We start from the raw sequence: 110807 nt of genomic DNA on the forward strand, positions 1-110807 counted from the left end.
ACATTTTTTGCAGATTATAAGAATTTGGATTGCTTAGTTTTGAATGTTCTGAAGGTGTGGGAAGTTGTGTTAAGATATTTGGGATTATTGATTTGAGGCATCAGCTTGACAGGAAATATTTTGGAGTGACAAACTGACACCTTACATTTATGTTGATCTATATTTTTGGAGTGTACATGCAAGTTACGAGAGTGGATGGGGCTTTGACGTTCTAGGGCGGTTTCTAAGTAGTTGTTTAAAGATCTTTGCGTTCATTTTATTTCAGGCTCAGACTGACAGGAACTTGGAGTTACTACTTAAATTTATATTATTTTATATATATTTTCAAGATATATTTATGTTGTGGGAGCTTCAGAGGTTTCTAGGAGCTGTTTTTCAAAAGATGAAATCATACTTGGAGCATATCTTTGAGACGTCGTTTGTTTTAGACTACTTCTGAGGGGAATTTGGGAAGTTAAGTTCATTAAGTTCTAATGGTTTCTATTGAACATAATTTTTGGGTCAAAATTATGAGGTGTAGACTTAAAGAGAGAATGTTATAGAACATGGATAAGTAGATGAGATCTTTTGAATGGAATGAAGTGAATGGATAAGTAGATGAGATCTTTGAATGGAATGAACTAAACACGTGAATCTAAAACATCACAGGAATCGGGATTGCAAGTGTTCTATGTTCCAAAGATGGTGGATAGTAATTTTTCTAAGATTTTGCATTTATTTGATTTGAGGTATTAGTTTGACAGGATATATATATTGGATTGACTACTCACAATTATGTTGATTTATGTTTTTGTACATTTATATTGTGGTGCTAGAAGGGACTTTGAGGTACTAGGGGCTATTTATTTTGTGGCCTACGGATTTTTTTTTTCCCCAAAATTAAAATCATACTTGGAGTATATCTTGTGAAGAGCTTTATTTTAGTTAATTTTTGAGTGGAATAGAGGAAGTTATATATGTTTTGAAGGTTCGAATTTGTGTTATTTTGGGTCAAAATGACTAGTGCGTTGACTGTGTACATGGTGTTGGGTCCGGGAACACAATGAAATTGAGGATTTTGTGTTACCATCTTTGAGATCTTTTGATTGGAATTAGTGACCATATTAATTGAAAATATAGGTGCACAAACTGAAGTTTTAAAGTAAATTGAGGAATTTTTCCTGGAGGATTTATGGGCCTTAAGTGTTTTAAGTAATGTGTATATCTTGATTATTATGTCAAGTAATGTCCTCTCTTAAAAGGTTTTAGTGGAAAAAGCTCTCGTATGTTAACTGACTTTTAATGAGAATATGGGTTGCTGAGTTTTGTCTGTTGTAAAGGTAAAAATGGGGAAAGCTTTCTGAAGCTTAATGGAAAAAGCTGCTATGTTTTGCACGTTATGGAGGTGGTGGGAGCATCAGTTGTGTTTAGATCATTAGGTTGTATTAGTTCGAGGTTTTTGTTTTGACAGGAATATGATGGTTTGTTTGAGATATCAAAAAATTGTTTCTTTTGCTAAATGTTGTCTTAGACTAACCGTGGGACTAAAAAATTACTTATTGGGATGTTCAACTTATACCACACTCTTCCATAAACAAACTCTGACGGGATGACAGTTCCGGTTACAAGCCAAGGATTACTTTGGAGTGCCCACTTACATTTTTATTGATTTGTACTTTTTGAGGATGCTTTTATGTTTTGGCAGTAGATGGGGATTTTGAGGTTCTAGGGACTAGGGGTTGTATTAATTTTATGGTTAAAGAAATGTTTCTGTTTTTCAAAACTGAAACCATACTTGGAGTAAAACATGTGAGGCATCTTTTGTAATATTCAACTTTTGAAGAGAACATGGGAAGCCAGAATTCATTTGTCTTGGTAATTGGCAGTTCTTGTCGTGTGTGATTTTTGTGCCTAAATGACGGGAGGTGTTGACTTTAGGTGGGAATATTTTGTTGTGAACACAATCAAGGATTTTATGACCTTAGGGCAAAAAGGGCATGATGGAGGGAGGTTAAAACCTCTGCTTAAAGAGTTTGCCTAGACGGGAGGAGGCCAGTCCAGGCTTGCCATAAGAATAATCTAACGTTAGGAGGAGTCTGACACTTCCAGATTAAATTAAACTCTTTTGCTCGATTTTCATCAAACTTGGGATAACTCTTGTGAGCGATGTTTATCTTGGCCAATTTCGGGAGGAATACTAGTGAAATCATTATGTATTGATTGTTTTCGTAGTATATTTTTTGGTCAAAATGTTGATAGTTGTTTTCTTAAGGAGGGAATGTTATATTGCAAATGGGAAACATGATTGAAGAGTAGGTGAGATCTTTGAATGGAACGAAAGACTATATAAATGGATCATATGGTGAACAAGTTAGGAACAAGTAAGGTCTTAGTGGAATAAAATGGTTCTGAACAAAGTAAGTTGCTAAGTTTGGTATGTTCTAAAGGTATGACTGTATGAGTGGAAAAGATTTTTTCTGATATGGGAATCTAGGGTGGCTTTGTTTAATTCCAACCGTGGTGGGTATAGTTGTGTTATGGTCTTTGGGTTAATTTGATTTCAGTTTCACATGAACATGATTATTCGATTGAGAGATAAAGGAACAAAAGTTGTGCTAAATGTTTCCGTAGCCTAATGTGCGGGGTTCATAATTTACGTAGCCTAATGTGCGGGGTTCATAATTTACGTAGCCTAATGTGCGGGCCCCATAATTTACTTATTGGGATACCCCCAACTTTATACTTCCCTTCCCTATAAGATAACTCAGTTTTTGTGAAGTTTTCAATTTCAAGTTGAGAGTTCTTTTGCCACTTACATTTCTATTAAATTGTAGCTTTGGAGGTTGCATTAATGTTGCAAGAGTAGATGGAATTTTGAGGACTTAGGAGAGGTGTTATTATTATGGTTAATGGAAAAATCTGGTTTGAAAACTGAAATCATACTTGGAGTAATCTCATGAAGACATCTTCTATGGCAGGAAACTTTTAAGAGAAATATGGGAAGGGAACTACATTACATTTGTTCTGTTGAGGGTTGTGTGTGTGTGATTATTGGGTCTAAATGATGAGAGGTGTTAACTTGAGCAGGGATTGTTACATTGAGAATACAACGTAATGAAGAATTTGGTGATACCTTAATCTTTGAGATATTTTGAATGGAATGAACGTAATTGTTGACTATATTAATTGATAATATAGGTGAACAAGCTGGAAATTGTTTAGTAAATTGAGAAATATTCTGGAAGTATTTAGAGGTCATAACTGTTGTTTTGATAATTGTTCCGAGTAATATGCTTCTTTAAAAGTTTGTGTGGGAAAAATCTTGTTGTAGATTAACCAACTTCTAAAAGAAAGCCAGCTGCTTTTGTGTGTGTGTGTGTGTGTCTTCTAGAGGTAGGAGTGGAAAACCTTTTTGCTGAGTAAAAAAATCTGAATTAAAATTTTGTATGTTCTGAAGGTGGTGGGAGTAGTTGCATTATGATCTTTTTTGAGCTTATTTCATTAGAGGTATCAGATTTACGAGTATTTTTTTTTAGGATATATTAAATGTGGCAATGTTGTGGTTTATGGAAAGTTACTACTATAACTGAAATCATATTTGGAGAAAATCCTGTGAGTCGTCGTTATGTTTTGAGATGTTTTGAATAGAAATGTAGAATGAATATGGGAAGTTAAGGTCATTGTACTTCGATAAGTTTCTATTGTTTGCGTTTTTTTTATTCGAAATGATAAGAGGTGTTGACATAAGGATGGAGGCTATAAAATGCACATGAAGGGAGAAGTTTGTGATATGCTAAGCTATGGGATCTCAGGTTGTGACTGTATCAATGTATAAGGTGCCTAAGTTGGAAGTTGAATAGTCAATTGAGGATTTTATTCTGGCAGGGTTTATAGTGTATGACTTGATACGTTTTTGAAGAAGTGTCATTTTTTAACAGTTAGTGTGGAATAAGTTTCTTGTAGATTAACCAACTCCGAAAGGAAATTTAGGCTAGTGAGGTTTTGTGTGTTTCGAAGTATGAGTGGAAAACCTTTTTGTACTTCAAAGGAATTCACATTGGTATGCTTTTTGTGTTCTGAAAGTGGGGGCAAGTGTTATGATCTTTGGGTTTATTTGATTTTGAGGTTTCAGATTGGCAGCAGTTAATTGGAGTGGATCCACCTACATTTGATTGAATTATTTATGTGAGGGTATTTATATGGTGTGAGAGTGATGGGGATTTTTGGGCTATGTTCATTTTGTGATTTTGGAAAATTTTATGTTGATGATTGAAATCATACTCCGAGTATATATTGTGGGACTTCGTCTATTTTTGGCCACTGTGAGAGGAATTGGCAAGTTCAGTGTATTATGAAATTGATGGTTTTTGTTGGTGTGTGTTGTGGATCAAAATGACGAGAGTTATGAACTTAAAGAAGTGAATGTTAATTGCGAACATAATGTAATTAATTGAGCAGGTGAGATCTTTTGAATGGAAGGAATGAAATGAGCAACTATTTTAATAGATTGAATGTGCACAAATTGGAAGTTCTTAGGTAAGTTGAGGATTTTATTCTGGAAGTATTTATATGTATCAAGTGCTTTAGTTATAGTGTACAATATAGATATTATGACATGTAGGTGCTATTAAGAAGGTCTTAGTGTGTATTATCTTTTGTTAGGAAGTAAGAGTGGAAAAGCTTTTTGTAGATTAAGGGAATCTGTGTTGTTAAGTTTTGTGTGATCTGAAGGTATGAGTTGAAAAACTTTTTGCAAATGACGTGAATCTGGATTTCTAAGTTAAGGTAGGTGAGCGTGTTGGTGTATTTGGTTTAAATTTTCAGTTTGACAGGAATATGAGGTTTTGTTTTGAGGTCAAGTTAAAGTTTTGGCTATAAATGTTATCATAGCTTGATGTGCAGGGTTCATTAATTTACTAATTGGGATATCCAACTTTGTGCCAACATTCCCCATAAGAAAAATCAAATTGGATAAAAATTACAGTTCCGAGCGGAGAAGGGTTTCGGTGTAATTGGTGTGAGCAGTTGTATTATTGATTTATAGCTTTTGAGGATGCTTTTATCTTGTGGAGTAGATGGGGATTTGTGTTTCCTAGGGGTTCCTAATTTGTGGTTAATGGAAAGTTTTGTAGTGAGAATTGTAATCATCTTGTGAAGACATCTTTTATGTCGCACAATTTCTGAGAGGAATGTTGAGTACATTTTTTGATGGTGGTTGTGTACTTTTTTTAGGGGGGTCAAAATGATTAGATGTGTTTATTTAAGGAGGGAATGTTTCGTTTAGAACACTTCGAAATGCAAGATTTTGTGTACCTCAATCTTTGAGATCTTTTGGGAGGAGTGATGGAACGTATTAATTGATAATATAGGTGCACAAGTTGGAAGTTGTAGTGTTCGACTTTCTTCAATTTATAGATTTTGAGGTTCGTGAGGCTTAATCTTGTGAAGACATCTTTTGTATTAGGCAACTTTTGAGAGGGATATGGAAAGCCAAGTGCATTATGGTTTTTCTGTTGTTGTTGTGGCAGTTATCATGTTATTTATATGTTTTGAGTGTACATTTATTAGATGGGTCTTTTGAGGTTCTTTTGTGGTTTATGTAAAATTCATTATGAGATCTTTGACTCAAAATGACGTGGGGTGTTGACTATAGGAGGGAATGTTATGTTATGAACACGGAGTAATTGGGATCTTTTGAATGGAATGAATGAAATGAGTGTATAATAGATGATAATAGGTTAACAAGTTAGAAGTTGTATGCTTAGTCGGATTTTGTTCTGAAAGGACAATAATACTGAGTAGTAAGGTGCTGCTATAAAGTTCTGTGGATTATATTAACTGTCTTTTGAGGGGAACCTATTCTGCTTAGTTTTTTTTATGTTCCGGAGGTTTAATCGGAAAGCTTTTTGAAGTAAGGGGAATCCAGGTTGCTACGTTTTGTGCGTTTAAGGTGGTGGTAGTAGATGTGTTATGATCTTGTGTTTTATTTGATTGAAAGTTCATGTTTTACAGGTATATGATGATTCTTTTGAGAGATGAAAGAACAATTTTGTGCTAAATTTTGTCGTACTCTATGTGCGGGATTCACAAATTTACTTATTGGGATATCTGACTTTCCATAAACAAATTGGATAAAAATTCGGTTCCAAGCTGGGAATTCTTTTGAAATGACCACTTGCATTTTTATTGATTCGTAGTATTCAGGGATGCATTAACGTTGAGAATAGATGGGATTTTGAAGGTCTAGGTGCTGCATGAATATTTCGTGGTTGATGGAAAGTTCTATTTTGGAAGAAAGTCATACTTGGAGTGATCTTGTGAAGACAACTCTTTTGGCATAGGAAACTTTTGTTAGAAGTATGGGAAGGCAAGTACATCTGTTTTGGCGGTTTTTGTGTGATTCTGGGTCCAAATGATTAGAGGTGTTGGCTTAAGAAAGGATAGTATGTGGAGAACACTCCGTATTCGAGGATTTTAGATACCTTAATATTTGAGATCTTTTTTAATGGACTAAATAAAATCTTTTACGTAGTACTATTGTTGCTCGGTAAATTGAGAAATAAAATCTTTTACGTAGTACTATTGTTGCTTGGATGGTTTATGGGTCTTAAGTGTTAATAGTTATATTGTACAACACCATATCCAGATAATTTTGGCATGGGTTATTTATTTTACGAGGTTTGATGGAAAGATCTTGTTGTAAATTCACGGACTTCTAAAGGAAATCCAGGTAGCTGTATTTTGAGTGTTCTAGTGGTGTGAGACTGTGAGTGGAAAATCTTTTTGCAGATTTACTTCTAAAGGGAATCTAGGTTACAGAGTTTTGTATGTTCTAAACGCACGAGCGGGAAGACTTATTTTTGCAGATAATAAGAATTTTGAGTTGCTTAGTTTTGAATGTTTTGAAGGACTGGGAAGTAAACGTGTTAAGATTTCTCTTTGGAATTACTGATTTAAGGCATCAATTTGACATGAATATTTTGGAGTGGAAAATCACAACTTGCTGGTATGAGTGGGTAACTTTTTTGCGGAATATAAAACTTGGGTTGGTTAGTTTTGTGTGTTATGAAGGTGTGGGAAGTTGTGTAGTCTTTGGGATTGTTGATTCGAGGCATCAGCTTGACAAGAAATATTCTGGTGTGGCAATCTGAGAGCTTACATTTTATGTTGATTTATATTTTTGGAGTATACTTGTACGTTACGAGAGTAGATGGGGCTTTGAGGTTCTAGGGCGGTTGCTAAATTTTATGTGTGAAGGTGGTGTTTAGTAGTTTCTTTTATGTTCTTTGGGTTTATTTTATTACAGGCTACGGACTGACAGGAACTTGGAGTGACTACTTTGAATTTATATACGAAGTATTTTTTTTTTTGGCAATTACTTAAATTTATATTATTTTCAAAATATTGTTGTGGAAGTAAATGGCGCTTTGGAGGTTTTTAGGAGCGGTGTTTTCGAATGATAAAATCATACTTGGTGTATGTCTTTGGGACGTCATTTGTTTTAGACTACTTCCGAGGAGAACTTGGGAAGTTAGTTCATTAAGTTTTAACCTGAGATTATCGCGGTTTTCTGATTTCTGAAAATGGAAGGCAGAAATCAGAAGAGTGAAATATTTCAGAAGATTGTCAGAACATAACACAATGACTTTTGTTTTGCATGATGAAATTTTTGCTATTCTTTTCTGTTGTGAAGTGGAAATTTTTGAATAAATGTATCTGTTACAGACTTACAGGTGATCTATTTGACTCGATTTCATATACGACTATCATAAGATTGTGATTCTTTTACTAGATAGCAATAGTTTTGTTTAATTCAGATGATTCTTTTCTGTGATGATCTTCTGAAGAAAGTAATTCTGAAGTCTCAAATGGATTGCTGAACTGCTGGTTTTCTGGTGCAGTAATTCCTAGAGCAATGAATTGCTCTTTTTCCTGCCTAGACTTGCATTACTTTGTTGCTACAATTGCCTGATTTTGATGATATGTACGTGGAATGGTAAAGACTAAACAAGTAATATACGTACGATCTATGTTGCATGGATTTTTCATTTTACCTCAAATATCTGTGTCGGATCCTCAACACTCTGACATGGATATGGACACTTTGACACTTCATTTTAGACCAAAATTATGCAACTTTTTCACAAAATTGTCGTGTCGAACACTTGGACACATATTCTCCCGAAAGTGGAACATGGAGGGGATATGCAAGGAAATTCAAAGTTTACAACATGTTTTTTGACCTTAAATTATTACCTTACATGATTTGAGAAACCGTTTAAAGGATTTAAAGCCGTAAACTTTAACTAGTTAGTTACTCCAATTTGCAAGCGAGTAGACTAACCAAACGCCACAAACTTAAATTGATTAGCTTATTATTACTTCGTATTTTTTTATCCAAATGAGCCACAATAAAGGTTTTACCGTTTACAAAAAGGACAAAGATAGTTAAATTACCTTTACCACCATTTTTATTGTACAACAGGTCCAGTGTATCTTTTCACTGCTCTGCAATTTACCAATGTTGCTAACAACAAAATAATCTTTTTCTAATTTTTATACCAAAATAAAAAAAAAATCTCCAAAGTTAATTTCTTTTAAAAAGTCCAAATTTGCTAAATGCCTAAAACACAGTTTCAATTTGATAGCAATTCAAATTTTCAGACAACTCCCACTTCAAAATTTGAGCGATTGCAAAATTGGGATTTTCCCAACAAGTTTTGACACTTGCTACATCTTCAGATTGCAATTAAGGTGCTGCCTGCTTATTCTCTCTCTTCAAATCCCAGGATGAACCAAGAACAAAGCTCCCTTGTTCTACAATCTTCCTCCAACTTCTCACCACCCGAAGGTACAATCTTTCTGTGATCTCCTCTCTTCAATTTCAATTTCAGTGGATTTCATTTTTGAATCAATCAAACAATTCAAACAATTAAAAAATAAATGCAGGGGTGAAGTTATCGTATGGAACAGCAGGGTTCAGAGCAGATGCAACCCTGCTAAAATCAACGGTGTACAGGGTTGGAATCTTGGCTGCTTTAAGATCAATCCAAACCAAATCTGTGATTGGATTGATGATCACAGCTTCCCATAATCAAGTGTCTGATAATGGCATCAAAATTGCTGACCCAAATGGTGGAATGTTGTCTCAGCTTTGGGAACCCTTTGCTGATTCCCTTGCCAATGTTGCTGATCCCTTTGAACTTGTTCAGGTTTCTCTCCCTTCATTTTTCAACAGTTATTGGAGTTTTGGGTTTTGTTTATTTTGTCAATTCTCACAATGTTGGAATTCTGTTCAATTGTTTTTAATTTTGAATTTGGGTTTGATTTGAACTATATACAACCGGGTGCACCTTCTAATTTGTGGGTTTGATGAATATCATGTTACCTGAAGTTTTATTTGAGATTGGAGTGTCTTTGAGAATACCCTTCATCTATCTCTATGTTACTCGAACTCAGTACTTGTGTCAGACACGGGTATGTGTCCAAGTAATAGACTCGGCTAGTTATGAAAGACACTTTCTATCTGTGTTTTTGGTCCAAGATGAAGTGTTAAGTGTTGATACCTATTTTGTGCTTCTGGACCTGATACGGGTGCTTGAGATGAAATGAATGAGTTACTAATTTACTATTAGTACTTACTAACATAGTGTTACCTAATTCTCTAATTACCCCCACAAACAGCAAACTGAAAAGACGAATTACAACATGAAAATGGTACAATTTTGGTCTAACTTAGCAACGTAGGTAACGAATTGCGATCCCGTACCCAGTCTCATATTAGCGAATCAGGTAACAGTGGATCAGCCTCATGGTTGTGGAAGTTGTAATGCTTGATTTTGTTGGACCTATCTTTCTCTTTTCTGGTTGTTTAAGGCAAAGAATAAGATAGAATCATTGCTGCTATTTTGTTGGTCGCTTGCATTGCTTGTATTCTATTGTTGAAAATAGGATTGCATCGAGTATAAATTTGTTACTACCATCTTGTTTAAGTGAGAAATTTGATTTTGAAGCAAGAATTTGCTGGTTGTGGGTTGTGCTGAGTTTAATTCACTTTCCGAAACAGCTTATTAGTGATTTTGTGAGTAAGGAGATCATCCCGCTTGATAATGTCCGTTCAGCAGAGATCTTGCTGGGAAGAGATACTCGTCCCAGTGGAGAATATCTCCTTGAAGCTGCAAAGCAAGTAATACTTTTCACTTTATGGGCTTTTGGTTGTTACACTGATGCTAATTCTGTAGTTATTTGAATGGTCGCCAAAGTTCTAAATGATAGCCGTATTCCATTCAAGGGTATCAGCTCAATAAAAGGTGCGATCTACCATGATATGGGAATTTTAACCACCCCACAATTACATTGGATGGTCCGTGCTAGGAATATGGGTATGAATTCAACTGAGCATGATTACTTTCAGCAACTCTCACAGTCCTACAGGTTAGTTTATACACCATGCAAGTCTATCGAATGATTTTCTACAGTCTTGTAGCCAAAAAATTACCTTCTTGTATCTTCCACTTAATACCATTATTTTAACTGGTTTAGGTGCTTAGTTGAATTGATCCCAGATGGGAAAAAGGCGAGCAAATCAAATGATAAAGTCGTAGTTGATGGGGCTAATGGTGTAGGAGGTGATAAGCTTGAAGTTTTGAGGGAGTTGTGTGGTGATCTATCAATAGAAGTAAGAAATTCCAGCAAAGGAGAAGGTGTTCTGAACAAAGGAGTTGGAGCTGATTTTGTGCAGAAAGAGAAGGTTGTGCCGTCTGGGTTTGGCCCTATTGATGTTGGACTGAGGTTAGTCATCTCTTTCTCATATTGTTCTGAACTTCTGATCATTAGTATTATATATTTGTATTATTATCTCTTGATTATTTTCTTGTCTGGTGGTTGTTCTAGAACATGAAGCCTCCTTTTAACTACATGAGAAATACGTGTGCGGTTTATTGGTCAAGTACTAAATTTTGATGCAGAAGACAGACATCTGATCACAACCTTAAATTCCAGGCATGAAATTTTGGCTTTTTACTCTCGTGGAGGGAGTTTGGAGGAATAGATATGTTTATTCATTGGTTCACCTGACTTGAGATACAACTTTTGATTCTAAATTCTTGTAATGTCAAATTTTCAATTCTCACCCAGGTGTAGATAGAGATTCAAGTAACAAGAGCACTTTTTTTTTTGCTGAAATAGGTTAAACTTATGGATTTTAAAATGGATTTTTCATGTAGAAATGGAATTTGCCAAGCTTTTTGTGAAAAAAAAGCTAGTTACTTCATGTTTCTGCTTGATGGCAACCAAGAAATATGGGTTTTCAGGTGCCCTTTCTGTGCTGCCTTTCTCTTACTTTGCTATAGATTAAACAAAGCCAAATCTCAAGTTACAATTCTATAACTGAACGACACAGGAAATATTGAACAAGCGGTCCTTTACACTTGAAAGTAATCTGTCCTCTGAGTAGTTTCATATTCCTATATTTCATGACTAACATGAACCCCAACTTTAATTCTCTTGTTGTGTCTTCAGACTAGATTTTCAATTTGAAATTTCAACTAATTACTTAATTAGTGTTTGTGATAGCATTGATTTCTGGTTACATCTTTGAAGTTTTCGATTATGTTAAGGAAATTGATCCCATGTGGAAGCTAAGCTAACTGTTGAGATGGTTCTAGCATTTCAGGTGTGCGAGTTTTGATGGGGATGCGGATAGGCTTGTATATTTTCTTGTGCAACCAGACAGTAAATTAATTGACCTTGTTGATGGGGACAAGATACTATCGTTGTTTGCTCATTTTATTAAAGAGCAATTAGATGTTCTCAAAGACAATGAACTTGAAAAACCATGTGATCCTTATCATCCACGTCTAGGCATAGTGCAAACAGCCTATGCTAATGGGGCATCAACCGCATACCTAAAAAACTTGGGATTGGATGTTGTCTTAACTCCGACTGGAGTGAAATATTTACATGAAAAAGCTTCTGAATATGACATTGGTATATACTTTGAAGCAAATGGCCATGGCACCATATTGTTTTCTGATACTGTACTATCTTGGTTGGAGGATAGAAATAGCGAGCTCTCTTCTGCTTGTACAGGTCAGTTAAAATATACTTCCTCTGTTCTTATTTACATGACACAATTATTTAATCACGTTTGCTAATGCATGATTTCAAACATTTAATATCTTCAATTACGGATAAGAAAAAATTATAACCAGTTGATATTTAAAAAATATTTAATGAGACGAATCTAACAAGACCCCACAACACGAAAATGTTTTTTCTTAAACTTGTGTGAATAGTGTCCAAAACACAATTGTGTCATGTAAATAAGAATGGAGGAAGTATTTCTTTTGTTTATTACTTCTTTTATTTACCAATAATTAGACTTCCTAATCAATTTTCTTTCCTTTTTTAGGCTCGGAAAAGCACAAGGCCGCGTTGAGATTATTAGCTGTCAGTAAATTGATCAATCAGGCTGTTGGTGATGCTTTGAGTGGATTGCTATTGGTGGAAGCCATCTTACTGCATACAGGATGGTCAATTCAGAAATGGAATGAACTCTACAAAGATCTACCTAGCAGACAGCTTACGGTTTGGCAGTTCGCTTTATTTTTCATAGTTATAAAAGTAATAACTCCATTCTCGTTGACAGAACCCTCATCCCTGTTTGCCTAGTACGTAGTATCTTTCTGTCCTTTGCTAGTCTTAGACTTCCTAGCATTTTTTTGACATAAGGGCTTTTCTTTAGTAGAAATTTCTAGTGCCAAAAAATCCCATTTTTTGCTGGTTTTGTTTCAACATTTGAAAGTTTCTTTTGAAGAGCAGAGTCCTATTGGTATATATAGTTTGCTGTTGCGACTTCTCTGGTTGAGAAGTTCTGAACTGAGCTTTCACTACATAGTACTCACTCCGTTTCGAAATAATGGGGACAATTTACATTTTCAAGTTTGCAATGCAAATTTTTCGAAATTAATATTTCTAATTTTTTATTCATAAAAATTATAAAAAAAATTGATATCCCGAAAGTACACATTGAGACGAATCAAACAAGACCCCACACGACTATATTTTTCCTTACTCATAAATCACAAGTGATAGTCAAATTGAAATTGTGAATAGTGTCAAAAGTCAAAATGTCCCTATCATTTCGAAACGGAGGGAATACATACTAAGGGACATGCAGGTGTGTTGTGTGAAAAAAACTTGCAAAGTGGTTTGTATACTTTCTTAGAGAGGTACGTTTCTTACAGTTGATTACTGCTGAAATTATAAAGCAAATCAAGATAGATCAGTAGTCTTTGCCAATCCTGCTTTTGCAGTTACCGTGGCATATTTAGTTCTAAGACAACCTCTAAAGTGACTTTGGGTTTTGATTTTAACCCATCAGAAGCTTCATGTTACTCTTTTTTTAATTTCTTTCTTCTTTGAGAGAGAGATATTGGAGAGATGTTTACTGTGAATTGTGTAGTGTACTCTTTCTTTCAAGTGCAGGTTATCTGTTCTAACCATGTGCTTCCATAATCATCATCTTTATTGTCGGAGTTTCAGGTTAAGGTAGTCGACAGAACAGCAGTTGTTACTGCAAAGGCTGAGACTGTAGTTGTGCAGCCTGCTGGCATCCAAGAAGCAATTGACACTGCAACTGGTAAAATCTACAACCTCACTACTTATTTGGAACCAAAATCTTATATTTGTTGGTGAAAAAGAAGTGAATTTGTATATTTTTGGGTAGATTTAATTTGGGGTGTGCAAAAATCGGCTGGAACCAGAAAAATGGACCGGACGAGTTGAGAAATATTATTTTCTGTTCATCGGTCCCTGGTTTTGGACCAGACCGATTTTTTCTTTGAAAAGTTAATTTCCTCCTTTAATATGTTGGAAATATTACTACATTATGAGATTTTTTATTTTTTATTATATTTTGTAGAAAAATAATAAAAATATATAGATATAGGCGTGCAACCGGTCCAAATCAGTTTGGTCCGGTTTTGGACCCATTTTTCCGGTCTGGTCCAAACATAACCGGTCCGAGTCCGGTCCGGGTTTGGACCGGTGAACACCCCTAGCTTTAATCATTCCCGTTTTCGTTTGACGGTTCTATAAGAAAACCACCCATCTATAACTCTCTAAGTGATCACATTATCATTAACGTGTTTCTTTTTCCGTTGAGTGCAGCAAAGTATCGTCATGGACGATGTTTTATCCGGCCATCGGGTACAGAGGACGTCATTCGGGTCTATGCAGAAGCTGCCACTCAAGAAGAGACAGATAGTCTAGCTAATTCAGTAGCAAAGCTTGTAGATCAGTTCCTTGGATTTGGCAGCTCACAATGAATGAGTCACTACTTTGAAGTTTGACCCACTGGTTTTTGTTTTTCCCATCATTTTTCTCTTGTTTAGAAGTATAACTGAATTTGGTTATTTATTCCAAAGTTTAACAGAAACAAGTTATTCCTTTCAATAACAGTGGTGACATCAACAAAAAAAAAAGTGTTCATGGATGCATTTGCTTGTATAAAAGAACATTATCTTGTCAAAAAATGTAATGTATGGTCACAACTCACAACTCATGTGAGCTTAAAGGAAATTGATTTTGGCACACTATCTTGTGAGTGAAGCACGGAAAACCGTGTCTCACACTGGTGTGCATAAATCAGTTTTTGGTTTGCCAAAATCATTCCCCCGGCTTACAGGTTTGAGTTCTCATACAATTTCTTACATACACATGCACCCTGAGTTAACTAAGAATTAGTCTTATTTGCAATACCCATAAGGCCAGCCAAGAGTTGGGCTTGATCCAAATGAAGATGTTTCCAAATCTAAATTTACAACTATACCATTCTCCCCTCCACCGGTCCACCCCCACCACCTAAAATTGGGGCATAGTAAATTAGTAATGCCTAGTTGAGTAGTTGTACATAGCAACATATCATGAGTTATAATGTCTTAAAGCATAGCTGAATGATATGCAAAGATATGACAAACACACACTTCCACAATACTACTTTCTTGTCTCTTTTTGTTCTTGCTACTTTGACCTTTTTTTACTCAAACTCTGACAGAAATCAAATTCTTTGCTTAAACTCTATCAGAAGTCAAACACAACTACTAATGCATGCTTCACTATCCTTCAAGACAATTTACCATACCATCTGAATGTATCATGATCTAGCTTCTAAAAACAATACAAAATTTGATTATAAAAGTAAATAAATAAAACAATTCTTCCATCATAAACTAGAATCCATCAAAATCTTCTCTAAGTTCTAGCTACTTGAAACCTCGACATGACATGCTTCATCAGGCTCTGATTTATCAGTCCATGATTCTGGGACTTGCACCTCATCCCATTTAACCGTGGTTTGAGCCCCAGTAGTCGGTTGGAAATAAGTAGTCTCTCCCAAAGTCGGCTCTTTGAGTGCCTCCGAACTTAAATCCTCCATCGCCTTACACACTACCCTGTATGTCAATGCCAAAGGTATCCCACCGGTCTTGACATTTAGGGTAAGGACTTTGAACGAAGAACTATCTGTTAAAGAAACTGAAAAACTAGGAAAACAATTAAAATAGAATGGACCCTAAGATAGATTCGATTCTATAAGTGCTATTACCTCCGTTTCAAAAAGATCTTTACAGTTACTATTTGCACGAACTCCAATATAATATTTAAATACTAATATATGCAATTTCGTATGTGAAAATTTTATAAAAAATTGATGTTCTGAAAATACATCCCGAGACCAATCTAACAAGATCTTACATGTAACGTTTTGATGTATATAATGGTGAGAATTTACGGTCAAAGTTTTTATACTTTGGACACATTTTCAAAGCGTAAAGAATTTTCTGAAACGGAGGTAATAACAAAGAGCTCTCTAAGTTGGAGTGCCTTGCGTCTCTAAGACACACAACTATTGGACCTCCTAAGCCGTCTCTCATTAGAGGCTTGATAGCTATTTGAACCACAGCCAAGTGCAAAAACCTATGATGCCTCTTGATGAAGCAGTTTAGGACATCCCTAGAAAGTAATTGAAGAGATACATTTTGGTCAATGGCTTTCAAGGTTATGGTTTCTTCAAAATCTTTTACAATAAAGCTTGGGAAAACCCTAAATACTTTTCGCTTGTACAATTGGTCAACATAAATTTTAGGGAATTTCCAACCGTCTAAGTTCTTTCTTACTTGTGTGTTTCCTTCTTCATTAGCAAGCTTAGTAGCCATTGATCTTCCCTGAAAATTTAGTAACACAAAATATTATACTACAAACATACATAGACACAGAAACATTAACAAATTGAAGTTTGACACTTTTGGAACATACTAGACCTGATCAAAAGGCGGGTCGGGGCAGGTTCGGGCCGGGCCGAGGACAAAAAATTCTGTCCATTATGTCGGGCCGGGCCGAGCCAAGCTCCGGGCCAGTTTTTTGTGCCCAAAACCCGCTATTTCGGGCTAAAAATAGCGGGCTTTTCGGGTCAGGCCAAATTTATAACTAAATTTGTCGTTTTACGTTGCCCAAAGCCCGCAATTTTTTTAAGTTGGGGTCGGGCCAGGCCCAAAAATCAGCCCGAAATATTCGATCCAAAACCCGATATTTTCGGGCCGGGTTGGGCCCATGTTAATCAGCTCTAGAACATACCAATTTCCACCAACTGCGCGCTTAGCAAGAACTTCGATCAGAATGGCCAAAGGGACTAACACATGAAGTCATGAATCTTGTGTAGTTGTGTTCAATCCTTTCGTTGTTTGTATCAAAGGGGTGATAAGAACATTTATAAGGGGAGAAACAAGAGGAGTTCAATTTTCCCAAAAGCACTCTGAATTATTATTGTCCTTGACATCATCATCATTTTAAAGGAATGTTTTGGATCTTTATTTATTTCCATCACAATATTGATTGCCCTCCTGAATTATACAATTCATTATCACATTTATCTCATCCATGAATGTACAATAATTGATAACACCAAACTCACACCCTTGCAATTTGTTGGGCGATATCAAATCTTCTACTCTGTATTTATTTAAGGAATGCACTTGCCTTTTCCGGCCGTATTTATTTAAGAGATACACTTGCCATTTTTAGTAACTTATCAACCCTACTATCTAATTAAATAATATATCTACACCCCACCCCCACTCCCTAAAATGACATGGTCCCCACTTATTTTTCTTATTAAAATATCTACTTAACCCCACTTGTTTTATTACTTTATTTCATATCATAATCAAGTGATAAAACTTTCTAAAACAAAAAGATTTACCTTGTACTTGAGAAATGTTTATGATTGAGGTTGGAGTTCTTTTCCTCCATTGTCACCCCCTCCTGGATTCCCTACAATGGGAGTTTGATTTATATGTAGGTTATCCCATTCTTATCTTGTTTCAACGGATTAATTTCATTCAATTCAGGCATCAATTCTCCTTGTTCTGACAGGATATTCGTCAATCCCCTTAGTTGTATCAAAAGGTCTTGCGTGCACAAGGTGTACAATAAATTTATTGTACACCAAGATCACTTTTACTCATTTTTTAGTAACTTTAACCTAGTTTTGATTAACTTTTATATTAGTAAAAAAAAGTTGATAGATAAATATTTTAAAGGGTTAAATGAATAATTTTATATATTGTTAGTGTTTTTGAAGAAATAAGTTTTATTAAAATAAAAAAAATCACTAAAAAATAGATAACTTTTAAGTATTTTGAGTTAACTTTTACTCCGGTGTACAATATTTATTGTACAACCTTTGTAAATAAGAATTTGTGTAGTCGTATTGAAAAGATCACGTGAATAAATGTTTTCAATACTACAATTTGTTTTTAATGCAAATTGATTACCACAATTGTATATAGAATGAAATATTTGAAAAGTAATTTTATGTCTAAAATGTGATCGTTACTCGTATCTCTACAATAATTGGATGTAGTAACTTATGATATTTTTGTATTATTATCAATCAATTCAAATAATTTGATAACTTTATGAAAACATGTTATTGGTGCAATGGACAAAAATAATTTTATTTTTAAGGTAAAATGAAAAGATACTAACTTTTTGTGCTTATAGTTGGCCGAATCAAACCCCTCAAATTATCATCATGCTCCACTTTTTGTAGTTTGAAAAGTGGATAAAATAAAGTCACAAAGGTAATTATTAATAAAAAAATTAATCAGAAAAGATAATCATGCATACTAAAAAGGTAAGAAAAAGCAACTAAGAGCACAAACACCTAATAATTTTCACATAATGATAGTTCCTTCGAGAGTTAGCGACACCATAACTCTTTCCAATTATCCCAAACCTAAAATAAAATCATTTGAAAATTATTTTTATTTTAGAAAAATCCCACCCTGTATTTTTATTGAAACCGACCTAATTAAATCAAGCACAACTGTAACTCGGTAATAAACAGACGTGTACAGTAAAAATAATGAAAGATAGACGCGTATATGAGCTGTAAAAAAACGACCGAAAAAACCGTTACAAACCTCCAACCCACCGCCATATTCCGCGAAACCACCGCCTTAAAATCTACATAAAACACTCTCACCGGTAAAGTTTTGCGTACAGAACCCTAATCCGTCAATTTTCTCTCTCGTTTCAATTTCCCTAACTCTAACCCTAGAATCTCCGATCAGATTCTAACAATTCCGATCAAAACCCAACCCTAACCCTAGATGATGATTCTTCAATTTGGGGATGATTCTTCAATTTGGGGATGATTCATCCATTCACTAGTTTGAGCCACCGGAACAGTGGAGTAATCTTCCGAAGGACGACAACGTGTTTCATTGGAGCATATCTGGTGATATTTCTCTTAGAAACTACTTTTTCCCGAAGTGAAGATGTTGATCTAAGTCTTCACTTCGGGAAAAATTAGGTTTTTATCGAAGTTTCTTTTATGGTGTTGATGAAGAAGAAGAATAATTAGTAGCAGAAGGAAGTTCGCGGATAAGAAGACGCCGACGAAGAAGAAATACTAGGAGTTCGGTAAGCGAAATTTGTACATCTTTTGCAATTTTGGATTAGGATTATGAATAGTGTACCTTTTGCTGTACTGTCTGAATTACATATGAGTGTTGTTAATTTATTATAGTCTGTCATGACTCGTATCATGTTTACAATTTGTCTTGATATTTAGTGAAAAAAGTGGTCTTTTGGGAGTAGTGAAGTAGGAAGCTTTTGATTTAGTCGGTAGATAGATGTTGTAGTGGATTCCATGATTGAGACTTTGTTATGGAGCATAATATATGGCAGATTGCTTGGGCAGATTGCTTGGGCAGAATGGCAGGTTGTACTCTGTAGTTATTTTCGGGAATTAGGAATTCTGAGCTTTACGTATGTTGATGGTTTTTGTGTATTGGATCCTTGTATGTTATCTTCTTATCGGAGAGAGAGGTTGATTTTAGGATAGTAATTTGTGTTGTGAAGAAAGGTTTGAGTGAAATAGCTTGTTTTTTATCAGCCAACTTCTAAATGTTGTCTACATTCGTAAGGGGTGGTGTGAAGTACATCTTTGGGTTAATTTGGTTTGATATATTAGTGTGGCGGGAAATATGCTGGAGTGACTACTTACAGTTTTGTTGATTTACATTCTTGGAGGAGTACACATTTATGTGACAAGAGTAGTTAGGGATTTTGAGGTTCTGGGGGATGTGCTTATTTTCTGGTTTATGGAAAGTTCTATTTTGAAAGTTAAAATAATACTTGAAGTAATTCTTGTGAAACGTTGCTTATGTTAACTTTGGAGGGGGGTAAGGAAAGTTAAGTTTATTATATTTTGATGGTTTTTGTTCTCTCTGATTTTTTGGGGTCAAAATGATCAGAGGTGTTGAATTTTATGGTGAGAACCCTGTGTAGTGGGGGACTTTGTGATGCCTTAAGCCTACGGGACCTTTTATATGGAAATCAAGATTATATTAGTGGATAAGATGCACAAAGTTGGATGGTATATAGTAAGTTTGAGGGATTTTTGAAACATAGTGTATGAACTAGATTACTCTGCCAGGAAATGTGCAACGGTCTATTGGAAAAGGCTTATGTTGATTGTCTTTTAAAGGAACTAAGTTGTATTTTGCGTATCCTAAAACTATGAATGGAGAACCTTTTTTTGCATATTAAGAGAATCCGAATAGCTAAGTTATGGACTCGATAATTCTGCCAGGAAATGTGCAAAGGTCTATTGGAAAAGGCTTATGTAGATCAACTGTCTTATAAAGGAACTAAGTTGTTGTGGTTTGCGTATTCTAAAGGTATGAGTGGAAGATCTTTTTGCGTATTAAGAGAATCCGAATCGTAAGTTATGTTTGTTGTTAAGGTAGTGTTCACTAGTGTTACGATCTTTGGCTTAATTTGATTATAGGTTTCTGTCTGTCCGGAATAATATTGGAGTGACCACTGACATTTATATTATATTTTTAAGGGATATATTTATGTTGTGATAGTAGATGGTGTTTTTGAGGTTCTAAGAGCTTTGTTTGTTATGTGGTTTACAGAAAGTCTATTTTGAAAGTTGAAATCATACTTGGAGAAAAGATGGGGCTTTTCAGGTTCAAGGAGTTGTGTTCATTTTGTGGCCGGTAGAAAGTCTATTTTAAAAGTTGAAAGCATACTTCTAGAAAGTCATTGGGAGGTCGTTTATTTTAGACCACTTTTGATAGCAATATCGGAAGATAAGTACCTTAAGTCGGATGATGTTCTTGTACATGATTTTTGGGTCCAAATTATGAGAATTGTTGACTTATGGAGGAAATGTTATATTGTGAAAACAGTTAATTGGAGGAGTAGATGAGATCATTTTTATGGGAAGAGTGCAGTGAGTGAATTGATGAATAGTCCGCAAGTTGGAAGCTGTACAATAAGTTAAGGATTTTACCCTGGAAAGAGTTTTAGGAGTCGAATTACCTATAGTATATTTGTTAGTTGTGCCAAGGTGCTGTTATAAAGGTGGTAATGGAAAAAGCTTGCTAAGAATCTGTCTTTTAAGGGGTATATATGGATTGCTGTGTTATGTCTGTTCTAAAGGTACAAGTGGAGAAGTTAATTTTTTCAGGTAAACGATATCGAGGTTGCTAAGTTTTGTAGTCGGGGGTGGTGGGTTGTTGTTGTTTTAAGATCTTTGGGTTATTTGATTTGAGTCATTTGACACTTTTACAAGTGATTGGAGTAACTTCTTATGGTTACGTTGATTTTTTTTTTCCGGAGCATACATTTATTTGACGAGCGTAGGTAGGGCTCTTGAGGTTTTAGGGTCGTGTTCATTTTCTGGTTTATGGAAAGTTCTACATACTTGGAGTAGTCCTTGTGAGTCGCCTGTTATGTTTACTTTTGAGAGGAACATGGGAGATCAAGTCCAGTATGTTTTGATGGTTTTTTTCTGTGCTTTTATTGGGTCAAAATTATGGTAAGTGTTGACTAGAGGAATGAGTGTCATGTTCAGAACATTGTGTATTGGAGGAGTTTGTGATCACCTTAAGCTATGCCATCTTTTAATGGAATTAGTGAATGTAAAAGCATAATATTATAAGAATATGGGTGCACAAAGTTGGAAATTGTGTACCAAGTAGAGGGGCATTATGATGGACGTGTTATAGTGTATTACCTGAAAATTATGCCAAGAAATGTGCTTTTAACAGTTAAATTGGAAAAGGCTTGTGTAGATTAACCAACTTCTGAAAGGAAAAACTAGATTTTTGTGTTTTGTCCTGTTAAAAAAAAAAAAAAAAGACAGTTGTATTTTGCCTTCACCAAGGCTTTTATGGAACATGAAGAGAATCTAGATCGCTAAGTTTTGTTTATTGTTGAGGAGGTGGTTGGTAGTTGTGCTATGGTCTTCGGTTTTATTTGATTACAGGTTTTCTGATATTTAACCACTTACGTTTATATTAATTAGTCTATATTTTCATGATCTATTTATATTTGTGAGAGTTGAGTTCTAGGAGTTGTGTTATATTTGGTGGTTTAGGAATATTCTATTTCCAACGTGGAAATCAAACTTCGAGTAAGTCTTTGAGACATCGTTTATTTTTTACTATTTTGATAGGTTTATTGGAAGTTTAGTTCCATTAATGATAGTTTTGTGTTGCATAGGATATTTTGGTTAATAATATTGAAGTGCTGGTTTAAGGAGAGAATGTTATATCGTGAATAACATTGAATGGAGAAGTTGATATGAACTTTTGAATACAATAGATGAAACATGTGACTATAATGATGGATAATATAGGTGGACAAGTTGGAAGTTGTATTGTATGAAGATTATACTATGTGTGGGTTGCCTCTTTATAGATTAAAGGAAATTTGAATTGCTAAGTTTTGCTTTTCCTGAAGGTGGTGGGAAGCAATAGTGTTGACTATAGGAGGGAACAAGATCTTTTGAATGGAATGAAATGAGTGACTATATTAGATGATATAGGTGAACAAGATAGAAGGTGTATGCTTAGTAAGGGATTTTGTTCTGAAAGGATAATAATAGTAAGGTGTTGCTATTAAGTTCTGTGGAAAAAGTTTGGTTTGTATTAACGGTCTTTTGAGGGGAACCTGCACTGTTTAGTTTTTGTTGTCCTGAAGGTATAAGTGGAGAAGCTTTTTGAAGTAAGGGGAATCCTGGTTGTTAAGTTTTGTGTGTTTAAGGTGGTAGTAGTAGTTGTGTTATGATCTTTGGGTTTATTTGATTGAAATTTCCAGTTTTTGAGGAATATGGTGATTTTTTTGAGAGATGAAAGAACGAATTTGTGCTAAATTTTGTCGTACCCGAGGGTTCACAAATTTACTTATTGGGATAGTTAAATCAGTTAGCCGACCCCAAATCATTTTGGGACTAAGGCTTTGTTGTTGTTATTGTTGGATAGTTAAATTTTCAACAAACAAATTGGATAAAATTTCGATCTCAAGCTGGGAGTTCTTTTGAAGTGATTGCATATAATTTTATTGATTCGTAGTATTTGAGGATGCATTTATGTCGAGAGTAGATGGGATTTTGAGGGTCTAGGGGATGTAGTAATGGAACGTTCTGTTCTGGAAGCTGAAGTCATACTTGGAGTGATCTTGTGAAGACAATATTTATGACAAGAAACTTTTGTTAGGAATATGTTAAGGCAAGTACATCTATTATGGTGGTTGAAGTGTGTAGTAATATTTGAAAGCGGAAGTCATACTTGGAGTGATCTTGTGAATACAACTTTTATGACAAGAAACTTCCGTTAGGAATATGGGAAGGCAAGTACCTCTATTATGGTGATGAGAGGTGTTGTCTTAAGAAGGGATAGTTATGTAAAGAACGAATTGTAATTGAGGATGTTTGATACCTTAATCTTTGAGATCTTTATAATGGACTGTATGATAGATGTTAATTAGTACTACTATTATTGACGATATAGGCGCACAAGCTGGAAATTGTTTAGTAAATTGAGAAACATTTTGAAGGATTTATGGGTCTTAAGTGTTTCAGTTATATTGCATAACATATAGCCAAATAATTTGGTATGTGCTATTGTAAGGTTTTAGGGGGAAAGATCTTGTTTTAAATTCACTGACTTCCAAAGGAAATCCAGGTAGGTTTTTTCTTTTTTTGTGTGTGTTCTAATGGTGTGAGACACTCAAGTGGAAAACATTTTTGCAGATTAAGTGACGTCTAAAGGAATCTTGGTTACAGAGTTTTGTGTGTTCTGTAGGCATGAGAGGAAAACATTTTTTGCAGATTATAAGAATTTGGATTGCTTAGTTTTGAATGTTCTGAAGGTGTGGGAAGTTGTGTTAATATATTTGGGATTATTGATTTGAGGCATCAGCTTGACAGGAAATATTTTGGGAGTGACAAACTGACACCTTACATTTATGTTGATCTATATTTTTGGAGTGTACATGCAAGTTACGAGAGTGGATGGGGCTTTGACGTTCTAGGGCGGTTTCTAAGTAGTTGTTTAAAGATCTTTGCGTTTATTTTATTTCAGGCTCAGACTGACAGGAACTTGGAGTTACTACTTAAATTTATATTATTTTATATATATTTTCAAGATATATTTATGTTGTGGGAGCTTCAGAGGTTTCTAGGAGCTGTTTTTCAAAAGATGAAATCATACTTGGAGCATATCTTTGAGACGTCGTTTGTTTTAGACTACTTCTGAGGGGAATTTGGGAAGTTAAGTTCATTAAGTTCTAATGGTTTCTATTAAACATAATTTTTGGGTCAAAATTATGAGGTGTAGACTTAAAGAGAGAATGTTATAGAACATGGATAAGTAGATGAGATCTTTTGAATGGAATGAAGTGAATCGATAAGTAGATGAGATCTTTGAATGGAATGAACTAAACACGTGAATCTAAAACATCACAGGAATCGGGATTGCAAGTGTTCTATGTTCCAAAGATGGTGGATAGTAATTTTTTTAAGATTTTGCATTTATTTGATTTGAGGTATTAGTTTGACAGGATATATATATTGGATTGACTACTCACAATTATGTTGATTTATGTTTTTGTACATTTATATTGTGGTGCTAGAAGGGACTTTGAGGTACTAGGGGCTATTTATTTTGTGGCCTACGGATTTTTTTTTTCCCCCAAAATTAAAATCATACTTGGAGTATATCTTGTGAAGAGCTTTATTTTAGTTAATTTTTGAGTGGAATAGAGGAAGTTATATATGTTTTGAAGGTTCGAATTTGTGTTATTTTGGGTCAAAATGACTAGTGCGTTGACTGTGTACACGGTGTTGGGTCCGGGAACACAATGAAATTGAGGATTTTGTGTTACCATCTTTGAGATCTTTTGATTGGAATTAGTGACCATATTAATTGAAAATATAGGTGCACAAACTGAAGTTTTAAAGTAAATTGAGGAATTTTTCCTGGAGGATTTATGGGCCTTAAGTGTTTTAAGTAATGTGTATATCTTGATTATTATGTCAAGTAATGTCCTCTCTTAAAAGGTTTTAGTGGAAAAAGCTCTCGTATGTTAACTGACTTTTAATGAGAATATGGGTTGCTGAGTTTTGTCTGTTGTAAAGGTAAAAATGGGGAAAGCTTTCTGAAGCTTAATGGAAAAAGCTGCTATGTTTTGCACGTTATGGAGGTGGTGGGAGCATCAGTTGTGTTTAGATCATTAGGTTGTATTAGTTCGAGGTTTTTGTTTTGACAGGAATATGATGGTTTGTTTGAGATATCAAAAAATTGTTTCTTTTGCTAAATGTTGTCTTAGACTAACCGTGGGACTAAAAAATTACTTATTGGGATGTTCAACTTATACCATACTCTTCCATAAACAAACTCTGACGGGATGACAGTTCCGGTTACAAGCCAAGGATTACTTTGGAGTGGCCACTTACATTTTTATTGATTTGTACTTTTTGAGGATGCTTTTATGTTTTGGCAGTAGATGGGGATTTTGAGGTTCTAGGGACTAGGGGTTGTATTAATTTTATGGTTAAAGAAATGTTCTGTTTTTCAAAACTGAAACCATACTTGGAGTAAAACATGTGAGTCATCTTTTGTAATATTCAACTTTTGAAGAGAACATGGGAAGCCAGAATTCATTTGTCTTGGTAATTGGCAGTTCTTGTCGTGTGTGATTTTTGTGCCTAAATGACGGGAGGTGTTGACTTTAGGTGGGAATATTTTGTTGTGAACACAATCAAGGATTTTATGACCTTAGGGCAAAAAGGGCATGATGGAGGGAGGTTAAAACCTCTGCTTAAAGAGTTTGCCTAGACGGGAGGAGGCCAGTCCAGGCTTGCCATAAGAATAATCTAACGTTAGGAGGAGTCTGACACTTCCAGATTAAATTAAACTCTTTTGCTCGATTTTCATCAAACAAAACAGATCATTCTAGGCTCTTTTAAAACAAAATTTATCTTTTCTTACATACCTAGTGACTGGCTTGTCAGGGAGATAGGTATAAGGGATGGGAATGCATTCTATAGACTTAACAGTAGAAAGCGGAGGGGTACGCACAAATTTTCAAAATACCATTTACCCACAACCCAATTGCAAGACTTAGTAAAGGAGTCCCAAGGGTCTCTAAGACCCCTCTAGATGAAAGAGTCCTTCTTAAAGCTAAAGGGGCAAGCCCGACTGTAGAGGTATTTGGCAGAGATAATCCGGGCAGCCATGTTTGAGGGGAAAGAGGCTAACCTCTTGTGAGCACTATTTAATGGAGGAGTTTGTGATATCTGAAGCTATGGAACTTTTGAATAGGAAATTGAGTATTTTCTTGTGGAAGGGTGTAGCGTGTTTGAGTATTATATTGGAGTGACGGCCACTTATAACAGTGCTTTTAACCTTTTGTGGATGTATTGATGTCTCTTTTGAGGTTCTAAGGACTTTGTTTATTTGGTGGTTTATGGAAAGATCTATTTTGAGGAGTGAAATCATACTTGGGATAACTCTTGTGAGCGATGTTTATCTTGGCCAATTTCGGGAGGAATACTAGTGAAATCATTATGTATTGATTGTTTTCGTAGTATATTTTTTGGTCAAAATGTTGATAGTTGTTTTCTTAAGGAGGGAATGTTATATTGCAAATGGGAAACATGATTGAGGAGTAGGTGAGATCTTTGAATGGAACGAAAGACTATATAAATGGATCATATGGTGAACAAGTTAGGAACAAGTAAGGTCTTAGTGGAATAAAATGGTTCTGAACAAAGTAAGTTGCTAAGTTTGGTATGTTCTAAAGGTATGACTGTATGAGTGGAAAAGATTTTTTCTGATATGGGAATCTAGGGTAGCTTTGTTTAATTCCAACCGTGGTGGGTATAGTTGTGTTATGGTCTTTGGGTTAATTTGATTTCAGTTTCACATGAACATGATTATTCGATTGAGAGATAAAGGAACAAAAGTTGTGCTAAATGTTTTCGTAGCCTAATGTGCGGGGTTCATAATTTACGTAGCCTAATGTGCGGGCCCCATAATTTACTTATTGGGATACCCCCAACTTTATACTTCCCTTTCCTATAAGATAACTCAGTTTTTGTGAAGTTTTCAATTTCAAGTTGAGAGTTCTTTTGCCACTTACATTTCTATTAAATTGTAGCTTTGGAGGTTGCATTAATGTTGCAAGAGTAGATGGAATTTTGAGGACTTAGGAGAGGTGTTATTATTATGGTTAATGGAAAAATCTGGTTTGAAAACTGAAATCATACTTGGAGTAATCTCATGAAGACATCTTCTATGGCAGGAAACTTTTAAGAGAAATATGGGAAGGGAACTACATTACATTTGTTAAGTACATTTGTTCTGTTGAGGGTTGTGTGTGTGTGATTATTGGGTCTAAATGATGAGAGGTGTTAACTTGAGGAGGGATTGTTACATTGAGAACACAACGTAATGAAGAATTTGGTGATACCTTAATCTTTGAGATATTTTGAATGGAATGAACGTAATTGTTGACTATATTAATTGATAATATAGGTGAACAAGCTGGAAATTGTTTAGTAAATTGAGAAATATTCTGGAAGTATTTAGAGGTCATAACTGTTGTTTTGATAATTGTTCCGAGTAATATGCTTCTTTAAAAGTTTGTGTGGGAAAAATCTTGTTGTAGATTAACCAACTTCTAAAAGAAAGCCAGCTGCTTTTGTGTGTGTGTGTGTGTGTCTTCTAGAGGTAGGAGTGGAAAACCTTTTTGCTGAGTAAAAAAATCTGAATTAAAATTTTGTATGTTCTGAAGGTGGTGGGAGTAGTTGCATTATGATCTTTTTTGAGCTTATTTCATTAGAGGTATCAGATTTACGAGTATTTTTTTTTAGGATATATTAAATGTGGCAATGTTGTGGTTTATGGAAAGTTACTACTTCTATAACTGAAATCATATTTGGAGAAAATCCTGTGAGTCGTCGTTATGTTTTGAGATGTTTTGAATAGAAATGTAGAATGAATATGGGAAGTTAAGGTCATTGTACTTCGATAAGTTTCTATTGTTTGCGTTTTTTTTATTCGAAATGATAAGAGGTGTTGACATAAGGATGGAGGCTATAAAATGCACATGAAGGGAGAAGTTTGTGATATGCTAAGCTATGGGATCTCAGGTTGTGACTGTATCAATGTATAAGGTGCCTAAGTTGGAAGTTGAATAGTCAATTGAGGATTTTATTCTGGCAGGGTTTATAGTGTATGACTTGATACGTTTTTGAAGAAGTGTCATTTTTTAACAGTTAGAGTGGAAGAAGTTTCTTGTAGATTAACCAACTCCGAAAGGAAATTTAGGCTAGTGAGGTTTTGTGTGTTTCGAAGTATGAGTGGAAAACCTTTTTGTACTTCAAAGGAATTCACATTGGTATGCTTTTTGTGTTCTGAAAGTGGGGGCAAGTGTTATGATCTTTGGGTTTATTTGATTTTGAGGTTTCAGATTGGCAGCAGTTAATTGGAGTGGATCCACCTACATTTGATTGATTTATTTATGTGAGGGTATTTATATGGTGTGAGAGTGATGGGGATTTTTAGGCTATGTTCATTTTGTGATTTTGGAAAATTTTATGTTGATGATTGAAATCATACTCCGAGTATATATTGTGGGACTTCGTCTATTTTTGGCCACTGTGAGAGGAATTGGCAAGTTCAGTGTATTATGAAATTGATGGTTTTTGTTGGTGTGTGTTGTGGATCAAAATGACGAGAGTTATGAACTTAAAGAAGTGAATGTTAATTGCGAACATAATGTAATTAATTGAGCAGGTGAGATCTTTTGAATGGAAGGAATGAAATGAGCAACTATTTTAATAGATTGAATGTGCACAAATTGGAAGTTCTTAGGTAAGTTGAGGATTTTATTCTGGAAGTATTTATATGTATCAAGTGCTTTAGTTATAGTGTACAATATAGATATTATGACATGTAGGTGCTATTAAGAAGGTCTTAGTGTGTATTATCTTTTGTTAGGAAGTAAGAGTGGAAAAGCTTTTTGTAGATTAAGGGAATCTGCGTTGTTAAGTTTTGTGTGATCTGAAGGTATGAGTTGAAAAACTTTTTGCAAATGACGTGAATCTGGATTTCTAAGTTAAGGTAGGTGAGCGTGTTGGTGTATTTGGTTTAAATTTTCAGTTTGACAGGAATATGAGGTTTTGTTTTGAGGTCAAGTTAAAGTTTTAGCTATAAATGTTATCATAGCTTGATGTGCAGGGTTCATTAATTTACTAATTGGGATATCCAACTTTATGCCAACATTCCCCATAAGAAAAATCAAATTGGATAAAAATTACAGTTCCGAGCGGAGAAGGGTTTCGGTGTAATTGGTGTGAGCAGTTGTATTATTGATTTATAGCTTTTGAGGATGCTTTTATCTTGTGGAGTAGATGGGGATTTGTGTTTCCTAGGGGTTCCTAATTTTTGGTTAATGGAAAGTTTTGTAGTGAGAAATGTAATCATCTTGTGAAGACATCTTTTATGTCGCACAATTTCTGAGAGGAATGTTGAGTACATTTTTTGATGGTGGTTGTGTACTATTTTTAGGGGGGTCAAAATGATTAGATGTGTTTATTTAAGGAGGGAATGTTTCGTTTAGAACACTTCGAAATGCAAGATTTTGTGGTACCTCAATCTTTGAGATCTTTTGGGAGGAGTGATGGAACGTATTAATTGATAATGTAGGTGCACAAGTTGGAAGTTGTAGTGTTCGACTTTCTTCAATTTATAGATTTTGAGGTTCTTGAGGCTTAATCTTGTGAAGACATCTTTTGTATTAGGCAACTTTTGAGAGGGATATGGAAAGCCAAGTGCATTATGGTTTTTCTGTTGTTGTTGTGGCAGTTATCATGTTATTTATATGTTTTGAGTGTACATTTATTAGATGGGTCTTTTGAGGTTCTTTTGTGGTTTATGTAAAATTCATTATGAGATCTTTGACTCAAAATGACGTGGGGTGTTGACTATAGGAGGGAATGTTATGTTATGTTATGAACACGGAGTAATTGGGATCTTTTGAATGGAATGAATGAAATGAGTGTATAATAGATGATAATAGGTTAACAAGTTAGAAGTTGTATGCTTAGTCGGATTTTGTTCTGAAAGGACAATAATACTGAGTAGTAAGGTGCTGCTATAAAGTTCTGTGGATTATATTAACTGTCTTTTGAGGGGAACCTATTCTGCTTAGTTTTTTTTATGTTCCGTAGGTTTAATCGGAAAGCTTTTTGAAGTAAGGGGAATCCAGGTTGCTACGTTTTGTGCGTTTAAGGTGGTGGTAGTAGATGTGTTATGATCTTGTGTTTTATTTGATTGAAAGTTCATGTTTTACAGGTATATGATGATTCTTTTGAGAGATGAAAGAACAATTTTGTGCTAAATTTTGTCGTACTCTATGTGCGGGATTCACAAATTTACTTATTGGGATATCTGACTTTCCATAAACAAATTGGATAAAAATTCGGTTCCAAGCTGGGAATTCTTTTGAAATATGACCACTTACATTTTTATTGATTCGTAGTATTCAGGGATGCATTAACGTTGAGAATAGATGGGATTTTGAAGGTCTAGGTGCTGCATGAATATTTCGTGGTTGATGGAAAGTTCTATTTTGGAAGAAAGTCATACTTGGAGTGATCTTGTGAAGACAACTCTTTTGGCATAGGAAACTTTTGTTAGAAGTATGGGAAGGCAAGTACATCTGTTTTGGCGGTTTTTGTGTGATTCTGGGTCCAAATGATTAGAGGTGTTGGCTTAAGAAAGGATAGTATGTGGAGAACACTCCGTATTCGAGGATTTTAGATACCTTAATATTTGAGATCTTTTTAATGGACTAAATAAAATCTTTTACGTAGTACTATTGTTGCTCGGTAAATTGAGAAATAAAATCTTTTACGTAGTACTATTGTTGCTTGGATGGTTTATGGGTCTTAAGTGTTAATAGTTATATTGTACAACACCATATCCAGATAATTTTGGCATGGGTTATTTATTTTACGAGGTTTGATGGAAAGATCTTGTTGTAAATTCACGGACTTCTAAAGGAAATCCAGGTAGCTGTATTTTGAGTGTTCTGTGGTGTGAGACTGTGAGTGGAAAATCTTTTTGCAGATTTACTTCTAAAGGGAATCTAGGTTACAGAGTTTTGTATGTTCTAAATGCACGAGCGGGAAGACTTTTTTTTGCAGATAATAAGAATTTTGAGTTGCTTAGTTTTGAATGTTTTGAAGGGCTGGGAAGTAAACGTGTTAAGATTATCTCTTTGGAATTACTGATTTAAGGCATCAATTTGACATGAATATTTTGGAGTGGAAAATCACAACTTGCTGGTATGAGTGGGTAACTTTTTTGCGGAATATAAAACTTGGGTTGGTTAGTTTTGTGTGTTATGAAGGTGTGGGAAGTTGTGTAGTCTTTGGGATTGTTGATTCGAGGCATCAGCTTGACAAGAAATATTCTGGTGTGGCAATCTGAGAGCTTACATTTTATGTTGATTTATATTTTTGGAGTATACTTGTACGTTACGAGAGTAGATGGGGCTTTGAGGTTCTAGGGCGGTTGCTAAATTTTATGTGTGAAGGTGGTGTTTAGTAGTTTCTTTTATGTTCTTTGGGTTTATTTTATTACAGGCTACGGACTGACAGGAACTTGGAGTGACTACTTTGAATTTATATACGAAGTATTTTTTTTTTTGGCAATTACTTAAATTTATATTATTTTCAAAATATTGTTGTGGAAGTAAATGGCGCTTTGGAGGTTTTTAGGAGCGGTGTTTTCGAATGATAAAATCATACTTGGTGTATGTCTTTGGGACGTCATTTGTTTTAGACTACTTCCGAGGGGAACTTGGGAAGTTAGTTCATTAAGTTTTAATAATTTTTATTGAACATAATTTTTGTGTCAAAATTATGAGAGGTGTAGACTTAAGTAGAGAATGTTATAGAATAAAGTTGAATGGAGAAGTAGATGAGATCTTCTGAATGGAATGAACTAAGCAGGTGTCTCTTCATCGAAGAACTAGTATTACAGGTCTCTATAATTTCTCAGAGTTCCTTTTGGGTATGGACCATAGCTTATTAATCGATAGTATACATGCAGAAGTTAGAAGTTAGTAAGTTGACGATCTTATTCGTTAAGGGTGCTAAGTTAGTAAGTTGACGATCTTATTCGTTAAGGCGTTTATAAAGCTTGCGAAAGATTAACTGTTGTTTCAAAGGAATCTAGGTTGTTGTTTTGTGTATTCAAAAGGTATTAGTAGAAAAGCTTTTAAAGATTAAGGGTATTTGGGTTGCTAAGTTTTTTATGTTGAAGGTGGTGGCTAGTAATTGTTTCAAGATTCTCACGTATATTAGGTTAACGGGATATATATTGGATTGACTACTTTCATTTATATTGATTTATATTTTAGAGTACATACTTAAAGAGTGACAGTAGAAGGGGCTTTTGAGGTTCTAGGGGCTATTTAGTTTGTGTTCTACGGAATTTATTTTTCTTCTCAAATCATACCTTGGAGTAGATCTTATGAAGAAGATTTATTTTAGTTAACTTTTTGGTGGAATATAGGTAGTTATCTATGTTTTAAAGGCTTTTATTTTGTGTGGTTTTTGGGTCAAAATGACGAGTGTGTTGAATGTACGAGGGGACGTTGGGTCAAGACACAGTATAATAGAGGATTTTGTGTTATCATCTTTGCGATCTTTTGAATGGAATTAGTGACCATATTAATTGATAATTTAGGTGCACAAACTGGATGTTGTAAAGTTACTTGAGGATTTGTTCCTTAAGAATTTATCGGTCTTAAGTGTTTTTGGTGATGTGTATATCTTGATTATTCCGTCAAGTTATGTCCCTACCTTAAAGGTTTTAGTGGAAAAAGCTAGTCGTAGATTAACTGACTTTTAACGAGTATATGGGTTGCTGAGTTTTTTGTGTTGTAAAGGTAAGAATGGGGCAATCTTTCTGAGGATTAATGGAATCCAAGGTTGCTATAGTTTGCATGTTATGTAGATGGTGGGAGCAGTAGTTGTGTTTAGATCATTAAGTTGTATTAATTAGAGGTTTCTGTTTGACAGGAATATGATGGTTTGTTTGAGATATCAAAAAGTTGTTTCTAACCATGGGATTAAAAAAATTACTTACTGGGATACCCAATTTATACCACACTCTTCCATAAACAACTCTAAAGGGATGAAAGTTTCGGTTACAAGCGGAGGATTACTTTGGAGTGACCACTTACATTTTAGTTGATTTGTACTTTTTGAGGATGCTTTTATGTTTTGGGTGTAGATGGGGATTTTGAGGTTCTAGGGGTTGTATTAATTTTATGGTTAAAGAAATGTGCTTTTTCCAACTCTGAAAGTACTTGGAGTGGGAGACATCTTTTGTAACATGCAACTTTTGAGGAGAACATGGGAAGCCAGAATTCATTTGTTTTGGTAGCTTTTGTCATGTGTGATTTCTGTGCCTAAATGATGGGAGGTTTTGACTTTAGGTGGGAATATATTGTTGTGATCACAATCCAGGATTTATGATACCATCTTTGAGATTTTTTGAATGGAATAAGTGACCATGACCATATAAAATATAGGTGCACAAGTTGAAAGTTGTATAACATCAATAAAGCCGAGGATTATATTTTGGGATGATTTGTAGGTCTAATATGTTTTAGTTAATGTCTATATCTTGATTATGTCAAGTAATTTGCTATCTGAAAGGTTTAGTGTATCTGGGTTGTTGATCTTATGTGTTGAAGTTATATGTGGAAAAACTTTTTGGAGATTAGGGAATCCAGATTGCTAAGTTTTGCATTTTATGAAGGTTGCGGGAAGTTGTCTTGTTATGATCTGTGGATTTCTTTGGTTAGAGGTTTCAGTTTGACATGAATTTTGTGTGGAGTTAATCTTGTGTAACATTGTTTATTTTAGACAACTTCTGAGAGGAATATGGGAAGTTAAGTTCATTATGTTTTGTTGGTTTTTATGTATGCGATTTTTGAGAATATGATGAGGGGTGCTCACTTACGGAGGGAATTGATTGTTACTATTGTTAACACAAATTAATGAACTTTTGAATAGGAAGTTGAGTATTTTATTCTGGAAGGGTGTAGTGTGTCTGAGTATTATATTGAGTGACCACTTATCACAGTGGTTTTTACCTTTTGTGGATACATTGATGTGATGAGATAAGAAGTGGCTTTTGAGGTTCTAAGGACTTTGTTTTTTTGGTAGTTTATGGGAAAATCTATTTTGAGATGAGTCAAATCATACTTGGGGTAACTCTTGTGAGACGCTTATCTTAGCCAATTTTGAGAGGAATAATGGAAGTTAAGTTCATTATGTATTGATTGTTTTCGTAGGTATGCTTTTTTGGTCTAAATGATGATAGTTGTTGTCTTACGGGGGGGAATGTTATATTGCAAACGGAAACATGATTGAGGAGTAGATGAGATCTTTAGAATGGAACGAATGGAATGAATGACTATATAAATGGTTAATATAGGCGAGTAAGTAGTACAAGTAAGGTGATATTGACAAGGTCTTAATGGAAAAGGGTGGTTCGAACTAATTGTCTTTTGTGGAATCTAAGTTGCTAAGTTTGGTGTGGTTGCTAAGTTTTGTTTGTTCCGAAGATGGTGGGTATAGTTGTGTTATGATCTTCGGGTTTATTTGATTTGAGGTTTCAGTTTGGCGGGAGTTAATAATTGGGGTGGACCGTCTACATTAATATTGATTTATTTATTTGAATTGTATATGTTATGAGAGTAGATGGGGCTTTTAGGGTTGTGTTTATTCTGTGGTTGTGGAGAATTCTATGTTGATGATTGAAATCATACTCTGAGTGTATGTTGTGGGACTTCGTCTATTTTTGGCTACTGTGAGAGGTATATGCCAAGTTAAGTTTATTATATATTGATGGTTTTTGTTGTGTGTATGTTGTGGATCAAAATGATGAGAGTTATGAACTTAAAGGAGGGAATGTTAATTGCAAACAGAATGTAATTGAGGAGTAGGTGAGATCTCTTTTACGGCATGAATGAAACGAGCAACTATATTAATGGCTTGAATGTGCACAAATTGGAAGTTCTAATGTAAGTTGAGGATTTTATTCTGGAAGTATTTATAGGCATCAAGTGCTTTGGTTGTAGCGTATAATATAGTTTTTATGACATTTTGGTGCTATTATTAAGGTCTTAGTGTATATATTATCTTTGGTTGGGAAGTATGAATGGAAAAGATTTTTGTAGATCAAGGGAATCTGCATTATTATTTCATTTTGTGTGATCTGAAGGTATGAGTTGAAAAGCTTTTTGCAAATAACGTGAATCTGGGATTCTAGGTTTTGTCTGTTCTGAAGGTAGGTGGGCGTGTTGGTGTATTTGGTTTGAATTTTGAGTTGACAGGAATATGAGTTTTGTTTGAGGTCAAGTTAAATTTTTAGCTACAAATGTTGCCATAGCCTGATGTGCTGAGGTTCATTAATTTACTTATTGGGATATCCAACTTTATGTCACCATTCCCCTTAAGAAAACTCAAATTGGAAAAAAAAAAAGTACATCCATTCGGAGAAGGGTTTTGGTGTGAACAGTTTGAGGATGCTTTTAAGTTGCCAGAGTAAATGGGGATTTGTGTTTCTAGGGGTTGTCCTAATTTTGTGGTTAATGGAAAGTTCTGTAGTGAGAATTGTAACATCTTGTGAAGGCATCTTTCATATCACACAATTTCTGAGAGGAATATCAAGTACACTTTTTGATGGTGGTTGTGTATTTTTATTTTTTTTATAATTTGGGGTCAAAATGATTAGAGGTACTTATTCAAGGAAGGAATTTTAGAACACTTAGTACTGCAAGATTTTGTGGTACCTCAATCTTTGAGATCTTTCGGAAGGAATGATGGACCGTATTAATTGATAATATAGGTGCACAAGTTGGGAGTTGGGAGTGTTCGTTTATACTTTCATCAATTTAAGCTTTGAGGTTCTTGAGGCTGTGTTTGTTATTTTTTTATGGGAAGTTCGTCTTTGAAAGCAAACTTGGGGTAATCTTGTGAAGACATCTTTTATATTAGGCAACTTTTGAGAGGGATATGGGAAGCCAAGTGCATTATGGTTCGACTGTTCACTGTTGTTATTGTGCAGTTATCATGTTATTTATACCAAGTAGTGTGCTACTTTAAATGTACGAGTGGAAAAGGCTTTTCCACTTTAAGTGGTCTGGGCTGCATTATTTTGTGCTAATTGTTTTTGTAGCCAAGTGTGTGGTGTTCATAAAATCACTTGGGATGTCAAGCTTTGTAGCACCTCTTTATGAAAAACTTAATTTTGATGAAAAGTTCAAGTATAATCAGATTCTTTTGAAGTAATCCGCTTACACTTATATTGATTTGTAGCTTTCAAGTACCAATCTATGTTGTGAGAACAGATGGGGGTCCATGAGAGTTTGTCAGTTTGAGATTCTACTGGTTGTGTTTTTATGTGGTTTGCTAGTTCTTACTGAAGGCATACTCCGATAATTCTTGGAAGACTTCATTTATATTAGGCTGCATTTGAGAGAAATATGGGAAGCCAAATTCATCTTGTATTGATGATGGTTATTTTGTGTGATTTGTAGGTTTCATAATAGGTGTTAATGTTATGTTGAGAACAAAATGGGAGATTTTGTGATACCTTAACATCTATATGAGATCTTTGAATGGAGTGACTGAAATGAGGGACTACATCTACATAAATTCATATTATAGGTGCTAGAGTTGGAAGTTACATAGTTAATTGACGGTTTAATTTTTTATGCCAAGTAATGATTCATTAATAAGGTTCGGCTGGATTTTATAGAGGAAATCTAGGTTGCTAGAGCATGTGTGTTATGAGTGGAAAAGTTGTTGCTAGAGGCTTTTTGTTATGTCGACCTTAGAGACAGTTGTATGTGGCTTCTTTTTTTATCAGTCTAAGTGACGTTGGGGGTAGTAGATTGGGTGAAAAAGTAAGAGAAATTCCTTTTGTTAGATATAGTTATAGGAGGAAACGAAGGATTCAAATTGTCACTGATGATTGTATGTCCAATTTTTTTCATTATCATAGGTTGATATGTTCAGAAAATGTTTGATAAAGTTTACAGGAATGGAAAAGATTTGGTAGTAGTATACCTTGCATGTACTAATTATTTTATCATTGTCTTTTAGTTGTTATTTTTTTCATTATTTCTCATGGAGCCAAAGACACATTGTTCTTTTTGCTTTGGGATATAGTAGACTAAATCAGAAAGGGTCTCAAAACCTCTTTGCTTCCTTTCAATGAAGTAGAAGATGGTGGTCGTGTTATATCTTAGGGGTTAATTGGAAACAACCTCCCTACAATTGCAAGGGTAAGGTTGTGTACTCTGATCCCCTTACCCCGCTTGTTGCCGGATCCTCTTTGAAGGCAATAAGTTTATGATGATGATTGTCTTTTAGCTGTTCATGTTTGTTCTCCTATGTGTCGATGAGAGTATTCTGAAAATTTTGCAGGTTTAAGATATTGCAGGTATGTTTTGTAGTTAACGTATGTTAATCTAAATCAAGTACTTTGCTATTTTAAGGTATGAGTGGAAAACCTTCTTGCAAATAAATAATTTTGAATGGAAAGTCTAGTAGTTGCTTGGTGATTTTTGGGTTTATTTGAGTGGTCGGTTTGAGAAAAGAAAGTACGATAATATGTTTGAGAGAGCAGGAACAAAATTATTGAGGTAATTGTTGATGTAGTCGAGCGTGCAGGATTCATGAAGTTACGTATCAGGTAATCCAACTCTGTACCAGCTCTCCCTATAAAATAAATAAATAATACCAGAATTGGATGAAAATTTCTGTTCCTGAGCATCCAACTCTAATTGGTATTGGTATATTCCTTTTGAGGTTATATTTATGTTGGAGAATAGATGGGGCTTTTGAGGTTTGAGTTGGTGTGTTCAATGTGTTGTTATGGATTTAGATAAAAGCATACTTGGAGGAACCTTCTGAAGATGATGTTTTTCAGAGTATGCCATTTTTGAGAGGAATGGGGAGCCAATGACAAGTCTATTATGTTTTGATGGTTTTTATTGTGTGTGATTTTATGGGTATAAATGAGGAGAGGTGTGATGGTTTTCATTTTCTAAATTTGGGTGTTTTCCTTGAAATTTGAGTTGTTTTTGGTTCATTTTTATTGATGTTTTTGGTTAATGAGCTATTTTATGTCTCTCCCCTGTCGGAAATTAATATTCGGGTTGATAGTGTAATTTGAACCATTAATGTGGGCTGACGAAGTTTTTGATTATGAAATAACTGCTTCCATTACTTGCAATTCAATGGGTTGGAACGGTTTTTGATAGCTGGCTTATTTTGTTGGATTTTACTTTCAAAGTTTTGTTTCTCCATTCTTTATTTACAACAATGAGCTCGTGCGAAAGTGTGAAGTTGCTATGGATGTACAAGGTCGTGGTTTGTTAGTACGTGTTTTCTTTTGTGGATTTTCTGTTGTGTAGAAAGGATCGATATTTTAGCCCCATATGATTTGGAAGTCCTGGACATGGGTTTCATTTGTAAAGTAGACAAAATCGCTGGTATTGCAATGTTCCTTAGGGTGTCCTGTGTCTGGATGATGATCTTTGATGTGATTGCGTCTAGGATATTTTAGTAATTCCGCAGTTAAGGACTGTTTCGGTTGGCAAGTAGTTTGGGTGGTCTGCAGTGACTGCAGAGCTGATGTTGGTTTGATGATGGTTTGCGGTGGTGTTTGAGGCTGCTTCTGGCTTTCGTTTGGCAAGGAGTTTGGGAGGTCTGCAGTGACGGTTAGAGCTGATGTTGATTTGATGGTGGTTTGCGGTGGTGTTTGAGGCTGCTGCTGAGTCTGTTGGATGGTAGTCAGGTGGTCAGCTTAGGTGTGTTTCTGGTGGTCTGCAGTGAGTTTGAAGAGAGCGATTCTGCTCAGTCGTAACTGCAGTTTTCCCTGTCTGTAGTGTTGTCCTGTTGCTGTGGCTGCTTGGCTGTTGGCTGCTTGGTTAGGCCAGTGCTGCTTCTGGTGCTTCATTGGTGTAGTGGTACAGCTTCAGGTTTGTTGCAGTTAGTTCATGTGCAGTGGTGCAATTTCAGAAGTCTTGCTGTTGTATTGCGGCTGTAATTCTCGCAATTCCTGTTGTAATAGGTTTGTTATGGGACTAGAAATGTGGTCATAATGTCCATATGAATTTGGATGAAGCTTCGTTCTTGGCATGGGAAATGATTTCGGAGTGTATATTATAGTTTATTTTCTTATTCAAATTACTGGCTCGGGTTGAGGTGGAGGTGGAGGTGGGGTGGGGACATCAGGGGATCACCAAATCAGCTATGGTAGGAGTATGCACAACTGCACAAGTTGGATGAAGAATCAAGGGAAATTTGGCATATTCAGTTGTATGCTATCTCATTTTCTCATGGATGTCTTTCGTGTTTGATTTATGGATCTTGCAGATGAGAGTATAAGAAGATGAAACCAGAAATTCATCTCGGGAACAAAGAATATACAGACATACAGTTGCTTGTTACTCCGTACATAGCTTGATTATTGTTGCCTACATTCATATATACTTCTAGACTGTATATAATGCTTTATATACCTTCGGTAGTGCAGCAACTCTGTGATGTTTTTAGTTTTAGATGTCGTAGCTGCACTTATTTAGTTCATGAAATACAAGGAAGTGTGACTATGTAGCAGCAAATAAATGAATTTCGTAATTATTATGCCACGAGTTTTGGATTCTTGAGATCACCTATGAAGTATGAGAGAGGCGCTGAAACAAGTACAAGAAGGCAACGGTTGTGGCAACGGCCATAGCTTGTTTTGCAATTTGCAAGGACCCTCGTTATGGAGGGAGTCTCGGAAAGTGTAGGTATAAGGCTTATTGTATTGTTGACTAGCCTAAGGGGTGAATTAGGATGCTTAGTTCCATGTATGTAGTATTTTGATGGTTGTCGTTGTATAGTGGATTTATAGTAGTGAATTTATAGGTCTGGTCTGTTGTGTGTCGCTGGTTCATATTAATTTTTTTTTTCTTGACTATTGATTTATATTTGTGGTGAGTTGAAACAGTTTTTGTCAACACGAGGGTAATGGTATTTTTTGTAGCAGCACATGTTAAGACGTTGCGGATATCGTAATGTTTATAACGTGTGAATGGACCAGGCAAATTGGAAAGTGTATATCAATAACTGTGATTTGTGAATGTTCAATGTATTTTCAAAATAAAATCGGTAAGAAACCTAAAAAAGAAAGTTGGAAATAAAATTTGAAAAACGCAAAATGTTAATACTTTTAATTTGAAGTTAAATTAATTATATGTCAGCTTATATGAATAAAATTGAAGTTGAATGCATATCTTGAAAGTCTATTTATTCACGGTTATGTCATGTTATTTGTACTACCTGTTATTGATATGGAATCACCTATGCAAAACTGATCTTTATTTGACCTGAAATCACTTGATTCGAAATTGACTCCCTTTATCAATTTGTTGATTTAGATTTGTTAGTAAATTTGTCAATTACAACCTAAGTTGTTAAAAGTAGTCCAACAACCTAGTCCATTAATGACATTGTTTTATCATAATATAACCTTCTTGACGATAAAAAGAATATGAATACATGATCATTTTCCCCCAAACACGATACAATACAACTCAAACTCGATCTAAACGACATGATTGTCACCTCTAGTAAAGAGATATCTATTTCTATTTGGACTTATAGTCCATCCAAGAATAGATCCACCGAGACTTATGTCGATTAGAGTATGTTTTACTTATGCGGGGAAATACAGTCATTGAATTCTTCTATACAATCCAAATAATTTTGAGTTTGACTTTCCTTTGTGTGTTGTGACGGCCTAACGAGTAAAAATACTCATCCTTGTGTGTGATGTCTAGCACTCTAGCATCTTCCTACCATATAGGCATATACACTATGCATCTGTTAAAAAAAAAAAAAAAATTCCTCCGTTTAAAAAATATCGCATCATAGTTGACTTTTACTCATCTAACCATTACTTTGACTCTTAATATCTCAAATCGTGCGTAAAAATTTTAAAATTTTAATTTTTAGAAAATATATATCGATACGAATCTAACATGACCTACATGACTAAAATTTCCTTACGTACGAATCACAAAATATTGCCAAAATCGTAGTGTGAATAGTGTAAAAAAAAACTTGAATATTGCGATATTTCTTAAACGGAGGAAGTATAAAGAAAGAATATAGGCATAAAAATACTATAGAACAATCCTTTACGACTTTTTAAGCTAAGCTAGCACAATACGGAGTACCACTAATCCTAATCCTCTCCTTTAGGCGTTGGTGGAGAGGCACAACTCATTTTGATGTACCTAGACATTACATTCATATTATTATGTAATTTAAGACAATTTGATTGAGCAACTTTACGAAACATTCCCCAGACTAAAATATCGGATAACAATTAACAATTGTGTTTACATATAATTGCAAGGGAGCTAGGCTAGTCTAGTTTTCCTTCATTTAGAAAAGATATAATTGAAATGGCGGGTTATAGGAGTATGGTGAGTTTGCTATTAATGGTAATACTTGCTTTCACCACCAAATCCCAATCTCAAATCACCATGCCAACTGCACCACCCCCAGCATTTCTTCCTGATGAAGTATTGAGTTTGGCTTTATTTTTTGTCAACATTTTCGAACGAGGTTCACCACCAACTCCACCAATCACGATTCCTCCTCCACAAATTCCAACAATGGTGCCCCCTCCACCAATCACGATTCCTTCTCCACGAACTCCAACGGTGTTTCCTCCTCCACCACCCCCAACCATGAAGCCACCTGTGAAAGATTTGCTTCCACCACCATTGCCACCGCAACCTCCAACACCGTTCATTGCGCCCCCTATACCACCAGATATTGTCTTTGAACCACCGCCAGATTCTCCACCAGTGCATAGTTCTCCTCACCACCTTCTCCCATTATACTGCCTCCACCGCCGGCACCAAAGACCGCTCCCAATCCACCACCTCCACCACCGGTACCAAAGACCGCTCCCAATCCACCACCTCCACCGCCGGCACCAAAGACCGCTCCCGATCCACCACCTTTACCTAGTCTTCCTCCGCCTGTTGGGGATTCTCCGGAAAATGATATTAAACCGCCCCCGCCCCCAGAAGACTAGTATCCGCACAGTTCCATTTTCTACTGACGACCACAATTAAACACCCACATTACTGTATCCAATCACCTCTGTTATATATGTATCGTGACAAACTAACAACGCTAGTCTTAATGGTCTAAATATAGAAACTTCAAACTTGTTCTTCGGTAATCAGTTTGTTTCCTACACAATAACTATATTAATTTCTATTCAATTGGTCATTCTACTCTAATCATTTTTCATGGAATCATGGTTGCTACGTTTTTTCCTCTCTTTGTTTTTCCCATATGTTACTGTGCAGAGAGATATGGGATGTGTAGTACCCTTATTCGAAAGAGTAAATTACTCTTTCAACTTCATACTAGCAGTTTTATGTAACGGTGAAACAGGCACCCAAAATAAGGTAAACACTTCTATCTTTCGTGATCAGGCACTGATTAGGAGTTTAACTTACTGTTAAGTTAGAGCCAGAACAATGACATATACTGCGTTTAACATATATATTCTGTTAGCTCTTGCATTGCTACTTCACAGGATATAATAAGCTAAAGAAAATCTATCAGAGAAGCCTGTATGCAAGTATAAACATTTGCACAATTGTATGGAGTAAGAATTCCCAGATGGAATAACAATGGAAAAAGGGGAGAATTCTGTCATGTATTCATTGTTTCTCTTTCATCAGGAGGACTATGGATAAAATCATTCATGAGAATGAACTGAAAGATGAATGTGGGAGCTGATTTCCCTTCCTAGAAGTGGAATTCTTCCTCGGATTTATCATTTTCCATAAACGAGTCATTTGACTCATTTTATAATCCCATCTCATGGATGAACAAAATCATCCAATCTTAAAGAGTCTATCTTTCAAAAGCACCTTCCACTATCATGAACCATCTCAAAACATAAAAGGGATATGGAGGAATGCTATCTGATATTCTGATGTTCTCCATTCTCCATTCCTACCTTGTTTAAAGCTAAGGGACAACCAAGTAAGCGATTTTGACAATCACGGATTTCTAAGGCTTTGTTTTGTTCACCTTATTCACACTTATTTAAGAAAAAATAAGTTCATAATTCAGTTAATTTTAGGAAAAATAAGGGTTGACCTAAGTATAATTTATAGCTATGGAGTATAATTCTAATAAATTCAGATAAAATAAGTCTAGGAAAAATCATCTGAATAGAAAGGACCCTGAAGGAATCAAGGATGCTAACTGGTTTAACTCTCAAACTGTCATCCATTCCTCGTCTCTCATCAATCATCATGCATAATCCACACATTCTTGCTGTTTGCTTACAAAGATGACTAATGAACAAAACGCCTGATTTTGGGGATGATTTATCATAAAAACTAATTTGTAAATTGTTCATGCTGAAAACAAAAATCAAATCAAACTGGATAACCCCTTTTTAAAGGACAATTCATTAATAACCCAATGACACCAATTCAAATCCCATCAGGATTTTCCCTAATTCGATCAACATCTATAATCACACCTTCACCAACAAGAAATTGCCGAACAAGAAATAAAATCAAAACCCCCAAATTTCCATTCCAATTTTCTCAGTAAATTTCCATTAGTAGCAATAATATTCAAAGTACAGGAAATACCTAATTTTCATCACTTCGAAAATTAAAAGGAGCAGTTTCCCAAACGGATTGATCAGAAGACAACCCGAAATTGAGGGGCGTTAGAATCAGTGGCGGGGAGAATTTCCCAACGGCAAGGCTCCAGTTCTTCGGAAACGGGGCAGTAACCAGCAAGCGTCACCTTATCTGTGGAAGCAGCCACCGACCCGAATTCGAAAACGGTAATCTCATCCGTGGGAGGGCGGATAACCTCCACTGCTCCGTTCATCCCTTCCGACGCTTCTCCGGGCTTTGACTTTGAGTTTTCCGATGGTGGTTTTGTCGCCGGAGTCTTGTCGTTGCGCTTCCACCATAGCAGACCCATGGTTTTCAACTTTGTTGTTTGGGTGATGCGGAGAGAAGAGAGTGTCGTTTTGGGATGGGTTTATCTTTATCGTTTGTAATGAAGAGGGGTTTTGTACTTTTGTTCTTTGGCCTTTTTATTAAAAAACAAATTAAATTAAATTAAGTAAATGGACTGGGCCGGGCCGGAAGTTGCAAAACAGGACCCATGCGCACAAGCCTTGTCGTGTCGGGTCGAGTGGTGCCGTACCTTGTCGTGTTTTTTCCCACAAAAAAAAAAAAAACAAGTTCGGCTTACGACTTCGTCTTGTGCAGGCTGAGCTTTTTTCGTGCTCGTGTCAGGTCGTGCCTCGGCCTGGCCCGACCTACAGCCATCTTTAGCAAAACTGATCTTTGTTTGACCCGAAATCACTTGATTCAAAATCTTGTATGTCTATCCATTTGTCTATTACTACCTAGATTGTTAGTGAGTTTGTCAATTATTACTTGGGTTGTTAAAAGTAGTCCACTAATACATTATTTCACCATAACATAAGTCTTTTGACGATAAACAAAATATGAATATATGATCATTCACCCCAAACACGATACAATCCAATATAATACAACACGAACTCCGTCTAAATGACTTGATTGTTACCTCTTAGCAAAGACCCATTTTGAGTCGGACTTATAGCTCATCCATTGCAACGCTTAGAGATGTGCTTAGAGTATGTTTTACTTCTTTTTTTTTTCTTTTACTAGTTAGAGGGAGGAGACCCAACTGAACCAAAACCTATCACAAGTTCACCAGCTTAACTATGCAGGTATTCGTTTGAGCTACCCAAATATTCCGCAGTTGATAAGGCTTGACCCTATGCTTCCAAGTCACAAGGTGAAATACAGTCATTGAATTCTTCTATAGAATCCAAATATCTTTTAGTTAATTGTTCCTTGTGTGTGCGCTAGCACTCTAGCATCTTCCTACCATTAATTAAACACTTTGCATCTGTTAAAACATGGATTTATTCCTTACAGTAAAAAAAAAAAAAAAAAATTGAGCCGCAAACAATACAAGTATTTTGCATTAATGACGAACTGATCAAGAGTAAACCTCACAATTTTCCCAGAAGATTAACAGTTACAGATTGCAATATATCTCCAGTCTTCCTCCACTGTAAGAAAGTTGATGATTGTGATTTGCAACAAACAAATTCATTTACTAATTACACATCAAAAAATTACATACACAATGGGGAAAAACATACATCCCATAAAGAGCAGATATCAACCTTTCCTGGTCCGAAGCAAGACCGATGGTGATATTATTAAAGACTAGCATAATCATCATAGTCATCCATTTTAATGAAACACATAATGGATAAAATAAATACAAAAAAGGAAGACAGCTCCATAATCAGAGCTCCCCAACCGATAATACCAGCGTGTTTTAAGATTGTTGGTATTGCAATACTGCCAACCACTGATGCTCCCGTTAAAAATTTGGTCGCGTTTAACCAACTGTTAGACAAGTAGAAAGGAGGCAGAAGAAAGGCATTTAGTACAATGAGGCTACAAATCCCACAGATGTATATAATGTTCCTTAAATATTGCACAATGTTGACTTCATGCTCCCCAACACATGACTTTGACTCTTCATCTCTCGAATACATAAGTAAAAATTATAAAAAGTTGATATTTAAAAAGTATACAAATCGATACGAATTTAATAAGATCCTATATGTTACATATTGTTTTACATATATATTACAAAAGATGGTCAAAGGCACAAGATGAATAGTGTACAAGTCAACATGGTGCGATATTTATGGAACAGAGGAATTATATATATAAGCATTCATGGTTACCTGTTATCAGAGGATTCCGTAAAAAGTGAAGAGGCATCAGATCCAGCAAAGAACATCATAGGCATAGGAAGGAGGACATACATTATAACTGCAAAACACGGACATTCCATAGTAATGTCAGAGTCTAGCACAAAAACTTCATCTTTAACCACATAAAAATGTCCTATCAGGATTATGGAATTTTACTGCTTTTCACAAAGGTTCTTCCCAGAATAACAGACACATCGCTGCCAAAATAGTAAGAAGCTACCGATGACAGGTGTTGGGGCCTTCGGGGAAGCATCACAAACTACAGAAGTCTGTTTGGTGGCGATGGTGGTGGTGGAGGGAGGAGGGGGGTCAATCCAGAAACTTAACCTATACTTGGGAAACCACTGAAGCATATATAGATTGAAGAAAGTGTATATGTACTTAAAATAGTTCAACAACTCATGGTCATTTGCATAACAGCTTGTCATTCATCGTATGTGCTCAACTGTTCATGCAACTAAGGAGAATTAAAGTTGTCTATATCTGTAAGACTGTAACGAAAACGTTGTTCTTAATTTTAAATAGTACTTCGTACAGAGTATGATATAGCTTTTATGTATGTATTCAAGAACCTGTACCTGAAAGCATCGGCCACCAGTTATTGTATAGAGCACATGCCTGCAAGCAGCTTAAAACAGTTGTAAGACATTGGGGTTTTTTTTTTGGAGCAAAGTCTTCTACATAAACCTTGAAGAATCAAAGTATCAACAAAAGGAAAGCAACAGGTTGAAACTGACCAAAATTTGCAATACAATTCCTCCAGAAACCAGAATAGCCAGGCATGCAAGCTTTCCACTTTGCACACAAGTCACCATATACCCAGGTAAGTCTGCCATTATGCCGTCTCACTCTCACCAAAGAGATAGAAATTGCTGAAAGCAAAAAGTAAAGGATTAGGGTCTAGGGACAATAGGAGAAAAACGTCGTGAGAAGCAAATCGAGAAACAAACAAAAGACAACACTTGCAAAAGATACCATACTGGCATACTTGTTATTATAAATATCATGAATTGCTATTCTGCAATATACTAACAATCTAATCTACTATTTCACCATTACTGAGTGCAGAATTCCATATGACAATTTCCACTACCACCGTTATGGTGTTATCCCCTACAAGGTTACAACTATGGAAAAATAGCTCTCAGTTTTTTTCCAATGACATCCAGAGTTCTGCGATTTCTCCCATCTGGTAATAGCGGTGGGGCTAACAGCCATTTCTTGTCACAAAAAGGCATTCCACTGTCTCCCTAATCCATATGCATAAGGATGTGAAATCCTTGAATCCAATTCAGCACTAAAACTATGTCTAATCATGTTAGAACCCTCAGTTGTAGCAATAGAAACTATCAATCTTGACGACGGTGTGATGTTCGTTCACTTACAGATGAATTTATATATGAACGACCTAGCTCTAGTATGAACACTTGAGACGCGGAAATCGACAATTCCATGAGAAAGGACGACAAAAAACTGTCATTTGAACTAAAAATGAAGTTCTAATCTTTATTTTCAGCTTGGAAGAACTTTTTACCTTCCAGTTTTCAACCCCTAATCCATGTATTTTACCTATCTTTATATCCAGATAGATTGAAACTCTGTAAGGATAGCAACGAATCGAAGAAAACATTTCCACTTGTTGGATATGTTGACATAAACCTTAACAAGCGTGTTGAATTAGTTCCTTAAGAAGAGAAATTTTCCATACCAAGAAATTATCACCAGTTGAAGACAAAGACCCACTGAAGAGCAATCTATCCAAACACAACTTATAACAAAGGTTTAGAAACCTAAAACTGATCAATAGACAAGAACACCCGAAGGCTATCCATACAACTATTTCCAGTTTTGAACACCCAAATGTTTATAAGCCCTTTCATTGCTATTCCTCGTAACCACCTAAACAAGCGTGTTGAATTAGTTCCTTAAGAAGGGAGAATTTCCATACCAAGAAATTATCACCAGTAGAAGATAAAGACCCACTGAAGAGAAATCTATCCAAACACACCTTATGACAAAGGTTAAGAAACCTAAACCTGATCAATATACAAGAACGCCCGAAGGCTATACATTACAACTATTTCCAGTTTTCAACACCCAAATGCTTATAACCCTTTCATTTCTATTCCTATTAATCACCCATACAACTATCCAAGCTTCATTTGTTTTTCCACAACAATCAAATAATGGGAAAAAGCCAGTAGGCAGTAGCTACAAACCCGACTAAATCTTCTATCCACAACAATCATTATTGCACCGGATCTAATTTCATCCACGGCTTGGGCAACCCAAAAAGCCTTCCTAGAATGTCAATCTTTTTACAGGATACCCTGGTTTCAGCTTGAAAATGATAGCCTTAGGACAAGCATGTTTTGTTGAGATGGTCATCATTCCAATTCCAATTGAAAACAAACCCACACATCAAATTATTGAGATAAACCCAATACATTAACACCTAATTTACAACCAAAAAACAAGTACTTCACAATAATCTATTCAAAATATAGTTGCCACCTTCACTGAAACAGCAACATTTTACAGCTCAAATCTAACAATGGCAAACACAATCATAACATATACTTGCACAAGCAAAAAATGATCATCAATTGATTCAATTCATCCCTAAATTCAATCTCGCAATTGAATCACATAATTGCTGTCGGAAAATAAATAATTAAACGTAAAAGTACCAAAATACGAAATTAATCAGTTCATCAACATTGAATTTCCAAATTTATCAAAAAGTGTTTCGTAATTGGAAATCTAAATGATGGATAATCAAATAATTGACAATATACCAGGTGAAAGGTGAGGATGAAGGGAATTGAAGTCGAAAGGGGGAGTGATATCTTTTAGCAGGGGAATTGAAGAGTAGAAATCAACGAAAGTTCGGTGGAATTTCCAGGCACGTCGACAAAATTCTGAGAGAGAAATTGGAGAATCTAGCGACAAGAAGGTGAGACTTGCCGACTTGGCAATTATATTGTTTTGCTTCCTTCGCCCCTAATTTATGGTTCTTTGTAAACTTCATTTTTAGTTTTGAATTAGAATGAAAATTAATCATCAAATTATCGTCCACTTAGTATTGGATAGGTAATTAATGAATTTTTTTAGCTTGAATGTTGATTTTTACTTTTTTTTTTTAGTCAAATTAATTTATTGATAAAAAGGTATACAACATAAGTACTTACTACACTGAAAATATTGAGTTTTAAACAAAAAACAAATAAAAAAAAATAAAGAGAAAGTGGCGAAAATAATCGACCCTAAAAACCCTAATTTTTATGAACCATGGCTTGAATGTTGATTTATATATATGACAATTTGATTTTAAAAAATGAGAAGAAATTAAAATATACACAAAAACTTGAGGTGGTTCATTCTTAAATAAATGACATCCACCATTGTAAAACAAGCCCGAATGAAATTTTAAAAGGAGCGGAAAGTAATTTAAAGCCTAGCCTACTAGCCCAAGTAGGGTTAGGAAAACTGTCTTGGGATCTTCAAAACCCCTCCCAAATTTAACACAAAACAAAAACCATAACCATAATTCTGTCTTTTTTCGTCGAACTTATGTTTGACCTTATTTCTTCTACCTTAGTTTATTTTTTGCCAAAAGTTTTCTTTAAAGTTGTATATCCTAAAAAATTATTGAATTTTGCCTCAAGAATCGTTTGATTTCGAGTTATAGATTAGAAGTTATGGCATTTTTAAAATTTTGCAGCAATATATCTTTTCTTTCTCTGCTTTCACCCTGGCCGTGAGCCACGACCAAGCCGCGCAGCCAATAAAGGGGCACGGGCGGGAGGAAGGGACAGAGAGAGGGAGCAGAAGCAGCACGGAGGGGCTGTGTGGGCTGCGGCTGGGCTGCTCGATCGTGGCTCACGGCCAATGGGAGATAAGAAAAGAAAATAAATAGTGTTGCAGAGTTTTAAAACGGCTATAACTTCTACTCTATAACTCGGAATCAAACGATTCTTGAGGTAAAATTCAATAACTTTTCAATATGTACAACTTTGAAGAAAGAACTTTTGGCTAAAAACGAAGGCAGGTTAGAGATTTAAGGTCAAACATAATTTCGACGAAAAAAGAGAGAATTAGGGTTAGGGTTTTGATTTTGTGTTTAATGAATATTTGTGAAAACTGTTGAGGGTGATCACCTATATTTATAGACTTGTTAACAAGATGTGTTTCCTAACCCTACTTGGGGCTATGTTTAAAATTAGTTGGGCTCCTTTTAAAATTCCTTTTGGGCTTATTTTTAAAAACTTTTGAACTTGTTTTAAAAACTCCTCTGGGCTTGGCTCGTTTCTAAAATCCTTTTTCTTTTCCAAAACCCAATTAATTTCTAACTTTAAAATAATTTTCTCATCCAATTAGAAATAATAAATATTTCTAATTAATAAAATACATTTAAATAAATATTTAAAAACAACTTTAATTTAAAAACTCTTTAAAAATTCTTTATAAATATTATAAATATATTTATAATTTAATGAAAAATTACAGGGTATTACAGTTTACCCTCCGTAAAACTTGGCACGAAAACTCTAACTTTTGCTTGAAAAACTAGAAATTTTACTTGCCTTTCTACATTCCTTGGAAGATTCTATGTTGTACTCTGTAAGTGATTAAACTTTTTGTTCACTTACAAAGTTCGCAAAACGATCAACTTGAAGTGCAATTTAAATAAAAAACACTGAAATGAGCATAAAATAAAATAAAAATAAGGAAAAAATCGCGAGAATGATTACAAAGAGGGTTTGGGGCTTAATTATATTACTCTTCAATGGAGAAGAATTACAAAGAGGAATTCTCAAAGGTTAAAAGAGATAATTCTAGGTGTGCTTAGATTTAGCGGATATTTCATGAAATGCCCTCGAGTTTTTCCATAATTCACCAAACGCCCATCAAGTTTCAATAATTCATAAAATACCCCTCACAATTCGTACAAATACCCAACATACCCTTACTAATAACGGACCGTTAGCCAAGTTTTCAATTCACCCAAATGCCCCTATTCTGAAACTTATTTCACCAAATGCCCCTATTGTGAAACTTTTTTCACCAAATGCCCCAAACTTAAATATAGCTATTTTGATGTTTCAGCGACTAGTTTTTGTGTTTGAAAGGTAGTTGTTGGTCACGGTCGACTATAAAAGCCCCTTTGCTGAATGGTTCTTGTAAGTTAGATGTTATTTTGATTTGCTTTGCTAATTTCATAAGATTTTTGTCATGAGTTTTCTTTCAAAGTCATCATCCACACCCAATGAGTCCACATATATATTAGAGTACCTACCAAATTTTGTTATTGTGGTAGGAAATTTGTCATTCGAAGCTCTAATACAACACTCAATCCACAAAGGTTGTACTACAAGTGTGATCATTGAAACAATCTGAGATGGTGAAAGGGAGTAGTTGAGCAAAAAAACAAGGGGCAACAACACGAAGGACAATGCGGGGGAAGCTTAGACGAATGAGAAAGTATTGAAAACAGGCGAAACAGTAAGATGCAAGAAGAATTGAAGCAAATGAAGAAGAAGCTAAAACAACAACAAAAAGTAGTCAAAGTTGTAATACAAATGGGGATATTGATGTTTGTAATTTTACTGTTTGTAATCACGAAGTAAACACAAGTAATGAGAAACAAATTCACATTTCATAAATAATTGATGTTGCATAATCTGCACAAAATACCAAAGTGGGAAGCATTTCTGTTTTTAGCTTCACTTACAAAACATCTTTGCACCAACTACATTTAATGTTATTTTCTACTCAACGAATATGTGCAAGATCAAAACAGATGTGCAAAAAACTACCCCAAAAAGCATTAGCAGCTATCCAGAAGAGCTTGTGGAACACCACTTCAACCTCCATTCCTACCACAATAACAAAATTTGTTAGGTACCCTAATATATGTGGAATGATTGGGTGTGGAAGATGATTTTGAAAGAAAACTCATGACACAAATCTTATGAAATTAGCAAAGTAAAGTAAAATAACATCTAAAATACAAGAACCATTCAGCAAAGGGGTTTTTATAGCCAACCATGACCAAGAACCACTTTTGAAACACAAAAACTAGCCGTCTGAACATCTGAATAGCTATATTTAAATTTGGAGAATTTGGTGAAATAAGTTTCCTAATAGGGGCATTTGGTGAAATAAGTTTCAGAATAGGGGCATTTGGGTGAATTGGAAACTTGTCTAACGGCGGACTAACGGCCCGTTATTAATAAGGGTATGTTGGGTATTTGTACGAATTGTGAGGAGTATTTTATGAATTATTGAAACTTGATGGGCGTTTGGTGAATTATGGCAAAACTCGAGGGCATTTCATGAAATTTCCGTAGATTTAGGGTTTTAACCTCACTTGTGTGTTCTCTCTCACTTATCTGAAAATCTCATTACATATGGTATTTATAGGGTTCGTCATCAAAATAATCAAAGGGGCAGAAAAAGGCCACGTCAATTGAACCTTGTGGAGAAGAAAAACAGTACGTCCACGTACTCATAGGGTTCATTCGAACCTATAGCAGGTTTTGGCGAATCAACGTCAGGTTTGGTCGAACCTACATATGGTTCAGTCGAACCTCCAAAATCTCCAAGCTACTGACTCTTTTCTCGTTTGTTCGAATCATCAAAGGGTTCGGTCGAACTTACAGCAGGTTTGGTCGAACCTCAAACAAGTTTGGTCGAACCTCAAACAGGTTCGGCCGAACCTCCTCTACTTGAGAACAACTTCTCGCAAAATAGCCATAACTCCCTCGTTGTCACCCATAACGAGTTATGACCATGCGTAGGAAAGCTATTGAACCAAGATTTCACCTCTAATTTGAATCAACTCAATCTAATGAGTAGGTCTTGAGATAAGTCCATTTGAAGTCAGTCCTTCCGGCCAATGTACCAACTTTCAAGTAGGATACGAGGCACACATAACAAGATAAATTTATTCAACCTTTTTTGAGAACAAAACTGCTATATCTTATAGCAGTTAGCCAGTTATACCACTAAAATTATTATAGGGAAAATACGGTAATAGTTCTTTAGCAGAATCACTATCTCAAACAACGATTTTAATGGTCATAACCGCTACTTCAAATAGCGATTTTAGTGGGTATAATAGATAGTTGATTGTTTTGAAAAAACAATGAATTGAATGAACATACGATCCTACATGGACCGTAGGCTGGTAATTAAGTTTCATTCAGATGCAAAATGAGAAATAAGTTTTAAAGAATCGGACTTCCGCCGACCATTCTCCAGCCAGTAATTAAATCTGTTTTGTTTGCATGCTATAAAAATTTAAAGAAACAATAATTATTATAAAATGATCATACTGTTATCTAAAATAATTAAAAGTTACCCTTAGATTAAGTAAAAGTTAATAACATTAATTATTACTCTAGGGGTTCCCCCACCATTCCGCTAACATTTTTTTATTCCTAAAATGAATGTTATATCAAGTTTGTTCAATTCCCAATCGACAATTCATGTGTAATTTAAAAAAAAACGCCCACATGCTTATCAAATATGAGTTAGAATCAACAACAACAAAAATAAAAAAATAAAAAAATCAAATATGAGTAATTTTTAAATTTCAGTCACATAAACCACCTTAAATTCAGCTCTCTATCAAACACTCCTTATTTTTTAAGTCAACTTAAATTATCAGCACCTAATCAGTTAAGGTAACTGAAATTCATTGCCAAACAAAGCCTAAGAGTAGCCCTGGTTTTGCTTTTACCGTAATAAATCGAGTAGGCGAGTACTTTATAACTCAAGGAGTCAACGCTATATGCTCTACTCTAACATGTCTTTATATCTCAAACTTAACCGTCGTGTCAGATCGGAAACCACCTTAGATTAACCCGGTTTAAATAATTGGGTTAAAATTTGGGACTCTTTATTTGTGGGTTTGTGGCTGAGTGGAGGGAAAGGTAAATCCTCTTTCTCTTTTCACAGGTCGATCAAAAAATTGCAGCAAAACATTACCAAACTTCAGCAGCAACAATGTCATCTTCAACACCTAAAAGACGCCCAAAATCATCTCCCATAAACCCTAATTCCAAAATAATCCCAAATCAATCTCAAAATCATAGCTCATCTTCGACGCTAACATCATTACTAGCAGAAGTAGAGCCACCCCCTAATTTACTCCCTTCCAAATCCGACTTTCTCAACCTCATTGCTATCGTCATTATCGCAGCTGTTGTCGCCGTTTTATGCAACTCCATCTCCCGCTTCGTCAATCGCCCTCCTATTCTTTTCTGTGATTCCGACGTCGTAGAATCCGATGTTTCATTGCTTGGTAATGATCACTCTTTGCTCTTGTTTTCCTGTCAATTTAATCGTAATTTATGGTATTTCTATGTGATAATTGTAATTTGGAATAGTATGTCACTTAATTTAAATATCTCTCATGATTTTATTGAAAATCCTAGATTATACTCCCTCCGTCCCACAACATAGTGCCCGTTTGACCAAAATCACGGTTATTAAGGTAAAGTATAACATTGATAATAAAAACAATAATTATTTGTTCTTTCAAGATAAAGTACATGTTAGTTGGCTTTTATGGAGAGAGAAATTAGAGATTAAAGGTGTGTACATAATAAATAGGCCTTAAAAAAGACAAAAATCAAGCACATGGGTTGAATAAAAGTCAAAAAAACAATTTTCAAAGTAAAAATTAATGGTTTAAAATAGAAATAGGCACATCATTTAGGGACACCATTTTAGGAAAACAGGCACTATATTATGGGACGGAGGGAGTACTATGGTAAACTGTTGTTACTATTTCAATTTTCATTACATTTTTCATTCACAGCTCTCTTTTTCGTCTGTTAAATGCTTATATACAAGAAACCAGCGATTGAACATGGATTTTCCTTGTCTAGGAAAGTTCAAATGCGAGTAATTTTGGAAGATAATAATCCTTGTATTACGTTTCACACTTTCACACAAGAGCTGTTTAAGATGTCCTGACATTCATTTTTTTTTTCCGTGAAATGTTGGACACTGGATTATAATGAACTATATAAAATGCTGATGTATGGTTCTTATTTGCCGCGAGGTGGTAGAGTGGTTGTCTATTGGATTAAGGGTCAAATAGGGTGAGTTCATAGAAAAATTTTAAAGAATAAATTGTGTTGGTTAGAATTAGTGTAAATAACAATAGTACTAATAAAAAAGATACTAACCCTAGTAAAAGAGCACTTAATCCTTGTGCAAAAAGCTAAAACGTCGACTGGGAAAAAAAAATCAGACGAAGTACTTGTTTGTGTTTGCTTGAGATGTAGGAAATGAAGATCGGGGGGTGGGTGGTTGCAGTTACAAAGATTTGATTGAGTTATTCTTGCGTTGTTGATCTTGCAGATTCATGTGAGCCTTGCCCTATTAATGGAAGGTGTTACAAGGGCCAGCTGGAATGCATTCAAGGATTTAGGAAGTACGGCAAGTTATGCATTGAAGACGGAGATATCTATGAAGCAGCTAAAAAACTTGTAAGCTGTTGCACTATGGTTTTCTATGCAGTCATGTAATCTTCTTTTTGATTGAACTAATGGAAGTCCTCACCTTGCTATGGCTTAATTTTCTGTAACAACATCTTTCCGTTCTTTCAGTCAGGATGGGCAAAGGATCATTTGTGTGAAGCACATGCACAGTATATGTGTGATGGAACCGGAGCGGTTTGGGTTTGTTACTTCTTTGCTGTCAGGCCTTGATATACTTTTACATGACACCTGAGAGTGCCAGAATTGGTTAATTATGTTAGTAAATTTTGCCATGAATGTGTTTAGGTCTCTGAGGAGGATTTAATGAACATGCTGGACAAAGATGGGGGGTTTCAAGGTTCAACAGTAGATGTTGATATCAAATACTTGTACTCAAAAGAAAAAGCAATGGAGGACATTAATGGATTTATGGATACAAGAACCATTGGCAACGGGTATGCTTTTTCCCACTGCTAATATTGAATAACTACTTATCCGGTCGCGGGTTAGATCCCTTTACCTTGATCCTGATCACATGTCCCAAAAAGCAGGTCAAATTTTATTCAGATCACTAACCCTATTCATCAAACCTTAAGGCAGACAGTTCATCTCCCTCTGCTCTATCCCCTAAATCTGCCCAGTTGAACCTTTTGATCTAAAGAACTAAAGGTAATTTCCGATATAAGGTTTTGATTGAAAATCCTAGATCTGCAATTAAGTAATTGATGCACAACCATTAAGCCTGGATGCTGCGAGCATCTCACGTCATATAAAGAGTCCGAATCATAGTAGCTTATAGGAAGCATTTTGCGTGCCCGTTCTTATACCCGAGTCACATATTATTTGACAGAGTTCTGTACTTTGGCGAATTCTAAAGTATCTTATGTATCCTTTCTTGCAGGGACAAAGAGGTTAAATGTCCTGACGAATTAGCTGAAAGTTATAAAACAATGACATGTCGTGCTCGACAATGGGTAGCTAAGAATCTTCTACTTCTCATTGCAGTATTTGCACTGGTATCCAACTTGTATCTCAATTCTTAAAATGTTGAAAAGAACTTCAGGATCATTGTGATGATATTGAAATTGACAGCTCGCAGGATGTACATTGTTGCTGTTGAGAATTCGTAGAAGATGGTATTTGACAAAGAGAGCAGAACATCTTTACCATCAGGTCAGTGCTTGGCACAACCTTCCTCACTGATACAAACGACATAAAATTTAAAAGGGTGCAAGGGTGGGTTATCGGATATCAAATGGGCTCATTTTAGGGGACAGTTAAAATTTGTATAAGTTAACCAAGGGGATGTCATCCGTACGAAACTCTAAGGACATACAAACCAAAAAAACTCAAGTGTCACACAGAGACTAACGCTTGACTCTCCAGCTCAATAGGGTCAAAAAAGGAACTGGTAACCTTGATGTGGTGAAGTTCTAGCCTAAATTCATTTGGTTACTTTCTAACCAAGTGTACCACTTAATTGCCAATAGGTGTATCTTTTGCACTTGGCGTAGTTTTATGCTTTAAAGAACTAGCTTTAAAATTCGAAAAATGTTGATCAGGGAAAGAGCTGACTGCCTTATTGGTTGTAAATTGGATATATAATCGCTAGTTTCATTTGCTGGTCCAACTGTATAAAATGATACTATTGATATTTATGAAGTGGGGAGGCTAATGCTATCTGTAATCTGTTCATTGACTTCATTCTTATGACAATATTTAGCTAATACATCACGTTTTATTATTGAGTATTGACATATTTTAACCCCCGATTTATTTAAGTTTTCTTCATAAAAATGACAGGTTTGTGACACACTTGAGGACAATGCTTTAATGTCTAGAAGCATGGGTGACAGAGAAGCCTGGTTAGTTGCCTCAAGGCTCCGAGATCATATCCTTACTCCCAAAGAAAGAAGAGATCCTCTTCTATGGAAGATGGTAGTTCTCCCTCCTTTCTTTACCCTCCACTTCCGTTGGAGTTCTTGATACATTTTTCAGTTTCCAAACACATGTTCTTGATATTCTTATACTGTACCCTTTGACTTTTCTACCCGTGTGTGTTTCTACTCCTTTCTTTTTCCTTCTGATATGTTATCATGTTCATTTTAAACATGAAACATGTACAATTTACAGTTCTCCGTCCTTGCCGTTTGATACACTTTCCCATCATGTATTGATGCTCATTTGATTTCTTTCTTTTAAATAGGTTGAAGGTTTGGTGGAATCGGACTCTCGTTTGGACCGCTATCCAAAGCTTGTGAAGGGTGAATCAAAGGTGGTGTGGGAATGGCAAGGTAGTTAACTTGTCATTAGGGATTTCATTTAGATATCTCCAAGCCTCATTTGCAACATAAGTCTAAATAAATTGATAGTTTATCTGATTAAAAGGGGAATCGGGAGACTGTAACTTATTAGATATCATTAGTAATTTTGTGAGTAACAGACAACTCAACCCCATAAAGATAAATACATTTTCAAAGTGTTATACTCCGAACTTATACGTGTCTAGTCTCGTCAACTTACCTCAAAATTCGTTTTTCCACTGGATTAAAGATGTTCCCTTTATATGTTGTTGAAGGGTTCGACAGTTTAAGGAATGCCTCAAAGAGTTGAATAGAATATACAGGCAATAATTCTTACCCCAAAATTAATTATGCATTTTTCCAGAAATGGAGCAAATTGACAGTGAAAGAGTGCGTAGTTGACCTTTCACTTCAGTTAGCGATTGTCTGGTTGTTGTGTACTTGCTAGGGCTGCTGACAGTTGCATGACAACTACTCCGTGCCTCTTACTAGTTCTTACCATACAGTACTTAATTGGCTATTTTGCTGCTTGTTTTGGTTGTTTTGACATATTCTGGTGTCCTTACCTTCCATTTTATCTTCATCATGGTGTTAGACGTGCAACAAAATAGAATTTTATTCAATTTACTTTTTTCTAGTGTAGAATGTCATGTTTGCTCAATCAGATTCCATGATTTTGGCTCCCCGATCAGTAGCTAGAATAAGTGTTGTCCATCCTCACCTCAAATGAATGAAAATGATGATTCTTCTAGTTTCTATGGCGCCTTACTCTGTTTAGTCCGTTTCTTTTTGTCTTTGAAATACTAACCTCTTTTCCTTGTCTTTCTCTCCTCGCTTCTCATTAGTGGAAGGTTCTTTGAGTTCTTCCAGGAGAAAGAAGGCGGAGTTTGGCAATCTGAATTATGGCGCAGATACGATTAATTGAAATTGGTGAGATATAAAAGCCTAACTGTTCGCATATGATCTTTTCGAGATTCAATGTTTTGACAAGTTATTTATTTGATTTTCAGTTGTGGATAAGCAAATGTCTTAGAACAAACACTTCAGTCTTCTACTTGTTTGTTGTGAAGTAGTATGCAGTTGAAACCCTTTGCTGTTGCATGGGGAAGATTAGGAACACCACACACATGATCACCCCAAAGCCCCCTAGAGGTGTGAGTGACACTTGTGCATTATATATAGTTATATACATTGTTTTGACAAATTGATCTTGAATCTGTAATTTGTATAAGTTGGCCCGTTAATTTACGCTTCCCTATGTGTGCAGGCTGTTAGAAGTTGGTATTGGAATATCAATGGTACCAGAAGAGTTGATAGGAAGCTGTTTTACATTAGTAGTGCATAGAGGTGATCAAAATACGGGCCAGGCCGGACTTTAACACAAAAAATAATGCCCAAACCGATATATTTGGAGTGGGCTTTCAGGTCGGGCTCGGGCTTAAATCTAAAAAGGAGTATTTTAATCTACAAAATTGCAGAGATGCACACACCATGAGGCACATGAACTTCCTGAAAGACAGTATCAATTTAGTCAAGGAACGGCCATATTTGTCATTCGTGTAGAAAATTAGATTTCCATATACAAAATTTATTGTAATTATGTAAACTTAATTTCATTACATGAAGAAATCCAACAGGAAGTTTTGTGGTGAGTTCAGATTTGTGCTTTAAGCATCTCATTGACATTCTTGTCTGAAAAGTGCTGATATGTTTGATGCTGATTGGCGGCTTAGATGAAATGTGACATCTTATAAATTAGATTATGTAGTTTCTACGTATCTGTTGATTGTGTTCAGTACTCAGATAATTGGCTCATGGCTTAATTTTTGTGAAAAGGTAAAGTTTTGAGCTCAAGATCTTGACCGAGCTTGTCTAATGGTAGAAAGTTCAGTGCAATTAGGCGAACCAAACTGTAAAACAGGGTTTGAGAATTTTTTCAAACCAAACTGGACCATATAATTCTCCAAACCGAGCCAAACCAAATTGTATTTTGGTGCGGTTTGGTTTGCGGTTTATATTTTATTGACAAATTTTGAAAGTTCAATTTCATTAGAAGAAAGTACGAGAAATAAATGAGAAATTAAAATGCAGTTTGGTTTACGGATTCTTGCTAATTTTTCAAAATTCCAAATGTAGGTATTTTAGTTATTTTTTAAAAATTATGCGATATAAGTTTAAAAATTACATGTAGGATTTGGTTTGGTTTGCGGATTATGGTGTGAAACGTAAACTATTTGGTTTATGGTTTGGTTTAGGTTTTTTTTATTTAGTCAAACCAAACCCAAACCGTAAATTGTATTTAGCTAAAATTATTAACCAAATCGTAAACCAAACATTACCGTGAAAATATAGTTTGGCTTACAGTTTAGTCTGGTTTAAACCAAACTCTGAATTCCGAAAGTAAGAAAAGTTTATGCCTGGAATAGGGTTTTAAAGGTAACATAAAATAATATAGTTCGTAATATGCTATCTCATTAGCTTATTGCAACACATGTTGAGTTTGTACTGAATCGGGGGGCTGGACTAGCTTGGCCTCATTTTGTGTCATTCTATGTCTAGAGCAAATGTAATGTCACGCTCTCACAAGTCACAACGATTCAACGAGTGTGCCAAAATCACTTTCCCTCTACTCTCTATGTGTGTACTTGTACTCTAGTAAATAAGAACTCCTTGAAATTGTTCATCTTACGATTCTTACCTAAAGTTCCCTTAGAATTTAAAAACATAATCCAAAGTATGGCATTATATCTCCAGTTCAATATATTAATGCTATAGTCGTTAATCTCTCTCGTTATTTTTTCCCCTTACTTACGTGACTATAATAACATGTTACACCTATATACATTGAAAGTCATCGAACTCAAGTTCAACTAAAGAAAACTTGTCAAAAGATTTATTCTAATCTTAATCTTATAGAAGTTTATGGAACGTAAAACCGCATACTGACTACATCCCTCGCACCATGTTGTCTTCCATTCTTGTTTCGTACCTTGGTGTTAGAAAATCTTTTTACTTTTCATATAAAATTATAATCGATATAAACCTAATTATATTAGCGCCTACTAACGATCTGGCTCGACCCTGTGTGAAAAAAGCATGACACAACCACAATACAGGCACAACGGGCCGTACATGGTCAATATTAACACAACAGCCCGTACATAGTCAACATTCTTTTAGTGAAAAAACACGATAAAACATGACACGACACGAGAGTCCGGGAAAAAAATTACGAGTATTGGGCAAGTTAGCTGATGGGCTCGAACTCTTGGACAAACGGACCGCAAAAGTATGATTATTTCCAGCTCTTTACTATCTTCTCCATTTCTCACTGTACGTCTTCTTTTTTTCCAGTCTCTCTCTCAGCGAAAGAGCAAAAAAGCCATAGCCAGCAAGTGAACCCAGAGATTACTGGAGCAGAATCTTACCAGTCACCACTCGCTCGCTCCGTCGTCGACGTATTTTCAACTTTACTAACAAAAACTAACCAAGTTAGTTTTAGCTTCTTCTTCTTAATCTGTAAGTACTTTTTTTGTTTTCTTTTTCTTTCAAGTTTTCATGAAGGTTTCTGAAATTTGTTAAAAGTTATCTTTATTTGGTAGGGTTTGAATGTTAGATGTTTTTAGAGCATGGGGTGAATTTTTTTTGTGATTATTAACTTGATTGGTTCAATTGTTGGTCTGATTCGAACTTGTTTAGGAGTGTTGGTCTGATTCGAACTTGTTTAGGAGTTAGGGATTCTGGGGTTCTTCATTGTTATTTGTTTGTCTAAGTTAGTGTTTATTTGATATGATTTTGTGATTGATTGTTAATGTATTGGTCCAATTGTTGAATTTGCTATGCTAATTGAATTATTGGTTGCCATAAATCGTTGCTTTATTGTCCATTTTAATTGTGAGTTGGGTTTGTTCTTAGATTAATGTGGATTGATTATGGTGGAGCTTTTGGAATTTTCATCTTAGAGTTAAATAATTTTAGATATTAGACACCCTTTACCATGACATATTATTAGGGTTTTAGGGGAGAGTTACCATTTTCTTGAAATAAGGGAATGCTGTTACTGGTTGTTCATTGTTGTTGCTTTTGGCTAGTCCCAATTAGGGTGAAACGGAGTTGAGAGCTCAGTTGTGCCTTGTGTCATGTAAATGGTTAGCTTGAGCCCCGCTGAAAGCCACCAAGCCAAGCAATGTGAAGCTGAAGCACCGTGGCTCAGTGTTTTTCTTCAATACTCGGCTCAAAACTCAATTCTTGCTTGAGTTGGCAATTCTCCTTCATAGATGGTTAATTTGGTACTTTTGAAACTTGAAGCTACCGAAATGTGCATTTATAATAGTAATTTTGGTTTCCCTATCATAGAAAAGGAGATAGTGATTAACCAACTATTGTCCAAAGTCCAAGCTTAAACAATATTGAATTAGAGCTAGTAGGTTCAAGCTTTTCGTGGAAACAAACAGAGCCTGGTAGGTTCGGCTCATACTTGGGTCAAACAGAGCTCAAGGGATTGTTGAGAAAACTCAGTTCTCTTTTCACCTAGTCTCAACTGTTATTACTTGGCAACAATTTCACTAGCTGCTCAATATTGGAAATCTAAGTTCTCTGATTTATTGATGTAGAGTGAAGAGCCGTTGATATACAGTTGTATCATGAGTTCATGAGAAGGCTACTAGTAGTGACATTAAACTTTGGTTGAATATTTAATGGACGAAACTTGCCCTTGGAATACCGGATACCACTAACCCAATTTAGCCATAGTCCGTTGGGAGGTAGGGTTACTAAAGTAGAATATTACATTTATTACCCTTGAATTTTATAGAAATCAAGTAGAAGGGGGATTGCTTAATTACCTAGACTTGCCAAACTGATAAAACTTATTCTTCTAATAAATGTTTCTCTGTTCACCAGATAATACTTAATGTTGGTTTCACTGGATAATACTTAATGTTGGTTCTTCTACTTTTCACTTGACAAGATTCAAGATAATTGTGCTTTCTATCTTGATTTTTTCATGTTGATCAAGAACATTACCAGTTTGGCAGTTTCCATTGCCGTTCTTAGCTTCTAACCTGTTTTGATAAAGGGGGTTTGCTAATTCATTGCCATGATATGGGACGTTGTTCATGTATTTATTTTATTGGCCAGCTGCGGTGCTCTTTGTTATTGGCTGGTATAAATGAACCCTTTGGCCTTGACATTGATAATGCATATATATAGGACTTGTACATTTTGCGTATGATCAAACAGGTAGAAAAGGCTGTATTCAGTGCATTTGATTTACTTGACCTACTTGCTACTTTCTTGGCTGTGTATAGAATCAGTAGACATCATCTTCACAGAATCTCTTTGTACGATTTAGCCTGATGTCTACTTCTCCAATCTTATGGAAAACAGGTAGGCAGAAGATTTGATTAAGGGGAATGGAAGCTACTCAGGTCAATGCTTCTAACGGGTTCGAGGATGGTGTTGAGTCTGTTGGCCTCAGTGATCAGTTAACTGAAGTACCAGCAGGTGTGGGACCTACGGCTGAGATGAAGTTTGATTTATGCACTGACGTAAGTACATCTTTTGAGAATAAGAAGCAAAGTATTCCAAGGGATCAGCATTCGCAAGACTCTTCTATGCATCTGGGTATTAGTTGTGACCCCAGGGTGCAAGTTTCCGCATCCGATTCGGGTAATGCTAACTTCTCTCTTTAAAACAAAATACCCCATCCGTGTTTTTGGTTCTACCCTATATCTGTAGACTCTTTTTCCTGCGAGATGTTTGAAAAGGAGGAATGTGTGTAAGAAAAGAGTGGATAATGTAAGACGGTAAGAGAGATAGAGTAAAGAGGTGGGTAGATGTAAGAAAAAGGTGAGTGAGTGAAAATGTGTAAATGTTGTGGGGAAATGGAGTAAGATGGTAATAAGTGTTTGCCAAAAATAGAACAAAGTAGAAGTGAGTACAACTTTATGAAATACCCCAAAACAGAAAGTGAGTAGAACTTGTAGAACATAAAGGAACAGAGCGAGTAGGAATGTATATGTGTGTCTATATGTAGACTTCACTCACTTCAGGCTAAAATCTATAAATAAAATAGATTTTAAGTATACTCCTTATATTTGACGTGCTTTATTTATAAAGAAAATGGAAGTCATGATGAAGGAATCTTTAATGGCCTCAGGTCAAATTTTGTTGTTGCTTGAAGTAGGTGTCTCAAATTGCTATGTATTCAAGAGCCAGTTACAAGAATATGCGCAAAAGGTTGGTTTCCCAACGCCTGTGTACGAGACAATTAAAGATGGCCCTTCACACGAGCCTTCTTTCAAGTCGACTGTGGTAGTAAATGGTGCAAGATATGAATCACTGCCCGGGTTCTTCAATCGTAAGGCAGCGGAGCAATCAGCGGCCGAAATTGCATTAATGGATTTGTCAAAGAGTGGGGATACAAAACATTCAATTGCTGTGCCTGTGGTAAGTGAATTATATTACAAATCAAAGCAAATTAAGCCTTTTGTCTTACGAGTAATTAGTCTAGACGGACATTTGGAACTTGAATGTAACGAAGCTTTTGGTGTACTGTTTGAGAGTCTAAGGTGTGCTTTTTCTCTCTTTTTTTCGGTTGACTTGAGCATAGTCTGAGAAGAGTTTCAAGAAATTAATACTGAAGTTGAAAAAAATGCAGATCTTTCCTCTGGAATACACTGTCAGCAATTTATAATCATGAACCCATTTCATCTGCTTCAACATGATTAATCTGATCCCCCATATAGAAATCAAAATGTAGATGCTTCTAAAACTTGAACAGTGCATGAGATATTGAGATGTAATGGGCACATGCTTCCTTTCATTGTCCCTCTCCTTTTGAACACAGGTTTCTTGGATTAGCAAAATGTTTGACATATCAGAGCTAAATAGCAGCTTTGAATTTTAAGTATTTTGGTTAAAGCTTAGGAACATTCATGCTAAATTCAAGTCTGTTGTTGCCAATTTCCTTACAAAGATCATCCAGTGAGTAAATATCCCTCTGCCTTAGCAATTGTTCATCAAAGCCTTTCTCAAGAACATGGTACACAAATTCAAAATTTCCAGTGATTTCTACTCATAGTTGCAACCTTCCATCTATTTGTAGAAGTGTATAAGTCTGTATCTTCTGCTGTGTGTCTGTGTATGATTACTGCATTTCAGATTCAGTTCATTTTAGAATACAGGTCCTATACAATATCTTAACTGTATTTCTTCTTTTTGGTCAGCATGAGACGGGTTTGTGCAAGAATTTGCTCCAGGAATATGCGCAGAAGATGAATTACGCAATTCCTACATACATATGCCACAAGGATGATGATACCCCTGGTAAGAAGTCATCCTTTTATTGTACGGTTGAGATAGGAGGTATTAAATACATTGGTGCTTCAGCTAGAAACAAAAAAGAAGCCGAGATTAAAGTTGCAAGGACTGCCCTACTTGCAATTCGGTCAAGTCGTACTGTTGAGAGTCAAGATATTGACGGTAAACCTAAGTATACAGTTGTCCCGGGCAAAAGAAAGATGCCAGAGAAAGGGGAGACTGACAAGGTGAAGAAGAAGCCAAAGAAATTCCGGTTTAAGAAGTCTAAGCTTAACCAAACTGGGATTATGGGTGTTTTGGTCAGTAATGATGTAAGCACTCCTTTAGTTCTGCAACATGCCTTGTCTAATGCCCAAATACCAAATCATGAACAAAATCCCCAATTTTTCCCAAGTTCAGATCAGGATATTGAGTTCATGAATAATAACCAGCTTAATAGAAAATCATCTGTTGTCAAAGATGTTTCTGTTCCTGAAGTTGACGTAGTTGACTGTAGCCATAATCAAGTGACTGTTTCTGGTTCTCAAGTGGATGATCATGGAAACACTTGTTCTGCACAGTCTGCTATCAGAAACCACGATGTGAGTGACGTTATTCCCGTGACAGAGGCTCCACCCTCTGTGCAGTCATATGAAGAGAACAATGATCAAGGTGTTAGTGAAGTCATCCCTGTGATAAATGCTCCATTTTCTGGGCAGTTGGATGCATTACCTGCAAATGTTGAGGTTAGTCAGGATGATCGAGCCACTGCTGTAGCGGATACAGAAAACAATTCGTGCACGAATGTACCTTCTGACTGAGATAAGAAACTGCAAGTTTTACAAAAGGATCATTTATAGTGTGTTTTGGATGAGAGTTTTGTAGGAAGGATGAGGGAGAGTGAGGGATCTATATCATTTTGTTTTTCGGGTAGAGGTGGCAATTCGGGTCAACGGTCAAGTTCAGGTTTGGTTTCGGGTCGATTTCGGGTTTTGTCAAAAAATAGGAATATCGTAAAACTTAATATTGCTACAAAATATGATAAATGGGTCATATCGGGTCGATTTCAGGTCATTTGGGTTCAGTTCAGTTCTGGTTTCTCATTAACTTCAGTCGGGTTATCAGGTCGGGTCAGAGATTGCCAACTCTAGTACTTTCGGGCATGTTTCAACCTAGATTCACCCATCTAACAGAAATCAAACCCGGATCTAGCTGCTGCTAAATGCTTGTTGTTGGCCATAGAGGTTAATGATACTAGTAATTGTTATGGGCTTCCATATCCCTGCCGACACAGAAACTTGTATTTAGAGAATAAGATGTAAACTGGGAAACAGCTACTTATTTACTACATTATGTACTTTACCCATTTATGTGGGGGTAGTCACATTCTTTCATTCTATTTTGTCGTTTGATTTTTTTCGCGAACTGATTTTGGTACACCAGTACACCACTTTGTTGATTATGGCGTACCTTTATAGGAGAGAATTTCAAGAAATCGTGCTCTCGAAATGATTGTGTCAAAATCAATGTCCCATTCTCTTCTGATATGCATATGAGAGCATCAATTATAGCTCCCTCTTAGCCCCCTCTTAAGGAGAGAGAATCTCTAAGAGTTAGCTCTTAAAAAAATAGGGTAACTCTTAGCTACCTCTTATTTAGAGGTTGATTGGGACATCCTCTAAATAAGAGGTAGCTCTTAGAAATAAGAGGGGTGATGTGGAAGAATGTGGTGTATTTTGGTATTTTTTTGTATTAAAATTAAAATTTAAAAAACTATATAAGAGGTACTCCCTCCATTCCTTTTTGTTGTTCCCATTTCCTTTTTTGGCGTTTCTTTTTGTTGTTCCCCTACTGAATCTTTACTATTTTTGGCCATAGTTTTTTTACCAATTTACCCTAAGATTCCCCAATATTTACAAAAAATACCCTAAGATTCTACCCTTTCCCACCCACTTTTACCCCACCCACCTTATTTAATTATTTAACCTAACCCTACCCCCCCTCCCTTTATTACCCATCCCTTTCATCCCTCTGATTTCACTCTCATTCTGATCTCTCTCTCTCTCATTCTGATTTCTCTCTCTCACCTCTTCGGATCTCTCTCTCTCTCTTATTTCACTCTCTCTCTCTCTCTTAAAATCCCTCCCCTGTTCTTGAGAAAACCCTAGGTTTTCCGCCTCTGATCTGGGTTTTCCTCTCCAAATCTCACAAATCTGAAACGTTTTTGCCGAAAAACTTTCATACAAATTACTCGGATTGATTTTCCGATCAGATCCCCTCTATATTTGTCCCCTTTTTGGTCCCTAATCGTCGCTGAACTTTGTTTTTCTGGTACGTTATGGGTTCTTCTTTTTCTAGAACTCGAGGTGATTCTGGGGTGGGAACTACTGGTCAAAGAATCCCCGATTCCAACTGTGATTGGGGATCCAAGTGCAACTGTCCCAATAACGAGCATTCCTACTCCGCCGAATATAAAAACAATCTGTATTTGGCCCAAAAAGAAAATACGAGTACTCGAAACTATTTGGAAAAATGGTTTCGGAAGAGGGAAGTGGAGCCAGGAGAGGAGGTTGAGTCAAAATATGACGATCGGAAACCCACTCCCTCAGATCTGCGTTTTTTCGGTGAAGGAGATTCCGATGAGGTATTACTTTTGATTTTTTGCGATTTTTTAAGGGTTATTGATGTCGGTTTTAAAAAAATGGTTTGATAATTGTTTGCATGTGTAAAAAAGTGGGATTTGATAAATGTTGGATTTATTTGGAGTATTGTTCATTAAACTCGGATTATTTTTTGGATAAGTTGGTCTGATTTCCCATTGCATGTGTTAAAAATGCAGATCTGGTATTATTTCGAAATTTAAAAGAATTTTTTGGAGATCTGTTGGATTCATTCGGGCTTTTTATGTTATTCTTTGCTCTGTTTTCTCATTGCATGTTGTTAAAATTGAGTTCTATGGGTATTTTGTGCTCTGTTTTTTCATTGCATGTTGTTAAAATTGAGTTCTGATTTTATTTGGAGGTATTTGGAAATTATTTGAAGAAAATCGGAATATTCCTGTGTTTTGTTGATCTGATTTCCCATTGCATGTGGTTAAAAATGGGATATGGATGTATTTGCTCTCATTTATCTCATTGCATGTGGTAACCATGGTGATCTGAAATTATTTGGAACTTTATTTTGAGTTGTTTGATTAAATCTGATTTTAATTCATGGTCCCCTGTTATTTTATGAGGGCACTAATCATGTTGTTTGTCCTCTGTTGATTGCAAGGAACCAAGTGGGTCTGATTCATTTGATCTGGTGTATGTTGGAGAGTGTGAAAATGAGAATGGTGATGCTGTTGGGTCTCCAGGACAACTTTCATCTGGTTATCCCTCCTCAAAGAAAGGAGGGAAGGGAAAAAAATCGGCTTCAGCGTCTGATGATGCTTAGATAAGTCTGTCTCCTTTCTCCCTTTTTTCATTTTATTGAATGCTGGCTAGCTGTGGAGTCATAAGGTGGATGCCAACAACTGTGATCTGTTGTTGGCCAGGGGTGTTGTTGTTTGGATGATGATGTTGTGATTAGTTGTATGGATGTTGATGTTAGATAATGATGTTATGAAATTGATATTGATAATGATGATTGGATGATGGTGTTTCCATATGGTTATGAAATTTTGTGGAATGTTGTCTGTGTGATGAACATGATTTGATGGCTTAATGTCCCCTGTTTTATGGTATGTTTTGTGTATGATAAATATGATGCTTTGGTGAGTATGAGATTTGATCAGTATAACTATGTTTTGGATTAGTAAGGGCATGAAATGATCATAATTTGGGGATAGGGTTTGGGTTATTTCAGTCCTCTCAGTGTGGCCTGGTATTGAATGCTTAATGTCCAAGCATGTCCCTTTAGGATACAATAATGTCCCTTTATTTGTTGTGATCGATGATGAGTCTTTTTTTTGCTGAGGAACAAGTCCAACTAACCACAAATGCTCGTGCTGCCATTAGTATCAGTAATGATATTTCTCGGGCGCTAAGTGTTTGTGGTTTGGAGTTGTTTTAATGATGCTTGGGGACATTCTGAGATCAATATTAGGAGGTTTGTGATCTTCAATGATGTGATTGTTGATATTCTGAGATCTTTGTTTTGATAATTGTCCTTTAACTTCTTTTGTCGAACGGAGTGAATGTCATTTCACACAATGGAATGTGAATATCAATCATTCCGTTCGGCAGAAGAATGTTAAAGATATGATAGTATTGAAACTACTTGATCAATGATGTGTGTCAATATGTCTGAGAAATGAAACCCTACATGTTAATGATCTGTTTAATGCTTCATGTCCCATGAATCAGTGGAGGTCTGTGATGAGTCTTTCATTTGATGAGGTTCAAACCCTATGTTTTGATCAGTTCATGGTGATCTGATGCATTGTTGATTGTTATTGTTATGCTTGATCTGTGATGAGTCTTTCATTTGCTGAGACTCAAACCCAATGTTCCAATAACACTTGTGCACCATTAGCATCATTGATGCTCTTCCGGAGCTAAGTGTTAGGGGATAGGGTTTGTGTCAATGATGCTTGGGGACATTCTGAGATCTTATGTCAGGTTAGACAGGAGAGGCAATTCATGTATTGCAAAACATGTATAATGTGTTTCTGATATTCAATGATGTTAGTGTTGATATTCTGTGATGTATGTGTTGATAACCTGAGATATTTGATTCTAAACATGTCCCTCACCACCAATCACCAAAGGGAATACAGATCATGTCACATCATTGATTGATCTAGTATCCCCTTTGGTGAATTGGTGGTGAGGTTGTAAATCATTTAGAAACAAATCTGTCAATGATGTAAAACAACTTAACTGAGAGTCAATGATGTTGCCTTGTTCATTGCTTCCTTGTTTTTGCTGCTTTGTTCTTGTTTCCTTGTCCATTACATCTTTTGGCACATCGGCATCCAATTGGGAAGAATTTCCATCTGAAAATGATGTGATATGCATTCTTTCCATTTGGATGCCGATGTGTTTAGAGATGTGATGTGATAAAGTTTTTGTACTTATGCCTTGTGATCTGTGATGAGTCTTCATTTTATGAGTGTCAAACCCTTTGTTTTTCAATCAAACTCATGCACCATTAGCATCCATGATGTTTTTCAGGAGCTAAGTTTAATTGGAAATGGTTTGATTCAATGATTTTTGGGGACATTCTGAGATATTTATGATTCTTTGTTTATGTGAGGCATATTCCATGTGTTATCAATGATGAATTGATTGTTTTTGTCAAAATTACATCTTTTGACGCATCGGTTTCAGAATGGGAATAATTTCCATCTGAAAATGATGTGATATTATTATTTATTTCCATTTTGAAGCCGATGTGTTTAGAGTTGTGATATTGCAAATGCTGCCTTGTTCTTAAGAACCCAATGCTGCCTTGTTTATAGTGTTGCCAATGCTGCCTTACCTCTTGTGCCTTGTACTTTTTCTGCCAATGCTGCCTTGTTTATTGCCTTGCCTTGATTACTCTATATTGATGTGAATAAGAATGAAGAAAAAAAACTTTACTAAACTTAAACATGAGATTCATTCATTGATGCTTCCAAAAGATATGCTTACAAAATGTTTTGCCTACATGTTATTCTTGCATTTAAGCTTACAAAAGTGACACATTGGTTTTACTTGTCAATTTAAAAACATGTCCCCAAAACACAAAAAGTTATCTAATTGTTTTCACTTTGCTTCACTGGTTTGCTTTCCATTCATCATAGAGTTGCATGCATTCATTAACTGCCCATATAGGTGCTTTGACTTGCTCTGGCAGTCTGCCTTCATCTTCTAAAATCTTCTTCTTGTTGTGTGGAAGTTGGTAATCATTGTTGCCTTTGTGTTTTAGAATCTCATTAGAAACAAACTGTAATGTCATCCACACATTAGACAATGTCTTAGGATGCAACTCATTAAAAGAATCATACACTGCTCCACTTAAGTCCTCCACAGTTTTAGGCATTTTCTTGTGCATAAGTGATTGTATTGACCTGAAAAATCCCAAGTCCAAGATGTTGCAATCTGGACTGTTTGCTGGCTGTTGAGTCAACACAAAAGTGAACCCATCTTGTTTGTAGTGTAGTTGCCATTCAGGATCACTTTGCAATATATGTGCCTTTGCATTATCTTGAATGATATAGATGACCTTTTCCCCTTCATGTGGTGGCCACTTGGCCTTGATTGCTGGAAGTAGGTTGTTGATCATCATTGCCCTTGTCTCTATTTGATTTACAGACTTCACTGGCTTTGTTTCAATGGTCCCCTTGAGTCTGTTTTTTGATGTCCTCTTGGCTGCAATTGCATTTGTGAATGGAAATATGCCTATTTTACCATCAAATTCACATTCCCCATTTTCACCCCACCTTGGTCTGGCTACTGCTGCCATGAACATGAATTTTGGTATCTTGGTTCTTGAACTTGCACTTCTGTGTGGATAGGGTTCATTGTTTGCAAGATAAACTCTCTGGTTTTTTTGAGTCAAATAAAACCACTTCTCATCAATATGAATGAAGTCATACATGCTGTAATATGTTGGTTCTTGTGGTATAGTGTAGTCCATTATCAGTCTGATTGCCCACCTCATCCTTGCCATTTTGCATGCTTCTGAAATGCCTGGATGCAAGGGACTTGAGTGTGGCTTTATAATTTTCCTCTTGATGAGCCTCCATACTGTTGTTGGTCCCAAATTCAGCATTCTTGCAAGATCTACGATGCATGTTCTGTCCCCCATGCCTATTTTTGCAATTGAGTCATAGGAGACTTGAACCTTTTTCCTTCCACATCTGTGATATTGGCTTTGCACAATATATGAATTCATTGCTGCCTTCTGTTTCTTTGCTTTGTCCCATATTTTGCCTATGGTTTTTCTGGTGTAATCATATTCTATGACTGCATCCCTTATTGCCCCATACAACAAAGTTTCTGAATCTGGAATCTTTCTATTGAGCAGGAACACCAATATTTCTAGCCTCAATTCATTATTTATTCTTGGAGTCCTTGGCTTGTGATGATCTGTTGTGTGTGTTGCTGTTTGATGATGATGAGGTGATGCATTTTCTGATGGTGGTGGAAAGTTCAAATCAAAAAGAAAGGGTACCTCTTGAAAGTTGGTAGTTTGCTGCTGCCCTTCCCCTTCTACTTCTGGTACTTGCTGTACATATTCAGTGCTGTTTGGTACATCTTCATTAAACCCAATGTCCCCAAATTCAGCAGCAGTATTTTGAGAAGCTTGTACCAAATCAGCAGCATCATCACCTTCCTCCGAGTCAGAATCGGAGTTAATGCCGTCGCCTTCATCATCAGAAAAACCGAGGAAATCGTCATCCTCTTGATCTGAAGCCATTAAGTCCCCTGTTTTTTAGCTATTTAATGCTGAGTTGAGGAATAAATTTTGGTGTGTGTTTGTATTTATTGAACTTGAGTTGGATCAGAATTTTGGTGTTTTGTGGGGAAAGTCAGCCTATTTATAAAGACATATCACTTTTTCTACCCCTCAAAATTTTGGAGGGAAAAACAAAGTCAATATGTTATTGTTTCTGAAAATTTGGTGGGATTTTTGGAGGGAAAAATGGGAGTCAGAATTTTGGGCAAAATTCCCACCCAAAAATACGTGACTCATTGTAATGTGATTGGTCCAAAAATTTTCATTTGGGTCCCCCAGCCCATGTGACAGAAATTGTAACTCCTTTTATTGTTTACTTTAATAAATATCTACTTTTTCCCCAATTAATTTAATACTTTCTCTCTCTTTACTTTATTCTTTTTCTTACACACAATCATTATTCTTACACCCAATCATTACCCATATCCCAATAACAACCCAAGATTCAGTTTTCTTAAAATACCCCCAACATTCCTTATGGGTACAACAAAAAGGAATGGAGGGAGTAGTATTTAAGAGGTAGTCTATTTCTTGATGTTTTTGGTAGCTAACTCTTGTTAAGAGGTGGTGATGAGGTGTATAAGGAGAGAGATTAAGAGGGGGCAAATTAAGAGTTAGTCTACAATTGATGCTCTGACTATCGGTAAAATTAGGCATAAATTATCTGATGTGAATTTAACTGAACTTATATAAGTGTAGATAAAACAGGGTATTAATTTATGTACTACCATCTTTGCTTTTCGGAGTCGATCTTTTATGATATTCACACTTTAGTCTTACAAGAGAATATACTCCTAGATTTATTTTATCATGATTCAGTTTGATATCTAGTCAAAGAAAAAACTTCTAATCTTTTTATGGTTATGTAAAGTTATTGTCAAGTTTGCTACGTAGTACCATACAAAGTTCCAAATTTCTCATATGAGTAGGATGACTTATTGTTTTATTAAGATGCATATAAGAAATTCCAAATACTTCTTCTGTTCTTATTTATATGACACAATAGGCTTTTAGATACTATTCACACAAACACCTTTGACTTCCTTTTGTGGTTTATACATAAGAAAAAACAGTCGTATGAGGTCTTATTAGATTCGTATCAGTAAATATTATTTAAATATCAAATTTTTATAATTTTTTACGATCCACGATTAGAGATATTAATGTTTGAAAATCGTGTATTGGCAAACGTGCCTAAATAATTGTGTCATTTAAAAAAGAACGGAGGAAGTATACTACTCCGTATATGACTTGGGGGTATACAAGTATCAATCCGACAATCCCAAATTAGTTTTTTTTTAAAGGGAATTATGAATTAGTTTAAATGGACGTTAATTTGCTATAATAAAATCCATGGACTTTTTTCACTCAAATAATGAAAAAAAAATTTAAAGGAAGGAGTTTTTGTACACTTTAAACAATGTATTTATTCCAAATATTTTTATTAGATGTTATTTTAAGAATAATCCAAATTAAAACCCTCAAATGAAAAAATAAATAAAAAAATATTCTGCATTAAATGAAGAAGTTAGGGGTTAATCAATAATCAATAATCAACATCTGAGGATTGATTTGAGGAATAACAGAAAACGCAAATAAAAAAGGCCACCGCCACACCAGAATTTTCAGATACTAAATCTCACACTTGCCTACCTACTGAGTTGGCTGTTGTATGCCACTATCTTCCTTCCAACTTTTCTCAGTTTCTCACTCTCCACACTCATTAGTCATTACTCCCCCACTTCCACTCATCTCTCTATATTTCTCACTCCTCCTTCAAGATCTGCTTCAATCACCATTGAAAAAAGCTCTCTTTTTGGAGTATCAGGTAAAACTCACCAAATCTTGAATCTTTTTGCTAAATTCTGCTGTTTCAATCATTGTTTTGATGTGATCCTATTGTACCCAGATTGAAGATTTAATTGCCCATTATCCTTTATTGATACTCTTTGAAATCTAAGATTGTATTGTTGGAAGAACTTTTTAATGTATTAAATCTGGGTTTTTATGATTTGTGAATTTTATTGAGCTTTATTGAGTAAAGATGTAAGCTTGCTATCAAATTTGTTACATTCTTGTATGCACATTGTATAAAGATCATACCTTTTGGCTTTTGCCGACACTTGATTAGCAATATGTAGATATAAAGCAGTAGATTTCAGAGATGAATATGAGTTTTATTTGATGGGTTAAATGCAAATCTGGCTTATCCTATGATTTGATTAGAACCTTAATTTGATTGCATAACTTGGCATGCTGCTTTATATATAAGGAAAGGAGGGGATTGTTTTCATATTTAGCCATCAATATTATTCTTCAATTTTGTCTGTGGGTGAATATCAAAATCAATCTGTGTTATTGCGACTTTGAGACAAAATATTGGTTATGGGTCGGATCTGGGTCTTTGTCCTAGAGTATGCTTCTTGGTTGAATTCGAGGCGGCCAAGTTACTTGATATGTCCTACTTGTTTGTCCTTGAATGTTGATGGGTTTATTAGCATATATTATGCAAAATGTTTGTAACTGGCTGCTGATGAATGGCACTTGTTAACAGATATAAAACAGTAGATTTAGAGATGAATGTGAGTTTTATTTGATGGGTTAATTGCAAATCTGGCTTATCCTATGATTGATTAGACCTTAATTTGATTGCATAATTTGGCATGCATGTTTTAGAAGGAAAGGAGGGGATTAATTTTATCTGTTGCCATCAGTATTATTCTTCAATTTTGTTTGTGGGTGAATATCACCATCAATCTGTGTTATTGTGACTTTGTCCTAGAGTATGCTTCTTGGTTGAATTCGAGGCAACCGAGTTACTTGATATGTCCTACTTGTTTTTCCTTGAAAGTTAGTTGATGGGTTTATTAGCATATATTGTGCAAAATGTTTGTAACATGCTGCTGATGAATGTCACCTGCTAATCAGGTAACTACCTGGTGATTTTTCTTCAGAACAGCGAGAGTCCAGCTCGCCATCATGACCCCTAAACATGGTGGTAGATCACGAAGCTCCATGTCGATATTTATCGTGCTCGGACTTTGCTGTTTCTGTTACTTACTAGGAGCTTGGCAAAAAAGTGGCTTCGGTAAGGGGGATAGTATAGCCATGAAGATGTCAAAGGTGGCTGAAATGACAGATTGCGGTGTAAAATCAGATTTGGATTTTGAGCCTCACCACAAGTTTGTTGGTACTTTTGAATCTCATGATGTGATAATTAAAAAGTACGAGGCATGTGATGTCAAATACTCTGATTATACCCCTTGCCAAGAGCAGGATAGAGCAATGAAATTCCCTAGGGAAGATATGGTCTATAGAGAGAGACATTGTCCCCCGGATGAGGAGAAATTGCGTTGTCTTATTCCCGCACCGTTTGGATACAGAACCCCCTTTTCCTGGCCGAAAAGCCGGGATTATGCGTACTATGCTAATGTGCCTTATAAGCATCTGACTGTTGAGAAGGCTGGTCAACATTGGGTGGATTTTGAAGGTGATGTGTTCAAATTTCCCGGTGGTGGGACGATGTTTCCTCAAGGTGCTGATGCTTACATAGAGGAGCTTGCTAGTGTGATTCCGATTTCGGATGGTACTATTAGAACAGCACTGGATACTGGCTGTGGGGTATGTCTTCCTCCTTATCCTGGCCATCCATTAATTTTGTGTTCATTTTGTATTTCTGAAATTGTGCTTCATCCTTCTTTGCATTCTTTTATATGTTCTCATACCCGGCTTTGCGATTCTTTGAACAACCATTCAAATTTTTGCAAAACATTTGACATTTTCATTTGGAATTTTTGATTTGTGATACTCTGATTAAAAAAGATTGTTATCTGATCCATTGTATGGAAACGGTCTTTCTCTTGGTTGTTTTCTGCTGTAATTACTCAGCTCTTGTGCATATGGTGCCCATTAATCACTGTAAAGCAACAGGAATAATTAAATGAGTACTTAGTCTCAGTTGAAGACTTGAAGATCCTTGGATTAGTAGTAATTAGCTTAGTCTCAGTTAAAGACTTGAAGTTCCTTAGATTAGTAGTAATTGGCCTTTTGTGGACTTGATTTTAATGAAAGTTTTATCACTTTTGGTATGGTTTCTTAATGCTCATTCTCTTCCCGCACTTCGTTTATGACGGGGGAAGGTTGTGACTGTTGCTGTTCTGTGACCAGGAGCAGGACTCGTTTAATCAGATTGCCGTCTTCTTTGTGATAACTCCTAGCAATACTTGGAGTTCTCACTGATAAGTCCTGTAGAGTTGAGTTCAATATGTTACATTAAATGTACATATTATGCTTCCAGCAAGATCTTTTAATATAATCTACATGATACTCATTTTAATCTCTTGTGCTAAAACCTTGAGTATCTATTGGTCCTTTAAATTTTCTGGAGGTCGTAATATGCAAATATATTTCATTTCTTTCTAGCTTGTTCGAACAATGGGGTTACCTGATTCTTCTACTTCTAGCATATTGTGTATTAGTTTTCCCATATTGTTCGTGGTTCTGTCTTCTATGACATCCAAAACTCTGTGGCATAACTAGTACTCTCCAAGCACTCCAACTAGCGAACCACTTCATTACACTATTATAGTTTGTAAAGATAACATATATGAAAGAAAGCAAAAGGTTATCATGGTGCATTTACACTCTACAAAATCCACTCTACACTTACAAGCTTGAATTGTGAATTAGTATAGGTAACCATGGTGCAAAACAGATCAATCAACTAACATTGTTTTTTGACAGGTTGCAAGCTGGGGTGCATACATGCTGAAGAAAAACGTATTGGCAATGTCATTTGCACCACGTGACAATCACGAAGCTCAAGTGCAGTTTGCATTGGAGAGAGGAGTTCCTGCAGTCATCGGTGTACTTGGAAGTATACTTCTTCCATATCCCTCGAGGGCCTTTGATATGGCCCAATGCTCCAGATGTTTAATACCTTGGGCATCAAATGGTGAGTAATGAAGTTGACTCGGTGGAAATTTTCATTGCATGTTGTACTTTATATGTCTCGTTTAAAAATGCTGAAAATAGTGGACAATATTGGAGAATGTTCTACCCAAAGGGGAGAAGGTTGGATTATATTTGGAGAGTGTTTCTCAGATTTTATGTGAATACTATTGTTGACACCAAGCGTTGGATTATTTTCATTCGAAAGAATGGAAGCTTTTATGAACTCCAAAAAAAAGAATCATGGCAAGTTAATGTCCACGCACCACCAAATAGAATCAGGGCAACAGTAAATAGCTAAATAAACGTTAAACAGTTTGTATGAATTACTTCCTCCAATCTTATCTACATGACACAATTGGGTTTTGGACATTATTCACACCAGCTCCTTTGAATTCCTTTTGTGATTTATACTTAAGAAAAAACACAGTTATGTGGGGTCTTGTTAGATTCGTCTCAATAAATATTTTTTAAATATCAACTTTTTATAAAAAATTCTTATCCATGGTTGAAGATATTAATGTTTGAAATCGTGCATGGCAAACGTAACTTAATAATTGTGTCATGTAAATAAGAACAGAGGAAGTATGTTTTTGTACACGAGGGCGATGACTTGGGTGTTTTCCCCCTTTGGATTTCAAAAACAACTGCAGCATATTACAATACATGGATGATGGATCTGAGTAGGAAAAATAAACTTTATGAATCTATTGATTTTGCAAGGCTCCAATTTGTTTACCGATTTCAATACCTACTACCTTATTTGACCTTTCTGAATTCTGACATGAGCTATTGCCTGCAGATGGAAAGTTTCTGATGGAAGTAGACCGTGTTCTGAGACCCGGTGGTTACTGGGTTTTGTCTGGTCCTCCATACAATTGGAAGACGTACCATAAAGTATGGAAGAGGACAAAGGAGGATTGCAGAGCTGAGCAGATGAAGATTGAAGAGTTGACAGAGAAACTATGCTGGGAGAAAAAGTACGAGAAAGGAGATATTGCTATATTTAGGAAAAAGAACAATGCTGAATCCTGCAAACAGAAGCCACAAAATGTCTGTGAGGCACAAGATCCTGATGATGTCTGGTGAGATAATCTTCCTATTGTCTAAATTCTCGTGGTATGGTTGCTAGAACATGGGGGCGTAGTTTTCAAATACAAAAACAAAAGGTCTTGCACGCACAAGTTGTGTTATATAACTTAAGTACTGATCCATTTTAGGAAATCCAAGCATTACTCGTTACTCATTACTATATTAGGAAATGTGACAACTTCTCCTGACATCCTAAAATAGTATATTTGACTAATAATTCTGAACGGTGGGAATAATTGTTTAAAACATTCATAAATACATGCAAAGAATTGTAGTCCTGAAAGATTCGTAGTTCCTTGTGGCTTATCTATTCTGTTCACCTTATTTCCACTTATTTCAGGAAAAATAAGTTCAAATAAGTTTTGATAAGATAAGTTCGGGAAAAATAAGGGTTACCCCAAGTACAATTTATAACTAAAATAAGTTCAGGATAAATAAGTGAAAATCCGGTGAATAGAACGCACCCTTAATGGGAACTTTCAGTCTTATATCATGGTACATCAATTCAGATGTACATAAGTCTTCAAATTGTGTAAATTCGAAATAGCAATGTGACTATTATTTTCAGATGGAAGGAGTATCTGCTCCTTTTGATATTAGCATATGTAACTCAAAAAAAGTATGCATAATTCAGGTACAAGAAAATGGAAACTTGTGTGACACCATTCCCTGAGGTCTCAACCTCAAGTGAGGTAGCTGGAGGTAAACTAGCCAAATTTCCCACAAGGCTTTTAGCTACACCACCCAGAATTGCCAAGGGATTGATTCCAAGAGTCACAGAAGAGTCGTACCAGGAAGACAATTCACAATGGAAGAAACATGTCAAAGCTTACAAAAACCTTAATAAAATGATCGGAACTACCAAATACCGCAACATAATGGACATGAATGCGGACCTCGGTGGTTTTGCCGCAGCACTTGATTCACCCAAAGTGTGGGTTATGAACGTCGTGCCTACTATTGCTGAAAACACTTTAGGTGTGGTATATGAAAGAGGTCTTATTGGCATATATCATGACTGGTATGTAACTAATTATTTTTTATTTTGTTCTTTTATGATTTTATACAATATTTCCTTTTAAACTAACCACTATTTTAAATGTGATTGTCAAATACATATTATGTATTTATATGGTTGTGTTACTAATGTAATTTATCTGTTCTTCTAGGTGTGAAGGATTCTCTACATACCCAAGGACATATGACTTGATTCATGCTAATCGTTTGTTCAGTCTTTACCAGGATAAGTAAGTCTCATCTCTGTTCGAAAACAAGTTCTTATTCATACTCCCTCCGTATTTTATTATTAAGTGCTGCACTTTCCATCATCGGCCGTATTTTATTAAGTGGTGTACTTTCCATTTATGGAAACTTTCCCTCTTATTTTATAATGTTCTTCTTTCCCTATGGATCCCACTAGTCATATTTTTACTCTCACTAGTCATATTTAATACTTCCACCATTTTTTACTCCAATTGATAGAATATGTAAATATTTTAAGCAATAAAATAATTTGTAATTAGCCATGTTTACGTTAATCATGATATCAGGGATATCAATTCCTAGTTTGTAGCTAAGCATATATCAGGGATATTTGTAGCTAATTATTCCCTAGTTTAGAGCATAGATTATAGCCTAAACTTATGTTGTAAATTAATCTCTTTCATTACGTAGGGTAATATACACATTTACAACATAAGTTTAGGTTATAATCTAGGCTCTAAACTAGGGAATAATTAGCTACAAATATCCCTGATATTATGTTTAGCTACAAACTAGGAATTGATATCCCTGATATCATGCTAAACGTAAACATGGCTAATTACAAAATATTTTATTGCTTAAAATATTTACATATTCTATCACCAATTGTTCTATCAACACTTACCCCACTTGTTTCTTTGTTTAATAAAATCAACTCAGCTTCATTAAACCTATGTCGGTCGAAGTGCATGACTTAATAAAATACGGAGGGAGTATGTCTTACACTACTTCTTTTTGGGTTTTCTAATCCTACTTTCTTTTTATAAGTTGGGATCATATCCTTACTGCTCGTTTGGTAGCCGGCCATAAATGATGTCAATGGAATGAATTTTTGTATGTAAATTTGTAAGAGAAATCAACATTCATTCCTTGGTAATGCTAGTTAACTCAAACTTCTCTCTTTTTCTTCATAAATTTTCGTTACCATCCATTACCATTTGGTGGAGTGTTATTGGGTGAGAATGCAAATTTATGTAGAAAAACACCATGTTTGAGATTGGTTTCATTACCATGGACATAAAGATGTTAGTTTTCTTGTCAAATAACACTTAGATTTATTTCTATTCCCACCATTTATTACTGGCTACCAAACGGGCCGTTAGTAGTTTTAATGTTTGTAAACTGTACTAAACGCATATCCAAGGTTCAACAACTCTGGGGAAGCATCTTTCTTTCTTTCTTTTTCCTTACTTTGACTAAAGTAAAATGGTGAAAACATGTAGGTGTGAATATGAAGACATTCTTCTTGAAATGGATCGAATCCTTCGTCCCGAAGGTGTAGTCATCTTTAGAGATGCAGTTGATCCTCTAAACAAGGTTAAGCAAATTGCTCGGGGAATGAGGTGGGATCTCAAGTTAGTAGACCATGAAGACGGTCCTTTTGTTCCCGAGAAGATACTCATTGCGGTTAAACAATATTGGACCGCCGGTGAAAATAATAGTACGTCAAGCAGTTGATAGTCCTTTAAATTAAAGGGTATTGACACTCGATATCCAAAAATAGAAACATCGAAGAAGAAGAAAAGGGAAAAGTTGAGTAAGAAGATGAGTTCTTAATCACTTGCAAAATCAAAGGTGAAATTCTTGGCATGTGTAAGTTATTTTTGTTTGTTACATTTATTTGATGATATAGGTAATTTATTGCTTTTGGAAAAATGTAGTAGAGTAGTATTCTAGGTTGAGAAGATGTATTTTTTTGTGGGAATGAATTGAAAGGGTTGTAAAGAGTATGTATGACCCTTGAGATCATGTGATCTTGTACCTAAAATTAGGTTTAAGAGGTTTCCACTTGAAATATAGCATTTGGTAGAACAATGTAAGCTACAAGTTAAAAAAAAAAAAAAAAATCATAGTGGTTCATGCTTTAATTTATTTTCTGCTGTGTTCTTGCATATTTGCAAGATCCTTGCTACTAATGTATCATCTTTCTCAAACCTCAAACTTATTGCATGTTTTTCTTTCTCTCTCTCTCACACACACACAAGGGGTGTGCACGGGTCCAAAACCGGACCAGACCGGATCGGAATCGGTCGGACCGGTGGACCGGAATTTTCAGAATTCACGGACCAAGGACCGGACCGGAAAATTCAACCAGCTTGGACCGGTTTTTCAATTTTTTTGATATACAATCTTAAACTCAATTTATTTTTACAATTTCATCTTTTTACAACCTATGTTTCTCTTTAAGTATCTCATACATCACAAGCTTAATATAAAGGGGATGAATGCCAATGACATATAAAAGATATCCAAAGTCTGTTTTTTGTGTTGGGGAGATTAATGTGCGTGGGCTACAAATTGGACTCTTCTATCTAAAAAATTTATATATTCCTGGTCAACAGTCCGGATCAGAAAATTTCGGGTTTTGACCGGTCCGAACCGGAAAACTAGAATCGTATATTATCAAGGACTGAGGACCGGACCGAAATCTATTGGTCCGGTCCAGTTCCTGTCCAATTTCCGGTCCGGACCGGCCCGTGCACACCCCTGCACAAGATGGTTGTGGGTTGGGTTGGGTTGGGCTGAGCCGGGCTTCGGGCCGATCCTGCGAGTTGTGGGCCCGAACGCATGTTTGTAACGTGTCGGACTGAAAGTTTTTAAAAAGCAGTAAGGACTAAGGACCAGCTCAGGCCCCATATCCTCGTGTTGGGCCGAGCCATTATGGCTAAACCTAATTTTACTAAATTTAGCGTGCTTTGTCCTGCAAGGTTGTTTTGTGTTTTGTCATGTTTTTTCCTTAAAAAATGTGGCACAGGTACAGTCATGCCCACGACTTCGAGCCGGTTTGGGGTCATGTTTTTTTGTAAACGTATCGGGACGGGCTATTTTCTTGTTGGGTCGGGTCAGCCCCACACACATCCATCTTTACACGCTCAATTTGTTGTGCATATCAGCATAAGGGGATTCAAAACACCGATGAGGGGAGTGATAAAGGAATCCTCACATCTAAAGAGCTCATAGTGGAGACGTGGGGTTTGATCTCATGAACTTTTTTTTACATCGGCTAAATGATTCATACAAACCAGTGGCGGCGCCAGTACGGGTTCAGCGGGTTCAACTGAACCCGTACTGGCAAAAACAAAAAAGAAATTCGCAAGATTCTGAAATTACGAAATTTCAACCCTATGTACAATTAAGCGCTCAAAAATGACAATAAGGCAAAGCTGGAGCATTGGTTGGAGCGGAAATAATCTTCCCCATTCATTTTAGTGTGTGTGGTCGTGGGTTCGACTCCCAGCGACATATATTTTCAGACATGAATTTTTTTCCTTTTCTTTCTTAGTAGCAATAGTTTAATACTCTTAATAAATAATTGTTTTTGTACATTCCTATTACTAAATGTCTTTCTAAATTTGAAAATTAACAATGTTCTAAAAGAAACTGTATTTTGTTTTTATTCATTATCTTTAAAAAAAAAACTTTAATTATTTATCTTATGTACTACTGTATGTATAAAACGTGTTATTTGCACCTAAAACATCAATAAAATATGCTAATGTACGCTCTGGACAAAAAAGATGACTTATGTTTTAATTTCGAACCCTTAACACAATTTTCCTGGTACCGCCACTGATACAAACGTAAACAAAAGAAGGGAAGGGGACGTATTTGATCCTATCAATTTACGATAAGTGATGTTTGGCAAGATTTTCGTGATGAAAAAAAAAGTTAGGTGTACGTAGTCAATGTAGAAATGTCATACAAAAATTTGACTATATAATAGGGTGTTACAAATAATTATACAAATCTGCCAATTAGAGTACCTATTCTCGTGAGATTACGTTTAACTTTTCCTTTAGTTTGTCTTCTAAAGTTTTACGAGATCGTGTAAGATCGTTAATGTTAGCATTAAAAATGATAGCTTTTATTTAATTTGAAACTATAACAGTAGTATAACTACTTGATAAAGAGTATTTAACATAATTATTTGATCACAATGTGTAACTATTTGATAAGAAATTTGTTTTATGCATAACAGGAGCCATATACGAGTTTTTGTACTTCCTTATATAATGAGGTGTTTGAAATAATTACACAAGAGTTTTGGGGAGTGATTTTGATTTTTGACACTTTTTTTTTTGGTAACAATGATTTTTGCCACTTTAAATGTGAATTTACTTAAAAGAAGTATTATGATAAATTCAAAGAAATTTTTCACTTTTTCTAAGAAAATCAACTTTAAAAATTGTGAATTTACTTAGAAGAAGTAAATAATTTCCTTAGATATTTCACCTCCCGTTCAGGAGGAGAAATCAATTTCTCAATAGTATTAGAGAGCATTAATTAAGCCATTAATCAATGTGAGTTCATCTCTTATACACGACAAAATCTCACGATTCAATACCCAATTTACCCCGTAAGAAAAGATTACAAACTTAAAGATGGCAAATTCGAATTCAACTACTTGCTCTAGTTTTTTTTGTTCAACTTGGTTCATTTATCACCCGGCTGTATAATCCAAAGTGTACGCTTGCTAAATCATAAGTTTAACTATTAATAATTAAAATTATCAACAATTAGAAATCCTATAAAAGATGAATATACATTTTAATATGGAGTATACATCATAATGTGTAACTGTTTAATACAGTATTTTCTTTTTCACGAGGAAGAAATCGTCATTTTTTTCTCTCCTTCCATTAACCTCTCTTTAATTTCCGGCCACTTCCATTTCCCTTATGAGTTTTCTCATTAACTTTTTGTATGCGTAACTTAAAAAAAACAAATGAAAACTTACAAATAAATGGAGTAGCAACATGAATCTAGCAAGAAATGTGGTTAATAATTAAGCAGTATATAACGTGAAAAGTTACGTTTTTGATGAAGGAAAAAATCCTTGCATGGTTGGGTGTAAAAATTTGATAACATAAACACAAATCATAATTAAGAAAGTAGGTGCTATAGTTAGACAACCACAATAAAGGTTACAAGTTGCGACCATTAAAATGTGCCACAATTCTACACGTCACTCTTTTAATGGCAACATGTACAAGGCTGCCACATGGGTTGCGACTCATCAATTAGTTCTACCATCAACGCCTGGTAAGCAGGCAGTCAATAAATAGAAGGAAATAGTTTTTATTGTCATTATAGCAAATATATATTTACTTTTTTATATTGTAAATTAAAACTAAAAATTAAAAATCACAATCTAATAATTTATTTCCTTTTTCACTCTCACAAAATCTAATTAAGATGTGAACGGAGAGAGCATGAAATAGTAATAATTAAGTTGCATAATAAGTAAGATATGATGTTTGTCTCTGTCTTTTTCTTTTGATTTGTTTTCATTTCACAATCAAATAAACTTCAAAAATTCAATCAAACATCCAATATTCTAATCAGAGTACCCCAGATTCCAGCCCACAGTTTCACATTTCACTCATTATAATTTAGTACTAGTCACATGCATATTAGCTCTTCACTCCCTTTAGCTCTCAACAACCTTGTACCGCACAATTCTTGGCTTTTTACTTGGTAGGGGAATTTAACCGGTACGGATTAGGGAGTAATAAACGCGACAATCTCCGGTCTCCGGTCTCCGGTAAGGATTGGCCGGGGAATAACAAAAACGCGACTGTTTCCAGTCTTCAGTATTGATTGCGGATTATCAAACGTGGCAGTACGTGTGTGTTCTGTTTAGATTCGGCTTAAATTCGATTTTAATTACATTATAGTCCCTCTATCTCTATTTGTTTTTCATGGTTTGACTTTTTGGTTTCAGACAGGAAGAACAAAAAGAGACGAACGTGCATTTTTTTAAATCTAAAAACCATCGGGAAACCTATCAAGTTCAATTCGGACATATAATCTAATAATTCGAACTCTTAAGTTGATTATGACCATTGTAGGTGACAAATTTTGACTTTTGGTGCAAGTTAGGGTCTACTATTTGAAGTTAGCTAGGGACTTAGACTTTTTTGGCCAAATATGCTTCCCGTAGCCTTCAAAATAGTTATTCGAAAATCCTTTCGTATTATCTATACTATATATTAAAAGGCGTAAGGTTTGAACTCCTAACCTTGAGTTTAAATAATAAATCTTTTACCACTAAGCTATTACATGTTTCATGTTATCATTGCAAAAAAATATAAGTAAATGTGAATGCTATTGATGGAGTAACCCGGGGCATCGCCCGGGCCCAAAAACTAGTTATATTGTAAAAGTTGAGTTAAAATTCTTTTCGCTTTCGGGTCCTGTTTACAATTACTTTTTGATGACCCAAAATTTCCGGGTTCGTATAACCATATCTCAATAAAGGTAAAATTTGACAATATATAAACTTGTGTATGATAAAAAAATTTAATTTGTGCGCATGTGCATGTATTACCATATCTTCGTATTAAAATTTAATTCATACGTACACAGGCAAGTTTGTATGTAATCAAATTCTGGCGTATAATTAAAATCAAAATCATTTTACAATCAACAATAATAGTAACGTACAACAACGTGTTTATTGTGCTTAAGTTACTCATAATCTCATTTATTACTATAAACATAACGATTTTAAATCGGTCTATTAAAAAATAAGTTCGGTTAGATTTTAACCCCTTATTTTTCGGGTTGTTCAGATGCAAAATTTTGTTTAAGACCCAGCATTTTCGGTAACTTTTGTGTAAGACCGCCTTACCGGAAAGACCACTTTGATTGCTTAACTAATTGGTTCCATTTCTTAACTAATTAGTTTTGGCGTTGAACTAATTAATTTCATTGTTTAACTATTTGATTTTAGTATTTAACTAATTAGTTCTAGTGCTTAACTAATTGATTTCATTCTTTAACTTATATGACACCAAGGTGGTCTTTTGTGTAAGACCGCCTTATATAAAAGTTTGTACAGCATTTTTGCGCCGGTTTGAATCACGTTTCGGGTCGGAGATTTGATCACCAACAAACTAGATAGTTACGTAGCATAGTTAAATTGTCAATGATTTAAAATTAAAATATACTTAAAAAGTTTGTCCTAAGTGTTTATTCCAAAGTTACTCCTGTTTGAAAAGATAATTATTACTTTATTAGTACTAATCACCACATAATTCCCAAGGCCTTTAAATAAACACGTATAATCAGATTAATCACATGTTTGATTTGGCTTTTTATAAAAGCATGCGTCCGAAATTATTATTTTAATCCGCTTCATTAACGAACTAAACTACCAATCTCCTACTATAATATTATTTTAATCGTTACTTCATGTACAGTTGCACGAGTGTCTGTAAAATACTATTCTACCCCTCTTGAAAGTGCAAATTCATTATTCAAGCAACTATGCGACAACTCGACCAATCATTTCTTAAAATTAAACAAAAAGTTACTCCATATAAAAAGATTAAAAACTTGTTGCTATGATTTTTCTAGGTAGGAAAAGACGAAAGTTCGTGTCGTGTCGGTTTCGGAATTCCTATGAGTTATGGATCAACTCGGCCCTGGTTAATAATTAAGATATTTTGGTAGTTTTAGTGGGGATTGAACCCTCGACTTTTTACTCCATATCAATTTATTACTAAAATATAAAACGTTTATTTAATTTGTTATCTACAAAGTAAAATTAATTTTATGCTAGCTTAAAGTTGGAAATTAGTACTACGTACGTAACGTACGGAGAACGAACAATTGACTAATATCAGAAGATGTTTAGACGAGATAATAAGCGAACCCCGCCGGCCACGTGATGAATTAATAATTAACCAACAACTGATTATCAAATAAGGTCGATCATGTATTCATGTATACTCCCAAAATAGAGAGGCTATAGTAACTAAGGTCTCTAATAAACGTGGTAATGATGGTAATCTTGGTTGGAGTAGTAGAAGTAATAATGAGAATCTAAATGTAAAAAAGAGAAGTAATAATTGGACAAAAAATAGAGATAAAAAGATGTTGGTTGTGGGTTGTAAGATATATTCTGTGGTCCAATTTGACTATATTGAATTATTGATAGTAACACTTCAACATAGTCACACACATACACTCGTATGCTTCTTCTTTTTTAATTGATCACGAAAATACCAAATTATTTTTATTAATACCTTTATTCAAAAAAAAAAAAAAAACTATTTCTTACAAACGGTACAAGCCAACTTAGTTACAGAAGAATTCGCTCTACTTATAAATTATAAATCTGATGAGAAAAATTGGCAATAATTGGAGTAATTCCTCTACCTTAGAAGTTAGTATTTCCCCTCTTTTTCCTCTAATGTGTGACAACTCACATGTGAGTACAGTTTCAGTAGAAATAAATATTGGAACGTGATGTCGTTTTAGAAACATTTAATAAGCTTGGACAATAGGATTTCTAAGATCAAAGGCAAAGTTGAATATTCTAAGGAGTTTGTATGCATGTGTTATTTAAAGTTTTTTTTTTTCCATATAAATTAGAACGTACTATAACTTAACTGCAAACTTTTACGTCATTATAAAAACACAATACCGTGTAACTTACGTTAATTGCAAACTTTTATATCATTAAAGAGTTAACCCATATCTAATTAGTTAATTAATTCCAACCACTCATTTTATAATAGTTTAGATTTAATTGAGATGTCTAGAAATGGTGTTCCTCAAAGTATTACTAGGTTTGTACAATTGTACGTAACTACTTAATTACCATCATAAGATGCATAACCGTCATTAAAAACACCACAATAAAGTCTATAAAATCCCATCAAATTAATAATGGAGTATCACCACCATAAGCCTTCGAATTAGAAGCTAAAATCACCATAGCCCCCAATTGATTTTTCTTCCCCAATCCCAAATACACAACTTAAAATTCCGAGTAAATTAATCCCGACTCAACTCATCTGATGATCAAATCGACTCTATCCAAGCCCCTATTCAGTTCATCCGATTCTGACTGAAACTAACTTATCTCAACTTATTTTGATTCGAATAAACTTATTTTTGTTGAAAATTATTTATTTTGTTCGAACAAACTTAACCTACCTAAATTTTTTCTAAAATCACAAATTCTTATTTATAAGGGTTGTACAATAAATATTGTACACCATAGTAAAAGTTAACTCAAAATGTTTAAAAGTTAAGCTTATATATGTAAAAGTTATCCATTTTTTAGTGATAAATTTTTTCATTTTAATAAAACTTATTTCTTCAAAATCACTAATAATGTATAAAATTATCCATTTAACTCTTTAAAATGTTTATCTATCAACGTTTTTTTACTAATATAAAAGTTAATCAAAACTAGGTTAAAGTTACAAAAAATGGGTAAAAGTTATCTTGGTGTACAATAAATTTATTGTGCACCTAGTGCGCGCAAGACCTTTTGTTCTAAAATAAGTTGAAACAAACAGACTCAATTCACGAACTAACCGATAATATCTTGGCCTAATGATTAACATAGATCTCAGATCTCAGTTTCGATTCCCCATTGTAATTTATATGGCTCATTCGCGAAAAAAAAAAAACAAAAAAAAAAAAACATACCGGCGGTGACTCACCGTAGTCAAGTCACCAATGCCCATCTAGGTCCAAATCCAAATAACAAGTCATTGTAGTTTCCACATCTCCCTTGTGATTTGTGACTTTGTAAGTGTGTCCAAAAAAATTCTAAAACCCCAACTCTCTCTTTCCCCCTCTCTTTCTCCCTGTCCTGCTAAACGGGGTGTCTTAAATCTTAATCCAGAAATAGTCAAGCATCAAAACTATAAAACCCAATTCAAGAACACTGAATTTCACCCTTTGTTACATCAAATTCCCCCTTATCTCTCTTTTCTGCACTACTTTAAAGTTAAAAAGAATACTCCTTTTCCCATTTGCACACTTCTGGTAAAGTTCTGCACTTTTTATTTTTCTCTCTTTCGATTTTTTTTCAAAGAATAAAACTTTGGTTGTGAATGTTCTTAGCAGCATTTTGTAATTTCAACAGTTTATTCTTAGTACTCAACATTTTGCATGCATTTTTCATGTAATTTCTCCCTCTGATTTGTTTCTGCCATTAACTTTTACTGTTCATCTTGCTAAATTTTCAATATTTTTTGCTTGATGTTTGAAGATCTTACACGGGTTTGCTTGTTTGTTTGTTTGTTCTTGAATTTCTTTACCCAGAAAACATAAAAAATGTTGGAAATTTTTACTGGGAAATTTAGAAATTTTCTGAAAGATCTTACCTTTCTGGGTAGATTACTGTGATCTAAGGAGCATTGTGAACATGATCTGTCTGAATTATAATTGTCTTTTGCATGGTACAAGTTACCCTTTTTGATTTATTTTATTTTATTTTAGTCCTGCACTTTAATAATCATATTTGTATTCTTCTCGTGAATCCTGTGTGAAAGTGTGAAGCTTTTTTTTTGATTGACTGTATCATCATCTGTATGTGTCACAGTGTCAGTATTCAGCTCCTCCACATATTTATTTTTTCTTATTCAAATTTCAAAAAGGGTTTTTAAAATTTTATTTATCTAATTGCTTCTATATAACACAATAATAATAATACTGTTTCTTCAAAACCTTGAACTTTAATCATTTTTCCAAGGGTTAATTAGTACCTTGTATAGTTGTACTCACTTTCCATTTTAGTCCGTTCCTTTACTTCCTTGTGTGTTTAACTGAAAAATAAACAATTTTGAAGATTCATGTAGTTGTATAAAATGTTGCAGATTTGATTTATATGAGGTTAATTATCGATTCGCAACATTGCTAAACGATGCGAAACGAGCTATGGTTTGCACTGCCAATGATTTACTGGAATGGAAGGATTTCCCTAAAGGCCTTAGGATCCTTCTCCTTGAAGAGGACACAAATTCTGCTGCTGAGATAAAATCAAAGCTTGAAGAAATGGAGTTTATAGGTTAGACATAAAACTATTACCATTAATTATACTATTATCATTAATTATACTATGTACTAATGTACCTCCTCCGTCCAAATTTAGTTGTCACATTACCGGTTCATATTACACCATCAACGCGACAACTAATTTCCGATGAAGGAAGTTTATACTAACAAATGTTATTTTGATACTTTTTTTCCCAATCTCTATTTTCTGCATATTTTTGTGCTACTATGTCCTAAAAGGAAATTGGTTAACTAGCCTATTGAGTTCATTAATGGGTGAGTTCTAACATATTTGATCATATCCCCAAATAGGTTGGTCCTTGAATTTTCCTTTAGGTATTGGTTATAACAACCTACTTAATTTCCATCAAAAAAAAAACAACCTACTTAATTACCTTGATTTAGTATTTAATGCCCTTTTTGTTTTGAACTTTTCTTCAAAGTTAGAATTTGCTGGATTCAGTAATGCTATAATGAGTAATTATTTTATTTTGTTTTTGATCAATTATTTGTTCGAACTTCGAAATTGATGAGTAGAGAGTGATGGAGAAAAAGTTCTTAATAAATTGCACAAACTTTCTGCTATTAATCAATGAACTGTATAAAGTTCTTTTTTTAATTCTTTGATTGGAAACATTTTGTTACACTTATGAAAGTCCTTTTTTTGTCAAATAGGCTAATTTTTATGTGTGAAAATGAATGTGTGTGTGTGTTTTTTTTTTCCTCTCATTTTTTCTTCCCAAAAGTTAACAATGTGTACTTGTTTCTGCCTAGTTATTGCATTTTCCAGTGAGGATGAAGCTTTATCTGCAATCTCAAGCAAAAATGAAGGCTTCCATGTCGCCATTGTAGAGGTAACATATTAAAAATGTCGGTAATATGTTTGTCGTCTTGTTGCATGCGTTTTAATGTTTTATACGGAGTAACAAATAAACACGAACTAGAGAAAAAATTTAGTAGGAAAAGCCCTGCATTTTATTCGTTATTGACATGTTTTCGTTACTTAAAACAATTTCAACAGGTGAGTATACACAATCCCGATGGGAGATGTAACTTTATGGAAACTGCAAAGGATCTTCCAACAATCAGTAAGCATGCTTTCTGATGTTAATCATTTTTTAAAATTCTTTTTGTATGCGTATCACGGACTTGAACACACGTGTTTACGTTCATAAAACGTTAAAAATTATCAACTAGTTGCATTCTTGCATCAATACTTTAAGCAATCTTTCTGGCTTCCAACTCCGGCTTTGTTCTTTTCATTTAAATAAATAAGTTTCCGGAACAAAAATCATCAGATAAGAGCTACCCAAGTTTGATTCACAACTAAAATAAGTTCAGATAACTAGATAAGTACCTATTAAGGTCAGATAAGCATTTTTCTGCTGAGCATTATTGCTTGATTAACTTGGTTAAATGCAAATTTGTGTTATCATCTATCTATCTTAGTCTGAAGTTTTTTTCCGTTGTTTGCAGTGATATCGAAAGAACATTGCTTGAGTACCATGATGAAGTGTATAGCGGTAATGTTTCTGATCAGAGTATATTACATTATTTCTTTGCTTATCTCAATCTTATTTATCCTTCTTTGTTCATGAAATTGGCAGCTTGGTGCAGTTGAGTTCCTAATAAAGCCACTATCAGAAGATAAACTCCGGAATATATGGCAGCATGTTGTTCATAAGGTCTATCTTATTGACCCCTTTAAATAACAGACTTTATCAAAGTGAAGATTAATTACTAAATTTCTTTCATTTTGGCAGGCTTTTAACACTAATGAAAGTCCAAAATCAGAACCACTCAAGTCTGTTAAGGAATTTGTTGGTTCTATTTTGGAAATTCAGCAACAAAATATAGCTACACAAAATAAAGTGTCTGAAGAACCAATTTTAGATACAGAAGTGGACCAAAGTGATCATGATCATGATCATGACCATGACCAATCAGGTGCTGGTGATAAATTTCCTGCTCCTCCTTCAACACCCCAAATAAAACAAGGTGGAAGATCATTGGATGATGGAGACTTCCAAGACCAAATGGCTAGTGGCTCCCCTGTAAAAGAAGGTGGGGAATTTGAAGGGGAAAACAAATCTGTCGATAATTCAAATAATAGTGACTCACTTGATAAAATGGAGGTGGATCCACCTCAACCAACAACATCTGAGGTAGGCGTAGCTATCAAAGAGGAGGAGGATCGTGGTGATGGTTTTAGGGACACGGAAAATTCCGCACCTAAGAACCATGCTAATGAGGATGCTACTACTACTACTACTACTTATGTTGGACACAATAATGGAATCTCGAATAAGGAACCTAAGCATTCACGTGGTAAAAAGGGTAGCCGGAAAAAGATGAAGGTAATAATTGAATGATTCATGCTTATTTTAAAGATTCTATCTACATAAATGAACATTTTTGTATGATCATGAGCATTTTGTGGTTGATTAAGGCTCTGTTTGGTGTGGTGTAAAACGTTTTCAGTTAAAAATGATTTTCCATGGAAAACATTTTTCAAGGGAAAACACGATTCCAAACTAGTTTTCCTTTGTTTCCTTATAAGAAAAAGGAAAATGCTAGAAGATGGGTGAAGATTGAGGGGAAGAAGGAAGAGGAGAAAAGGTGGAAAGATGTTTTCCCTTCCTTTCAAATGGAAAAGGTTTTTCCACCTTTAAGGGAGTTATGGAAAATTGTTTTTCATCCCTTGTCAAACCAAACAACGTAAAATGATTGAAAAGGGGAAAACCGTTTTCCATGAAAACGTTTTACACCCTACCAAACGAAGCCTAAATGATAAGTAGTTTTCTTTTTACACGATAAGTGTTATTCCGAATTACTTTGTGTGTCATCTATGCACTTGAATCACTCATTGGATTTCCGGGGTTGCATTTATGTATGTGATCATTGAAAGATTTGCTCATTTCAGGTAGACTGGACAACTGATCTGCATAAAAAATTTGTGCAAGCAGTGGAGCAACTCGGTGTAGATCAAGCCATCCCTTCTCGAATCCTAGAGTTGATGAAAGTGGATGGCTTAACTCGGCATAATATAGCTAGTCATCTTCAGGTAAAATGCTCACAAAATTCGGTCCAAAAGTATTATATAGCTAATCCCTTGTTGAATTTTGTAATTTGGTGACTAAACATATATTAGTAAAATATTCGACAGAAGTACAGAATGCATAGAAGACATATTTTGCCTAAGCAAGAAGAGCGAAGGTGGCCGCACCCTAGAGATTCAATACAAAGGAATTATTATCCCCAAAGACCAGTGATGGCATACCCTCCTCCCTATCACAATAATCATAACTTCGTATCCGGGCAAGTCTACCCCATGTGGGGCCAGCAGGGTTGTCAGCCTCCTGGCTACCCGATGTGGGGGCCCACGGGCTATCCCTGGCAGCCCGCTGAAACTTGGCCTTGGAAGGCTTACCCTGCGGTAATAAAAACGTTTTCTTGGAAAAACCAGTTGCTTCAAATAAAAGTTCATCTTAGATTATGACATGTTGCTAACTTGTCTTTGGTTTTTGTTGGCTGATTTTGTTTCAGATGCACGCTGATGCATGGGGCTGCCCCGTGTACCAACAACCATCTTCATACCCCTCTTCGGCCTTCCCTCAAGTGAGTAGTTGCATACTTACATTCGTGTTTTCCATACAATGTCATGTTGTTAATGTTCCCTGTGAATTCAATACCGTAATCAAAATTTGTTCATTAAACAAAAGTTAAGGGCTTGTTCGGTATTGTTTTTTTGTTTTCAGTTTTCTGTTTTTTACAAAACTAAAAACCAAAATATGAAACATTTCCAGTTTTTTTATTGTCAGTTTTCAAAATCAACATGATTATAAAAAGGTTTATTATTTTTTGGTTCATGATTCAATCTAAATCATACGACTTTCATAACTAAAAAACCAAAAACTGAAAATTGGCAGTAATACCCAACGACCCCTTAAGAGATTAGTGTTATCAGTTGTCTAATTATAAGGTTCATTCAACAGCAAGTACAAGGCGCATACGGGTTCCACAGTATTCCTCTCGAAAGTCATGAAAGCTACGGGAAGAATTCTGCTGATTTAAATCCGGTATAACTCAACCTTTCCCCTCCATTATGCAACTTTCTTATCTAAATTCCTATTTGACAAATCCACCTTGAATTTTTCTTCCAAGAAAATGACAACCTTGTCCATTATTTCGACATTCAGGGCCTCGTAGGGCAAAATTGTCATTTAAAAAAAATAGAAGTACCGCGATGTCCACAACTTTCTGAAGTTAAATAATTATACTACACTACCCATAGTATTTGACCTTCAAAGCCATATGATTGTTTTCCATGTCTTGTCCTGTTAGACATTTTGTTAAAGAGATCTCATTTGTTTGTGTGTTGCCTTTTGATCTAAACCACAACTTAGCACCCCGTTTTCGGATATTTTTCATAAAAAGCTATATTGATTGTTTTGTAGTAACTTAGGAAAGGTATAATTCTTGTACTTGAAGTCCAACAACCAATACCTTCATTGTACTCTGAACTAGCAATTAGTATAGGGTGAGACTTCGTGTATAACAGCACATTCTGAATTTATATTGGGGCAAATAAATTGGTTATTTATGTAATATATGTATCTTAACAATTGCAACCCATAAAAACGCTTCTCATAGTACATAAAATTAATGTGTTTTTATATAATGAAAACTGCTTAACATACATACATGGTCCCTCTAAGGGCTCTAACACTATCTTGGTAATGTGGTCCTTGAAGCCATTAATAATCAAGCTTTCCGAAATAAATATAAATAAATAAATTGTGTGTTACTCCATGTCCAAACCTCTCAAATTAAGTGTACGACATAATATTATGAAGTTACTCTTTTAAGTTGTGTTATTCATAACTTCTCCACATTACTTAGGGTGTGTTCTATTCACCTACTTGAATTTATATGAATTTAATGTAGTTGAAAGTTGAACTTAGGTAACTCTTATTTTTCTTAAACTTATCTTATATGAACTTAACGTTAGTTTTTTCCTGAAATAAGTGGAAATAAGGTGAATGTAACAAGACATTTAGTTCCAAAACTTCCAATGACTTTCAACAAGGGCATATTTACAAAATCCTATACTTAACCACCGGAAAGTGGTAAATATGTGAGATATCCTAAGATAGTAATTTGTACTTATGTGACTACTAATGGCATAAGGGGTAGTACTTCATGAAATGTCACACTCCTCATTTTGTGTTCATGAAAAATCTCAAACAAATTTTTTTTGGACTGAGTAAATGCATGCCCCATGTCTATCCTTTTCCTCCCCTATCAAAATTAAAGGTTTTGAATGTTTCTTAAGATATTTCCCGTCAACATATGCATCGCTGGATAGAACACAAGCTTTCTTTAGAGGTATTAAGGTAATGTTCATGTCAATGTCTTAAGGTATATGAAATGGGTAGCTGGCTAAAATAGACTATGCTTATTGCTTAAGGACTTAGGGTAGAAAATTGATGTGACAATCCTAGTATTTAAATTATTTATAACTCATAACAATGTCTATAATGGTGGCCCCATTATCATAACCAAAAATCGAAATGGTAAAACTAAAAGGTTAAAGGGTGTGGTCAGTCCGTTTGTCAAAAGACTTGCTCATACTAAACTCAGTTAATCCCCGACTAATTAATATTAAATTATGGAGAATATATTATTTGATTGTCTCGTATTATTCATGAACATATGACTCTATTTTAGAGGTGACCAAAATTCGGGCCGGGCAAGGCTAAACACAAAATTTCATGCCTATACCCAAAATATGGTGCGGGTTTTTTGGGCCGAGGTATGAAAATGCGTATTTGAGATTACCCAAACCCGTACTTTTTGGGTCGGGCTGGGCCTTAGATGATCAGGTCTACTCTATTTATATTACAAACTAAATATCCTACACTTCGTAGGTTTCTAAGTCTTATAGACTTCTATCTCATATCATACATTCATATAACATAGCTTTATCTCATATGATTATCCTCTAATTCTCAACAATTAACGACAACGATGTTGCATGCATGCATGCAGGGAGAGGAGGTAATTGACAAGGTGGTTAAAGAAGCAATAAGCAAGCCATGGTTACCACTACCAATAGGCCTAAAACCACCATCAACTGATAGTGTCTTAGCTGAACTATCCAGGCAAGGAATCTCCATCATCAACGGCCACCACCCGTGCTGACGTGGCACATTAATGCGAAACAAGGTAGGGCCCCACACAATGGGATCTGATGCTGTTGTTACAACAGATCAGTTGATCACAATTCACACAAGTGTTTATTAATTGTCCTGTTTTGATCGGCCGATTTAGGCGATCGGACGAATGAGGTTACGCCACGTTATTGATGTTAGAACCATAGAGGTGTTTATGGTTGTAAATAGAGCTGACATGAAGTTGAGTTGAAGATATTGGTGGATTATTATTGATGATAATGGGGAAAGAGAAAGAGAAAAAAGAGTGAGTTAGTGAGTGTGTGTTGAATGTGATGGGTGCATTATTGTTTGTTCAATGTTTGTTTCTTGTTGGTGGGAATGAAGAAGGGTCCTACATATCTGATGGAGGGTACTATTTTTCTGTAGGACTTGTTCCCTTAATTTGTAGGACTTGTCCCTTAATTTATAGGACTTGCTGATTTATTAATTTTTCCCATTTAACACCCCTTTCTCACATTAATAATAAAATGGTACGTAGATATAGCTTTGATTTTCAAGGTTATTGCTCATTTTAGTCATTTGTTTTGTGTTTTTTAAGTTGTGTATTCTGGTGTACCTAAGAATGGTGGTGTGACAATTTGTTGCGCGTAAGAATTGGAAATTAAAATAAAAATCATATTATTACGTTTGTTTTTGTTGATTCAGTTAGATATTTATCTTACCAATCTAAAAAAATAAAAATAAAAATAAAATCTTTAACTCAATTTATTTATCTTATTACTTGAATTCAAAATTCTACATTACCATTATTGTTCAAATCAAAATGATATGGGACAAAAAAATATAAATCTAATTTCTAAAATAGGACATTTTTTAACATGCCACTTGGAAAGGATATAGAGATGTTATGCTCTCTATACACTTTGGTTCACTCTCATCTTTGGCCCAAGCCCTCATTCCGAATGTGTCTCTTATCCCATTGTGCAAGTTCAACAGTTACAAAGCCCATCCCCCTATTGGTTTGGTCCTTATGGTCCCTTTCACCTATAACCTTTATCCAACCCACGATATATTGAATTATACTTTAAACATCAAATTTTTACTACAGAGGACATCCGTTTTTTAATGTTGGTCACACTCATTATTTATAAGAATTTAATACCAACTTTTACCAGTAACGAATCCAATTCTGTATAAGAAGAATGTATAACAAGCTGATACTTTGAAAATACATGTATATTTAATTAGATCACACGTGATAATGCTTCGTATGTAATATTAGTGACAATGTATGATTAAGTTTTCAGGTTCCGAACACAAATTGCAAAGCGTAACCAACATTAAGGAATAGTTAATATTATGAAGTAGTTAAAAGTTTTGATTTTATCGAATTTCGTTTTCCTTCTTTTGGCCCATTGGAGAACTTTTGGACAGTCTAATCTTTGCATAGAGTTTTATTACATTTAGAGGCACTTGATGCAAGTTTAATTAGGAAATATGTAAAATACCACAACAAGTCCAATTCAATGGTGAGATAAAAAGAGTGTTTGGAGTAGTGCTTGAGAGTGATTATAAATGTGTTGGTTGAGACGTACAAATGAACGAGGCAACCTATTTATAAGCACCAAAATCCTTAAAATATTCTACACCCTACTATACAAATAAACCTATACACTCTCTATAATGTTCTCACCTCCGAATTAACTTCTACATACAAATAGAGTTATGTAGAACATTGTACAAGGGGTTATAGACTCTTCCCGTACCTAGTACCTTGAGGAAATATCCAAGTTAGAATGCCCAAGTTCATCCAATTGTAGAAGCTTCTAGACTTATCCAGACTGACTTGTGTCCAAATGGGTCTTTTTTAGCATGATCCGGAAATATTGACTTGTCCATCATCTTCATTGGATCAAAACCAACGGGACTCCCAAATCTCATTCGCAACATATTTCATTTGGTCCACCCAACAACCCATAATTGAGTTATTTGGATATTCAAGAATAATTATCCCCTATTCAAAATATTCCTCCATAGGGATGGGCGCTCCTTGTTGTTGTTGCCCATGCATGTCCCCGTGCCCTATGATTTTGCCTCAACGCTTATGATGGTGCACCCGAATGCACTATGATGCCTCAAGACCTACATGACCCCAAATGCGATGTTCCACCACGTTTTTTGGTGGTGCCAACTGCCAATCGCCTTGCCGCCACTCTTTGCGGTGCATCATGTTGCCTTACGATACTCCTCTGTGCTTTGAATGTCGCTGTATGCTATGGTGTGGGAGGTCATCCATGACATATTATTATCTGAACTTTTTATGTAACCAGTTTACGTTTATGCATCACGTAACATTTTGTATAAAATATTGTAATTTTCTTTTTTCAAGTATAGGAACATTAAATAGTCCATAGAATAATACTTGATATGTATTTTTTAATTTTTTTTTTTTGAGAAAAGTATTTTTTAAAATTATGAACAATAGTAAGGATAGTATGTGTAATTTTATAGGCAGACGCCAAAAAGTCAAGCTCAGTTACACCCTTATACGAAGTATAATACTCGGTTTTTTTTTTTTTTTTAATTTTTGAAAGCTATTGACATAACATAATGCTCCCAAACGACGCCGTCCATTATGTCAGGTTCCATGACTTCCATCCAAGAAAAGGATAAATTAGGAGAGCACCTAACACCAAAACACGTCGTTTCAAGCATTTCCTCACTGGAACTTCCCATTGTACCCTTTATATCCATTTCATCATCCCCTCATTCAGAGAGGGGCTGAAGAGTCATTTCATAACAATTTAGTAAAGGGGTTTCCCAAAGATTGTCACCAGCTGGATATAGCAAAAAACCATGTCCACCTTTTTCTCTCTCCTCTGAAATTCTCTATTTTCTCTCTCATCCGATATAGCTCAAATTCAAAAGCTTTTCTTCTATTATCACCGCGATTCCAATCTGTAAGTATATTAATTCTTCATCTAGATTTTCTCCGATTTTTCTGGGATTTTCTGATTCTTTTTATGATTCTGATTAGTATGATCTAATTTCAATTATGTTCAACTATTTTTCACACAAATACCCTACAAAATAACGTCAATTCACTTCAATTTCTGCATTTCAGCATCGATTTCTTGTATTTGATTTCTATTTATCTCTAATTATGCTGATTATCTTGCTATTTCTCTATTCGTTTAAATAATATGCTGTATTTATCTGTTTAGGTATTGTTGGAGCTCTAGATCAATTCTGTAATTGTTTTTATCTGGGGGTTTAATTACAGGCTAGAAAGGAAATCGAGGAGGCGATTAATTGGATTGGAAAAGAGTTTTTTTTTTTTTTTTTTTGTAAATTAGAGGAAATGGGGTGTCAAGGGTTTTGGGGTTGTCTGCTGAAGTTGCTGAATTTTTTGATGACCCTGGTTGGATTGGCAATGGTGGGATATGGGATTTACTTGTTTGTGATGTACAAGCAAGCGTCACCCGATTCCGGTCTTCCACCAGTTAGTCCTGAAGAGCCAATGATTCAGCTCGGCCGCCCTTTGATCATGTCCGTAGCACTTTCCAACAGCGTTTTTGACAATCTTCCAAAAGCTTGGTATGTGGATCCTCACTGCTTGGCTAATTTTGAATGTGGTTGTGTGTTCCATTGTTCCTACATTGGTGTTCTTGAGTTCTTGCAAGTATTGTGGATTAGGTTATGCTTGTGTCTGCTACCTTTTTGCCTGTAATTTCGATTGTAGTTCAAAAGTACAGAAACGCGATAATGAGACCAATTACCTTGTTATTCAGTAGAGAGGATTGGGATTCAGAAAATGTGAATATGGCATTGATTATTAACTTTAGGCTAGGAGTTCTATGAGAGAGCATTTGGTTGGTTTTGAGAAGACTTGGAGAACTTCCTAGTTTGAACAAGACTAGTTGTTTCCTTCCTGCCCCCCAATAAGGGTTACTCGTATGAAGCTGTCTTAGCTGTCTTTGGGTGGCCTGAGGTGATAGTCTCCGCAATGAGACCACAGTCAGGATTTCTTTGTGGTTCTTCTCTTTTTATGATTGTACCTCAAAGCTGCCTTCAGTTTTGGGTTTTCTTTTCGGTTTTCCTACCAGAGTTTACCTTATAAACTACTTCATATAAAAAAATCTATCAATATTGTTAAGTACGAGTGTGTGATTATGGAAAATGGATTGCCTAAGCTCGAGTAAGAGCTGATAACACTCGCCTGAGCCCCGAGGCCTATCTATTCTATTTTTTTTTAATATCTCCGATTTCCTGAATTCATTAAATAACAGGGTCTCTTGAAGTGTTCGGGTAGGACTCGTACGAGATAATAATATAAATGAATTAAAGTTTGTTTTCAAGTGAATAGAGTAAAAGCGACTAGATCCCAGAAAAAATGGATGAAAACGAAAATTGAGTAAATCATATGAAAACGGCGGTAGTAATTTGTCTTCTATTTGGAATCATATTGTTCTTAGTGTGAAGTAACTGTCGTGCACCATTTTTAATTTCCTCACTTCAGTTGGTATTTTTTGAACTTAAATATGGTGCCATTGTTTACTTGTGATGGTTACCCCTGCATTATAGCCCAAATTATTGTAACATCATTGTTGGGACTTAGGGAGTATTATTTGGACTTTGTCCAACTAAGAAACCGGAATCATCAGTGCAAGTCTTGATGTGTACAATGCTTTCTTCCTTTATCCTATTTATTGCTCATTTTATTTGAGTCTTATCTTGCAGGTTCATATACTTGTTTATTGGTGTCGGAGCTCTTCTTTTTGTCATATCATGTTGCGGTTGCATAGGTGCTTCTACGAAGAACGGATGCTGTCTCTCTACTGTATCCTTGAACTTTCAGTATTTAAAACACATAAGAGTTGCTTTTCTAATTTATCATTCTTGATTTCTGTTGGTGTTGATTTCATTGGCGAGTCTCAGCTATTTTCATTTTGATTGGCATTGAGGACTTATTTGGTGAGAAGGTGTAACTTTAAATCCATTTATCTTATTTCCTCAAACCGTTATTCCGTAAACACCAGATTTTTTTCTCCCCTTCTTTTTTCTATGAGTCATTTCAATCCTTGGTACCCTTCAGTTTGAGGATTTTCTTTACAGCCTTTGACATTTTCCATATTTATTGGCTATGCTTATCCAACGCTGAGTTACATTTAATAATTAGTTCAGTTTAAGTAGCCTAAAAAAGAGAACTATAAATATCAGTATAAAGAGGAAAATTGCTCTTTCAGTTGACGGATGGCTAATTATGAAAAACTTATATTTGTCTTTTAACTAATCTTGATAGTTAAGTTGGACTGACAGCTAACCAAACGTGATGTCTTCTAAGGATGGCGCGCGTGCGCGTGGAGTTGGGGAGTGGGGGAACAGAGATGGAAAATGTCATTCTCAAAATTCAGGTTACTGGGATGAAAATATACTAAATATGAGGGTCTTGTGGGGGTATAATTGGAGAGACAACTCTAAGCATGCCCTCTATGGGATTGTGTGAACTCAAATGGTTACGCAGAAAAGCATGCTTGTTTTACATGTGAATGTGTATGGTCCTCTCATCTAATTCGCGTGACAAATCATGGTATTCCTTAACTTTACACAGTATGCTGTGTTCATAATTTTGTTGATTATGTTGGAGCTTGGATGTGCAGCCTTCATATTTTTCGACAAAGACTGGGATGATGTAAGTGTTCTTTAAATTGATTCCATTTATGATGAATCCTATTTCCACTGTCTAAACTCTAAACTAATCCATGTCCCTTTCCAGAAAATCCCCACTGACAAAACTGGGAACTTTGACATCATCAATGACTTCCTTGACGATCACTGGTCCATTGCCAAATGGGTACTTCTTGGAGTAGTTATTTTGGAGGTAAATGTTTCTTCAGTATATCAAAAGCTTTATTTTCAACTGGAACTCTTACAGCTTAATTTTATACCAAAAAAGAAGTGGCGTGTGGGTGGGGGAAAGGAATTAAGGAACTAAATAATGAGGGAATATTGTAACACAGAATGATTTTCTAGTCCAATTTTTTGCTAGCCCAAATGTTCTATGCAATCAGTGAAGATATGCAATTTCGCTAATAGTACTTATTTGTCATTCAAAAGTGATTGTGTAGCACACCTTGAAAAGGTAGCTTGTTACACTAAATGTACATGATGTAAGTCAGCAACCCAAGCCTAAATATATCCCTTTCATAAGTTCTTTACGTCGTGTCATTACCATGCTTAGAGCAAATTTGACCTGTTATGCAATCAAGATGTTTGGGCTTAAAAGATGAACAAGGAGTCCTGAAAATAGTCAAAACACTTGACACGATCAATTAAACTACATGACGGGTTACCTTAATATGAATGTAAACATAATGCTAAATTTCTTTTTGGGATTGGATACCTGAAATAGTTTCGAAATTGTTAAACCAAATCCAAATTGGGACATTTGGATCGGGTGTCTGACGCTACTCTGACCTGAAATCAGTTGTGATTTAGGTTTTTTGTTCACCAGAGTGGGCACATGGGGTTGGAAGTTTGGAACTAGTGAACATCAACTTGAACCAGTAATTTGATAACTGGTTACAGAAAACTAGTTTGTTGTGTGAAACGCCTGGATCAATGGGCTTTACGTTCCACGGTTCCACCTCCCTTAAGTGCTCTACTGACTACTGAGTGTTCTAAGCTGTTCACTATTATTTATTTATTTTAACTGATTTTAATTTCATGCGTTGATGTTTCTTGTTTTACTAATTTTGCAGGCAGCATTGTTCTTGTTAACTGTCATTGTTAGATCAATGAACAGGCCTGCTGATTACGATAGTGATGAGGAATTCATCAACCCAAGGCAGTCGGCGAAACAGCCTCTTATTAACAGACCACCTCCTGCAACAGGTGTACCCGTGACTGGTTCCGCTGATCAGAGACCCGGGAGAAATGATGCTTGGAGTGCACGTATGAGGGAAAAGGTGTGACTTAAAATATTATTTTGAAATTCAGTGAAATATGTTGATGCAACCGATAAACCGTTTAAAGCAACTAATAAGAAAAGGGGGCCCATGGAAATGATAAATTCAATTAAGTGGTGTACATATGAGGGAAAAAGGTTAGCCTAATCCATGTTTTGTGCGGCCTTACATTGGCATGAAGGTGTAATGAACTAGCTTAATTAGTCTAGGAGTGGTGTAGGTATGAGGTAATCCATAATTAGTCTGTAAGGCCTAAGGTTATCCCGAGGAGTAAATCACTGTTACCTGAGTCGCTAGTATGAGATTGGGTACGGGTTCGCAATTCGCTACAAATTTGCTAAATTAGTCCAAAATTGTACCACTTTCATGTTATAATTCGCCTTTTCGGTTCGTGGGGCGATTAAAGAATTAGGTAAACACTGGGTAAGATAGTCGGTTAGTAACTTGGTAGAGGGAAATAAGAATAAAAAAAAATACTATAAAAAAGGGAGAGTAGGCACAAAAGAAAGGCATCCAGAATTTTTAGTTGTCAATTTTGCTTTGTTTAGCTCTTGGGAGTAAATCAGGCCACTAGATGACTATCCTCTATTTTCTGTAACTTTGAATTATAAATCATACTGAGTATCTCTTTCTTCTTTAAATTTCTGCTCCAGTTAGGTTAATTCATAACACAAGGACACACTTGTATTTGACTAAACCGTTCACAAATGATTCAAATAAAGCTTTCCACTCCTTTTTCATATGGAATATTTTTGTGTTGGAGGTTGTAGCGTAGAACATCAGGTTCCGTGTTAGCTGTTGCAAGTTCACTCGTTATTCTATTTACTCTTTCATTTTCCCTAATTTATCCCTAATTTGTTCTCTTTGGAATTGTTGTAAACCCAGTATGGCCTTGATACTTCAGAGTTCACTTACAACCCGACTGAGTCAGGCCGGTACCAGCAGCCAGCTGCACAGCCACAAGCAGAAGGCGGACGCTGCACCATCATGTAAAGAACCGAAGCATTGTTCTCTGTTGCTGAACAAGTCGGACATATCACGTAAATTGAGATCCTTCAAGAATGGTGTGAGAAAAAGCTCCCATTTGTATAAGGGCAAAGTCATCTTGACAAGTTTGGTGTGTAAAATTCACATTTTCAGGTGTTTTTTTTTGTCCCCTCATCTGATTTGACCTAGACTCGGTTTTTTTTTTCCAGTATAGTCCATTTGTGTAAAACATGCACATAGTTTGTGTTATTGTCCATGTTTGAGTCTTCTAATCCTCCACTAAACATGAAAATTGTACTTCGTGTTAGTTTACTTTTTTGCAATTCTGTTGTTGCTTCTTATCTACTGGCCGGTTATTCCGAATATTTGATGATACCTCCATGGTGGAATATCCGAAGGATGCGTGCAGCGGCTGTGGGCCGGGCCGATCTCCGAGCTTAGTCCACAAGCCTGGCCACGTCAAGCCCACTCTGCATCATGCTGGGCTGAAAACTTTAAAATAGGGTCCAAGCCCAGCCCAAGCCCTTAGGCTGTTATGTCGGGTTGTCGTGTCTAAGCCTAATTTTACTACATTTAGTGTGTTGTTGTGCTTCTTTCAAAAAGTGTGGCTCAGGCCCAGCTTACCACTTTGTGTCGGGCCAAGCCGGGCTTTATCGTGGCAGGCTGAGCATTGACCAGACCCGTCCCACATCCATCTTTACCTGCAGCTACAGGCTACAACATGTGTAATGGTAATATTTTACGACAATTTTTGTGCAAGACCGCCTTACCGAAAAGACGGTCTATTCATTGATACGGCCTACAAGGCCCCCCTCGGCCTCGGCTCTTGTCGGAACTTCGGAAACTTCTTATGTTGATTTTGTTGGAACTTTGGAAACTTCTCATGTGGGTTTTCTGAATTCAAGTGTCAAAACCTCACTCAAGTGCCAATGCATATTCGAAAACCAACGGTTGTTTAATCGCCGATTTGACATTAATACTGTCGAAGTTGATAATTAACAACTACGAGTACAAAGTAATCGTTTAAACAATCAATAATCTTGTCATGAACAACTATATGTCATCATCGTTTAAACAATCGTTGGTTTGGGGTAGTATTCTAAAGATTTTCGTGAAATGGGTGGTTGATTAGATATTTGTTAGAGACCATATTATTCAAAGATTAGTACCATATCTTTGATAAAACCATTGATAAAAAAATGTTATTGTAAGAAAAAAGCATTGTAGAAATCCAAAATGACAAAGTCAACCAATTAGGAAAGAAGTATACAAGTATCTAACCATTAAACAAGGCGACTACTTGTAGTATTATTATAGTTTGAATATCTACGACCACTAAATATCCTACAAATCTAAATTGTGTAATTACTTTAATAATAACTATGAACGGGCGGTTGTATAGTGGTTGTTTAGATGTCTTTTGAAGTTTTAATTAGTGATTGCTTCTGATTTTTGGTAATATATGAATTAAATAGAGGTGTAATTTAAAGGTTGGAAAAATATAAAAATTATATGTTGAATAAATATTTGGATGTTAAAGGGGTAGAGTGGAAGAGACTAATGAATATATTAGACTATTAATAAATTGATGTTAAATAAGGAAAATGAGGTGGAAAAGGCATTAGAAGTTGTAAATCATATAAACAATAAAGAAAAATTGAAAAAAAAAAACAAAATAAAATGATGGATGAAAGGAGAGATGCCACATGGCTTCTAATAATCTATGATGTTTCTTTTTAAATATTAGGTATAGATAACACTAGTATTAATAATTATTATTAGCAAGGATAATAAAATGTGACGTAAAAAAAGGATAAAAATGTGGCCTAGAAATATCTCATTGATGCGTTTTGGAGATGCTTACTAATTTGGAATGTAACCAAATAATTCATACCCCAATACTTTAATTGTAATATATTTAAAACAAAATATAATAAATTGCTCCTACACATATATATATATATATAGTTTTATTTTATCTCAAGAAAATAATATTTTGTTGTTTGGTGAGCCGGAAATTGATCACAATTGGTCACATAGACTCACATTACCCACTTGCAATAAACTTGCAATAAACTTGGTGTAAAATCTTCTCTTTGTTTTTTTTTGGGTGGTGGTTTGGTGTTGAGTGACGTGTCCAACAATAGTTGGTTGAAGATCTCTTTCCTTCTATTGTGTATTCTTCACGCGGGAGGAGATCCTCTTCATTTCTAAATCAACGGTTGTGAATTTGTGATTGCATGAACGTAAAAATAAGGAATTTCTTAGGAATTGTTGTTTACTCGTAATATATAGCTCAGGTATTATAACATTAAGATGACAAATGGTTGAAAAGAAATGTAGAGAATCGATCTTAACACGTTTTACACATAGCCGATATCCTAACATGCTTCGTACATGGCTGGTCTCCTAAGTAAAACAGAGAGAAAGAAGGAGATCGATAACTCAGGTTCATCAACCACTGAACGTATCCATGTTCAATACGTATTTAACACACGATAATTATTGGATATACCTAACACCAAAGTCTTATACATATCTTTTACTGATGTCAATACTTGTGCAATAAATCTATTCTAAATCCTTGTTTGTATTAGTCCCTATATTAGTGTTTATTTCCGTGCAACTTAAGAAAAAGAAAGTGAACAAGAAAAGAACATTATAGGTAGTACATTTATTTTCTCATTTCCTTGTGGTCCATATATATTATATAACCACATTATTCCACAACTAAAAGCAATATTATTAAGGTAGATATTTCTCTAAAAACAAAAAAGGTACCTAGATATTTTTCACCTTCTACATTAGTAATGGCATATACGTAAGTATCATGGCTTCATTCATTAGTAAAGATTTGACCTTTTCTTGTAGGGTTTGAATTATCATCGATTAATATACATCTTATAAGGACTAAGACGTTATTTCATAAAAGACCAATGATGATATATGCATGTCTTGGTTTGTTTTACAATCGTTCTTTTTTAAGTGTCCTTTTTAAACGACAATCACATATGGAGCACCAAGATTACCAACAACGTATTGGTCTAATGGTAAAGACTGTGGGTCTGTATATAATAATTAGGTTTTGTTTTCTTCACTTTATTATTATTGCTTATTATATTAGATCAGATCAGGAAAATATAAACTAAAAACATTCATACAGACCATACCAGACCAGATCAGAAACTAGATAAGTTAGACCAGAGAACAATACCTAAGTTTAAGGTTCAGATACCCTGCCTCCAAAAATAATCACACGTGGAATAATTGACCTTGTTTCATGTATATTGTGTTATCCTACGCGCCACAACGCATTGTGGTACGTAGTACACTTCTGACCTTCTATGTCGAAGGTCATAATAAATTCATAAACCTCCCTTTCTCTTAAATGTTTTTAGTAAGACGATCCTAGTCACTTATTTACTACTCCGTATGTTCATACATAGTATAATGTATTAATGTTTTGTTTTGCTCGACTTATTTACAAAGATTTGGTAATTAGAAGTCTGGGTAGGTACTAGGTAGTGAACGAATGAGCAATAACATTCTAGAAACGTCTAAAATTAATGTAATTAAGCATTCGTACCAATTTTGATTGTTAGAATATGGTCTTACCACTTTTAACTTATTGTATTAATAAATGAAGCTTTATCTCCTCTAGGCTCTACTAGGGTGGCAAAAACTATTATTACTTTTCGATAACCATTCCATATTTCCATGTCACTTAAACTATAATTAATTAATTAAATTATAATATCCCCTTAATTAATTTCTTATTATAATCATAATCATGTCATTAAAACTTACTTGTATGTCTTTCCATATCATACCGCAGCCATAAAAGAAGAGCAACCTTTTTGTTACATTGTATGGGGTTTTAGTTTGTGTTCTAATATTAACTTTTTTTAAGGGAAACTAAAGTGGATATTCCTAGAATATTCTATTGCTAATTAATGATTTTTGGTGTGGATTAGGGCAATTCTCCAATTTGAAACTCTCACTTCGTATTTAGATTGTTAAACACTCAATTTAAGTCCAAAGATGGTTTAATAGCCAAAATTAAGTCAAACCAACTTAAAACATTATTCGGACGGTGGGACAGTAAAGGAAAAACTATGATGCCTTATTATATTGGGCAGTGTTTAAGTTGGGATATTTTGTTAATATTTTGCTTAATCGGGCAGCAAGTTTTTGGTGGCATAGCCCATTGTATTTTGTACAGTTTGGTTATGCCGATGAGCTAATAATATAAGATCTTCTTCTCTGCGTAAAAAAATGATGCCTTATTACATGTTCTAACTTCTAAGCATAACAACCCCTCAAAAAAAAAAAAAAACTTCTAAGCATAACAAGTTGAATAGTTCATACATAAAGTGACGGAAACTAATTTTGACACACGTTATGAGAGTAACATTTTCTGAACATTACTCACATAGATGTATATATACCAAAATTTATGTGTTTTATGCAAAATCGGTTTCTCAAACTGACTTATTATAAAGTTAATTAGACTCCGTTACTATTGCAAAGGTGCTCTAATTACATCACATGAATACTAGTAATCCGTACAAGCTTAATTTTTTTAAATGTAATTAAACTAATATAGATTCATGACCCCTACCTTTCCTATGTAATTATAGGTGCTATTTAAATATCAAACAAAAAAAATTTATTGGATTTTGGCCTTATTGCATCTAGCTCGAGGAAATTGTACCAGAAGATAAGGAGCACTTTCTTTTTAATATTAATTTTTATCATATAATGTTTGTTTCCTAACATCATACATTATGAAGTACATAAATAAATCATATATTAAACATTAATTAAGTAAAAAAAATATCATACATTATGTATCTTTTTGACATCAGGCAAACTAATGAAAAGGGACCATTTTCTATAATATTTATTAATGAACTTTTCTCCTCGACTTTTGCAATATCAATTTTATTATTTCTTCTTCCCAAAAGAATCATCCATTTTATTATTTAACCTTTCTTACATGTGTTTACTTTTGATTAGATACTTCAATTTATTATAATTATTTTGTAATGTGGATTATTAAGATATTTTCCCTAATTAGAATTTTAAATTAGGAGAACAATTTATGCACCTATGGTTATTGGACAACTAGGTCAAAGTTTTGACATCATGTGTAAAGAAAATTATCATTTTTCATTAAGAATTGATTATAGAAAATAACAAAATATTGAATTAATTATGTTGTCTTAGAATTTTAAAGTTGAAATTAAGATAACATTATCTCTTTCGGCTTTCAATTGCATATTAATTATGATTACAATTAAGCTTGTAGACAAGCAAGTACAGTGGGGCAGATATAGATAATTACATCTGACACAGTATAACTACTAATAGTATATTCGGAAACTGGCTTGATGAAAGAACTATTCAAAAGAATAGAAAACTCTAAATTATATCTAAATTTTAGATTGTTTACTTTCCATTAGTTTTCTTTTATACATACTACTCGTACGTACATTGAACAACATGTGAAACCTAATACTCCGTAATTTTTGTGGTTTTATTTTATTTTATTTTCATTTTTGCATTTCTATGAATCTCCATGCACATTCAATTGATTCAGTAACAAAAAAAACAATATGTGACTAATTGGCTAAGACATGGGCGTTGTTTGGCTATTAGAAGCTACACATTGCTACTGCCACCGTTTCGAAATGATCTTTACAATTTCCGTTTTAGTACGCTTCATAATGTTCTTTACATTGTGTTTTATAATATTTTTTACCAATAAACTTTATTATTATACTACCCTCCGTGCCTCCACAACATTTACAACTTTTCACTAAATTTCTCTTACTTTATTCATTTTCTTCTTACACCCACCCACCTTTTTACAATATCTTTTATTTTATCTATATTTTACTATATTCACCACCTTTTTACACACTTTCTCATTTGTCTTAATATTTGTGCAAATAGTAAATGTAAAGATCATTTTGAAACGGAGATAGTAGATGTTTGCATTATTACTCTTAATTATTTCTCCCTCCGTATTTATTTAAGAGATACACTTGGCCGGGCACGGATATTAAGAAAAAGAATTGAATGAAATAAAGTAATGAAACAAGTGGAGTTGAATAGATATTTTAATAAGAAAAACAAGTGGGGACCATGTCATTTTAGGGAGTGGGGGTGGGGGTGAGGTGTAGATATATTATTTAATTAG

The 110807-nt window shown here is 35.1% G+C and overlaps 9 protein-coding genes and 1 long non-coding RNA gene across 17 annotated transcripts; 7 read left to right on the forward strand and 3 right to left on the reverse strand.

Annotated features, from left to right (window-relative positions):
• Positions 1–8635: 8635 nt before the first annotated feature.
• LOC110792552 (phosphoacetylglucosamine mutase-like) lies at positions 8636–14480 on the forward strand. 2 transcript variants are annotated; one of them, XM_056830770.1, is made up of 9 exons: positions 8636–8830; positions 8929–9191; positions 10046–10165; positions 10271–10413; positions 10522–10770; positions 11654–12069; positions 12392–12603; positions 13525–13621; positions 14152–14480. In XM_056830770.1, the coding sequence occupies exons 1-9, from the start codon at positions 8770–8772 to the stop codon at positions 14307–14309; spliced, it is 1719 nt and encodes a 572-aa protein (XP_056686748.1). In that variant the 5' UTR covers positions 8636–8769; the 3' UTR covers positions 14310–14480. The 2 variants fall into 2 exon arrangements, with proteins under 2 accessions (XP_056686748.1, XP_056686749.1); XM_056830771.1 differs by having other exon boundaries at positions 12392–12567.
• A 3465-nt stretch (positions 14481–17945) lies between these two features.
• LOC130463761 (uncharacterized) lies at positions 17946–39870 on the forward strand. Its single transcript, XR_008923900.1, has 2 exons — positions 17946–18966; positions 38362–39870. It is a non-coding gene; the product is annotated as an uncharacterized lncRNA (long non-coding RNA).
• Positions 39871–41767: 1897 nt separating this feature from the next.
• LOC110790730 (glycine-rich protein 5) lies at positions 41768–43307 on the reverse strand. The gene is made up of 2 exons (XM_021995502.2): positions 43218–43307; positions 41768–42043 (listed from the first exon to the last, which is right to left on the reverse strand). Exons 1-2 carry the CDS (start codon positions 43305–43307, stop codon positions 41768–41770), a joined length of 366 nt encoding a protein of 121 aa, XP_021851194.2.
• Positions 43308–43554: 247 nt separating this feature from the next.
• LOC110790957 (uncharacterized) lies at positions 43555–44053 on the reverse strand. Its single transcript, XM_021995707.2, has one exon. The coding sequence runs from the start codon at positions 43979–43981 to the stop codon at positions 43691–43693; it is 291 nt and encodes a 96-aa protein (XP_021851399.2). The 5' UTR covers positions 43982–44053; the 3' UTR covers positions 43555–43690.
• Positions 44054–44995: 942 nt separating this feature from the next.
• On the reverse strand, positions 44996–48843 carry LOC110792546 (vacuolar protein sorting-associated protein 55 homolog). Its single transcript, XM_021997369.2, has 5 exons — positions 48635–48843; positions 46574–46708; positions 46415–46454; positions 45807–45894; positions 44996–45459 (listed from the first exon to the last, which is right to left on the reverse strand). The coding sequence occupies exons 2-5, from the start codon at positions 46670–46672 to the stop codon at positions 45267–45269; spliced, it is 420 nt and encodes a 139-aa protein (XP_021853061.2). The 5' UTR covers positions 46673–46708; positions 48635–48843; the 3' UTR covers positions 44996–45266.
• A 4909-nt stretch (positions 48844–53752) lies between these two features.
• LOC110792534 (uncharacterized) lies at positions 53753–59394 on the forward strand. Of its 2 annotated transcripts, XR_002534452.2 has the most exons (11): positions 53754–54147; positions 55215–55342; positions 55463–55534; positions 55640–55788; positions 56235–56349; positions 56426–56506; positions 57137–57271; positions 57540–57627; positions 58482–58566; positions 58647–58788; positions 58904–59394. XR_002534452.2 is itself a non-coding variant. In XM_021997359.2 (10 exons), the coding sequence occupies exons 1-9, from the start codon at positions 53850–53852 to the stop codon at positions 58559–58561; spliced, it is 1146 nt and encodes a 381-aa protein (XP_021853051.2). In that variant the 5' UTR covers positions 53753–53849; the 3' UTR covers positions 58562–58566; positions 58904–59394. The 2 variants fall into 2 exon arrangements, 1 of the variants encoding a protein (XP_021853051.2); XM_021997359.2 differs by lacking the exon at positions 58647–58788 and having other exon boundaries at positions 53753–54147.
• A 1548-nt stretch (positions 59395–60942) lies between these two features.
• Positions 60943–66337, forward strand: LOC110792513 (double-stranded RNA-binding protein 1). Of its 2 annotated transcripts, none has more exons than XM_021997344.2 (4): positions 60943–61155; positions 63025–63306; positions 63821–64086; positions 64866–66337. In XM_021997344.2, exons 2-4 carry the CDS (start codon positions 63051–63053, stop codon positions 65757–65759), a joined length of 1416 nt encoding a protein of 471 aa, XP_021853036.1. In that variant the 5' UTR covers positions 60943–61155; positions 63025–63050; the 3' UTR covers positions 65760–66337. The 2 variants fall into 2 exon arrangements, with proteins under 2 accessions (XP_021853036.1, XP_021853040.1); XM_021997348.2 differs by having other exon boundaries at positions 60946–61155; positions 63824–64086.
• A 7586-nt stretch (positions 66338–73923) lies between these two features.
• Positions 73924–81540, forward strand: LOC110792495 (probable methyltransferase PMT14). 2 transcript variants are annotated; one of them, XM_021997314.2, is made up of 7 exons: positions 73924–74191; positions 75292–75984; positions 77107–77317; positions 78116–78398; positions 79040–79426; positions 79575–79652; positions 80892–81540. In XM_021997314.2, exons 2-7 carry the CDS (start codon positions 75343–75345, stop codon positions 81124–81126), a joined length of 1836 nt encoding a protein of 611 aa, XP_021853006.1. In that variant the 5' UTR covers positions 73924–74191; positions 75292–75342; the 3' UTR covers positions 81127–81540. The 2 variants fall into 2 exon arrangements, with proteins under 2 accessions (XP_021853006.1, XP_021853012.1); XM_021997320.2 differs by having other exon boundaries at positions 73976–74191; positions 75318–75984.
• Positions 81541–89192: 7652 nt separating this feature from the next.
• LOC110792479 (two-component response regulator-like APRR2) lies at positions 89193–97204 on the forward strand. 3 transcript variants are annotated; one of them, XM_021997300.2, is made up of 12 exons: positions 89193–89460; positions 90294–90484; positions 91246–91325; positions 91493–91559; positions 91948–91994; positions 92079–92156; positions 92235–92828; positions 93395–93535; positions 93638–93907; positions 94018–94089; positions 94467–94550; positions 96523–97204. In XM_021997300.2, the coding sequence occupies exons 2-12, from the start codon at positions 90355–90357 to the stop codon at positions 96673–96675; spliced, it is 1716 nt and encodes a 571-aa protein (XP_021852992.1). In that variant the 5' UTR covers positions 89193–89460; positions 90294–90354; the 3' UTR covers positions 96676–97204. The 3 variants fall into 3 exon arrangements, with proteins under 3 accessions (XP_021852992.1, XP_021852979.2, XP_021852986.2); XM_021997287.2 differs by lacking the exon at positions 89193–89460 and adding an exon at positions 89461–89599; XM_021997294.2 differs by lacking the exons at positions 89193–89460; positions 94467–94550 and adding an exon at positions 89461–89599.
• Positions 97205–99448: 2244 nt separating this feature from the next.
• Positions 99449–104947, forward strand: LOC110792467 (tobamovirus multiplication protein 2A). 2 transcript variants are annotated; one of them, XM_021997276.2, is made up of 7 exons: positions 99449–99607; positions 99931–100244; positions 101388–101487; positions 102259–102339; positions 102424–102528; positions 103409–103615; positions 104501–104947. In XM_021997276.2, the coding sequence occupies exons 2-7, from the start codon at positions 100009–100011 to the stop codon at positions 104606–104608; spliced, it is 837 nt and encodes a 278-aa protein (XP_021852968.1). In that variant the 5' UTR covers positions 99449–99607; positions 99931–100008; the 3' UTR covers positions 104609–104947. The 2 variants fall into 2 exon arrangements, with proteins under 2 accessions (XP_021852968.1, XP_021852961.1); XM_021997269.2 differs by having other exon boundaries at positions 99450–99607; positions 99872–100244.
• The last annotated feature ends 5860 nt before the right edge of the window (positions 104948–110807 follow it).

Source organism: Spinacia oleracea, chromosome 6 (genome assembly GCF_020520425.1).
Source record: "Spinacia oleracea cultivar Varoflay chromosome 6, BTI_SOV_V1, whole genome shotgun sequence".
NCBI lineage: Eukaryota > Viridiplantae > Streptophyta > Magnoliopsida > Caryophyllales > Amaranthaceae > Spinacia > Spinacia oleracea.

Coding starts and splice junctions, on each gene's coding strand:
- LOC110792534 (XM_021997359.2), top strand. CDS start 53,850: ATGTCATCTTCAACACCTAAAAGACGCCCAAAATCATCTCCCATAAAC. Junction 54,148..55,214: donor ATCCGATGTTTCATTGCTTG/GTAATGATCACT, acceptor TTGATCTTGCAG/ATTCATGTGAGCCTTGCCCT. Junction 55,343..55,462: donor ATGAAGCAGCTAAAAAACTT/GTAAGCTGTTGC, acceptor CCGTTCTTTCAG/TCAGGATGGGCAAAGGATCA.
- LOC110792513 (XM_021997344.2), top strand. CDS start 63,051: ATGGAAGCTACTCAGGTCAATGCTTCTAACGGGTTCGAGGATGGTGTT. Junction 63,307..63,820: donor AGTTTCCGCATCCGATTCGG/GTAATGCTAACT, acceptor TGTTGCTTGAAG/TAGGTGTCTCAAATTGCTAT. Junction 64,087..64,865: donor ATTCAATTGCTGTGCCTGTG/GTAAGTGAATTA, acceptor CTTTTTGGTCAG/CATGAGACGGGTTTGTGCAA.
- LOC110792467 (XM_021997276.2), top strand. CDS start 100,009: ATGGGGTGTCAAGGGTTTTGGGGTTGTCTGCTGAAGTTGCTGAATTTT. Junction 101,488..102,258: donor ACGGATGCTGTCTCTCTACT/GTATCCTTGAAC, acceptor AACTTTACACAG/TATGCTGTGTTCATAATTTT. Junction 102,529..103,408: donor TTGGAGTAGTTATTTTGGAG/GTAAATGTTTCT, acceptor CTAATTTTGCAG/GCAGCATTGTTCTTGTTAAC.
- LOC110790957 (XM_021995707.2), bottom strand. CDS start 43,981: ATGGGTCTGCTATGGTGGAAGCGCAACGACAAGACTCCGGCGACAAAA.
- LOC110790730 (XM_021995502.2), bottom strand. CDS start 43,307: ATGTGTGGATTATGCATGATGATTGATGAGAGACGAGGAATGGATGAC. Junction 42,044..43,217: donor GCATCCTTGATTCCTTCAGG/GTCCTTTCTATT, acceptor TGCGGATACTAG/TCTTCTGGGGGCGGGGGCGG.
- LOC110792495 (XM_021997314.2), top strand. CDS start 75,343: ATGACCCCTAAACATGGTGGTAGATCACGAAGCTCCATGTCGATATTT. Junction 75,985..77,106: donor CACTGGATACTGGCTGTGGG/GTATGTCTTCCT, acceptor GTTTTTTGACAG/GTTGCAAGCTGGGGTGCATA. Junction 78,399..79,039: donor CAAGATCCTGATGATGTCTG/GTGAGATAATCT, acceptor TGCATAATTCAG/GTACAAGAAAATGGAAACTT.
- LOC110792479 (XM_021997287.2), top strand. CDS start 89,529: ATGTTCTTAGCAGCATTTTGTAATTTCAACAGTTTATTCTTAGTACTC. Junction 91,326..91,492: donor TCCATGTCGCCATTGTAGAG/GTAACATATTAA, acceptor CAATTTCAACAG/GTGAGTATACACAATCCCGA. Junction 91,560..91,947: donor AAAGGATCTTCCAACAATCA/GTAAGCATGCTT, acceptor CGTTGTTTGCAG/TGATATCGAAAGAACATTGC.
- LOC110792552 (XM_056830770.1), top strand. CDS start 8,770: ATGAACCAAGAACAAAGCTCCCTTGTTCTACAATCTTCCTCCAACTTC. Junction 8,831..8,928: donor CAACTTCTCACCACCCGAAG/GTACAATCTTTC, acceptor AAATAAATGCAG/GGGTGAAGTTATCGTATGGA. Junction 12,604..13,524: donor TATTTTTCATAGTTATAAAA/GTAATAACTCCA, acceptor TCGGAGTTTCAG/GTTAAGGTAGTCGACAGAAC.
- LOC110792546 (XM_021997369.2), bottom strand. CDS start 46,672: ATGGCAGACTTACCTGGGTATATGGTGACTTGTGTGCAAAGTGGAAAG. Junction 45,895..46,414: donor CTGGTGGCCGATGCTTTCAG/GTACAGGTTCTT, acceptor CGTGTTTTGCAG/TTATAATGTATGTCCTCCTT. Junction 45,460..45,806: donor ACGGAATCCTCTGATAACAG/GTAACCATGAAT, acceptor CTTGTCTAACAG/TTGGTTAAACGCGACCAAAT.